The sequence below is a fragment of the Coptis chinensis genome, chromosome 7 (assembly GCF_015680905.1).
Source record: "Coptis chinensis isolate HL-2020 chromosome 7, ASM1568090v1, whole genome shotgun sequence".
Classification (NCBI taxonomy): Eukaryota; Viridiplantae; Streptophyta; class Magnoliopsida; order Ranunculales; family Ranunculaceae; genus Coptis; species Coptis chinensis.
Genome location: NC_141462.1, coordinates 68,014,833 through 68,133,565, shown reverse-complemented (window position 1 = coordinate 68,133,565; position 118,733 = coordinate 68,014,833). Strand labels below are relative to the sequence as shown.

Below are 118,733 nucleotides of genomic sequence, written 5' to 3'. Positions count from 1 at the left end.
CGTTTGGGATTTGAACTTGGAAAAACATAGAGTTCTGTTTTTTGGCCTCTTTACCAGTGTGTCCACACCGTTTGGGACTTATTCCAAACGGTGTGGCCATGTCGTTTTAGGATGCTAAATGTCCAGTGAACTAAAGAACATACATAACATATATTATGAAGATGAACAGGAGTATAAGGTAAGCATCACACATTGCAACACCGAGCAACACTGTCCCAAGTAGTTCTTAGCATCCCTAACTTCATTTGCAAAACCATCGGTCAAATAACCCTATCTTCGAAAAGGTCAAATAAGTCCCCCATATATTCATCACTTTAAAAGGTAAAGACCAAATAGAGTCTTGAGTTTGGACAAGACAGAACTTATTTAAGCTCTACACACCCTAACAGCTTTTTTTTTTCACTAAGTTCCTAACGTTTATTTAGCATCCATACTATATTCATCAAGTTTTGACAGTAGAGATACCTAAATTTTCGAGTGAAGAGAGGGTTTTCTTAACTTTAAGCTCACACCCATCACAGTCCATATGACTGACCATAAGTCCCAAGGTTGCAATAGTTTTTTTTTTTTTTATTTTTTTTTTTTTTTTTTCATGATTGCTTGCGAACTAGAAAGATATTCCAAAGTCCTTGGTTATCCATCCATGTACGACACCCATATGTCACGTTTCCTTTCTTCTAAAGAAACTTTGATCTAGAGAGCCTAGTTTTTGATGTTTTGTACCATCAAAATTCAATGACCTAGTGCAAGACCATATAATAGATTTGGCTTAGGAAACCCACGCAAATATTGGGTGTTCTTTAGTGTATGTATTTAGACTTAAGACCATCTTTTCACTTTACTATTTTACTTTGTTTGTCCCTTTTACTTTTTTCTTCCCTTACTTGTGATAGATAATTGATCTCTTGCAATGAGGACTTGGATTTAAACTATGAGTACACGGGGGACTTGGGCCTCAAGTAGACATTGCTCACACATATGCCCCCATAGTGTAGGAAATTCATAGTTGGGCAATATAAAATTCATAGGAAACCCATTGAAAAAATATTATATAAAATTCATAGCACACACAAATATAAAATTCACCATAAGAAACCCACGCGAAATATTTATATTTGAGTTCATACAATATAAAATTCAAAGCCCATTAGAAACTCATGTAAATAATTTTGTAACCAAGAAAAACTAAATTACATAACAATGACCGGGCATAAAAACAATTGTTTTGGGAGTTGTTAGTTAAGACCATCTTTCACTTTACTTTGTTGGTTTGTCCCGGGCATGTAATGGGTATGCTCTATTAGTACTATTCAATATATGAGTACTATGCTGTTTGAACTCTTCTTTTTGAGTCTAGGATTGTTTGTGGAAATGCATCTTTGTGGTTATTATCTGTTTACATGTTATTATCGTTGTTTTATCCTATGGTTTTTTCAAAGTAAAATGATTTTGGTAAGTAAACTAATCGATGGTGTTAAAAACAATTGTTTTTTGAGAGATCTTTTCTTATATGTCATTATTTGGACAAATATCTTGTCTCATTTAGTGAACTTCGAGTGTTTTCAATCGGATATGAGATATATATGGGTGGAAACTCTGCTTCGGTAGTCAAAGCCTTTCAGGGGAAGTGTTTGCATTGGAGGGTTAGAACAAAATGGATGCTTTCAAGGAGAAAGCATCATGGATCTACATGGAGGGAGACAAACAAATGGATTTTGCGAGACATGGAGCAAAATTGCAAAATGGAGAAAGTAAATGGTGGGACAACAAACCTCCTTTTGTGAGAGATATGGAGAACCACTTTACTACTTACTTCCGCTTCATAAGTTATATGTAAGATGTAATATTGGGACAAATGATACTCATTCTATACAGTTCTTAACACTTCTTATTCTTTTTCCTTGTAACTTTATTCTTTTAATCAATTAGTGCTAAAAAAAAAAAAGTTTGTATTTTTCTTTAGTGTTTCCTTGTCAAATTTGTTATGGTGGATTGGATTAAAATATTGAGTATACTTACCTTAGTGGTTTGATACTTTGCCGATATTTCTACCGAAAAAAAAAAAATGATACTCTGCTATTACCTATACTAGACTTGCATATTGAAGGAACTCCCTGATTTGGTATAATGAAGTTAAGTAAATAGTTGTGTCTGTATATGTCATATTGCAAGCTCAAAGTCACTTTCATCCTTTTGCCTCTAAACTATTTTGCGTAGATTTTATTTTATTCTAAACGGTGTAGTGTAAGGAGTTATTTTGCAGTATGTCTCAACCAATTCCAAAGGATTGGATGAATGAAATTGACAGATTTGGGATTGTATACAAGCAAGGGGTGTCGGATTTTATTCAATTTGCTAGTGACAAGGACCCTACATCGACCACGTGTCCTTGCCCTTGTAATAAGTGCCGAAATAGGAAAAGGTTTCCATTTGATATAGTGAGAAAACATTTGATTTTGCATGGTATAGAATCAACATACCGTGTATGGGTTTTACATGGTGAGAACCCATATAAGGATCGAATGGTAGAACCGAGATCAGAAGAAAACGATGATTTGAAGGACTCGAGAATGGGGAATCTTGTTGGCGTTGCTTATGGCATACATGAAGGGCTAGCGGTGATTTGAATGGAGGCGATGAAAGTGAGGGTGGAGATTTGGAACCACCATATGTTCTTGAACCAGATTTGGGTAAAAGGTATAATGAATATAAACAAAAGCGGAAGAAAAAAATTATACCCTTCATGCGAGGCTCCTATAACAACTCTCTCGGCAGTGGTGGACCTACAAAACTTGAAGAAGCAATATAATTGGTCGAGGAAAGGTGTGACGCGCTCTTGTCCATGTTAAGAAAATGGTTGCGGAAGGAAACACGTTGCCTTTTAAAGTATCCCAGAATGAAGGCAATGTTAAAAGATTTGGGAATGAAAGCCAAGTGTATAGATGCATGCAAAACAACTTTGTATGTTATATTGGAAGATTGGAAGTGACTTAACGGTATGTCCTCAATGTGAAACACCTAGATACAAAGTGAAGGAGGGGAAAACGGGGAAGAAAGAAACAAAAGAGGCGAGAAAAAGTATTGAGACATTTTTCTTTGATTCCAAGACTCAAGAGGTTGTACACAATAGCATGGATAGCGTGAAATGACATGGCACGATAGAGCGACACCTTCTTGGAATTATATCACACACCAATCGATTCACTTGATTGGAAGACATGTAAAGATGATTGGCGGACTTTGCTAAGGAAGGGCGTAATGTTTGGCTTGGGATTGCAACCGATGGATTCAATCCACGTGGAGTTCAATCCACCGGTTCTGATTGTTGGCATGTTTACATAGTTCCTTATAATCTCCCTCCGTCTTTGTGCATGAAATCTGAGTTCCATATGATGTCATTATTAATACCAGGGCCGAAGGCACCGAGTCAAAACATTGATGTATTTCTTCAACCACTAGTTGATGAGTTACAACAGTTATGGAAAGAAGGGGTGGCAGCTTATGACATGTACAAAAGAGAGCACTTTACTTTGAGGGCTATGTTGATGTGGGGGATTCATGATTTACCTGCGTATGGTAACTTATCAGGCTGTGTAACACATGGTTACAAAGCTTGTATTATTTGTGGTGATGAAACTCCGTCTATGCATCCTGGGAATGCAAGGAAGATCGTTTATACAAATTACCGGATGTTTCTTAAATCGATCACCCATTTAAAGGGGCAAGTACTTAGGACTTAAGACAAAGAGTTAAACCCCCTCCACCAAGGTTAAAGGGAGAAGTAATTGAGAAAATGCTAAGTCGTGTCCATTATGTACGGTAAAAGTATTAAAAGGTGCCAAACGGAGTGTAGATGATGTAGATGTGGTTGCTATTGGAGATGATGAAGATTATGAAGTTCTTTGAAGCATGGTATAAGAGGTCTATTCTCTTTGAAATGGAATATTGGCGAAACATAAGATTCGACATGTTATTGATGTGATGCATGATAAGAAGAATGTGGCGAGAACACATAATAAATGCGATTCTTGACAAGAAAAGAAAACAAAGGATGATCTGATAGTGAGAGGATTTGAAGAAAATGGGGATTCATAGTGGTCAGTGGATGCAAATAGACCCAATCACAGGGAGATCTGTTAAACCAATGGCCCCATTTGTCTTGAATAAAGATGAGAAACTTGAGTTTTGCACAATTTTGAAGAACTTGAAGCTTCCTTCAGGTTTTTCGTCGAATTTAAAAAATGTTGTCACTTTGAGTCCTCCTGGTTTGCTTACAATGAACTCATACGACTATCACGTGATTATGTGTTACTTGCTTCTAGTTTTGCTTCAACATGCTTTTCCAAAACATCGTGATTTGCGTAGAGCTATTCACCAGATTAGCTTATTCTTTAATCTCCTATGTTCGAAAGTCTTAATCCGAAAGGAAATCCAAGTTGCCAAATACATGGTAGGCATTGTGTGTGCTGGAAAAGTATTTTCCAACCGCTTTTTTTGATATCAGCATCCACCTTTTGGTGCATTTGGCTGATGAAGGGCTGATTTGTGGACCCGTGTATCCTAGGTGGATGTATCCATTTGAACGGTATGTACAATTTTACCTTTATTTCATATTTAATGGCAATTATCATCGAAACTACTAAGTACAATTTTGGATTTGTTTATTTTAATAGGGCAATGAAGGAGTGTAAAAATATTCCGAGCAATAAATGCTATGTTGAAGGCTCTATTGCGGAGTCCTATATTGTTTCTGAATCTGTTAGGTATGCTATGGAGTACATGCCAAATTCACGGGATGGAAATCACAAAGCTACTCGTGAGGTGTTTCTAGATGAAGATGGAGAGTATTGTGATGAGGGGCCTATACTTGAGGGTAAAACTGTGACCCTAGGCAAGGAACAATGGATACAAATCCGTAGATGGGTTCTTTTTCGACTAGACGTCGAAAAGCTTGATGAACATTATAGGTTTGATTTCTTTTTTTGACACATTTGACTTGAAATTACTAGTCTAGAAAGTCGTAATAAATAGTCATGTCAAACTGCATAAACAAATTGCAGTGAGTATCGTGCCTTGCAAGCAAGTGCACGTGGTAAAAGAAAAGGGATAGCAAAGACAAAAGTGGAGATACAAACTGAGTTCATTGTGTGGTTATATGACAAGGTATTGTTTTCTTCTATTCATGTATTTAGTTTACTAGGATATTACAATTTGTACTTTTAACTTTCTAATTGTCGTTTTTTTTTTCACTTCACAGTTGTTGGCTGAAAAAGACACAAATTGTGACTTATGGCGATTTGTCCAAGGACCATTGTTCAAAGCTAAAATGTATAAAAAGTATTGTGTTAATGGTTTTGTGTTCTCTACTAGGTCGCATGATGAAACAGTTGCTACACAAGACAGTGGTGTTTGCATGAATGCAATCACTACATTTACGTCAAGTAGGAAGGACAAAAATCCCATTGATGCATCGACTAAGTGGTATGGGGTTATCGAACGGATAATAGAAATTTGGACTATACGACCTTCCAGCATGTTGTCTTTTACTGCAATTGGGTGAAGGTGGAGGACAAGACCAATGGTTGTAAACTTTGTCAAGATTCTAATTTGGTGATGGTTAATCTCAATAGGCTAAAGAGTGTTGATCAGTATATTGATGAGCCGGCGATTCTTGCTTCCGAGGCTAGTCAAGTATTTTACTCAAAGGATTTGAGAAATCCTAATTGGTGGGTAGTGGTAAATTCACCTAGGCGATTGACAAGTCGAGTTGATGAACTAGATGCACCAACCGACTTCCAATCTATTCTTGAGGACCAACCTAATTTGCAGCCTTTGATGCAAAGTCTAACCTGATTGTAATAGTTGCATTATCACATTTTTAAGATTCTTAGATATTTTTAAGATTCTTAGTTGCATGCAAACTTCTCATTTTCTACTTTTTCTATTTTGAAGTTTGTTTGTGTAATTAGGTGATAGTTATGTTTTTTTTATTATCAAGAGTGGTCTTTATAAATGTATACTTTTGAACTTTTTCATTTTTTTTTTGTGGTATCCTAGTTTTACCTCTCTGTTCTAACAATTTTTTTGTCATATTAGGCTATTTAATAATGTCATCAGGTCAATCACAACATACTGCTTCCCAGCCTTCGAGTTTAGTCCCACATCCATCTCATAATTTAACTTCCGACTCACATACATATCAGCCTTCGGAAGCTTTACCAACGATTACCAAGTTACCTATAGAGTTCAATGAGGATGGCGTCGCTGTGGGTCCTAACCATGCCAAATGGAATACCCAGGTTGGAGTTTATGTTCGAGCTCGTATTCCAATTCATTACAAAGATTGGAGAAAAATAGATGGAAGCTTCAAGGATAATGTCTGGAACAAATTAATGGTATGGTTTACATGTACTTTAATTTCAATGATAACATCCATTATTCTTGATAATTAGTATGTTTTTCCAATCCTATATCTACATGTTGTCCAGCCCTATGTGTGGAAATTTACTTAATATGAAATGAACAAACATCACTTTGTTAATGTAGGAAGAATTTGAGCTAATGTTCCCCAAGCAACGGCACGCCGAGAAGTTGAAAAGGACTTTTCCCAAAAGTTCAGATCATCAAAGTATGCCTTTCGGAAAGAGATTTTGCGTAAGTGCAGGAGCGTGGAAGAAGCTATTGCAGCATGCCCAGATGGCAAGGATCCAAATCATTGGGCTGCGTTTGTCGAAAATGAGAGTACATTTGAAGTGAGAGCTAGAAAGCATAAAGAATGCTGAGAATGCCAAAAAGAACATATATTGACATACTAATGGGCGGGGCACATATGCCCATAAATTGGATAAAATGGTAGGTGTCTATTCTTGTACTAACGTTTTCTTATCACCTTATGCTAACAACTATTAAGGATTATTTTTGTAGGATAAAGAAGATCCTAGTAGAAAACATGGACGGGTAGATAGTTGGAAAAAGGACATGAAGCGTCATTGATGGAACTATATTAGCGAGCGCTCAAACCCATTATGTAAGTTCTAATAACATTGAAGCTTGAACTTACCTGTGTGTTGGTATTGTATATAGGTTATGTTGCATACTTGCATACCATTCTCATAATTTATGCATGTATTACTCATATAGGAACAAGTGGAGGCTTCTAATAAAGGAAGAAAAGAAACAAGTGTGGGTGGTGAGGGCAGTGTAATGGAAGTAGACTTCGATAATGATGAGTTGTCTGAAGTCTTTGGGCCTGACAAAGAGAGTAGAACACGTGGAATCAGCTCCAACAAGTCTAAGAAGCAATTGCAACGTACAGGTATTGCCAAGGCATTATTGCAGCAAGCAAGCTCTTCATCCAATTCTGAGTTGAAGGGGGAAATGAATGAGATGAAGTCTTCCTTATCTAATGTCATAGGCGTGTTAAAGGTGAGTTTGCAGTTTGCACTTGTGCTTTCTTGCATACAATTTCATTATGTATGACCAATTGTTACTATAAATTGTGTCAGGATGTACTTAAGGCTGTTAAAAACAATGGAACATCAACTACTCAACAACCGTGCGGCCTAACACCAGAAACTGAAGTCGGTTCCAATTCTGTTCGTCACTCGACTCAACAAAACTTGATGAATATGTTTGCAAATTTGAATCCTCCTTCTGGGACGCTTGGTTCTTCACCAAATGTATCCTTATTAGATAGGGATGGTGTAGTGGTTGCTAAGGGGTATGTCATGACAGAGACAGCTGGAGATTGCAATGGCAGAAAAGTTCTCGCAGTGAAAAAAAAGATCTACATAGAGGAAGTCTTGGTTGGTGATGCTCTTGTTTTGATGGGCCCCAAGATGGAGTTAGATTTTTGGATGGTTTTAGTCTTTGGAGGTCCTTTAATTTGGCTCGAGTCAAGGATGCAGTTTTCTTAATAAGTTGTTTGGGATATGCAAACTTTCGAACTTGGGATTTTTAGTATGGTTTGGCTTCTTTATGTTTTGAATGCCGTTTTGTTTTTGTTTAATATGGATGTCATAGTGACTTAACAAACTTATGGTCTTTTTTTGGTATGGATGAGTATTAACTTTAATATGTTCATACTATATCTATTTATTAAATTTGATTGCAGTGTATGTATGCTTGTTTGCTTAGTAGGTTGAAGAAAGCCCTAACCCATTTTTAACTCTGCCTGTGCAAATTAATATAATTGGTTTGCATTGCCGGTCCCAAGCCCGGATAAAGGAGGAGGGAGGATGGTGGAGCCTTGGACTGTTTTTCCATTGAACGTTGGGATTCTCAAACTAAAGGTGTGTACTAGTCTTTGCTTAACATGTTGTAACTTAGTTTAGTTTCTTTTGTCGATCTCTATAGTTGGGTAGTATTATTTCTCATTATCTCTATAGTTTCGCTTTTATGAATTATTGAGTCATATATTGTCGTTTTCTGAATATCATTTTTAGATGACGCCGCATGCAGCTTGAGCTCACTTGGTTCTTGGATAAATGCTTTCGGTTTCCAACCATGTAAGTGTAGCACCTTCATCTTTTTTCGTATATTATTTTTCTTTTTTTCATTTTCACTATTAACTGTTATTATAGAAAAGAATGATATTTGTGTGTGGGAGACTCAATGTTACTTGTGTTTCTATGATGTGCACATAAGCTCTTGTGGAAAAATAATACTTGCAACACCATTACTTGTATAATGTGTCATAAACGTTACCTCTTTCTTATATGCATTGTTGGTTTTAATTAGCTACTTGAGTATAAGCTTTTTTTTTTAGTAATCTATTTATTAGCTATCATTGCTTTCTTGGTTTCAAATATATTGTCATTGTTAGTGAAAGAAATATGCATAAGTTTTGAATATCTGGCTAGTTATCTAGTGGTAGCCCTGGTTGGTACCAATTTTGAATCAATCCTTAGTGGTATGGTCTCATTTGCTTCTAACCTTAAATAAGGTATGTCTTTGTTAGTGTGAGTTGCCCCTAAATATTATGCTAAATGTATGCCCTATGGTGTCAAGGTACTTGGTTTAGAGTGTGGGAAGTAATTACTCATGAGCAATCAAGAATACCCTAGGCAGCTTTTTCGAAATTATTCAAGTGACCCCCTTGTCTCGATTTTCTTCCTTTTATGGGTTTTATATCAAAAAAAGATAGTTTTATTGATTGTGTTTGTGCGATTGAAGGTCTGATCTATTCTAATCAAATCACAATCTATGGTCAGGTATCAATATATTCCCTTTAGTTTCTTCAAATCCGACGTTCTCTTTTCGTTTGCTAGAAGTAGTGAGCTTTTTTTTTTCATCACCTCATTTCAGCGATTAACTCCTCATTTCAGTGATTAACTCCTCATAAACCCTACAATCTCTAAGGTTAGAATCCAAAAGCTTTAATTATGATTTTTTCAGTTTTCTTTGTAGATTATTACTTTTGATTACTCTTCTATCAATTTACAGGTTTGATTCATCAGTCAAGCTTCAGGATATAATTGATTTGACAGGTTCAATTCAATATACATGTTTTCATTTTCGTTGAAATTCGTCCATCTATTTTCCAAATGGATTGTTGTTATTTCAAATCAAATATATTGATTTTTCTTTTCGAATCACAAATTTACTTGGGATTTTTGAACTTGTATTTGTTGATTGGGTTCTTAGCTTATTTGATATGTTGTTTATTGTATGAATATTGTTCATAATGTATTGTGTCGGTTAAATGAATGAGAGTTTGTTGTTTGAGCGAGATCTTCTAGTAATTTAGACATTGAGTGCTTTATAAGTGTGAACGTAACTCATGTAGTGTGCGGTAATGGCTCAGTTGTGACTGCTTTTGTTGTACACGGACAACTTATGGGTGACTTGACCATTTTAGTATGTTACTAGTTTGGTATTCTGGAATGAATTTAGCAAGCAATGGGATTGTATCAATGCGTAGGCTAGAGTGTCGGTCGGGGACTATCACTAGGTTGGCGCAGTCGTGTAATCTGGATTAAACTAGTATTTTGTTCGGGCAAGACAATAAGAAATGAAGTCTAATGTGATTAATAGTTTAACTCTACTTATAAGAAAGTGCCATTCGTTATAGAGAATGTGCATTTTTGAAGACTTGGGATAATCTCAATAATAAAGTCTGTAAAGCTCTTGAGGTTGGTTTTACTCTATCTATCTATTTTACTAGTGTTTCAGTGTGTTCATTTGGAGACTGCAGAATTTATTTTATCCGATGATTGTTTCTTGCTCTGGCATTGCGCATTACTTTTCAGTGACCCAAGTTGAGTTGTTTCGCAGGCTGTAAATCTGAAGAGTTCTGAATTGTTGGATCACCCAAGCTCTGAGGTTAGACACCATTGTATTCTAAATACTTATTTTCCTCTCTGCAACTGCTACTCACAGGTATATGCATTAAAAGCAGATCTGCAATGGTGTGCGTCAAAATGCCCTTGTGGAAATGTTTCAAATATTGACCATGGTATCACGAGAGCCATAAATTAGCTTTAGCTCAAACACGGGTTCCATGCAAGCATCGCGGGGTTGAAAGCCGGTGGTGGTGGTGGTGTGAAGAAGAGCTGCGAAGCTTTGATGGAAGTTGTATGGGGCAAGTTTGCATGTGAACAACGATGTAGCATTCTATGTAGTAGATGCTAACACGTGGGGTTTTGGCGACGCCTGGTCAGAGCATCACTTACAGAAGGGGCAGGGGGTTGGTGGGAGGGCATTTTCATCAAAAAGCTCGTGTTTGTCTAGTGATATGACACAGTTGAGCAAAAGTGAGTATCCCTTGGTACACTACGCACACATGTTTGGGTTAAGTAGCTGCTTTGCTATCTGTTTACGTAGCACTTACACTGGGTTGTCTGGATGTGATGATTATATTCTAGAGTTGTTCCTGCCACCAGGCACGACGGCCTTAAGCAAACATCTGATATTTCTGGACTCCGTCTTGGTGACAATGAAGGCGAGCAACATTACCGGAAGAACCTCCATTGCTATCCGTTCAAGTAAGATATTCCCCTCTACCACCTTCCACCAACCTCCATCTGCTAAGTCTTGGTTCGACAAATCTAGGGAGTTTTATGTTGCAACGGGACAATAATTATTAGTTTTGTTTTTTTTGGTTTGCATGGCGAATTTGGGTCGGTGAGCAATTCGTTGTGTCATTTAATCGATCCTCATTTTCATCTGCAGCTGCCGCTCTTTTCTCTTTCAATAACAATAATAATAATAACACCGACAAAAGAGCGAAAAATGGCTTCCATTTGAACAATTGGTTTCGAATTGAGTAATCCGATCTTCGTGAAAATGCTCTTCTTGATTTATCCAAGGTTCTTTATTTAATTTAATTACTTACTTCTTTTTATTTAATTATATATAATATTAATTGATTTCATCCTTTTGTAGAAGAGATTTTCCAGGATTTGGCTCCCTTTACCTTATATAATATTAAAGTGCATTACCTTAGACCTCGTAGGCATTTTGCGGGGCAGCAAAGACCATTCTTTGAAACTTATCGGGGGTGGGAGTTTCCTCCGATGGGGTCATGTTTATGTCCATGGATGGAAACCGCGTCTCTGTCGAACCAAATCAAATCGCCGGGGGGAATGTTCCCCCAGCAGAAACAAATCGCCTAATGAGAAATCTTGCCGGGTCCTCAAGTTATGGTAGATCTTCTAACAGAAAGAAAACCATTGGGAGAGGATTTCGTAATCTTCCGGATTATTTCAAGCGTATGCGGTGAGAATCCTCGGCTTCTTTTACCAATGTAACTTCGGCGACGAGGGCCATATGACTAATGTTTTTGGGCAGATGCAAGGTCAAGAAATGCTTACATTCACTCTGGGGATGTTGTTACTTTTGACACTATGTACGGACCTAACTAGTATCGGGTTCCATATCGCCATTCATCGGTATGAACCATCATGGGCAGATGGTCTTTGTTTGGTTGTGCTCTAATCTTTGACGAAGTTTGAGTTTTCCTTTTGTGGCTCTTCAAGACTTGGCTTGAAGCAATGTCCGGGTCGTGCTCTGTTTCTCTAACAACAGATCAGGACCGAGGGCTATATAGGCAGCAGATTGCTCAAGTTTTTTCTGGAACTCGCCAATCTTGTATTTGTAAATGGCACATTTTAAGGGAAGGTCAGGAAAGACTTGGTCATGTCTGCCATACCCATCCAACTTTCCAAGGGGAACTTTATAAGTGCATTAACTTGACCGAGACGATTGAGGAGTTTGAATCATCTTGGAGTTCTTTAGTCGACAAATATGATCTTAGGAAAAATGATTGGCTTCAGGCCTTGTATAATGCTCGTAGACACTGGGCCCCTGTATATTTCCGTGATACTTTCTTTGCCGCAATCTCCATGAATCAAGGGTATGAAAGTGTTAGTTCATTTTTTGATGGTTACGCTTAACCAATGCGGACCACGCTGCCCGTGTTCTTTTCGTCGATATGAAAGAGCTTTAGAAAATTGGTTTGAGAAAGAAATTGAAGCCGGATTCTCGAGACAATCTGCACCACACCGATGAAGACTCCTTCCCCAATGGAGAAACAAGCCGCAAACTTGTACACGAGGAAAATATTTGCAAAATTTCAAGATGAATTAGTTGAAACGTTTGTTTATACTGCAAATAAAATTGAGGGGGATGGTGCAATTAGCACTTTTCGGGTAGCAAAGTTTGAGGATGACGACAAGGCATACATTGTCACCTTAAATGTTCGAAATGAGAGCAAGTTGCGGTTTGTCGGATGTTTGAATTTTCGGGCATTCTCTGTAGGCATATATTGACCGAGTTTTCAATCGTAACATTCAAGAAGAAATTATATCTATATGTGGGCTGCTCACATTCCGGTCATCCGGGCAACACAAAGTTTTGGAGTCACTTGTCAAGTCAGTCCGCCTACTAGAGCTGAAATTACGGATGTGGCCAATGGAAGGAGGTAATTGGTGCTTTTCCTTGCTTTCTTTTTTAAGTTATTAACACTCCATTATCATATATTTAAATCATCTTGTGCGTAAAATTTGGAAATTGCGGTGACATTTAAAACATAAGTTACCGACCTAAATCCTTCGCCAACTAGTCTATGAACCGATTGGTTGAAATTCGGTTTCCTTAAGTGTGAGTCGATCGAGATCTTATTCGGTTAGGGGTATGGAATGGTATTAGAATGATCTCTTTCTTTGAAACAACATATTCTAGACTAGTAAATAGTAATGCGTCCGTTATTACCGAACTGAATTCTTCCGCTACGCCATGAGGCATGCTTGTTTGCTTACTAAATCCATGGAAATGTGCTTTTAAAGACCATTTTGATATGCTTAGTAGATTAAACATACAAATGAGATTTTGTTTACGCTCTTTCGATTATTGTGTTTGGTGCAAGTTTAGTCAATATAGCTGGAAAACGATCCGTTCTTGTGGGTGCGTGGTAGTAATAGCCTCTAGCTCGAATTTTAAAGTATCACTCTTTGATGAATATAAGGCCCGATGATTTGCACTTGTAGACTTCTAGAACGGGGTGGTCCTCGCTATTTGATAGCTGCTCTTTCCTTCTATTTGAAGGTCTTTGGTGCTAAAAATTTATTTATGTTGACATCAATGAGATTCAAGCACCTCTAGGTGGAAGAAAACACAGCTTATTCTTATTCTATACAGACAAAAAAAGAAGCCGCAAAAGGCTGCGTGCCAGAAACCATAGCCGGTTGCCACATAATCAGCCACCAAATGGCTTAAATGCAAACCTGGAGGAAGCCCGACTCAAGCAACAATAATTTTGCTCTTCTTGACCAACAAACAAAACCGTTAAGTTTGACATATTATTCAAAGGATATTGTCCAAATTTACGGAATAGTTCTAATAATATTGTGCGATCTTGTCATCGGCCTTGCGGGGTATGTTTTTACATTTGTAGACTTGGTAAATTTTTGTGATCTAGAGTATATATGCTTTCAAGTCCATCAACGGGTTGACCCCTTAACTTGGAAAACTGGGCATCAGGAATGGGATAAAGGTCCTACCGAGACGGATATGTGACCCGCGGACTTGAGCCCGACATTTGTGGAGGTTAATGAAATATCTATGTATATTGCAGTAGGAGAACTCGTAATATCATTGGCCAATGACAGGTTTATGTCTACAATAAACTTGTACTCATGGGATTGGCAAAAAAAATGCTCTATATTATTGAACCGATTTCATGAAGCCGTATGACCGAGGAATCCCAATATGGTAGGGGTATGCTGCAAATAGTTTGATGCATCTTCCTCGAATAAGTTGGTTATCTAGAATCATTAACTCAAGCAATTCTCTACTGACTCGAGGATTCAATACGCCCATCCGGTAGGTAATATCACCTCGAAAGTATACCAGATTTTGCATTACTATCCCAAGAACACCTAATTTAACAAGTCCTTTGTAAACAATTGGGTTCTTAGTCCCATCTCCATTTATCCATGGCAATATTGGCCTAAATGAATGGGAAACAACAGAAGTCATGCATTCAGCCAATTTTGCTATCACGAAAAACCTTCGCTACGCCTTCAACCGCACAAACTCGTGGTCCGACACCTTCACTTCGGAGATCTCTACTTGATTCGAGAGTGGAACGACCTCAGGCAAATTGAGGAGGGTTACTTTATGCACATCATCAAGTCTCATACTAGTTTCAGCAGACGTGTGATACTCTTCTGGCAGGGTAAAGCAATTCCAATCACTTCTTGGAATACCAACATGTGGGGGAGAAGATATGCATCTGTGATCTTTACATAAGCTTGATGCTATTTTATGTGTTTGTGATTGTTTCACGTTGCATTTTATGCTCCCGCTTTCTGCATGTCTCTAAAAATATTTTTACGCCTTTGAATCTCCTCGGACTGCAAGGTTATCTTGAATGATCCTTTCTTGGGAAAACGTGTTGAAGAAGGCAACTTTACTACAGTACCTTTGAGGGATGAGTTTCTCGAAAATGTCCGTCTTTTCATATTTGAAACTTAGTGCAAATACATCAGTGCATTGATATAGGGTAATTAAATGCGACTTGAAGAATCAATTTTATATGTAAATTAGTTTCACTTTGTTCGTCTAGTAATTTGTGACGTGCAGAAATTCAGTGTCCATTCATCTGTCTTTTCATTTATATCTGACAGAACACTTGCGGAAAAGTTGAATATGACTTATGACGAGGCTGAAAGATGGATAGTGAATCTTGTGCGAAATTCAAAGCTTGACGCAAAGATTGATTCCAAGTTGGGAACTGTTGTCATGGAACCCAATCATGTGAATGTGTAAGTGTTCAACTGGTGTTCCTCCTGCTAAGCATTCATTTGCGTCTTTGTCGGCTAGCCCTTTCCAACTCACTCCTTTTTCTTCTCGATCTAACTTGGTACTTAACAGATTATTGAAAACACCAAGGCACTCTCTTTGCGTGCTTACAAATACGCTTAATCTCATTCTAGAATCTGCTCAAGTACAAACGCGCCAGATAAGGTGTCGTGGTTTGCGAAAATTTCTTGAAAGCTCCAAAGAATTGTTGTGAATGATTTTGTTTGTTTTGTTTACTTTGTTTAGCTATTTAACCTTAAAGAATTGTTGCAAATAGTATGATCATACCCGTAGATACACACTAGTAGTGGTCGGTAATCTTGACAAAGATATAGCTTTTTTGGACTCCATGAGCTTCTTTAGTAATAATCAATAGAACTGTTCTCTTACTCTTCCCATGGATTTAATAGAGTCGTAGGGTTGTATATGAGGCGAGAGAACACCTCCTTGCGTCAAATATTTTTTTCGGAAGGCACAAAGCATTAATGTCAAAAGTAGGATCTTTGAAGACTGCTCAAGTGGAACAGTTTATTGGAGTTTGAATTGCTCATATTGTTAGGAGTATGAGACCCTGTTGCCACATTTTTGTGAGTTTGGTTGTTGGACCCAGTGAAAATAAATCTTGAACTTTCCGATCTCTTGGAAGGGACAAAACATCTTGCTACTTAAGAATTATGCTACCATACTATGTTTTCTGAATTCCGTAGTTTGAGTAAAGGAGCTACTACTTAAGAATAGGATATAAGTATATATCTATATATACATATTTGTTTTCTACTGCTCGACTCCTTTTATTTATTTCTATTGGTGTATAGGATGAAAGGGACTTTTCTGATGATACCATCCCAAAGTCATCCCCTGATGCTTACAACTACTGAAGGTGCTAGTTTTGTACAAATGATATGAGAGCTTGAGTTTAAGGACAAGTCCCATTGATTTGGAAAACAGTGTGTATTTCATTCGTGGCAAGTCCTATTTATGAAAGACGTTTTGGTGATGTTATTTTAATAAAAGATTATGTGATTGGATGTACTTGTAAGATTTCTTGTTTATATTATGGACGATTGTAAAATACCCAATAAGTGGGGGCATCTTTATGCAGGTTAAGTAGTCTCCCAAAAAGTGGGGTGGTTTTGGGGGATTTTTTTTTTTTTACATATGAAATAGTTTTGTAACGGTTCTTCACCGTTACTAAGCTTTGCAATAAGTAACACAAAAAAGCGTTACTAATTTTATAAAAGCGTTACTAATGTTAGAAAAGAGTAACACAAAAAAGCGTTACTAACTTTATAAAAGCGTTACTAATGTTAGAAAAGAGTAACATAAAAAAGCGTTACTAACTTTATAAAACCGTTACTAATGTTAGAAAAGAGTTACTAATGTTATAAAACCGTTATTGATGTTAAAAAAGAGTAACACCAAAAAGCGTTACTAATTTTATAAACCCGTTGCTAAAGAGTAATACAATTGAGCAAAGAAAACCGTTAGTAAATATTTTAGTAACGGTTAGAAACCGTTACAATAAATAATTATGTAACGGTTATAAACCGTTATGAATATTAATAACGAATTAGCAACGCCCAAACTGTGACGCATAAAAACCGTTACAAATATTTTTAGTAACGGTTTCTAACTATTAGGGATGTCCTATTTTGGTATAGTGAGAACAAAAAGAAAAGTTAAATTGAAGAATTAATGTACTATTGTTATTTATAAGCGTCAGACAAACTTCAATCGCAAACAGTAACTCAAACCGTAAATTCCTTCGATTGTGTTTACGAGGTTTGTGTTTGTGAATTTGATGAAGGGTGGTAACTGGCTATTGCCGGTTTCTCGGTTTGTTGAGTGTTTTGGTTGGGGGGTGTATGGTTCGAAGTTGCGCCCAACACAATTGGCAGACTCCGGCCCAACTCGGGGTCTGCTCAACACAAATCAGGGTCTATCAGTAACAAGACTAAAAAAAAATGGGTCCTGTTAAATACACGCTCCGGTTTCTAAGAGGGCACTCTCCGACCCAGGAACTGGTTTGGGTTAAGAGAAAATCGCCCAGTCCACAAGAAAATTAGAGGGGCACACTTCATGTAAATGGGTGACTAGTTATATTGGTTTTTTGTGTTGTTATATCGGTCAAGGGTCAACAAAAACCAGCTGGTTCACTAAAAACCCCTTCGCACTTTCCTCTCCCGCGCCCCTCATCATATTCTATTCTCAGAGAAACTAAAAACCCAACTTGTAATCACGCCTTTATAATCTCTCTCTTTTCTTCTTCTCCAATTTCAGGTTCCTCTTCTCCATTAAAACTCTAACAGTATATAATGTATTTTTTTTTGGGTGCACTGAGTACTAATGTGAAACGGCGGGGCAATTGAAATTTTGCAGTGTATCAAATTCAGTGACTGAAGGTTGTAATAATTACGTTGTTTTACTTGGGTTGCGTGGTTGTTGACACATTGAGGTAAATTGTTTCCTTCAACTGTAATGTCGGTGATTTTGTTCAGTTTTAACTAATACCCAATTTAGTTATAGTCATAATTTTTGTAAAGTTTGATTTTCAGTCAAATGTGTGAGGGGAAGTTATAAATGATTGGACAATTTTATATGAGAAGTCTGTCAAACTAAATTAAAAAGTTAGTTTTTCTGAAAAAAACATAATATGAGAAGTCTGTCAATTTGCTCACATTGGAGTGTGTGGAGTTGGATGAGATACATTAATACAGTATAATGCCATACATCTTTGTTTTGTCAAATGCTCACAACATGCAATACTAGTATAATTTAGCGAAAAGAAAAAGAATATTAATGATGTGCAATGGGTGTTCTAATTTTTTTATGATTGAGTTCAAGTTTTTTCAGTGTAATGAGTTTTTTTGTGGGAAAATGACATCTCTTTAGAATACTGACCTAGCATTCATCGCTACTAGCTATGGGGTGTGAGGTTTTGCTGTTTCATATTGTATCTGCGTAATCCTGTTTTTGCATTGTTTTAACTATTTTTGTTGTATTAGTCTATTCTAATTGCTAAGGAGATTTATAGGATGTTGGAATATTAGAAAATTGAAATTCTTGGAAATATAGAAGTGTCATTATCACATTTATAATTGAGTTGATTGATAAGATCGGTTCCGGTTCGATTCTGATTATGGTCCGGTTTTTTTGTTTAAAAGACCATTCGGTTATGTTCTATATATTCCGGTTTTTTAGTACCCATTTTTAAATGGTTCCTAATATTATGAACCGTAACCATGATTTTTTTGCAGTTTCGGTTAAACAGGTGCCCATTGACACCCTTAGTGGTAAGGCTTTAGGGGTGGGGTCCGGATCTTCTCCCTCGAGTGGAAAAACAAACTTTTGACATGTGTCCACTTATATAATACCCCAAATGGATGCAACTATGCAACAATGTTAAATAATAATAATAAAAAAAATCACTACAAAATAGGAAAATAGTAGAAGAAAAAGGAAAAGAAAAAATGCTTTTTTTTAATGTTTAGCATGTACACATAGGCAATACGACTTAATTATCACAACGTATAGGGGTGTTCATGGGTCGGTTCTTATTGGTTTCGATTCTGGGTCTATTTTTAGCGGTTCTTATCGGGTTCGGTTTTTTTCTTATATTTTAAAAACCCATACCCATACCCATTAATTAAGTCAGTTCCGGTTCGGATTTTGGTTCCTTTTCGGGTTATACATTTTATTGCTAAAATTTTTTTTTAGTTATATAACCGATATAAAAGTTGGTTTACGGCGACTATAGCACTTGTCAACGATATTTTTGTCCTCTCATAAGAAATAATGGTCCTAAATTCAATAATAGTATTTGAAAGTTATCTAAAAGCTTTAAATACATTCTCATACATTATACGTATGTATATATTTTAAATCGAACATGTGTATATTATACTATATGTAATGCGTCATATATAGAATAAATATCACATGTACCACAATTGTTAGTTAGCATTGCACGTATTCGTTATCCAATATATATACATATAATATATCAAGCACGTACACATTCATGTATTAGTTAATATAGACAGTGCATTAGTTAATTCATAGTATACGATTATACGTGTAGACGTAGACACGTAAACATTATTATTAATATTTATAATATGTATATTTAATATAATATAAATATTATAAAAAATATATTTAATAACACACATTTACTATTATGCTAAATGTTATATATATTTAGTATAATTTTACACCTAACAAATATAGGCTATATATAATACGGTTTGTCTAGGGTGCCACTCTTATAGTGACACCCTTATCTCACTCTTCTCTTGAGCCGTTGGATCCGACCTCAAGATTTGAAGATCTCAATGAGGGTAAAAATGTATTTTCCTCATCATCTTCTCAAAAAAAGAAAAAAAAAACCGATCTAACAAAAAAAAACCAATCAATCTACTTTATCAGTGCCCAATTCCATCGCCATTAACAACCACCTAAAAAAACAGATCCAGCAAAAAAAAAAGAGGGATCGACTTTATCAGTACCCAATTCCATCGCCATTAACAACCACCTAAAAAAACAGATCTAGCAAAAAAAAAAAAAACAGATCGACTATAGTAATTACATATTTCCATCACCATTAACGACCACCTAAGCTCTCTAAACTTCACTCTCTCTCGAGTTCCAATTAAGGTATGCTTCCATTAACACATTTTATTCTCTACTTTGGCCTGAAATCGTATTTGTATAAATTGGTTAGTTACTTGATGTACATTGTATCAATTGGTTGAAGGAAAAAAGTGCATTGTATCTTGTAGTATTTTAGTCCTTGTAAACTTATAAGTACGATTTCGGACTTGTCTGTTTTGAGGATTTGGAGTAACCATTTTTTTTTCCGTATGAGTATACTAAAGCGGATAGATGATTTTGACAGTATTTGTCCATCAAACCGCAATAGTGAAAATGCCGTGATACGTCGGAGTTTTGAACTCGTCGAGTTTTGAACTCTGTCGAGTTTTGAACTCTTTTCGAGTTCGTGAACTCGTCGTATTCTTCATGCGTGATTCTCGTCCGAGTTTTGAACTCTGTCGAGTTCGTGAACTCTGTCGTATTCTTCATGCGTGATACGTCGAGAGTTTTGAACTTTTGTCGAGTTCGTGAACTCTATCGAGTTTTGAACTCTTTCGAGTTTTGAACTCTGTCGAGTTCGAACTCTTTGAAGTAGCATATTCGGTGAACTCGCCGAGTTCGGTGAACTCTGTCGAGTTCGGTGAACTCGTCGTATTCTGTCGAGTTTTGAACTCTTCGAGAGTTCGTGAACTCGCCGTATTCTTCATGCCGTGATTCTCGCCGAGTTTGGTGAACTCGTCCGAGTTTTGAACTCTTTTAGAGTTCGTGAACTCGTCGTATTCTTCATGCCGTGATTCGCCGAGTTCGTTGAAGTAGCATATTCGGTGAACTCGTCGAAGTTTTGAACTCGTCCGATTCTCGCCGAGTTCGTTGAAGTAGCATATTCAATTCGGTGAACTCTGTCGAGTTTTGAACTTCGTCAGATTCTCGTTTCGAGTTTTGAACTCTTTCGAGTTCGGTGAACTCGTCGTATTCTTCATGCCGTTTTTGAATTCGTCGTCGAGTTTTGAACTCTGAACTGTCAGTTTTGAATTCGGAGTTCGATGAACTCTATCGAGTTTTGAACTCGCCGAGTTGAATTGAACTAGCATATTCGGTGAACTCTCGTCGAGTTTTGAATTTATCGAGTTTTGAACTCTTTCGAGTTTTGAACTCTGTCGAGTTTGGTGACAAACACATATTCGGTGAACTCTTTTTAGAGTTCGGTGAACTCTATCGAGTTCGATTGAAGTAGCATATTCGGTGAACTCTGTCAGAGTTTTCGGTGAAGTAGCATATTCGGTGAACTCTGTCAGAGTTTTGATGTTTAAGTTATTTACACTGTTTATGTACATTGGGATTTTTGATTGTTTAAGTTATTTATATTTTTTATTTTTTTTTGATTTATAGAAATGGAGACGAGACATCAATGTTATGTTTATCCAAGTTCAAAATAAATAAATCATTAAATCAAACAATGAAGTTATGAACTTATTGTCTCTCTGTTGATATCACTAGATTTTTATTTGAGGCCATATCGACCGGAGTAATTGCTTGCTTGATTCAAAATAAATATATAGCTCTGTTTCATGTAACTGGTCTATCTTTCTATCTTTTTTTTTTTTTTTTATATATATATAATGTTATGTTTGATTCAATTCTTTTGAATTCTAGACACCCATTTTGTACTTTCCCTGTTGATATCACCCATTCTGTTGATATCACCCATTCTTAAAATGAAGTTAAGAATGCATGAAAACCAAAATAAAATTTGAACCTAGCTAGTGGTCATCCATCTAACACAAGTTTCACAAGATTTCGAAAGTATAACAAAATTTATATTTTTCGCAAGTATAGCAGATATATATAGATCGTTCCGTAAGATCCACATCAAATGATATCGAAGTTTTGCATTCACCAAACTCGGGAAGGATAAATCAGTTGATAATCGATAAGTGAAGTTAGACAAGCTCTTTGTGACACCATTTAGAATGGTGTAATAGGAAGTAAATACAAGCACAAACTAAGAGAAAACAAAGAACTCGTTTGCCCTATATGGAAATCCACCAAAGGGATAAGAGTTGTGTTACTAGAACTCACCACTCTATGGAATCCACCAAAGAGATAAGAGTTGTTTCACCAAGAAGAACCACTTCTTCTCAATAAAAGTCCTATATCTTCATTCAAATACTGCTCTACTTCCATTACAAGTCTTAGAGAATTTATAGCTAAATACAAACTTCGGATGCGAAGAGACAAGCATTAAAACTATTCCTGATTTTCTTCTAAGTTCAAAGTCAAACTTGAATCTGAACAGGACATTTCTCCATACATAACACACACCACTAGAAAGCTCATGAAGTCTAGTTTCCAACCAAATTTACGGTTCGCAAAACAAAGGTTTCTAGAGAAAGTTATGATCATTTTGTCGTATGTTGTCAAACTGGACTGCCAATCCAAATTAGACTTATTTGGGCTATATCTTGGACTTTCGATTGAATGTTTCGTCATCACTTTGGCTTATCGCGAGGAGTCAATCCTGCTACTTGGGCGTACTTCCTTCTCAGGAACGGTGAATAAAGCTAGGTACTACGAGTACAACAAACCCTTATGTGAACTAATGACCAATTCATTGTCCTGAATCAAGCCAAAGCGTCTGTGCTTTATATACAACCAATATACTTAGATGCTTATTGTGTTTCAGTTAACCGATCGGCACCAATACATAGTAAATCGAACACTTCAACGTCAGATAAACTCTCAAAGGTAACTAATCAGAAGTTACTACTCTTCAAATTCTCATCAGATTACTAGTTTATGGTACCGATCTCAGTCAACTAAATTAAATCTTTAAGTTGTACAAAGTCACAAACCTTATTCCGAAATATTTCTCAAAAAGCTAACCGAATCCAAAGTCTAAATCTTCCAACAAAGATGTGATCAAGAGAAATGTAGAAACGATACCAAATTCAACATAGAGTTCATACAGATCGATCAAAGGTGAAAAGATGACAAGACACCACTTGAGCACTAATTCGACATCACATATATTATTTATTTGGGATATTTTCAGTAATGTAGGGTAGCATTCTAGCAAAGCGCATTGACAGTTATAGGCTGGCATTCATGGCAGAGGAAGGATATCATAGAACATCATCCTTTTCACACACCAAATGTAAACACTCATTCTTTTATGTTAGTACATTATTAGTAAAGAAAATGTTTGTTAATCAAAGTAGATTTAGGTAACTCACACATAGAGAACAAGAGAAATCCAATAGCAGATCCAACTAAGCAAACACCCCAAAAATCTTATCCACACAATACAATCTTGATACATAATATCCCACTATTTAGCAACAAAGTGCAGAAAATTGAGTTTTCCAAAGTCAGAGCTAAATACACTAATTAATAGAAGAGTTATTCGGTTTCCTTTTTCTCTTTTGTGTGTATGTGTATCACTAGATTTTTATTTGAGGCCATATCGACCGAGTAGATCTTGCTTGCTTGATTCAAAATAAATATATAGCTCTGTTTCAGGTAACTGTTCTATCTTTCTATCTTTTTTTTTTTATATATATAATGTTATGTTTGATTCAATTTAGTTTTTGAGTTAGAGACTTAAGATCGAAGTATCGACAGTTGTTCCCCTTTGATTAGGGGGGTGGTCATCGAAGTCGAGCGAGCGAGTATTGGCATGCTCGATTCGCTCGTGAGTTTTCGAAGTCGAAGTTCGAGCCGAGGTCAAACTCAATGTCGAGCTCCACTTTGTGCTCAAACTCGACTCGATTTGAATTATACTTAGCTCGAGCTCGACTCGACTCGACTCGTTTTACAAAACGAGCTCGAGTGAAGCTCGACTGCTCGAGCTCGAGACTCGTAGGTCATGAGCTTGCATCTGGAAACAGTGGCATATATACTCAAAATTGTTGAATAAACCCCATTTTTGTATGATTTAAGTACAAAAATTCCAAAAAACGTAACCAAGGTCTGATTCTAAGTCACAGTTAGAACTGGTGCTTACACCGAAGCAGTTGTCGTTGCCTTAAAGTTACGAACTACAAGTAAAGAGAGAGTCCCCAGGGAACTTGATGAGGATTATATTCGCTTTAGCTGGGTCTTGTAGACATACCAATGCGGGGGATGAAAACAAAAAGGGAAAGAGCTGTCTTACTTTCGGTCGGCGCCAAGCCTTAGTAAAACAGTATGTGATTTGATCTCAACCTCGATCTCTATAGTTACTCATCACACTAAAAAGACCAATCTCTTGTTACTAATATTAAGTAATCCGGGGACCACATCATTTATGCACGCTCTCGGCCAAGAAGGGGTACTACCTCTCACAACATCCCTCGCTGAGGGTAGGTGGTAGTTTGGCTTTAGCTTTACCCCCAACCCGCACCGAACTTATATCTAATTTAGGCAGGGCGGGTAGGTGCAGAAAGTCGTCTTTCGGGGACATGCTTTGTTGAAGACATCTCTATACCCATTCAGGAGTGAAGGGCCTAGTAGGCTCCTCCTTGGAGAGATAAGTCTTGATTGAGATAGGGCGCAGTCCTTGTAGAATTGGTTGGCAGGAGGTCCTCGTAGCTAGGCATGAAGGATCGAATCTCTTCTTGTTGACAGACTTCTTCCCCGCTTCCTCACCCTAGAGAGAGCAAGATCTTCCTAAGGTAGGTTTATAGGAAGCTAGGATAGATTCTAACCTATTAGATGTAGCCATCTGGTTCTTCCTGTAATCCAAGATTGCAGCTATCGAAGAGCGTAAGAAAGGAAAAGAAGTAAGAAAGGGTATGCAAGCAAGGAGAATCTCTCTATCTTCCCTATAGTATGTGTAGTCTGTAGCTTCATTTCCTTACTGCATCTATTCTAGAAGGAGATGCAAGCTATCTTCCTATGGATTTTCGCTTCTTCTTTCCTCTGTTAGTTATTGCCTGTAAGCTCTCTAAGGTGGTTATTCCTTCTTAAATGGATGTTCCTAGTGAGTTGTAGTACTTAGATTAACTTCCTTGAGTTTGCTGTAGTTTCTCTTTTTAAGTTTATAACAGATAAGGAAAGACAAGAATGTATTAGATTGGGCTTTCCCTTTTGGGAAGTAGGATGTAGCCTCACTTCCGTAACTAGCTTGCAGTTCTCTAAGGGGAGTGAAGCGAGGTCCCTCCTCTATCTAGAGGGAGGAGCGTAACGTCTAAGAGTATGATCTACTTTTTCTTTTGATAGCTCGATAGTGAAACCTGAGGCAAGTAGCTAACTGCGAGTGCTTTCAGATTCAAATAGCCCTGGTTTCTCATTCAGTAGTATCTTAAGCGAGTTCCGTTAAGGCGGCGAGGCCAGTTGTCCGTGTTGGAGAGAGCTCGACCGTCGCCATGCTTCTTAGATCGAGTAAACGCCGCCTATTTCTTTGTCGCCCATGTTATCTAGGAATCTGAGATTCCGCTTTAACATTTATCACTTTCGCTTATGAGTCGGGGGTAGACAAATGTTCCATCCATCTGGATTTTTATGCGGCAATGACCAAGTATAGTCCCATTCCGAATTAAGAGGAATGACGATGTTGGCCAGACCCTATTTCTTATCTTGTCTTGGAAGGTCATTTTGCTACGGCAGATGGAAGTTGCCAAGAGTTACGTTCACCATGGCGGAGTGATCCTCTTCCTATTGATCAAAAGCGCCACGCTGGTTTAGAATTCTATTCTAAGGGCACCCCCAGCATCTCAAGTGATTAGGCAGGCTTTCAAAGAAATAACTGAACTCGCCGCAGGCTTTCAAAGTTGGTTTATTGATGCTTGATGACATACCTTGATTGCTAGCAGCAGTATTCCACAAAGCTTTAAAGGCTTTGAAAAAGTCCCACCCCTTAATAAAAGCTTATGGCCTAAGAAATTCTTTTAAGTTTAGATGTTGTAAAATTTCAACTCACACGCGTACAAACTAAAAGAGGTTACCTGACTTGCTAGTTTTCGAATCACATGTCTTATATTGTCTTTTCTTATGCGGCGTCGACTATTTTCATTTTACAAATGTGCTTTTTTTCGATGTTCATTATCTCCATGGCGGCTTTAAAGTTTTACATGAGTCGTTCTCGCAAAGTTTTCCTAGTCGATTTCGCGATGCTTGAATTAGATTGGGTTTTGTTAGTGTGTGGGGGATTTAATAGAGGAGTATAGTTTGCCTAGATACATGCACACCTTAGATATAGATTGGCATGCACACGCCTTATTTCGTTCTTTGTTTTTCACGTTGGTATTGCAACAATTTGAATTAGTTGAATGTCTTATTTTTAACTCCTATTTATTTTGTAGCAATGCCTCGAACAAAGAATCTAAATGTGAAGAATGCAGCAAAAAGTGTTTTCACGGGTGCTAAGAAGTTGTTAGGTGGGGGGAGTAGTAGTTCGGGTCGCGATGAGGAGCCTGAGAAAAAGAGAGGAAGGAGAACAACCACTTCGGCATCAGTTCGTAGAGGGGATCGGAAAGCGGATGATCCCAGTAATGTTGTAAGTGGTGTAGAGTTAGGAAATCAAAAGAGAAGAAAGGGGACAGAGATGAGTGATGTAGATGTAGATGTAGATGAAGATTTAGATTTAGATGTAGATGTAGATGTAGATGTAGATGTAGATGTAGATGACCATGACGTAAATATGGATCATGGGAAGAGTGTAGTTCTAAGTCATGCTGATAGTGAAGAATAGGGTGTTGATGATGCAGAAGAGGAGACTGACGAGGAGGAAGAGGACGCGGAGGAGGAGGAGGATGACGAGGATGACGAGGAAGTCCATGTACCTGTACCTCCAGTGAATATTGTGAGAAAGTCTAACAATGACTTGGAGTTCAAGAGAGGTGTTTATGGAGGTGGCCCTTGTGTGTCACATCTGTTGTATGACTATGCAAATTGCACGGGCTCGCGATGTTTGGGAGGGCAGGTAATATTATCATATAGTGTCTATTAGTATTTAAATTTTGTATTACGAAACTTGTGCATACATTAATACTAAGTTTTTGTTGTTTTAGGCGGAGCGAGGGGTGTTGAAGTGCCATGGGCACCTCAACAAGTTGGTACAATGGGATATCAGAGGAGAGTGTTCAATAGTTTTCGAGTGGTGTGTCCACATCATGGTTATGATAAGAGCACACTGGCTCATTTTTTCTTTCGAGGACTTTCTACTATGAACAAGCGGATGATCTGATCAATGCATCAAGGTAAGTTTACATCATTGGATGGAGAGGAAGCTTACAACTTTCTCGAGAATTTAGGTGAAGACACTCAACAATGGAGTACTAGCAACGAGGGCGTAGCTAGAGTGGGAGGGTTAGAAGAAATTTGGCAACCAAATTCAAGAAGACCCAAATCAAGCAATGCTATCAATTATGGCAAGCCTATCAACAGGACTTAAAAATCTGAACAAGAAGTTTGATCAGTTCTCCATGAATCCTCCAAAACCAAACAATTTCCAAGCTAAACCTCAGCCATCCAAGCCTTGTTATACCATTTGTGAGCTATGTTCCGATGAAGGCCACACCATCAAGAGTGTTCAGATTATCGGATACTAATGCGAGAGGCATGTAGTATCAACTCTTTAGGAAGAAATAACCAGTTCAATCAGGGACAAAATTATTGGAAACCACAAAATACAAATAAGAGGAATTTTCCTCCAGGATTCCAAAATCGATCCAAATCAGTTCGAATAACCGATGATCGGTTCCAAAACCGCCAGCAACCATACAGAGATCAACAGTCATACCAGAACCAGCAATACCAAGCCAACACAAACAGAGAGTTAGTACCAGATCTTATGAGTGGATATATTGCCCCTACGCCCGGCCGAAAGCAAAGCAGTTATCCCACATCTGGAAGAAGCTATCACCACCATTGTCAATGAGCTGAAACAGACAAATCAAAGAACCCAGAAGTTGGAGAATAACTTTAGTGTCATTCAAGGCCATATAGGGCAAATCGCTGCCGCTTTACGGAAAGATCAAAAGGAGCATTACCAAGCCAGCCGGAGCCAAATCCGAAAGGAAGAGGTGTCTTGCAGGTGGATAACCTGGAGATTACTCAGTCGAATGCCCAAGTTAATTCGGCACACCACTCGAGAGGGGGTAAGAAAGTTGATAACAAGATTGTCTATGAACCAGAAAAGATTACGTGGAGCCTAAGGTAACTTATGTCCCCACCATCCCACCCAGAGTTCTAACATTCGGATATATCTAGTGTTGTGCAACCCTCAAGAAGAAAACTGTTGCAAAAGAAGTTGAAGGAACTACTATGGAAGTAAGTAAGAAGAAGCCATCACGAGTGACTCCACCTGTCACTCCACTAATTGTTACCAAGCCAACCGAAGCCGAAAGAAGAGAACCGATTTTGAAGAATCTGCCAGCACCGTTTCCTTCAAAACTAGTGAATACCAGAAAAGATGACCAGTACAAGGAGATTTGCGATGTATTTCAGAATTTACAGATTAATATCCCATTTCTGACCGCCATCAAGCAAGTTCCCTCGTATGCCAAGTTCCTGAAAGATCTAGTAAAGAAGAAGACCAACATTCCGAAAGAAGCTTTTATCGCTCAAAGATGTTCATCGTACTCTGAGAATCTATCGGGTTGGAAACCGAAAAGATCCCGGAAGTCCAACTATTACATGCGAATGGAGATTCTTTGGAGGAACAAGCTTTACTAGATTTGGGTGCCGTGTGAATCTTCTACCATATTTCGATCACGAAGTTGGGCTTGAAGGATCTAAAACCAATCGATGTTACTTTTACGGTTGGCGGATAGATCGATGAAGATACCTAAAGGACTAATTGAAGACGCGTCATAGTCAACATCGAAGATTTCTATTATCCGGTTGATTTCATAGTACTAGACCACGTAACCTACATCCGGTAGGCGGATACCAATCATTCTAGGCAGACCATTCTTGGCCACTGCAAATGCACTCATCAACTGTCGAAACGGTAATATGACGTTATCCTTTGGTAATATGAAAGTTGAGACCAATGTTTTCCATATGTTACAAAGAACCACGGGAAGTATGTCTTTGTGAACAAGGTATGCATGATTGAAGCGTTATAACGGGATTATCGACTCATTCATATCCTGCCGACGAAGTTATTGAAAGCTCCGCGATTTCAGTTGACAGAGGAACTTAGTGTTGAGTCAATCAATGCGATTTTGGATTCATCACCTGTCATGGATGACATCAAGTTCAAAGAAAAACTTGAATCGCCTATGCTTGATGGACCACCTAAAGAGCTTAAGAAGGAGCCACCTAAGCTAGAATTGAAGCCTTTACCTTCTACACTCAAGTATGTTTTCTTGGGAGATTTGGGAACCTACCCAGTAGTCATTGCATTAGATTTGACTGCGGAGCAAGAATCCAAGTTAGTAGCACTTTTAAAGGAACACAAGTCAGCTATAGGTTGGACAATTGATGATATCAAGGGGATCAGCCCTATGATAGTTCAACATAGGATTCATCTGGAAGAGGATTCCAAGACTTCTAAGCAACCACAGAGGAGGCTTAATCCGAAAATGAAGGAAGTAGTTAGAGAAGAGGTCGTCAAACTCCTTGACGCCGGCATTATCTACCCTATTTCTGATAGTCAATGGGTTAGTCCAGTTCAAGTTGTGCCAAAGAAGTCGGAACCACGATGATCGAGAACGAGAACAATGAGTTGATTCCAACCAGGATTCAGACTGGATGGAGAGTTTGCATCGATTACAGGAAGCTGAATAGCGCATCGAGGAAAGACCATTTTCCATTGCCATTTATCGATCAGATGTTAGAAAGATTAGCTGGAAAAGCTTACTACTACTTTCTTGATGGTTACTCAGGATATTTTCAAATCCATATTCACCCTGAGGACCAAGAGAAGACCACATTCACATGTCCATTCGAAACATTCGCCTACCGTCGTATGCCTTTTGGTCTATGCAATGCACCGGCCACTTTTCAGCGATGCATGATGAGTATTTTTGACGACATGGTGGAGAAATACAAGGAAGTTTTTATGGACGATTTTTCAGTTTTTGGATCATCTTTTGAGGATTGCCTACACCATCTCTCCTCAGTCCTTAAACGTTGTTTCGCGATACCAACTTAGTTACGAATCGGGAAAAGTGTCACTTCATGGTAAAGGAAGGGATAGTGCTAGGTCACCAAGTTTCAAAGGAAGGAATTCTAGTAGATCGAAATAAGATTGATATTATAAAGGATCTACCCAAACCAAGAACTGTCAAAGATATCCGTGCCTTCCTAGGTCACGCGATTCTACCGTCGATTTATTAAAGATTTTCAGAATTGCAAGACCCCGTCACATCTGTTAGGGAAAGATATTGTCTTTGATTTTGATACATCATGTGTTGAAGCTTTTATGAAGTTAAAAGGAAGCACTAACTTCAGCACCAATCATTTCGTATGCCCGATTGGAGCCAGCCATTTGAAATCATGTGTGATGCATCCGATTATGCTATAAGAGCCGTTCTAGGACAAAGAGACAAGAAAGTGCCATATACAATCTACTATGCTAGCAAGACTCTAAATGGAGCTCAGATTAATTATTCTACCACTGAGAAGGAACTCTTAGCCGTCGTCTATTCTCTTGACAAATTCGACAATATCGATAGGTTCAAAGGTGATTGTCTATCGACCATCTTCATTTGCGCCATTTACTTTCGCTAAACAGGATGCCAAGCCTAGATTGATCCGATGGATACTACTTTACAAGAATTTGATTTGGAGATACGTGATAAGAAAGGAACAGAGAATGTCGTTCTTTGATCACCTTTCTAGATTGCTAGTAGAGAATACGTAAGACAATTTACAAATCGTGAGACTTTTCCCGATGAACGGTTGTTCAAGATATCGAAATGCCATGGTATAGCCACATTGCAAATTATCTTGTGACCGACAAGGTACCATCACATTGGAGCAAGCAAGAAAAAGATTTATTCTACTTTAAAGGCGGATATTATTTTTGGGATGATCCATACTTATTCAAGAAGTGTTGGATCAAATTATTCAAGATGCATCCGAATTGGAACAGAATCCATTCTATCATTCTGTCATGATCAGCCTTGCGGAGGACACTTTGGCCCGCAACGTACTGCAGACAAGGTATTACAAGCTGGATTCTATTGGCCTACTCTTTTTAAAGATGCAAATATTTATTGCAAAGCATGTCCGAGATGCCAATTTCTGGGTAAAACCTCGAAAAGGTTCGAGTGGCCTCAACAACCGATCCTTATCTCAGAAATCTTTGATGTATGGGGTATAGATTTCATGGGACCATTTCCTCCTTCTTTTGGTTACACCTACATTCTACTTGCTGTGGACTATGTTTCAAAATGGATTGAAGCAGTTCCTACGAAGACCGCCGATCATAAAGTCGTCGTGGACTTTCTGAAGAAGAACATTCTACCAAGATTTGGAACACCGAGAGCCATCATCAGTGATAACGGTTCTCACTTCTGTAACCGTGTATTTGGGAATCTTATGGCAAAGTATGGAGTAATTCACAAGCTAGCTTTACCATATCATCCTCAGACTAATGGTCAAGCAGAAGTTTCGAATAGGGAAATCAAGAGTATTCTGGAGAAGACAAGAATCCATCTAGGAAAGACTGGTCTCTTAGACTCCAAGATGCACTATGGGCATACATCAAAGATTCAAAACACCCATAGGGATGTCGCGCCTATCGCTTGGTATATGGAAAAGCGTGTCATCTACCCGTTGAGTTAGAACATAAAGCCTATTGGGCAGTGAAAAGAGATGAATTTCAACCTAGATCAAGCAGAGAAAGGAGGAAGCTTTCAGATCGCTGAATTAGAGGAATTGAGAAGTGATGCTTATGATAAGTCGATGATTTACAAGGATAAGACTAAAGCATTACATGATAGAAGAATTCTGAAGAGAGAATTTGAACCCGAATGAGAAGGTTCTAGTCTACAACTCTCGCCTAGAAATTTTCCCCGAAAGTCGAGATCTAGATGGGCCGGGACCGTTTATAGTAAGACATGTCACACCTTTTGGAGCTATTGAAGTAGAAGACATAAAGAGAAGGACTCGTTTCAAAGTTAATGCTCATCGACTAAAGCCTTTTCCTCGAGTTACCTACTCGGAGACGTGGAGGCCATTTTTCTCAAGGATCCGGTTTATCGTAATTAATCGTTGAAGCGGAAAATTGGGGTAAGTTACCTACACACCTTAAAGATTACATTCTATGTCTTGTCTGAACCTGTTACTCTGTCTAGTTTAAGTTTTTTGCATGAGGAAGCCGCCGTAAGCTTGACTCCGTGGGATCTCATTAGTATAAGTGCCAGCGATAGCCGCCCCTCAGATTTTCATAACTTTGTCCTTTTATCGAGAGGAGTTTGTCACCGAGTCAAAGTCTCATAACTCTAGTAGACCGAAAGTATAAAATGTCTATAGGAAGTAAGCATGTTGTTGAGAGATCAGTTTTGGAATGGGAATTCTAGTCTTGAAGATCTCGACTTTAAAAGACTCACATTATGTCTTGGGGATCCGACGAAAAAGACCTAAAAATTTGTTTCTTGAACTAATTCGATATTCGCATCAATGGTAATATCCTACCTTTTTCTCATCCATTTCATTTACTTCTTTATACATCGAGGTCAATGCATGCATAAGTAGGGGAGGGTGTACTTGAGAAATGAATTTGAAAATTAGTTTTCAAAAACTAAAATATTTTTGTTTCTATATCAAGAGCATGAGAAAAATGAATTTTAATGATGAGTCGGGATATAGATTCTATAATCGCTTTAGTCTTTGAAGTTTGATAGATAGTTGATATTATTGATTTCATTACCGCTTAGACTATTTATTATGCTCGGACATAGTTCTTATTGATAGAATTTTTTATCAAGGCACCACCATAATACTTGGTCGGCTTTTGTGTACTTTTGCTAGAAGAGAGATTTAAACCCCTAGTAAACCGAAAGTAGAATTTTTAGACTTAGCCCGTGAGACTTGAGCTTTATACTCATTTTTGGAGAGTTCTTATTTAAAAATCCGAAGTCTTAGTGACTCATCATCTTTCAGTTCTTTATGTCGTTGTAATATAGTCTCATTATTCTTTAATTTGGTTAATCACGGTGACATCAACTGGGAGATAGCCATTAGGTCTTGTAGTCTATTCAAAACAGAGTATCATACTGATAAGTCAAGTAGTGAACCCATTCAGCCTTTATCCCACCTAGTAGGACCATCATGTTAAACCCTTTTGAGCCTTACAATAAGCCATTTTCTTTCATAAAACCCTCTACCATTCACCCTTCACCCAACTCCAGACAAGAAGTATAGCCAAAATCTTTATCAGCCATACCCATATGTTTCTGAGAATACGAGGGGCACAAGGAGGAAGAAAGACCAAAAAAGGAAGATTACAAGGAAATACCAGAGAGATACAATGAATCCCATCATTCATTTCAAAGTGAAAGAAGCTAGTGGAAAACAAGCATATCCAAGACTAATCAAGGATATACCACCGAAAAAAAAAAAAAAAAAAAAAAAAAGTTGAAGGAATGGATGGAAAAGCTAAGATAAAGGAAGAATTTTTCTCGCAATACAGAATTTGAAGAAATCTTCCAAAGAAAGAAGCAAAACCCTTAGTGTTTTCGTAAACAACCTTAGAATCCTTTTTTACCTTTCCTTCATAAACCAATACCCAAACCAAGTTACAACCCATGACTTATCATTACAAAAGATGGTACCTAAGTCTAGAATAGGTGAGAGGATGCTAAAGTGAAGGACCCGACACTTCATATGTGATTGACATTCTTTCCATGAGACTAATTTTATTCGAAGCCTCTGTTTTTCAAGGTAGTATGTGGGATGTTCAGATACATTATTCTTTTCCCCACATACATGAGGTAAAATAGTAGACCATCTTTCGAGAGATTCTTTTCTCGGAGTATGACCGGTGAGGATTGAAAGTCGAGATTATCTACCTATGGTAAACTAGGGATTCCGTTTCTTGGATAGGAGAGTATAGGAGATTGACTAAGTACACACATAAGCCTTGATTGAGAATTTTGTCAATTTTACTATCTCCCATCATAATCTATGAGTCTTTGCAGAAATGTAGTTAGCAATGGAGACCGCCTATCTATTGGGGTAAGCACTAAGTGGGTAAGGAATTTTCTCTCTCAAAAAATACTATCATTCTTAAACATGCTATTGATTGATTTTGTGGGTATATCACGAAAACCCTCACGAGACTATAACTCGTCCTTTTTGGGAACTTAAAGGTTTAAAGCCTTGTTGCATATGGTAAATGCAATCGCGATGCCCTCTTGAAAAATGAGTTAGGATTTTATTTTTGTTATTAGGATGTGATTTTGATCACTTATCTATTTTTATCTTATTTGCTAAGAGACTAGCAAAAGGCTAGTTGGGAGTTGTGATAAGTGCTCAAAAAGTGCTATTTAACCCTCGATTATGCCTCTTGTTTAGCCATCTTAGTGGACTAATAGTGTTTATAAGTTGTGTTTTAAGATTCTGGTGAAAAGAGAGTTTTGTAGAATATTAGAGAAAATGGGGGTAAAACGAAGCAATTCGGAGCATTAATGATCACATGGGAGGTCCGTGGACAATCATGGAGAAGGCCAAGGAATTGGAGCTATTAAATATCGACTTGGACCTATTTTAAAGTCTATTTGGAAGCCCAAGGCCAAAGGATTCGCTGTTTGCTTGGACCAAAGCCCGCAAAAGAGGATAGAAGGGATAAAGCGTAAGAGAAAATGTCGGCTTACGCTGCCCGGGACGCATGGATCAAGCATCTAGTCGCATTGATTGCAAGGCCCGGGGACGATAGATCGAGCATCCGGGACGCATTGATTAAGTCCGGGACGATGGATAATGCGCCCGACGCATGAATCATTAATCGTAGCCAATTCCTTCGCTTTTTTGAAGGTAAGTCGAACTCTGAAAAGAAACCTATTTGTATTAGGAAACAAATGACGGTTTGGAATGCTTCTAGAACTCATTGTAACCCTATAAATAGAGGACCTAAGTGCCTCATGTAATTGGCCAATTCACTTATATTCTTGTCTCTTAACTTGAGGCGAGAGAGATTAATAATAAAAGATCGGTTTTAACTAGTGGGTCTTAATAAATTAGTCTTTCTAGTCTTATGTTCTTCAACTCTTCTTCTTCTCGTTCTTCGTGTTCTTCCTTCTATATGGAAGGCTAATCTTCTCCTTCAAGGGAGGAGATGAAAGCCGCCGCTTAAGGTTTAATGATTCTTCCGGTTCATGGTGTTCTTCAATCAGGTTAGTTCTTTATGTTTGTAGTTATTAGTTCCATTGCCCACACGAGGAGATGGAACTATAGAATAGGGTTTATGTTTTGCAATATTAATATCATGCTAGTGTTCTTTACTTTTCTTATAGTAGTGTAATTCTTTTAGAGTTAGGGAAGTATTCTTTGTGTTGCCTTAGAAGCGGGTAGCTCGGGGAGTGGTCCGCCTAGGGAAGTATTCTTTGTGTTTGCCTTAAGTGGTGATTCATTGAATGGCTGCCCTATTAGGAAGTACTCCTTGATATTGCTCTTGGTAATACATTGAATGGCTGCCCGAGCTTACATAAAAGGAAAGAAGATATTAATAGCATAAACATAAGAACAACCTTAAGTAGAGTTAATTGTTAACGATGTTTCATCCAAAAGGGCATCGGCACTCGCTCGATTGCCTAATTGTAGTCTACTTGTAAGAACAACCATGAAGCAGAAGGTCATAGATTAAAAGTATTGGTGGATTCTAATCTCTTGAATTCTCTCTCTCTTATAAATTCTCAATAGTTTAGTTAGTTTAGCTTAGTTTAGCATTAGAATCTACAATCTCTACAACATTAGTTTTAATCCCCTCAAACCCCTTTCCAAATCCACGTTCTTCACATAACATACACTTAAAAGTGGAACGATACCCTACTCATCCTTTACTTAGTGAGGGATAATTAGGTTTTGATACGCTTTTCTTTTGTTCAACGATCATCATCTATCTACATCATCCATACACCATCTAAACACACAAAAAGAGGTTGGTCATCAGTCTTTTTATGCTAGCACAACAGCTGCATTGAAGTATACCCGAGCCACCATTGATAATATGACTTGTACCGATGTAAGCATTTTTGTATGTAAATAGTTTTATTTATTAATTAATATTATTAGTATGTGATTAATGATTAATTTCCTCGATCATATGCTATTTGACAGGTTGAATGGTATCCCTATGTTGAAGTCCGAGCTACACGGCCGGTGGATGAAATAGCATTTTTCGAGGGATTTATATGCTTTCTTGATAATGTCGAAGCAAAGATAATGTTAAGGAGGGTTGTCGTCGTTTGGGTCATATGCAGTTTGTACCCTCGGATCCCCAAAACCAAAGACCTCGACGAACTACTTCGGACGGGTATGATGTGAAATTTAATATCAAGGCTTCTTCCTACTAGAGTAATTGGCGAGAATCACTTGATTCAACTTGAACAACGCGGACCCATTCCGTCTTATCCATGGGAGTGTGTTAGTAGATACATGAGTTGGTACGAAAACAATAGTCATATTCGAATGATAAACCCTGATCATCTTAGTCACTACTCCCTACAGAGTCTTCCATATCATAATCTGGTGAGTTAATATCTTACAACGTTAATTTTTGTTTTGTTTTGTTTTGGTATTTTATAAATGTAAATGTATATACTAATGTAGTTTTGTGTTTTAATTTTGACAGCACCCCGTCGTCGATGAAATTTCTTCGCTTGCTCAATCAAGGCCGCAATTGGGTGGGACTGCGATTCCAGAGGATGCATAGAACGAGTTCATGGAGGCATACAATTTGACCCGGTGCAAGTTCATTGGCGGACGATATCGTGAAGGAGCATAGGATTTAGGTATGTTGAGTTTGGTTAGTTTAGGGTTTAGGGTTTAGTGGTTAGTTTGGTTAGTTTACCTCCTTTTATCTTGTGTTGGGATGAGTGTTGGAAATGGAAATGGTTTGTTTGTGTTAGTTGAGATGATGCGGGGAGTGTTTATTGGCATTTGAGATGATGCTGGTTTTGCTTTACTTTTCAGTTTGTGTTAGTTGAGATGATGCGGGGAGTGTTTATTGGCATTTGAGATAATGCGGGTTTTGCTTTACTTTTCAGTTTGTGTTAGTTGAGATGATGCGGGGAGTGTTTATTGGCATTTGTCTTTCTTTGTTCTTTTGAGAGTTGATCATGACTTAAGTTCAAGAGTTTTCCAGTCAATGAGGTTTCTAGATTTGGTGTTGGATTTGACATATGTAGTACTATTTATACTGATTCATGTGTTTTTATTGGGGGGTAATTAGGCAAATGGTGGTGGCGGAAGATGGTGAACATGAGGAAGCAAGTGGAGAGGTTAGTTTTTCTGTCATACCTTAATAAAGCAGTTTGATTTAACTTTGCTTGACCGACTGTTTATTCAATTTTTTGTTTTGCGGAAGGAGATAAAAGAGAAAAGTTAGATTGGAAATCTCTTTGTAAAAAAAAATGTTATGTTAGGACTCTTTTGTAAGTGCAAGTTGTTGATATGTAGCAACTTAGCTTTATGTTCAGTAATTCAGACAATGTATTTCACATGGCAATGTATAACTTTATGTTCAGTAATTCAGACAATGTAATTCAGACAATGTATTTCACATTGTTGAAATATGAAATGATAGTGATCTTGCTTTGGACTTGTCATTCTTTTCATGTTCACCTAAGATCCTAGGGTTTCATGTATTCCATGTCACATTGCCTTTGGTTATGTTTCTGCTATTAGTAGGCATTGATTTTAATAGGACGTCTGCTGTCAGTGGAGTAAACAGTTATACTACTTACCAGGGCTGCGCGTATGTTCTTTGCTTAGATCTCAGTTTATATCCATTCAATGGCTCTTCTTGTGCTCTCCGACAATTTGCCCATTTTAATTTGTCACATCGAAGTATCTCTATTAATAATCTAATGCAGAACATTGTCCCAATGTTATCTCTAATGTCCCAATGTTATCTCTATTAGTATCTCTAATGTTAACACAAAAATCCCAATGTTATTTACCAAAACACAAAAATCTAATGCAAGACGCAATGTTTTTGCAAAAAACACAAAAGATCTGTTTTTTGCCTCTTGAGCGGTGTGGTCACACCAAACGGTGTGGCCATATCGCGTTGGATTTGAACTTGCAAAAAAAACTTTGTCCCAAACGGCATGGCGTGTCTGTTTGGACTTTGAACTTGCAAAAAATGGCGTGTCTGTTTGGACTTAGGAACGGCATGGCCACACCGTTTGGTACTAAGGCCAAACATGCTATGCCGTTTGGGACTAAGTCCAAACGCCATTTTGCCATGCCGTTTGGGACAAAGTCCAAACAGACGCCATTTTTTGCAAGTTCAAAGTCCAACGGCATGGCCACACCGTTTTGAGCCTTAGTTCAAACGGCATGGCCACACCGTTTGGGCTTTGAACTTCAAAAAAGCAAAGATGGCCACACCGTTTGAGACTTTGTCCCAAACGGTGTGGTTACCGTTTGACTTTGAACTTCCAAAAAATGGCATGGCCAAACCCGTTTGGACTTAGTCCCAAACGGTGTGGCCATGCCGTTTGGGGACAAAGTCCAAACAGACACGCCATTTTTTTTTGCAAGTTCAAAGTCCAAGCGTCATGGCCGCACCGTTTGGCCTTAGTTCCAAACGGTGTGGCCATGCCATTTGAGACTAAGGCCAAAGCCGTTTGGACTTTGAACTTGCAAAAAAAAATGGCGTGTCTGTTTGGACTTTGTCCCAAACGGCATGGCCAGACCGTTTGGACTTAGTCCCAAAAGCGGTATGGCCACACCGTTTGGTACTAAGGCCAAACGGTGTGGTGTGTATGGCGTTTTGGGACTAAGTCCAAACGGTGTGGCCATGCCGTTTGGGACAAAGTCCAAACAGACACGCCATTTTTTTTGCAAGTTCAAAGTCCAAACGGCATGGCCAGACCGTTTGGCCTTAGTTCCAAACGGTGTGGCCATGCCGTTTGAGACTAAGGCCAAACGGTCTGGCCATGCCGTTTGGACTTTGAAGTTGCAAAAAAAATGGCGTGTCTGTTTGGACTTTGTCCCAAACGGCATGGCCACACCGTTTGGACTTAGTACCAAACGGTGTGGCCATGCCGTTTGGAACTAAGGCCAAACGGTGTGGCCATGCCGTTTGGGACAAAGTCCAAACAGACACGCCATTTTTTTTATCCAAATTCAAATCCAAACGATATCGCCGTACTAAGTCCATATCGTTGATGTTGATGTTTTGGCAATTTATCAGTTTGGTTTGTTTGTGTTGATGTTCATTGATGATCATATGAGTTGAGGTAAATTTGTTGTTGACAAACGTTGGCATTATACTGGTGGTATAGTATCTGCATCAATACATCATATCAACTTACGGAACAAAATTGCAAGTGGGCACGCTTGTGTAACAACAGTAACATTTATAATAAGCACATCAAAATGCTTTATGCAATCCCAAATATTATTGTTCTGTATTACAACATTTAAGCACATCAGAATGAATTAGCAACAAGTATAGCCTGCCTGCACCTAGCTTTGGCTTGTTCAAGCCTTTCACTCCAAGTTTCAGCTCTCTTCAACTTCTCCACCTTCTTTCAACACTTATGCTTATTCTCTCGCTCTTTTCACGACAATTTCTCCCGTTGTAGCTAATAACTCAATTTTGACGCACTTTCTTCGAATGGTGCATAGTCAAGGTGGCAGTGATACTGTGGCATCTTGTGGAACTATAGCAGTCAGAAACATAACCGCAGAGAATGATGAAAAGACTGAAGATCGACTGATGCAAAGTCGAGGGGAAACGAAACGGATGAGTAGTAGGCAGTATTTTTACCTAAAAGCAAAGCTTTGCCTCCGATTCTCCATTTCTCCTTGAGCCATACTTCTCTTTTCTACAACATCAATGAGATTAGAACTCAGTCTAATTAAACTCCCCAAATGTAACCTAAACCAGCAATATTGAACTTTGAAAATAAAAAGGGAGAAAGAAGTTATCAAAAAAAGCACCGGTCTATCATTATGATGTTTCCTATCTAGAGCCTAGCTAGCAGACAACATTAGATACTATCCAATGGACATAATGATGCAATGGAACACAACCCTCGATTACAGTTCAACTTAACAACACTTGATAAAACTCTAACAAGGCTGCCATATCTAAACCACTCTTAACAAGTCCGGACATCAATGAAGTCCATGGCCGAGAGATAAAATATCATTAGAACTAGTGAACATTTAGAATCAAAAGTTTTGAATCTATACGAGTCATGTATTATTTTTTTAGTCATGGTTCTGTCCACATCCGTGACACTTTCTTCCTGAATTGTTTTAGGGCTATCTCTTTGGGGATTTCCATCTATCCGCTTTCTTCTTCCCCTCCCTTTTGTTTGAGAAATGTTGGGATTCAAAATCAATAGCTGAAATAAAGACCGAATTAAAATAAATATTTATATCAAATTAAACACCGAATTAAACACTAAATTTATATCAAATTAAACATTCAAATAAAAAACCACGTGATGTATTAACCGAAGGTATCGAAGGCTCGCTCGAATCGAGGCTCTGCAGAACTCATTGGAGGCTCGCAACTTCTCGTCTCCTTTGTAGGAAGTCTCATTAAACTTTGAAATTTCAATAGCCATTTCACCAATCTTTTCAATAAAATATGAATAATCCTCAAAAGTATGCGACGCATTGTAAGCCACTTGAGAAGCAACCTTAATAGAATGAGCCACTCTCAAAGGTTCATTTGAGACATTCCCGACCACAAATCCAGTATCAAACTCCGCTCTATAAGTGTTAGACTTTTGCATCCACTGCGTCAATCTAAAATGGTTTGGAATCTCTTCAATCTCAGTAAGATAAAAACCTTTAAGATATGACCACAAAGCAAACCCATAAACTGAAAGTACTTGCATTCGCAATCTCCCTCTAAGGTTCCTCTATCGAAACTCACTCTCCAAACAGAATTCTTATTGGGTCTCTCCATTTCACCATGTAGCTTCCGGGTTCCATACCGCCAATTTGTTCCCATCAATTTTGTACTCCATCTTTGCCTTTTCTAGTTGCTCTTTAAATTTATTGAATATTGAGATCATTATAGACCCAAGCGGCATGCATAAGGATGAAAGCATCGTTAGGCACAATCCGTGAACTATGCTTTCGGTCGGTAATCGAATCTCTTTCTTTCCTAGCAAGCAAAGCCAAAGACTTCTCATTACCATGTACAAACTGCATAAAGCGTAGTCGCCGAATTGACAAACCTGGTCATAATGAGCATTCATCGATTCACCGACCGATTCGTGTGCATACCATCAAAAAGGTGCCACGAGATAACAAGGAACCCATTTCTCCCGCGTGATTGAATATATCTCGTCAACCAAGGATTTTCAGACAACTCATACTTCTCAATGATTGTACACCATCTTCTCTCAAAATCAACAATCCTATCTAAAAAAAGAAATAGTGTTCTTCAACTCGGTTACCAATGTCTCAAATTTGGTAAATGACATCTTCTCTTGGAATTTCTGAATAATATGCCAAAGACAGTAACGATGACGAGTATTAGGAAACACTTTGGCAATGGCTGCTGTCATCGCTCTATCCTGGTCAGTGATGATTGCAGTTGGCGCACGACCACCCATGGCTGCAAGCCAGGCCTTAAATAGCCATATGAATGTATCTTCTGTCTCATCAAGCAACAATGCGCAACCAAACTGAATTGACTGATAATGATGGTTGACTCCAGTAAAAGGGGCAAAAGGCATGGAATATGCATTGGTACGATATGTGGTATCAAAAGACACAACATCCCCGAAATATTCATACTGGGCATCGAGACCTCCCATGAACCCGAAAAAGTTCACCGCAGTCCCATTTTCATCTAAATCAATAGCGTAATAATAGAACCGGGGATCCTCGACTTTTTCTTACGATAAAATATTACAAAGACGGCGGTTGCATCACCTTCTTTAGGCATCTTTACGGTCAAACCATAATAATGGTTCCAACAATCTTTACGTAAACCCAACTTCCTCTCCATGGAAAACGGATGCCACTTTCCCAACAGATAAACCGTTATCACTAAATATCTCGGTCAAGCACTTCACGCCGGGTATATGTTTGTTAGTTTTCATGCAAATTCTCTTTGATGGGGTCACCGGACGTGACTATGGTCATTATGAGCAACGCCGACCTCATATATCTCTTCATGCATTCTTTTCTTATCTGAATTCTAGCTTGGCAACCACACCGGATAGTTGATGTATTTCTTGATCGGACTTCATCTCTCTTGTTAACCCCTTCCGTGGAGCAAACCAAGTAAACAACCACTAACCAAATCCACCTGATTTTGTTGCTTGGAAGTCGTCCGAACCACGAGTCTCAAATCCCTCTTGTTGACCATACTCTTTGTAATAAGTCTTTGCCTCGTCAACACTTGTAAAAGTCATTCCTATATAAGGAGCAGACTAATGTTTTGCGTGCCTTGAGCGGGGGCTTTAGTAGATGAAGACCCAACCACGTCTTCTTCGATATTGATTGATGTCTTTGTCTCCATTTCTATAAATCGAAAAAAATTAAAAATATAAATAACTTAAGCGGTCAAAAATCCCAATGTACATAAACGATTGTAAATAACTTAAACATCTAAACTCGACAGAGTTAACCAAATATGCTACTTCATCGAACTCGCCGAAGTTCAAAACTCTCGAGAGTCAAAAATATGCTAGTTCACGAATATGCTAGTTCACCGAACTCGACAAAGTTCAAAACTCGACAAAGTTCACCGAATATGTTAGTTCACCGAACTCGACAGAGTTCAAAACTCGATAGAGTTCACGAACTCTAACGAGTTCAAAACTCCTGAAAAAATCACGGCATGAAGAATACGGCAGAGTTCACCGAACTCGAAAAGAGTTCAAAACTCGACAGAGTTCACCGAACTCGACGAATCACGGCATGAAGAATACTGACGAGTTCAAAACTCGACGAGTTCACCGAATATGCTACGCCGGTGAACTCGACGATGAACTATGCGAGTTCACCGAATATGCTAGTTCACCGAACTCCCGAGAGAATCACGGCATGAAGAATACGACGAGTTCACGAACTCGAAAAGAGTTCAAAACTCGACGAGAGTTCACCGAATCAAAACTACTTCAACGAGTTCGAATAATTCAAAACTCGAAGAGTTCAAAACTCGAAAGAGTTCAAAACTCTCGATAGAGTTCAAAACTCGATAGAATCGGCATGAAGAATACGACAGAGTTCACCGAACTCTAAAAGAGTTCAAAACTCTGACAGAGTTCAAAACTCTTCTGAGTTCAAAACTCGACGAGAATCACGGTATGAAGAATACGACAGAGTTCAAAACTCTGACAGAGTTCACCGAACTCGACAGAGTTCAAAACTCGAAAGAGTTCAAAACTCGATAGAGTTCACCGAACTCGCAGTTCAAAACGAATCACGGCATGAAGAATACGACAGAGTTCACCGAACTCTAAAAGAGTTCAAAACTTTGACAGAGTTCACCGAACTCCGATAGAGTTCAAAACTGACGAGAATCGCGGCATGAAGAATATGACGAGTTCACCGAACTCGAAAGAGTTCAAAACTCGGACGAGTTCACCGAACTCGGACATGAAGAATCTGACGACATGAAGAATCTTCGACAGAGTTCACGAATATGCTATTTCGGTGAACTTCAAAACTTCGAGTTCACCGAATATGCTACTTCACGAACTCCGGCGAGTTCAAAACTCGATAAAGTTCACGAACTCCGACAGAGTTCAAAACTCGACGAGAATCACGGCATGAAGAATACGACGAGTTCAGTTCGAACTCGAAGAAAGAGTTCAAAACTCGGCGAGAATCGGCGACGAGTTCAAAACTCTTACAGAGTTCACGAAACTCGGCGAGTTACCGAATATGCTACTTCAACGAACTCGAGAAGTTCAAAACTCGAAAAGAGTTCAAAACTCGACGAGAATACGGCGATAGAGTTCACCGAACTCGGCAGAGTTCAAAACAAAACGTATCGGCATGAAGAATACGACGAGTTCAAAACTTTCGGCAGAGTTCAAAACTCGATAGAGTTCAGTTCGAACTCGAAAGAGTTCAAAACTCGGCGAATCTACGACGAGTTCAAAACATGAAGAATACGACGAGTTCAACGAACTTCGACAAAGTTCAAAACTCGACGAATCACGACATGAAGAATACGATGAGTTTCACAAAGTTCAAAACTCCGACGTATCACGGCATGAAGAATACGAAAGAGTTCACGGAGTTCAAAACTCCGACGGAATCGGCATGAAGAATAACGAACGGTTCATGAAGAATCGGGCATGAGTTCACCGAAATTGTCACCGCCGTCTTTAAACGAGGGTATTAATCATAACTATAATCATAGCAACCTAAATTAAATCAAAATTCAAGTTTTTATGGTATAATGACAATCCAAGTGTCAATTAAAACGTTCCAATAGGCAAGCACCATAACCAAAAGTGCACTATAGTTGAAGTGCCAAATGATACCTGTCAGAGAAGAAGAAACCAAATGAAGAAACCGAATTGCCAAATGATGAGAATAAGAAGCCGAGAGAGCCGTAGAGAGAGAGAGAACCCAATTTCGGTTTTTTTTTTTTGTTAGATCGGTTGGTTTTTTTTGTTAGATCGGTTTTTTTTTTTTCTTTTTTGAGAAGATGATGAGGAAAATATATTTTTACCCTCATTGAGATCTTCAGATCTTGAGGTCGGATCCGACGGCTCAAGAGAAGAGTGAGATAAGGGTGTCACTATAAGAGTGGCACCCTAGACAAACCATATATAATAATAATGTTTGGGTTTGCTTTTATTTAGTGTAATATAATACTAAATTATATATATCAAAATCATACTAATCAGTTCCGGTTTCGATTTGGATAACCATCGGTTTTTTACTATTCGGTTCTAACGGTTTCGGTTTTTTATCAGATCGGTTCTTGAAGACCCACTTTAAATGGGTGTAACATTTTAGAACCCAAAACCACTATAAACGGTTTCGGTTCGGATTCGAATAATTGGGTACCCATGTAACAACTTGGGCCTGTATAGTATTTTCTACATCACCTTAACATGTGTAACACGTCTTATAAAGTGTTTCTCTATGTCAAAATAGCAATTTGGCATATCAAGAACTGTGAGAAAAAAAAAAAAAAAACTTTCAGAAATGAGAATTCATGGTCCTTAATTCATGACATTTAGTTCAGTAGCGTAGATTGTAATAATCCTCTAGCCCTCTAGGATTAGAATATCTTAAAATTGTGGTGCCCCAGTTGTTCTGAACCGTATCAATGTAAATTACCATCCATTACTCCTCTCACGATATATGCCAACACAAGTATAATCCTGGAATACAGATAGTCACTATCAAAAAAAAAAAAAAAAAATGACCATTGACCAAGTTTTATAACTAATTCCCATTCCATCCTTAAGATTTTGACCCACATTCGTGAAGCTAATCAGAACCTTACTACTTTGCATATGCACTTAACATCTGAAAATCTGGAACTGATAAAAATGAAGCCATCTGAACAACATTTGACTAGAGAAGCAGTTTCCATAGACGTAGGTGGGTGGTCTCTCACCTGAAAAATCCAAATGGTGGTCAAACTGAGAAACAGGATTACATTTACTCATGCAAGAATCCCAATGTACTACCAGAAAATGCTAGTCCACGTGCGATTCCAACCTTGAACGCGTGTCCAGAAGGACTTGTCCATTTTCTTCCTCTCTTCCAGTAATGCTCACCTCCTCTCTCACATGAAGGATACTTATTGAATTGGATGAATGTTGTACTTTCCTTTGTTAGTACTGTAATATAAAACTCATGCAAATTTTGGTAAAGGAAGGGAAACTATTACCGGATATTCGAACGTTGGACTTCTTTATCAACCGGGCACGGCAGAAAGTATAATGGAAAAGGAAACAAACTAATTAAAAGAATCTCTTTAGCATAATTTCTATTGATGGCATAAATATTTTCTTTCCAAAGTACACAAGATTTTGGTGCCTATATATGGTATGACAAATTATACCAAATCTATCAGAACAGGAAGATTTCTCAACTTCCTTGTTTTACCAAAAAAAAACACGTTTGTTAACTCCTCTGCTTCGCTTCATCTTGGGTCTGAATTTCAAAACAGCCTCTGGTGTTCCTTTGCAATGGCTAAATTCTTCACCAGTGCATGGATAGTCTTTACGTTGCTCCTAGTCTCAGTTGGTGTCAACCAACTCGCTGTCAATGCCCAAACGGAGAGAAAGGTAAAAAAACATATCCTTCCATACAGAACTTTGGATACAAGAGATGTATCTAATTTAGTTCTTCTGATACTTTGTTTCAATTTGGTGCTTTGGTTGAAAGAGAGTTAGAGATACTGATTTCTCTTACAATTGGTTAGGCTTACATTGTATACATGGGCGCAAAACTCAAGGAAGAGCATTCTGTTGAGCAGGTATACTTTTCTTTCTTCTTCTGTCCTTTAGAAAAATTATTTCAGCTGTTCAGAGTTTTGTTAGTGTGCATGTGCTTGATATAGAAAAAACTTTACCAAAACTTTTCCGAGCATAATAGATGCCAATAGTGTGTTCTGAAGATGTTCTATGTAGTTTTTTACTACCAAATTCACTATAAAGATGAGTACACAAACAATCATATTTTGGTGCTGATCAAACCACATAAATTTGTTTGAGACGTCCTTTTCTGGTTACTGTTGATTTGCGGCTAGGTTACATTGACACGGAGACACGGATAGGAATAATTAATTCATTTTTTAATAATTATAAATTTGTTAATTTAAATTCGAGGTAAATTAAATACAATATGTGTCCGACACAAACACGGACATGTGATACGTATCCGACACAGATTTTTTTCAAAATATGGCCTGTCCATGTAACCTAGATTTGCAGTGATATACAAGCGGGTGAAGCGGTCATGCATCTAGATACAAATCAATAGTACTTAGAGAGGCACACAGGTTTTTCATCTTAAATTTGAAACGAATTTAAAAAAAAAAACTTTATTTGCTTTATACATATACGTTGCATTGCCGTATACATATATATTGCATTACTGTACTGGCCATACTACAATCTTGTAACAAGTGTTCAGTGTACTCACCTGAGTTCTCACTGTAACAGCATGTCAGCTTTTGCTTTCTTGCTTGATAGAGAAAAAACCTTGTATAGAGTTGACCATTAATCTATCAGATGGTCCGTCACAGGTCTTTTTTTCCCCTGATCCAACTATCAACTGTGCTTAAGCATACACTGCTAGTTTCCCCAGGTTAAGCCCAGACCATACAAAGGAAGGCCTATGATATTTATCATGTTACCCTCTTTTTTTTCCGATCACAAGTATTACAAAGTCATTGTCTCCATTCCTTAAGCTCCATGTTAGTTTCGTTAACATGGCTAAGTTTCGCCTCTTTCAACTTTTTTTTATCTCTGAACGTCCGTCATCACAAGGGTTGCAATTCAACTCCCATGGCCCCACTTCATGGTTGTTTCATTCCTTTCTGACTTCAGGCTCGGCACATATAAAGTTTTTAGTCTTTCTGAATCTCTTATTAAACTCGTAGGCCAAATTTAAATGGCCATACTGTAGATAGAAATGATGCGTAACAGACTCGATGACTATACTTCTGTTGTTGAAATGATGACATCTTTTCTATCCAACTTTTTGTCTTCTTCTTGATTTTAATTATCAGGCCTCAATCTAGTGCTAGCTCTAGCTACTTTGACTTGAATTAAAGGTGCTTCCTACGTATTTCTTAGGGAAATACCCTTTTCAACATCCACTGTTTCCACCAGTCTATCTTGCTTATTGAGGGGCATTACTCCCATGAACGCTTTACATTCTGATTCATTCATACCTAGTCCATTGGAGAGATGATATTTTTTAGTAATTAACCTAGAGATATTAGTAAAATTTGTGAATTCTCTTTTACTGAACAAAATTATGTCATTTATTTGCAAGAGCAGATGACTTGGACCCTTGAAATCCTTTCACTCTAATATGTGTTTAGACTTTAGAGAGTTTACATTCCATGAAGTAGTTATTTGCTCCCTGCTTCCTCAGCACCTTGTGTGTCACAGCCCGAATTTCTAAACAATTTAAAAAAATGAATATTTGAAATATAAATATCTCAAACATCACTATATTCAATTGTCTAAAACTTGGGCTATGGCGAGGGTGGATCAACACATGTCAAAACCTAAAACTCACATCATAAAGAATCTTAACAACAAAAATCTCCAAAATTTCTCAACCATCACTTTATTAAAGACTATCTTCCGTTCAAAACATCATATAAAACTCTAAGAATAAAAGGTCCTCAACATCGTATTATTCTCATGTCATATGAACATGAACTAAGCTATTACATACTTCCAAAAACGGACCTAAAATAAACTCGGTTTGCTCGGACAAGAATCCAAATCACACCGCAATTCCAACGCCTTCCACCTATGTTCCCAAAGAACACACCCACGTTAAAAACAAAGCAAACATAGGTCGACAAATTGAATTTCTTTGGTATGAGATAGACTAAAACACATATAAACATTTCAAACTTTTCTTATCCAACTAACACTTTAAATCTATCATAACCTAATCATTTTCAAGCTTGGAAGGCAGTTAGTTAAAGTCATCTCATCCGGCATAGTTTCTTCCCAAGCAAAACTTCCATTTTATTAACTTCCATTGTATTAACTCATTCTAATAACTCCTTTTAATATCTAAACCATTGAATTACACTTACCGATATCCGTGGTTGTATAAGGGTAGGGGCCGGCGTCCACAAGACAAAATGTTATTAAGTCCTACCCTCCCTGCAAAAGAAAGTTAGAACTTCTATATATCATATGTAGATATTATATTAGGTATTCAAAAGAAAATCCAAACACTCACATAATCAAATTAATACCACTAACCCATGGGCGAATATATTAGTTCCTCTCAGGAGGCGGTCCAAACAATCACGGTCATTCATGGCACATTCAATGAATACGGGTCATTCATGGCACATTCAATGAATACCCTATATACGCATTAACGGGCCATTTATGGCACATTCAATAAATGCCACCTAACATATGACATCAGCGGTCGTAAAACTCAATTCAAAACTTGAGTCGTGGAGTTCTAAAAAGAGTCGCGGTAAATTTATTTATGCATTATTGAACTTTATTTTATATATCATTTAAGATAACGAATGAGTATCTTGTTTCTGTATTTTTTATTTTGGCGTTATTAATTTCGGGGATGTCTTAGTGTCATAGCGTTGCATATCATAAAATCAAACAAAATCACATAGTAGTTAATACACATACACACGCATATATATAGAGGTCTTAGCCTAAAGTCAAAATTATGCTAATGCCCTAGACCTATCTTAATAACCCAAATCATAATCCGAAGTTAAAAAGTCAAATTGGGTCAATCGGTCAAAGTCAACCCTAGTCAAAGTCAACTCGGTCAAAGTCAAAGTCAACCATCATGGTCGAAGTCAAAACTGTCGTTTCCATGTTCAACAGGTTCGTGGTCATAGCTATGGTTCATGGCTAAAAGGTCGTCAATGCATGGCTCGTGGGCTCACGACTAAGGTAATGGTTCGGACCTAACCGCCAAACCCAAACCTTAGAAGAGAAAGTCTAAAACCAACTTATTTATTCCACGACCCGATTGGATCTATTTTAAGTCCTATGGACTGGCCCCAAGCAATATTAGAAAGCGGACCCCAAAAAACAACCGAAGTTAGGCTAGAAAATTAAACTGAAACCGGCCCAATCAAAACTAAAGTGGTGGCCCCATCAACTAATAAAATCGCCCATAGAAACAAATCAAATAAGGCCCAACTAAATAACTCAAAACCGGGCCCAAGGAACCAAGCCCCAAGCCGAAATCGAAATTCTTGTTCATCTTCACCAAGCTTCCTCTTCCTCCTCCACCAAATCCGCCACCACAAATACCCGATCGCCACTCTCCCCGATCTGCCGAAATTGCTTTCGGGGAAAAACCCCCACAACATTAACAAAACCGAAACCCCAACTCCTTAAATCCAATCTTTCCCCAAAACTAGATCTACAATTATTCCCACCGCCATTAATGGCCTCTCCAAGCTTTCCTAAGTTTTAATAGCACCTATTAGCAGCACCCATCCCAAATTCTAACATTCAACGATCAATTTCCATATAACCAAAACAACCACCCCATAAATTTGGATCGACCCTTCCTCCACAGTATTTACCATTGGCGCTGTCGCTTCAAACAACCTTCGACGAACCTTTCTCTAGCACCAAATCATCCCGGTACAAAATAACCGTTCAACCTACAACATCAACACTACCACCGTACAGTATCGCAAGGTCGTCCCTGGATCCGATCGTCATTCTCGCGTCCATGAAGTTTCAATCAAAACAAAACAACAATAACCCATACAAGCCGACAAATTTAAAAACAAACCAAACGGTCGGCGCCATTAACGTCATTTAAGCTTCAAACTTCCAAAGCTTTTAACAGTTCAATAAAAATTTCGATATTTAACAAAGTTTATTAAATACGACACGCAGGACGTCGAATAAAACAGGATAATAAACAGTATCAATCAGCAGAACTCTTAGGCAGTATACACAGATACCCGAAAAATATAAATCCGGTGAAATAGCAAAAATAGCTACTCACCTTAACTAACAGCTCGACGAATTTTCCTAGCCCGAATAGTCGTGCTCCACCTCTCCAGCAAACCAGCTTCTTTCTCTGCCTCCATTTTTTATATTTTATTATCTTCCAAAACCCTATTCTCTATAACAATGTGTTTATATACTTGGGTCCGAAACCCAAGCCCAACACCGACTCGGGCCCAAAACCAAGCCCACGTATCCCGAGTCCAATCCGACGAATTTTTAAAATAAACAATTAAATTAATTAATTAAATAGAAAAATACGTATAAAAAAAACATGGGGTGTTATAATATACACACCTTAAAAGGATCTCGCCCCGAGATTCAAGGTAGAGTGTAGATTAACCAAACAACAGTACGTCAAACAATAAAAATGAGACATACGTGTATACGTAAGTATACACACCTTAAAAGGAATACACATATACAATATCATATAGATAGACATACTAATATGCCAAACACATACTTTGAAAGTGTGTCTATATACGTATTGAACCCAAGAAATATGTATATACGCTAGCATACACAACTCAAACGAATAAACGTAATTAATTTCTTCAATTGCTAACACTTATAAACCCATTATTTCACAATTTAGCAAAACCCATATTCTTCAAGTTAAATCATACTAAGAAGGCAATGTAGTTCCTCTCCCACCGAGGCAGTTAGTTCCACTCTTAGTATTTCCCAACTAATCCAAAACGTTTAAAAAAAAATATACATATTATAATTTCCTTTTTAACGATCTTTCCTGTCAAAACTATTTGTTTAAAAACTCATAGGTTTTATCCACCACCTTAGTGTTTACACATATATCAACATTTCTCTCAGTGTCTCACAAACACCACATGTTTGAAAAATAAAAATATAAAATGTATAGACTGATTCATATTATCAATGGCCTACACTATGTCCACCATCACATAGGATCAAACACCTACAATGTGAGGCATGCATACTGGCTCACACACCAACGATATGTAAGTATATCTGTTGGTTCACACACCAACGATGCATACTAACTCTCTACCATCACATAGGATCAAACACCAACGATGTGTGGCATGCACACTGGATCACACACCAACGATGTACATGTATACACTGGATCAAACTCCAACGATGCATACCGAGAGATGTTATGTATATTGGATCACACACCAACGATATACATAACTTGGACAATATTAAATATTTCAAATCCAACCTTTATCAAAAGGGTTTCTTTATTACTTGGATAATTCCAATTTACTCAAATATGAAATTTTAAAATAACCATTTCTTCTTTAGTCAATACTTACAAAAAAAAATAGAAAACTCCGTTAGGAAAACAACACTATAACATGCAAAAAAATTCGATTATAAATTTCATAAGAAATTAACCGTTAAAACAAGCATTTTATTTTCCTAATCATATCCCAACATTCCACTATAAAAGTACACACAAAACAACAAGCCAAACCAAATACCACAAAGAAACACTCCTACTACCCATTCACCACAATCCGAGGATCACCTAGACCTTCACTATCTAGGCTAACCTAAGCTCTGATACCAAAATGTCACAGCCCGAATTTCTAAACAATTAAAAAAAATGAATATTTGAAATATAAATATCTCAAACATCACTATATTCAATTGTCTAAAAACCCAGGCTATGACGGGGTGGATACAACACATGTCAAAACCTAAAACCCACATCATAAAGAATCTTAACAACAAAAATCTCCAAAATTTCTCAACCATCACTTTATTAAAGACTATCTTCCGTTCAAAAACATCATATAAAACTCTAAGAATAAAAGGTCCTCAACATCGTATTCTCATGTCATATGAGCGGGAACTAAGCTATTACATACTTCAAAAAAGAGCGACCTAAAAATAAACTCCCGGTTGCTCCGGACAAGAATCCAAATCACACCGCGCAATTCCGCGCCTTCCACCTATGTTCCAGAAGAACACACACACCCGTTGCCAAACAAAGCAAACATGGGTGACAAATTGAATTCTTGGTATGAGTAGACTAAACACATATAAACATTTCAAACTTTTCTTATCCAACTAACACTTTAAATCTATCATAACCTAATCATTTTCAGCTTGGAAGGCAGTTAGTTCGAGTCATCTCATCGGCATAGTTTCTTCCCAAGCAAAACTTCCATTTTATTAACTTCCATTGTATTAACTCATTCTAATAACTCCTTTTAATATCTAAACCATTGAATTACACTTACCGATATCCGCCGTTGTATAAGGGTAGGACCGCGTCCCTGCACAAAATGTTATTAAGTCCTACCCTCCTGCAAAAGAAAGTTAGAACTTCTATATATCATATGTAGATATTATATTAGGTATTCAAAAGAAAACCCAAACACTCACATAATCAAATTAATACCACTAACCCGCAAGGCGAATACCTTAGTTCCTCTAGGGTAGGTCGAACAATCACGGTCATTCATGGCACATTCAATGAATACCGGGTCATTCATGGCACATTCAATGAATACCCTATATAGCTTAACGGGCCATTTATGGCACATTTAATAAATGCCCACCTAACATATGACATCAGCGTCATAAAACTCAATTCCAAAACTTGAGTCGTGGAGTTAAAAAAGTCGCGGTAAATTTATTTATGCATTATTGAACTTTATTTTATATATCATTTAAGATAGCGAATGAGTATCTTGTTTCTGTATTTTTTATTTCTGGCGTTATTAATTTCGGGGATGTCTTAGTGTCATAGCGTTGCATATCATAAAATCTGACAAAATCACATAGTAGTTAATACACATACACACATATATATATAGAGGTCTTAGCCTAAAGTCAAGTATGCTAATCGCCCTAGACCTATCTTAATAACCCAAATCATAATCCGAAGTTAAAAGGTCAAATTGGGTCAAGCTGGTCAAAGTCAACCCTGGTCAAAGTCAACTCTGGTCAAAGTCAAAGTCAACCATCATGGTCGAAGTCAAACTATCGTTTCCATGTTCAATGGGTTCGTGGTCATAGCCATGGTTCATAGCTAAGGTCAATGTCGCATTTAGGGCTGGGCTCATGATTAAGGTAATGGTTTGACCCTAACCGGCCAAACCCAAACCTTAGAACCGAAAAAGTCTAAAACCAACTTATTTATTCCACGACCCAATTGGATCTATTTTAAGTCCTATGGACTGCCCCAAGCAAATATTAAAGCGGGCCCAAAACACAACCGAAGTTAGCCCGAAAATTAAAGCCAAACCGCCCAATCAAAACTAAAGTGGTGGCCCCATCAACTAATAAAATCGGCCCATAGAAACAAATCAAATAAGGCCCAACTAATCACAACTGAAACCGGCCCAAGGAACCAAGCCCAAGCCCGAAATCGAAATTACTGTTCATCTTCACCAAGCTTCCTCTTCCTCCTCCACCAAATCCGGCCACCACAAATACCGATCGCCACTCCTCCCAATCTACCCGAAATTGCTCAGGGGAAAAACCCCCACAACATTAACAAAACCGAAACCCCCAACTCCTTAAATCCAATCTTTCCCCAAAACTAGATCTACAATTATTCCCACCGCCATTAATGGCCTCTCCAAGCTTTCCTAAGTTTTAATAGCACCTATTAGCAGCACCCATCCCAAATTCTAACATTCAACGATCAATTTCCATATAACCAAAACAACCACCCAATAAATTTGGATCGACCCTTCCTCCCGCAGGCTACCATGGCGCTTGCCGAGCTTCAAGCTTCGAGCCGGGAACCCTTTCTAGCACCAAATCATCCCGATTACAAAATAACCGTTCAACCTACAACATCAACACTACCACGATGACATCGCGAGGTCGTCCACGGATCCGATCGTCATTCACCGGCGTCCATGAAGTTTCAATCAAAACAAAACAACAATAACCCATACAAGCCGACAAATTTAAAACAAACCAAGCGGCGGTCGGCGCCATTAACGTCATCGAGCTTCAAGCTTCCAAAGCTTTAACAGTTCAATAAAAATTTCGATATTTAACAAAGTTTATTAAATCACGACACGCGGGGACGTCGAATAAAAGCGGGATAATAAAAGCGATCAATCAAATCGTGAGAACTCTTAGCAAGATATACACGGATAAGAAAAATATAAATCGGTGAAATAGCAAAATAGCTACTCACCTTAACTAACAAACTTCGACGAATTTTCCTAGCGAATAATAGTCGCGGTTCCACCTCTCCAAAGAAACCAGAACTTTTTCTGCGCTTCCATTTTTATATTTTATTATCTTCCAAAACCCTATTCTCTATAACAATATGTTTATATATTTGGGTCCAAAACCAAGCCTCAACACCGACGACCCCAAAACCAAGCCTTTTTCACGTATCCCGAAAGTAATCAAATTTAATTTTTAAAATAAACAATTAAATTAATTAATTAAATAGAAAAATACGTATAAAAAAACACGGGGTGTTATATTGTGTCCCACACCCTTTTGAACCTTTAAAAACCCACGTACAAGGGCCACCCCTTCTAAAGACAGATATTTTGGCAGTACTGACAATGAATTTGATCCAGGATATCCATTTTTTGATAACGCCAAATGTGTAACATACTTCCCGTAGATGGTACCCATACAAAGTACCATAAATTTTAACTGGTATCAAACCTATTCTTGAGAATGCTTACCTTCTATGAGCCCAATTTGTTCTTATGGTATCAACCTCTCAAATTTTCATCAAACCTATTATCAACCAGCTTTGGTGTTATCTTAACCAAAAAGACCTCCATGCAATTGGGTCTAAACCAGTGTTTAGAAAACCGGACCGGACCGGTGGTTGAACCGGGGTCCGACCGGAACCGGTAAATTTTCGGTTCGGTTCAGTTAAAACTTGAGTTTATAATCGGACCTTCAGTCTAAGCTTAAACCGTGGTTGAACCGGTGAACCGGTTGAACCGGTTCAGTTCTAAACCGGATCATCCTTATATAATTTTTTTTTTTTTTTTTTTTTTTGAAAAATTGATAATGTGGGGAGTTGAACCTAACACCTAAACAAGATAATCCAAACTCCAAACCAACATACTATTATGTTCTTGTATAAGAAATTTATTTTGATACATAATACCAATTAATATTGAATTAAAACATGTATTTATTCATTTTATTATTGTAATTATTAAAAAATTTACTAAATAAACATAAATTGGTCCGACCGAATCGAACCATGGTTAAACCTGGTTGAACCATTTTAACAAAAAATCGGTTCGATTACCGGTTCGGTTTTCAAAACATTGGTCTAAACTAACAAGGTGTTAGTAATATCCACTTGCTTTTCCCTGAACTTGCTCTCATAGTAGTCAACAACGTATGTTTTGATTCTTTCTTGGTCAGTAGCCAGCTCAACATCTTCAGCTTCTATTTCAGAAATCAGTGCTTGTGCTAGGCCTTGTCTTTCTCTCCTCGGTGCATGAAAGTACCGTATACTGAATCTCTTTGGTTTTCCTCCCTCCACTTAATTTACGTATTTTTCTCCATAACGAAGTTCTGATGTTTACTTGATTCAGACCTTGATATCTTTCGTCACTCTTGAAGCAATCGTATCATCCGGATCTCTTTCTTCTGCTAAACTAGTCCTGGAAGTGCATCAGTTCATTTTGTTTTTTGTGTAAGTTGGTGCTACATGACAGATAATCTCAGTTCCATGCCCTGATCTTCTTTTTATGCCTTTAGATCATTTTTTTAATTGCTCTAATAAGGGGTAGCTCCCCCATAGTCTGTTCAGTCTAAAGGAGCAGTTATTGGGTTTAATATTGGCTCCCAACAATAGAGCATGGTCAGCAGATCATTCTGCTTTAGACCTCCATCCTCAAAATATGCTATCCCAGTTGAAGTTCACAAAAGCTTGGTTAGCCATTTAGAAGTTTTTAACATTCTATATCCTTGTCAACGCTTTCCATATAGCGGTGAATAGCCTCTGTTGTTGAAATGCACCTTATACTAAGCATTTTTATCAGATCGATACTAAACTTGTCTAAGTCTGTCGAGCTTGTAAGTAAGCTCCTCTACTATCCTGCACTTGGTTACTTTGTGATCGCATGAGTTGGATTGATTGTGCTTCTGATTCTTATCTGGTTTCCCCCAGTTTACATGCTGTGCCAGCTGCACATACAAATTTTCACTGGTAACATTAGATTATAGAATAACTTAAAGCATTAGTTTCTCATCAATTCCGTCAAGCACAACCGCATAAATCCTTCGATGCACTCTTGAAACTAACATTTTCAACATCTTTTTGAAGCCTCATGGTGAAGCCTTTTAACAAATATTCTACTTACGGTAAATCAATCTACATATAGTCATCTGAAGGATATGCATTCTACCATCACTTACATAAAAGATCACATGCACACTACTCCATTCACCCATGAATATGAATCCACCATAATCGTAGGGACTACTCTGGCAGAAATTCTGCCATAAGAAGTCATTGTTCAACTATAATGAACTGTTCATGGTAATAACTAAGGGCATTGAAAAACATAGCAGGGGTCTTTATGTATATTGGTTAGTCAATTATGTCCAACTCATAGACTTATTCCATGCTTTATTTGCATTTAATTTTAAGATGAAGGAAGAGAACACACTTTAAAAGAAGTGCTGTCCGTAATTTCTAACTTTTTCTCTTTGTTGAATCATCGGAGTAGCGCTCCAGTAGAATCCTTAATTTACACCTACAAAAAGAGTTTCAACGGATTTGCAGCCTGGCTCACAGAACAGGAGAGTAAGAAGCTACTTGGTATGTATTCCTTTTGAAAACAGAGGTTTTGATTGATACTCTCTATAGTGTTTGTTATAGTATGTTACCCTGTATTAAACAACTTGAATTGTAGGTGCGCAAGGTGTAATCTCAGTTTTCCCAAGCAGAACACTTAAAACTCATACTACTAGATCTTGGGATTTTTTGGGTCTGCCGAGTACTGTGAAGAGAATACCTGAGGTCGAGAGCAATGTTATTATCCGTTTAATTGACACTGGAATCTGGCCAGAGTCTGAGAGCTTCAATGATAATGGTATTGGGATTCCTCCAAAGAAATGGAAGGGCATTTGCCAAAATATCACATGCAACAAGTACTTCTTCTATCTACTCATTAATACTTGTTAAATCTTATGATCTATTTAGAACCTTCTAACTCGTATGGCTGTCATTGTAGGTTATATTATATTTAGCTCTTCAAGCAACGAATAGTAAATAGAGTATGAGACAGTTAATTAGTTGTACGTTCTGTTCCTCACTTCCTTGTCCGTATGTAAACTGCAGCAAAATTATAGGGGCAAGGTTTTACAAAGGTGACCAAGATTTCCACTCGGAGGAAGAAAGATCCCCACGTGATTTTGAAGGACATGGCACACACACTGCATCCACGGCAGCTGGACGTGAAGTTAAAAATGTCAGCTACTATGGTTTTGCTGAAGGAACTGCATGAGGAGCTGTTCCATCTGCTAGGATTGCTGTGTACAAAGTGTGCTGGAAAAAAATTTGCCTTGAGCATGACATCCTCGCCGCTTTTGATGACGCAATTGCGGATGGAATTGATATATTATCTGTCTCAATTGGGAGAGAAGATATTGACTTGGCTGATTATTCTGAAAGTGCGATTGCTGTCGGGGCATTTCATGCCATGCAGCATGGAATTTTCACATCAGCTTCTGCTGGAAATAGGGGATTCTTAGCGGTTACCGTACAAAGTGGTGCACCGTGGATACTGACGGTAGCAGCAAGCACCACGGATCGTAAGTTCATAACGAATATAACACTTGGGAACAATAAAACCCTTACGGTAAGAGTTTCTTTAGTTTCCTATCAATGTTGGCACGACTTGCAATAAGTTAGTGAGGATGTTTTTTTACCTATGTCAACTGTCTAACTTTGAATTTTTCGTGTATTGAGTAGGGGCCTGCAATTAATGTTTTTCCTACAAGTGAAAAGTTCTACCCCCTCGTACAAGACGAGTAATTAGCTATAACTTTCTCATTACAAATTTTTGTTTTAATTTCTCGAATGGTTTTGACAATATTCCTTTCATGTATTTGATAGGTATTGTGAACCTGACGAAATGGATCAGAACTTAACAAAAGGGAATATTGTCTTATGCAATCCAATCAATTTGGGGAATGATGGGAGCGGCCCTTTAGTGTATGGTGCCTATGGAACAATAATGATAGCCACTGTTGGAGAATGGGATGTTCCATATCCATATCCTCTACCAGCTTCTGCTGTTACTAATTCTGATGGCGAATATATTGCATCATATATTTCAAGCACCAGGTGAGCCTATAAAAATGCAGCCTAATGCAGTTCTTCAACTTGTAAGTTTCTTTCCCTTGAAGATGGCCCCCATTCCAAATTAACCATCTATCTATTGGCTTAAAACATATAGTTGGGGAATTAGTCTGTGAATCATGTTTCTGATGTTGTTTGAAGAGTTTGTTTCTTCTTTTTTGTAGAAACGCCACTGCCATTATTCATGACAGTGAAGTTGTGTATGATCCTAGTGCTCCGTCTTTGGCGTCTATTACTAATCGAGGACCCTCTATCTTAACGCCTGCAGTTCTCAAGGTATTCTGTGTTGTTGTTTGCTTTTATGGGCTAAAATTATGACTGTTTTTACGCCCTTATTGGTCATTGACATCGTTATCTGCGTATATTATGCAGCCAGATATAAGTGCTCCTGGAGTTGACATTCTAGCGGCATGGTCTCCAAAAGGCCTCGTTTCAAGATCTGGACACGACCAACGCTCAGTAATGTATAATATTGTCTCCGGAACATCCCAGGCTTGTCCTCATGCAGCAGGGGCTGCTGCCTATGTCAAAACATTTCACCCAACATGGTCCCCTGCAGCCATTAAATCTGCTCTCATGACCACTGGTAAGGTTGTTTGCTTCTGTGAATTTCATAAATGGGAAGAATCTATGGAGTAATTATTTTTGACCGAACTACTTAGTGTAGTCCGATGTCACTTTTTCTTATAGAAATTATTTTTTGCTTGGTAAATTCGAAGTTCACATAGATAAATTGTAAAAGCTCATATTTATCTAACGGCACCATATATGTTATACTTCTTCAATTGAAGTAAATGGCGTTATTGAAAACACGACATTTTATTTTTAACCTAAATCACCAATATAATGAGTGCATGCTACTGAATCTTCAATCTGGTTAATTATTTATATCTTTATATATTTTTGCAGCTTCCCCAATGAAAACCATCGATGAAGGAGAAAGCGAATTTGGTTATGGTGTTGGCCAAATTGATCCGGTAAAAGCGGTGAATCCCGGCTTGCTGTATGATGCTTTGGAAGTTGACTACGCAGAAATGTTATGCGACTTGAATTACACGGCAGACAAAATTAGAATCATTACTGGAGAGAATATTACTTGCAGTGCAAGCAAAGGAGGCGAGGCACTTCTGAATTATCCTTCCATGGCTGTTTATTACGAACCAGACAGTTTTAGATTGAGAAAATATGTTGTTATAATTTTAGATTGGAAAAAACAAATGCTGGAACCTAGTTCAATTCTGTACCCATGAGACTTTGTACGATGTGTAATGCTAGTGTATACACCCACATATGTTGGCACTTTTGGGGCTACAAATACATGCACTTTCCAAGATATATATACTTCACACAACTCTAAGTAATCACTATATATGAAATTTGATGTCCTATTATTATTAGTTAAAATATTTTACTTCTAAAATTTGATTTATTTTTGTCTTTCGTCCGGTAGGGAAAAGGTAGTAGTCGATAGAACCAAGTCCAATGTAATATTTCAAGGTCAAGGATATCAGACAACCATCATCGCCTGGAATGACACAGCATTGTCTGCCAAAGGAACAACAAGTAGCCACACAGTCAGAGACGGAGCCAGGAATCTGACATAGGGGGAGCGAGTCAGCGAGTGTATATACACAATCAAAATATAAGACGGCCGGACGGAGCCAAAAATCTGACCTAGGGGGGAGTGCTGATACTATTTCAGAAAATGAAATAGCATGAAGCGTGTTTACCACTTTGACCATGTAATTAACAAGGGATAACAAAATATATTAGTAGATGAAGTAAAACATTCAAATTATGAACATACCCCAAAGATCTCGAAAATGAACAATCAAGGCAGACTAGGAGAAAGCAAAGGCTTGGCCACTTTAAGCTCCCCACAGTCACTTATATAGACTGTTTTAAGAGGTCTATTCCATATATTACGTGCACTCTTAGCTCTTTCATCTCCAAAAAACTAAGCCAAATCGTTGAATTGGCATATCCGATCGGATGGTTTGTAAGTAAGTATAACAACTATGGTCAACACCACATGAAAGCCTGAAAACAAAAATTACCACATCCCCCCAGATGAGCCAATTAGGATGATGGGCCAATTAGGGGATCTCTCCCCTAGATGGGGAAATTAGGGTCTCCCCCCAAAAAAAAAAAAAAATCCTAAGTGGCTCATCTAGGGGGAGAGGGATATGGTAATACTAGTTAACCCAAATTCACCACTTATATTTTTCATTCTTCTACTACAAATTCACTCACGCTACACTGTAGTCCAACATATAAATTATACATTGTACATATAAATTAACCATAAAATGACTTATACACTGTCTATAGTAATTGATAGTAAGTAAACAACACCACAATTGGAATGACAGTTTCTACATACATATATTTGTCATCAAAAAGTATGATTGCAAAATCAAAGAGGATATACAATTAATCATGATCACTTGTATCCACATACCACATTTACAAACAAAAAGAAGCTATTGGTTTGTTAGCCTATATCCTCCTATACAAAAAGATCGAACAAGGAGCTCAAGTAGCCAAGTCAGGCATTTGAAGCCGCTCTCGCCGAGTTTTCTTCAAGACATCAAAAGCATCTATGATAGAATCTTTATCAAATTGTCTAGCAATATCTTTCTCAATAAACACAATCAAATAATTTGCTAGATAATCATCTTTCATCCTATTACGTAGCCTGGTCTTTACAATCCTCATCGCTGAAAATGCACGTTCCGATGTAGCAGTTAAAACAGGTAAAGTCAACACAAGACGAATCAGAATTAGTCTATCTATAAGATGATAAATTGTTGACTTTTTTGTTTCTATCAAAACTTAACACAACTTGAAAATGGGTGACAAATTTTGAAACTCAGAGTGTATGAGAATGTCATTCTCATAGTTTTGCAACTGGTATCTCAAATGAAAATTTTCTTGCTCGATGAAATCCATCGGATAATAATTATTTGCAAGCTCGCAAATATCATTAATTTTGAATGATCTATAATTGTTCCTGGGATCTAACACCGAGCTAAGAACAAACAATCTCATTACATCCTCTTTAAAACTGTGATTTAATTCTTGCAACTGTGAATCAATTGTACCCATGAAAATTTCAACTAAAAAATGATGCCCATTGGTAAGAGAATCTTGAGTAGATTAATGATAAAACATTTGGGTTTGATATGGCGCTCCTACACCTATTATAAGAAGATTATGTTGTGGTTTTACATTTAAAAAACATAGTCAAAAAATTTGAGGGGGCTGAAGTAGTAAAATATTTAAACTTATTTTGAGGGGGGCGAATCTCTACGTATTCAAAAAAAATTCATACTGATAATACATAGAATATAATGGTTCTTCAATAATACTAGATGAGCCAATTAGGATTTACCCCAACTAAATGGGGAAATTAGGGTCTCCCTCCTGAATACACACAAACAAAATTAATTGATTGTACCAACTAATACAAATAAGATAGTATATTCATTGATTACTGCCCGAGTCATGTGGTGCACAACACCAGAATTAAGGAGCCAGTTCAAACTCCTGATAATACACCCTGATTAATTGCACAATATAATGATAGAATAATCTTCATTGTTATGTGTTTCTACTAATATTACTAGCAAACTGACACGTGGCTACGCCACGTGAGCGGGCAGTTTTTTTGGGCAGTGGTAATGCTGTAATTGTTCACAAAAAATGAGGGCAATGTTTCAATTTCGAAAAGAAGAGTCCACGTGTCAGCTTTTTGGACAGTGGCAATATTGTAAATATTTGCAAAACTGAGGATAATGTGCTAAATCAAGGGGAAAACGTCTAAATTTACCGGTCAAATACCGGTCTTACCCTTCCATAACATATCTTATTTACGTATTTACCTTTTAATAATAATTGTAATAACCAAATATGTTCAGGGGTATAAGAGGAAAATATCACTGTTCACGAGACAGTTTTCTTTAAAGTAGTTAGATTTTATTTACTTTTGTTTCTGCAAAGAACACTGCTCCTCCTCCTGGTGGGAGAGACGGTGCCCAAGCAGTTGCAATTAATGTGCAGGGAGATCAAGCTGCCTTTTTGGGTTGCGGATTCTTCAGTTACCAAGACACCCTATTGGCCAACAAAAGGCAGGCACTTTTTCAAAGAATGTTTTATTCAAGGAAGTGTTGACTTCATTTACGGTAATGGTAGATCACTGTTTGAAGTATGTTGATTACAAGCTATCGTTTATGGTTAGTTTGTCATATCTCCATGTTTTCTTTTCATTCTAAAGATATCACAATATCTTCTCTCTTACAAGACTGCTTCATTTATTAATTTAATGCAAATGTAGCAAAATATCAACATTCCAATTGTATTCTCTTTTAAATACAGACTTTTTTTTCTTAGATACTTGTGTGAATATTATATTCTTTTCTTAGACTTCTTTACTTGCCTACATTCAAACTGATTGCTTGTGTGTATATTATATTCTGTCTTCCTGTGCTTTACGTATAGTTGAAATCTCACTCATTAAGATGCCAAAAAATGGATTAACACTTGGCATCCATATAGTATATGCAGCACCACAAGCCATGGCCCTAGCTATGTCTTCTGCTTCAGTAGTGTTTCCTCTGCACCTTCTAGATATTGAGTACCATCATTCAGGACTGGAGTGTACATATGCTAGAACCCCATGTTTCTTTTAACCGTGCAGACGATATCTGGTTTAAAATGACAAAACCAAAGATGTGTTTTCTCTGCTGGCGAGCATAAAGAGTACTTATCTTTCAAGGATATCTGCTACCTTATGCATATCACCACTAGGTAGTCACCTCATGCATCCAGCAATCATTTGCAGGTCCTTGTACAGAAACCACTCCAGTACAAGGCATTAAAGGTATATCCCACTTAGTAAGCAGTGGATTTTCCCTCAATCAAGAATAACTCATTACGAGGCATTTTGTAGGCATTATTAGCAGCTTTATCTGCAGAAACATTCCCTTCCCTTCACATAGCTCAAATCGTCAGCTCCTGTATCAGCTATGTGCTTGCCCTCCACCTCTTTTTCAGGCTCCATGGCAGATTTCCTGTAGTGAAAGCTTGAACTGCCGCTATTTATAGAATCTGATTCTATCCATAATTTAGCTATCCTCTGTTAACTGCTACTTCTGTTCTCTCTAAGATAACGAGGCATTCTGCTAGGAGTTACTACAGAAGTCAAACAACGATGTCAACCATCTCCAAACACTTCTAGCAAAATCAGATTCCCGTAAGAAATGTCGTAGGTCTTCTTCTTGTTTCTTGCAAATGTAACATTTAGAGGCAATTTGAATTCTTTTTCTTTTGACGGAGATATCAGTAGCTGCAGTGTTCTGACATAGTTTCCAAGCAAACACTGCCACTCTAGGATGAATATATGAGATCCGAACTAGGGAATTCCTAGGCACTTTAGTCTTCTTTCCACTTTTAAGTTCAAAAGACGAGGACACAGAAAACTTTCTCAAAGATCTGTGGTCAAAACAATGTAATCTTGTTCATCAGTATCTGGATTGGGAAGTGTAGTTAGTACCAGTAAGGTGTGTTACCTCTTTAACTAGGTCAGGAACTAACCAAGCAATGTTACTGATGATAGAGGATACTTTTGGCCCTACACCGTCTAAGCTGATTACTTGAATTAGTGTAAATGTTAGAGGAAAGAGTATCTAATATCAGTGGTTGAAGATGGAAAGAACTTTATTCTTTGAGCCAAACCATGTACAGTGGCTGCTCAAGTCTTATGAAAGAATTAGACAACAGATTTTAAAGAAAAACCTGTAGAAACCAGTGGACAGCAGTATAGAAACATGTGAAACTTTTTTTTTCCTTAGTTTGTTATATGTTACTTAAATTGGCTTGTATTGCAATGTTATTTATTGTACAATTGAAGAGAATCAGGCTAAACAACTTGCTAGTCTATTATAGATAACTTAACCACGCAAGACTTCAATTCTCCAACAACACAAAGAATACTGATTGATATAATGCAACAACTTGTTTGATGTGAAGTGTTGACTTCAACAGGATTGTATCTTGAACGTTGTCGCACAGAAAAGTCAGTCGGTGAATGCAATAATCACAGCACATGGAAGAACATCATTAAAAGAAAATACGGGGTTCTCTTTTGTCAATTGCAAAATCACAGGAACGGGCAATGCTTGGCTTGGGAGAGCATGGCACCCATTTGCCACAGTTGTTTTCATCAATGCAAATATGTCAGGGTTAGTATCGAAAAAAGGATGGAATGATTTCGGCAACCGAAGTTCTGAAAAGTACGTGATAAATTTTTGATAATACTTTTTCTTTTGCACTTTGCTTCTTTGCATCTCTTGAATATAATTTGAGTGTTGGTTTTGAGTTTCTTGTAGGACTGTCTTCTTCGGTGAGTATGGCTGCTATGGAGAAGGAGCAAGCCATAGCGAAAGGGTAAAGTACAGCAAGCAGCTTACCCTAGATAAAGCAACCCCGTTCATGAATACTTCCTACATCGAAGGCGAAACATGGCTCCCAATTCATACCTGATGATATCTTGACATAAAAAGTTGTACGATAAAACAACAATTGCCATATATAATGCCTTTATAAGTTCAGTTTTTAAGATTTCCACCCCCAATTCTTCGATTATTAGACTTCCACCCCAAGTTTCACAGCATGACCTGATGGTCGGAGCTCATGTCTATTGTAAGTACCCTCTGATCTACACTACAGAGCACGTGTCCACATGGCAGGACGTCTTACTTCAGCTCATCCCACAACATCAGATCGTACCAACGACCCAAAGATCCGTGTCGCCACCGCCGATGAGTTCTGACCATTCATGGAAAGATATCAACTAGTACAATTTTGGAGCTCAATCAACGTCACAATCAAGGAAACATTAACTTTGTAACATCACACTAATGGCGAATCACCAAGATAGCACACAAGGTGGATCTGCAATCCATAACGGTTTAAGCATACATCTATAAATAGAGAGAGATGAACTACGTAAGGCTTGATTCAAGTTTATCCCGAGAAACTTGATACGTAGGTAACTCTTATTCCAAGAAGAGTGCAGCCATTTCCTATCCAACAAATCATCAGGTTATAGTCCTAAAATAACCAACATCTACATTGGCGCCGTCTGCCGGTTCGTTTTCTTAAGAAAAGAACAATCACTCTTTTTTCAAGCCCACGAAGCTGGTCAGAAAAACCACAATGGAGTTCAACCTACAAACATTGGCAAACCAGATGAAGACACTCCAAGAAGCCTTCATCATTTTGCAACAAGAAAACCAGACAATGCGAGAGCAGGCCAACTTCAATGCCAACAATGGCACCACGAGCCGGGGGGAGCAACAACACTGTTGCAGCCCTAACCAACACCACCAATCAGCGTTTAGAAGACTTCGCGCAAAAACTAGAGAAGTCAAGCGAAAGAGCCAGCGCGATCCATATCGCTTAGAAGATGTTAGAGACGTACAAAGCATCACCATTCATCCAAGATATTTGAGACAAACAACCTCCTTCAGAGTTCATCTAACCAAAGTTCCCGTTGTACGACGGTACCTCTTGCCTAGGCGAGCACGTAGCTCACTTCAGCCAAATCCTAGCACTCTACGGCCATCCTAACTACGACTACTTGAAGTACAAACTTTTTCCAGCCAGTTTAAAGGACGGAGCAATAGACTGGTTTTACACACTCCCTCCAGATTCGATCAACAACTTCGACAGCCTTGCTAAGACGTTAAGTAGCGAAGTTTCGATCCCACAATGTAAAGAAGCGTAGCGACTTGGACTCCTTGTTCTAGCTCAAGCAAGCTCATGGCGAAACGATCCGAGCCTTCCTAGGCCATTTTAAGAAGGACCTCCTCTCGCTGGAGTTAGGACTCAGTGACGGTTTTGCAATTTCTGCGTTCACAAACGCCCTCTTGGACGACTCCAAACTAACAGGGTCCCTCATGAGCAACAAGCCAGACACCTCAGCCAACTTGTATCCCAGAGTCGACAAATACATCAAGTACGAAGAGTGGATGGCCAAGCGCAAAGGCAAAGAGGTCCTCGCAGTTAGCAATGAGCCAGATCCCAAGGAAAGCAAGCAATATTCAAACAACAACAACAACAACAACAACAACAACAACAAAAGATCCGACGCCAGCAAACCCTCATACACAAAGAGGGAATTCTCCAACTTTTCCAGGAAGCCAAGTCAAATCTTGAAGAAAATATATACAGCACCATACTTCAAACCAAACATCAACAAGGTGATAGCCATACCAGAGCGTCCATACTGCCATGTCCACAAACTCTACCACTACGACACTAATGATTGTTGGAGCCTCAAACACTACCTCCAAGACCTAGTGGAGGAAGGCAAATTAAAAGAGTTCTTGCCAGAAAGCGATATGAGGCACAAGTTGGATGCCAAACGCCACAGAAGCAGGAGTCGCAGCAATGAACGACCTGCCAACAACATAAACAGAAGCATGAGCAGATCAACTCGACGATCTAAGTCTCCAGGTTGGTCAAGGCACAACATGAGACAACACTCCTCCGACCAAGATGAGGACAAAGTAATCAACATGATTACAGACACCTCAAACAATGAAACCTCAGGTCGGGAGAAGCGCAGAAAGAGTGGGAGCAATCCAAGAAATCTACCACCTCTCACACAAAGCCGAGATGATCTAAGAGGACAACAACAATTTCATTCACAGGAGAGGATCTAGACAAGGTGTGCCTACCTCACAATGATGCCTTGGTAGTGTATGTCAAAATCAACGGTTGGTCAGTCAAAAGAGTCCTCATCGATCCAGGGAGCCCATGCGACATACTGTTCTATCAAACATACAAGGACATGTACCTGCCGGACTCGGTGATGATAGAATACAATGCACCGCTCTATGGGTTCAACGGAGATCGTACAGATGTCATTGGAGACATAATCCTACCAGTCTCCATTGGCGAAAAAGAGGACATGGTCAAAACTTTAACATGCTTCAGTGTGATCGATGTCAGGTCGTCCTACACTGCCATTCTAGGACGCCGTTGGATTCACAAAATCCAAGCAATTCCACCAACCCTACACCAGGTCCTACGATATCCCGGTCCCAGAGGCATCATGGAGCTCAGAAGCAACCAACTAGAAGCTCACCGATGCAATCAGGTCAACACTACGACTTCACCCAAGCCTCAGGTCGTCAAAGCCAAGGACGCCCCAAAAAGGTAGGATCTTCAAACATCCAACCCTCCAGCAACGGCATCAGAAAAGATCACAGGAAAACAAGCTCAAATAGAACCAGGAGAAAAAGTCAATTTGGGCACAACTGATGACCTAAAATTTGTTTATGTGGGGGCTGACTTAAACCCCAAGCTCAAGGAGCAGCTTGTCAAATTTCTATCTCTCAATAAAAATGGTTTTGTTTGGTCGTATATCGATATGTCAGGAATCGACCCTTAGGTCGCTTGCCACAAGTTAAATGTAGATCCAACCATCAAGCCTATCAACCAACGACCTAGGAAGCTAGCACTCAAGTTTCAAAAAGCCATCAACGAAGAGATAGAAAAGCTAAAAAATGTAGGATTCATCAGAGAAGTCGAGTACCCGACCTGGCTTGCCAACATAGTAGCCGTTCCAAAGAAGAATAGTCAGGTACGACTCTGCATAGATTTCACCAACGTCAACAAGCACTGCCCAAAAGACAACTTCCCCCTACCAAGAATCGACATACTGGGAGACCAAACTTGCGGCCATGAGTTTTTGTCATTCATGGACGCATACAGTGGGTACAACCAAATATCACTTGCAGAAGAAGATCAGGAAAAGACATCCTTCATAACCGAGCAAGGTACGTTCTGCTATAACGTCCTACCTTTCGGCTTGAAGAACGCAGGAGCGACCTACCAAAGACTTGTCACCAAAATGTTCAAAGACTTGCTAGGAGACACTATGGAGGTCTACATAGATGACATGGTGGTCAAAAGCGAAAAGATAGGTGATCACATCTCCCACCTACAAGAGGCCTTTGAACGACTTCTCCAAAACAAGATGAAGCTCAACCCAGCCAAATGCGTATTTGGAGTAGCCTTAGGGAAATTCTTAGGTTACCTCATCTCACAAAGACGCATTGAAGCAAACCCAGAACAGATACGAGCTCTCCTTGAAATGCCAGAACCAACGACAAAGCAACAAATCCACAAGTTATCTGGCATGGTTTGAGCCCTCAATAGGTTCATCTCAAGAGCATCTGACAAATGCAGACCATTCCTGCAAATACTCAAAAAGGGAGCAACATTCACTTGGACAAACGAGTGCCATAAAGCCTTCACCGACCTGAAAACTTATTTATCAACTCCACCCGTTCTGTCCAAATCAGAAGAAGGAGAAACACTAGGGCTGTACCTTGCAACTACCGACTTTGCAATCAGCTCAGTTATCTTTCGGGAGCATGATGGAATCGAAAAGTCGGTCTACTTCACCAGCAAAACGTTGGCAGATGCAGAAAAGCACTACTCTCCGATAGAGAAAGCAATGCTTTCTTTACTCTACTCAGCTCGGAAGTTCTGACCTTACTTCCAATCTCACAGCATCAAGGTCATCACTGACGTATCCATTAAACAGGTATTGAGTTTTAACAACAAAACAACCCGCATGGTCAAATGGGCTGAAGAACTCAGAGAACATCACATCGAGTTCGTTTCCAGAACGTCTTGTAAAGGCCAGGTCGTTGCTGATTTCTTGGCAGATTTCCCCATCGAAAACATCAACTGGGAACCCGAGCCAATCACTTCACTCCATCAACAAGCCACCCCAAACACATGGCACCTCCACGTAGATGGCGCATGCAATAACAGTGGTAGTGGATTGGGGGCTGTATTAACTTCACCAGAGGGAGCCCAGCTACAGAAATCAATCAAAATCGATTTCACAACGTCCAACAACGAAGCAGAATACAAAGCATTGATCACAGGCCTCCAAATGGCACATCAACTACAAGTTTCAAAGCTTAAAGTTTACAGCGATTCCCAGCTAATCGTCAAGCAGATCACCAAAGAATATGTCATGAATGGAGCAAACTTGGCAAAGTATGCTCAAGTCGTTTATGACATAATCAGCTCGTTCAAAACATTGTCCTTAGACCATATTCCTCGAGAGGACAACAGACATGCAGACAACTTGGCTTTCCTAGCCTCCAAAACACAAGAGGCATGTCCAACCACAGTCTACATTGACATATTGGAACAACCTGCTTACCAGAAAGAAAATATCAACAGCCTCATAGATTTCTAGCCCTCATCCGAAGAAGAGATCAATCAATCTTGGATGGGCCCATTCCTCAAGTTCATCTTACATGGTGAGATCCCATCAGAAACAAAGCATGCTCGTACAATACAACTCGAGCCCCAAGATACACAGTGATCAAAGGAAGACTGTTTCGCAAATCAGCAGGAGGACCCCTCGTAAGGTGCATAACTCTAAGGGAGGGATAACTCATTTTTGACGAAATCCACAAAGGTGAATGTGGCAACCATGCAGGAGCAAGATCACTGGCACATAAAGCAATCGCCCAAGGGTATTATTGGCCAGGCATGCATATAGAGGCAAAAAGGTATGTTCTTAAATGTCTCCAATGTCAAACTTTTGGCCACAATCACCTAAGTCCAGCAAGGGAATTGATCAACATAGCCAGCCCATGGCCGTTCCACATGTGGGGGCTAGACATCATGGGACCGTTCATCCCGTAAAAGAAATCAGGGCTCAAATACGTCCTAGCAACCAACATCTACATTCACCAAGTGGGTTGAAGCAATCCCACTAGTCCAAGTCAAGGAAGTCAACGTAATCAACTTCATCTGGACTAATATCATCACTAGATTTGGTTTACCCCACACCCTAGTCATGGACAACATAACACAATTTGTTGGCACATAAGTCAAGGATTTTCTACAAAAATGGCGCATCACTCAAACATTTTCTACACCTAGATATGCACAAAACAATGGCCAAGCAGAGGCCACTAACAAGGCCATCAAAGAAAACCTCCAAAAGAAGCTAGAGAGCAAGAAAAACCAATGGCCATAGCAACTCGAAAACATTCTATGGGCATACAAAACAACAGCTAGATCCAGTACAAATGAGTCTCCTTTCACACTTTGCTTCGGAATGGAATCAGTGATACCATCAGAACTCACAATCACAACTACACATTCTGACATTGTTGAATTAGGAGTTAATGACAACATCTTGACAAAAGAAGTTGATATCCTAGAAGAACGTAGAGAAACTGCCGCAATATCCCTAGCTCAGTACCACCAAACAATCCAACGTTTTTACAACAAGAAGGTCGTCCCAAGATCTTTCCAAGCTGGCGACCTAGTCCTCAAAAAGACTTTAGCACCAGCCAAGCTCGACCCAACATGGGAGGGCCCCTACATTGTTGACAAAGTAATTGTAAATGGCGCATACTGGATCAAAACCCAGCTCGGTGATAGGCTTCCCCAACCTTGGAATACATCTCTCCTCAAGCGCTTTTATTAATAAGTTTTTTCTCTAAGTACATAAGTCAATGTGAATGAAATCTCATCAACATTTTGAGTACAGCTATCATTTTTGCATTACATGAGCACCTTGCATTTCACACTACGCAGCCCGACCTAAGACATCACAATGTCAGGTCGGATATCAAAGCCGGAGTTCAGAACGACTCAACAACAGCAGCCACGCAGTGGTTAATTTCAATCAATTCAAATCAAGATTTCCCAAAAGGACTCTAAACCAACTTAATACTAACGCCAGGGTTAGGTATGGTTCAACTGTAATTGCCACTCAAAGGCCAATTATTAGACAAATTCAATCTAGGGGACCCCCAAAAGGACCCCAAGTCAACTTACGACCTCACAAAAGGTTTAAGACAGACTCAAATATAATGGCCACTCAAAGGCTAATTATATCAATCAGAAGTTCCCCCAAAAGGAAAGAATCAGGGTGTACACCTAGGGACAAGACGAAGCTTAGGTGCCAACTACGCAAATGCATCAGGTCATACTCAAACGCTCTACGGCCTGTGACAAAAGACGACCTAGCAAAGGCAAGCAGTCCATCAAGACTAGTACTACACAGCACAGGTTGTCAAACAACAAACCAGTAAAAACAAAAGCAATCACATGCATACTTCAAGCCGACTTTAACAAGTAAGTAATTTAAATATTTCTAATTACAAAGTCGGTTAGATACCGAGGCCCCCAGGTTATCCCGAGAAAACAACCTCAGTATCCCCATAAAAAATAATATTGTATCAGTATCAAGAACAAAGAGCTATTTAAATATTATTCAAAGACTTATCAACCCAAGAACAAACACAAGACATTCAGAATCAATTCACACAAGAAAGATTATCCACATTCAAAAGGTCCAGATCACCACCCTCTACAACACCAGAACCGATAACCTGATCAACAACAACTTTAGAAACATCCAAATCAAAAACAACAGAAGGAACAGCTGGAGCAACCGGTGGCATAACAACTTGGTTAGATAGCAAATCAGATGGTCTACTAGCATCTACACCAGCATCTGCAGCAGACACTGTTGCAGCCCTACTTTCAATAGACATCTTAAGGCGATCATACTTATCCAATGCCTCAATATAATCATCCAGCAGCACGTAAACATTGCCACTCTCCACCATGTCAACCAAGTCGTTATATGCAGTCTCAGCTCGTTCAGACAATGGAGCACAACCCCTTGCACTCATTGACCCATTGCTGAACCTCCAACTTTGCAGAATCTAGAGCGGGTTGTAATAGAGCCACTTTACCACCCAGCTGTTGCACTTGATCCCTCAGCCCTGCAACCTCCGTTCTCTCCACTTGCTGCTCAGCCACTAGTCTGCTACAAGTTTGCTTGCTGACATCCAGCTCCTCCTTGTAACGGCAGAAGATAGACGCCATATCCTTCAACTTCCTATACATTGTCAGAACTTAGCAAACAAGATAACAAATATAGACATTAGAGTGGATCAAAATCAACAAGACTAAAAAAGAGCAAGCTCATAATGAAAGAATACTCACATAGCACAACGACCATTCCATCTCCACCAAGTTCACTTCCAGGCCCTTATTATCCAGCTTGCGCCTATCCCCGGCAAACACAATACTCTTTAACAATGCCCTACCAACCAAATGGGACTTGAAGCTACAATCACCATTCACAACAAACTTCGGCAACAAACTGTAGGGGTCCTCATACGTAATCATTCTATCAAAGACAGCACTGTCACTCTTTTTACTTGGGTCCGTACTTTCTGACCCCTTACCCTACTCAGCAGTAGGCTCAGCCTCACCAACTTTCTTCTTTCCACGGGCCTCAGCCAACCCAGCATCATCAGCCAAATCAATCAGGTTCATCCTCTTCAGAGGAACCCGACCTGAAGACGAACAACTTTCAACAGAACCAGGTCGGTCTTCAGACTCAGTTCAGGCCTTCTTAGTCCCCTCATACTCAACCACTTCGGAATGCCTTTTCAGATTAGGCTTCCGGAACGAAGTGGGAGCATCACCCTCCTTACCAGCACTGCCACCTGCATCACCACCAGCACTTCCAACACCCGCATCTCCAGAGGAGAAGAAGTTGGAGGCAGAACGATCTGCATCACCAGAGAAGAAGCGGTTGGACGCAGAGCGCCCTCCACCCCCCAACTCAGAACGTTAGGGTGCCAAACAATTTGCATCACCCAACTCAGAACGTTGGGATAACAAAGCGATTTGCGTCGCCCAACTTAGGACGTCTGGAAGGCGTCACCCCTCCAGCCGCCCTCACTGCGCCAGAATGGTGTTCAGCGACCCTACCAAACGTCCTAGCTCCACGGTCGATCGGGTCCCGGCACCTCCACTCCTTTTCACTCCCAGGTGCTTTCTTTTGACTCTCCCTTTCCATGGCGATTCGTGCTAGAATCGAAAGTTCAACCACTACTTTCTCCCTAGCCTTTTGCTCCGACCTCTTACGGTTGATTTTCTTCCCTCCAAGCCTCTTAAAGTAATGCGCAACCTCCCCCAACAAAGCCTGCTTATCCTCCAAACTCAAACAAGCAAACCTTTCAATAACACCATTCTTCGTACAAAAACGGATTATAACCTATGCAAAAACAAACTAAATAAATCAGAACGTCCAAATTATAATTTAAAACACACACATTATGACCTACAACCAACAACCTACCACGAGATTGTACAACATGTTTATCAATCTCCAAACCAGGCGGGCAATATCTACCTACAGCCAACAACGGCTTATGCCCCCATTCCTCTTTACTCACCCTCATAATAACAGGAGACTTCCCCTTATAAACATGAAAACTAAAGTTTACAACACCCGACCTCCTCACAACAAAGTGCTCCGTCACATCGTTTAAACAGATGTTGTAGCCCCTTTCATTCAACAAATCCAACACATGGAGAATCCTCCAACTATTCCCCACGAGTTGACATGGGGCTTTCCCTAAAAAGTTCAAAACCTCCATAGTAAGATGGGAAAAGGGCAGCCTCATCCCAGCCTTCAACTGCCCATAACAAACAACTACTCCTCCACCCTAAGGAACGTAGTCGTTAGTATACAAATTCTTCTCCCCAACCATATCGTACACAGACAGATCGGATTTCACCCAACCAAACTCCTTCCTTAAAGCGGCATAACAATCCACCGACTTAGGCTTCCTCTCATTCACCATCTCCAACGAAGAAGACGACGAAGCCTCATCACCACTACGAACCATATCCTCAACTTCTTCGTCACTTACCGTTCTCTCTCTCCATTTACCAACTTCAACCTCACCACTAAAACTATCACTAGTCATAGACATTACACAATCAAAGAAATAAGAAAAGCTCCAATTTCTAAAGTTGAAAACACAAACCTGATGGCAAGGGATGAGAAGTTTTTTATCTTTGCTTTCTTTCCTTTTCTTTTTCTCTGGATTTTTTTTTTTTTTTTCCTTTGGTTGAAAAGTGAACAAACAAAAAGCTTTTACAAGTAAAAAAATCCCTCAACTGCCCAGACACCTCGAGACAATCAAAGCATTTCGTGTTCCTAAAACCTAAATCATTACTCGCCCACAAATCGCCATAACTCCGAGCCCACGAATCCAGTCCAACAGCTCCCGCACATTCCCCGAAACCTAAATTCAAAACAAAATAGTTGTCAGACGCGTGCTTTCAAACTTTACTTTTTAACCGTTCTCCTTCCACGCAATAGCTGTCCAATGAACGAATAAAAAATAAAGGGGGCTGTGTAAGTACCCTCCGTTCTACACTACAGAGCACGTGTTCACATAGCAGGACGTCTTACTTCAACTCGTCCCACAACATCAGATCGTACCAACGACCCAGCATCCAGGTTGTCACCAGCAGCAATTACAGCCATTCATGGAAAGATATCAACTAGCACAATCTTGGAGCTCAATCAACACCACAATTAAGGAAACATTAACTTTGTAACAACACATTAATGGCGAATCACCAAGATAGCACACAAGGTGGATCTGCAATCCATAACGGTTTAAGCACACATCTATAAATAGAGAGAGATGAACTACGTAAGGCTTGATTCAAGTTTACCCCAAGAAATTTGATATGTAGGCAACTCTTATCCCAAGAAGAGTGCAGCCATTTTCTATCCAACAAATCATTAGGTCGTAGTCCCAAAATAACCAACATCTACATCTATAAATAAATATAATGATCTACCCCCACAACAAAATTCTTGATTACTAACGAATTTCAAGCTCAAATCCATCTCTTCACAAGATAATGATCTACCAATCATTTAAATCCCATGAAAAGTTAAAATGATTTCACACCAAATAAACAAGTTACAACCCAAATAAGGAAATCCAATTAGCACGCATACACAACAATAGGAAGTCTGCCCAAATTAATCAGTCAGCATCATCAGCTCAATCCTAGCTATGACTTCCTTACATCATCTGCTCAACAAAAAGAGCTCATGTCTCTTAAATAACTGGGCATAACTAAATTTAAGAGGAAGCAATGATTTGTTCTATACCGCCATACAAAATAATGAATAACATTTTAAAATTTTGTAAGCAATTTTGAAGTGAACTCATTAGACAAACAATTGCATTAAACTTCAGAAAGAACATTGGATATGCTCATTCCAAGGACTTCAAAGTCTTTATTTTGGCGAAATATCAATTTCTTTTTCTTTCAGTAGCATAAACAGGTCCAATGCAACTACTCAATACTAACAAACAAAGGGAAAAACTAATCCAACTGATGCATAACCCATTGTAAAGGTTTTATTTGGTTAACCTTACATATGTAGGCAATCTTCAGAGAGAAAGGTGTTTGTGGGATTGAATTGACCGAGTTCGTTTGGACGAATTGCCTATGTATCAAGTTCTCTCTGCTGGGGGGAGACTTGAATCAGGTCGACGTAGTTCCTCATCCTTTTTATATAGGCAAGGTGCCCGTGCCTTCCGCTCTCCCGCGTCAGGTCAGATCCAGGTCTCGTGAGCCATGATGGCGAGTTAAGGGCATTTAATGTGGTGCGTACTTGAAGCTTTGGTCTTGATGACAATCATAATGTCATACGTTACAAGCCGTTATGGGATGGGGAGAGCGAGTATCGAGGAGATCGCTTCTAGGCAAGATCATCTACTATACTCGAGTCACTTTAAAGGAAGCTCGTAGGTTGGTGGTGCATTGCTCTGGGTGCGAGTTGCATTGGTCGCTTGCCCGAGTCAAGTCACTATGAAGCGAGCTCTGAGGACGAGGATATGAGGTTGGTTGTTAACTCTATTGTGCTGGACACGTGTTTGATATTCATTGGATTGTGAATATTACTCCCTTACACAGCCCATCTCAGTAGGTTATTTTGTACATTATAGCGACCTACTAAGAGAGAACATTAGTACATTTGTAGCATATATGTAATAATAACTGCCTCGTTTTGTGGGAGTTGAAAAGACAAGACATAAGGAGACGTGTCGGTTAGGGTTCAGTGCAATGATGGCCTGCATTGGGAACTGAACAGGCGACGTGTATAAGACGGTTTGGGGAACTGAAGAGTTACTGTTTTGTTTCATTTTCTTCAGATTTTTTAGATCGTTGAGTGCTTAGGTTAGTGCTATCTCCTCCATTTTTCCTTCTCTCATTTTGATTGTTAAACTTTGCCTGTTAGGTTCTTTCATTTTTTTGTTTTCACAACATGTTTGACTCGATGATACACGATCGGAGGAGGTTATAGTAGGGTCGGTACGGTTTGGGAGTGAAGAAGAATATGTAAGATTTGAATATGTAGTTGCTTTGGAGAGTAGTTCTGGTCGCTGTGAGGGTTCTTCTTCTAGTGGGTTGCCCCCTAGAAATGTAGATAAGCATGCTTCAGAAAGTTTTGCAGATTTGAGGGATGTTTATGATATAAATGTAAGCGACCTAGAGATACATGAAATAGGGGATGACGTTGACGCTTTAAGCAACGTGTTCATCCCACGGGGATATGGGGTGGTAGTTTGTGAGGGGCAATTGCAAGCTAGCATGAGGATACCTTTCTCGAAAATTACTTGTAACTTTTTGAACTTTTGTAAGAAAGCGCCTTGCCAGTTCGTTGGCAACACTTGGCATTTGTTGAGAGTATTCGACCTGTTGAATTAGAGCGGGGGGTACCGTGTTGAGGTCGCTGATATTATTGAGCACTTCACTGTGAAGCGATTTCGTGCTAAAAATTTTAGTTTGTAGACGCTAACGAGGAAGTCGAGCGTTCTAGATTGTGTGAGCAACGAGCCTTGGGAGAGAAGGCCGTTGTTGTTAATTGGAAATTACTGTGCTATTGGGTTTGCAGTTCATACTAGGGTTTGCAATTTTGCTGGTATGTTTTTGTGTCCTTTGTTGTATATTGAGCAATATTTGTTTGTTTTGAACTGACCTTGGAACTGGTTGTTTTGCAGAGGTCGCTATTACAACTCGTACTAACTGGGGGAGTGATCGAGAGGTTCGCTAAGCTTAGTCGAGCTAAGAAGCAAGAGAAACTGCCTAGGTAGCGGCTTTCTTTATGGAAATGTGAGGTCGTGGGATAAGGCTAAAGTGGAGGAGTCAAAAGAAAAGGGCTCGTGGTCAGGTCGATAATGCGTCGTCTAGCGAGTTTATCATGGAGAGGGAAGATAGTGGCGTTGTAACTAGGGAGGCTAGGAACAGGAGCTGGAGTGGGCCAGCGAGGCTTGTGGGAGGTGCTGGGACCTCTGGGGGTAATGGTGGGGTGCCCAAGCTTAGTAGTGGGAAGGGTCACCATTCTAGTTCTGATCCTACTCCCCGGGAACAAACTAGGAGGCGTGTGCCCATTCTGGTGGACGTAGATGAACTGAGTGTTCCAGTTCGTGAACATGGAAGCTTGTTGAAGAGAAAAGTTGTTGCTGATGACGATAGGGTGGCCAAGGCAGCTCGTCTGGAGGGCATAATGAGGGGGGAGTCAAGTCATCGTTCTGCAGGGAAAAAGGATGGGCGATCTGAGGGGGGGTTCAAGCTCCCGGGTGCATGAGGTCAATCTGGGCGATGTGGACCTGGACCCACTCTGAGAAGGAGAAGAGTACGACTGCGGTGACTATTGTTCCCCCTGCTAGTAGAGGAAAAGAAATTTTTTCTAGCAAGAGTAGTGCCAAGATCGGTCTTGGTAAGGGGAAGGGTGGCACTCTTGAGACAGGTCACCTATGTTAATCCCGATACTAGTGAAACCCAGTACGTGATGAGGTCTGACTGTAGCTTCTAATCGGCTTTGATTGCGAGTTGCTTACTGGATAACATCGCTCTTGATGGAGATCGGCGGAACATGGATGTTATGGGCGACCTTACCGCAAACGTGAAGGCCATGGACCTTGGATATTGCTTGGTAAGTATTTGTATAACTTGGCTTTTTGCTCTGTATGATTAGGATGATTTATTGATTTGTGGACGTATTACTGCTGCTTCGTAGGTACTATCTGGGTATCAGAAGTTGAAAGAGCTGGCCGTGATCGCTGAGGCTAAAAAGGGCGAGCGAGAGAAGATGAAGGAAGAACTAGAGAACATGTGTACCGTTCTAGTCTCGCTCTAAGCTAGCTTTGACAAACTAAAGAAGCAGCACGATCAGGTCGCTCTGGAGAAAATGGTCTTGGCAAGGGCGTTGGAGAAAGCAAATGACGAGGTGGCATTGTACACGAGATACGTGGGAAAGGCGACGGCTACTGCTAAGACGGCAAAAGATGCTTATAAGGCTCTGTTTGGAGAGGCAACCGAGCTGGCCAAGGACTACTACGAGCTGGAGCATAAATATCTTGCTTTACAGGAGGAACCAGAACGTGGGGCTTGAGGTGCAATAGTGTTAGACACACCTGGAGATGCTAGTACCGTTCTTCCTATATTTGAAGGTCCTACTCTTGTGAATGATGTTGCCTCGGATCCCGCCCTGGATGGAGCCACTTTGAAAGACGCACTGGAGCCCCTAGCCACTGAGAATTTGCCAAATGTTTCTTGAATCTTGTCAGTTATGAGTGAATGTTCCCTTGTTTTTGGATGTCTTTGTGATTAGTTTTTATGATACAATAGAGCTGGTTTTTTGGGCTTGCCTGGGTAGTTCGCCTTATTTATTGTTGTTGCGTGGCATTGGTCAGATACATTAAGAGCTGATTACCTGGGGCGACCTGGGCAGTTCGCCTTTACTATCCACTTTAATTTTGGTATTTAAATGAACTAGTTTCCCAGATTGTTTTGGGCAGTTCGGGATGATGACGTTATAGAACTGGTTTCCTGAGTATGTTCAGGTAGTTCGTATTTTGCTATTATGAAAAGCATATTTGTTTCAAAGTATTAGCTTACTTTCATCTGAATGCTTGTTGCATGTTGTTTTGACATCTTGGTAGAAATTTTTACCTGGAGATGTATGTCCTGTCATCTAGGAAGATTTAGGATGCATTGAAGTATTTGGGCTCGATTGACAAGCATTTTTATTCTAGAGAGCGTTTAGGGCTCGAGTGAGCGTGTTTACTCTTAGAGAGCGTTCTGCACTAAGTTGAATCTAGAAGTGTAAGTATCCAACTAGTGAGAAATGTTAAGGCTAAGTAGCCTGTGAGCTGTGTAGCCCTGAGCTCGAGTGAGCATTTTATTGTGTTGAACGTTTAAGCTCTGAAAAATGTTTAAGTTCAAATAATCGTTTGGCTCTTAGAGAGCGTTCTGTACTGAGTCGGTTCTAGAAGTATAGGTCCGCAACTAGTGAGAAGTGGTGGTGATATGTAGCCCTGAGCTCGAGTGAGCATTTTAGCACGGAGAATGTTTGAGCTCTTGAGAGCATTTTAGTTCAAGTTAACGTTTTGCTCTTAGAGAGTGAGTTGTGCGTTTATTTAATAACATTGAGAGATTGCAATGCATTTATGCAAAACAAAAACTATGTGTATAGTACTAAGAGAAAGAACTCATGGCCATGGAATTTTTTATTGATAAAATTTCTTTAACAAAAAAGTATTCCAAGGACGTGGTAATGCCTGTCCGTCTTGGGTTTTGATCCAATATGCTCAATTGTCAACGACTCGTTCCACTATGTAAGGGCATTCCCATGCTGGTGCCAGTTTCGAGTCATCCTTAGTCTTCTTCAAGACTAGGTTGCCAAGTTGGAAACTTCGAGGGTTAACTCGCTTGTTATATGTCTTCCTCAGAGTTTGGTGGTAGGATGCCACTCGAATGGCTGCTAGGTCGCTGTCGCTTTTCAAGTAAGTCGACCTCTTGAGCAAGAATGAAATCATTTTGAACAGATTCAATGATCTCAGATTGAGTCGTTGTAACTGTTAGCTCAGTAGGAATGACTGCCTCGGTACCGTAATATAGTGAGAATGGTGACTCACCTGTACTAGAACGAGCTATCATTCTATAAGCCCATAGGATGTTTTCTAGCTGCGTTGGCCATTGACTTTTGTTCTTTTCAATCTTCTTCTTTAAGTTCTCTAGGATTGCCTTGTTGCTGGCTTCTGCTTGGCCGTTGCTTTGAGCATACTGGGGGGTGGAGAACGTGTGAACGATCTTCCACTTAGTAAAAAATTCATTTACTATTTTTCCCTTGAACTGGGAGTCATTGTCCATCACCAATGTGTGGGGTAAGCCCAATCTGGTGATGATGTTGGTCCAGATGAAGTTTTTGACATTAGATTCTTTGACATGAGCCAAAGGAATGGCTTCCACCCATTTGGTGAAGTAATCTGTTGCAGCTAGGACAAACCGGAAGCCTGTGCTTTTCTGTGGAATGAATAGGCCCATGATGTCCAAGCCCCACATGTGAAATGTCTAAGGGATGGCAATATTGATTAGTTCGCAAGTTGGTTGGATGATATTGTGGTCAAATGTTTGGCACTTAATGCATTTCAGTACATACTTCTTTGCATCGATTTGCATTCTTGGCCAGAAGTATCCTTGTGAGATAGCTTTGTGAGCCAAAGATCGACCTCCTGCGTGGTTTCCGCATTCCCCCTCGTGGATCTCTGTGAAAATCATCTGACCCTGTTCTGGGCTTATGCACCTTAGATGGGGTCCTCTGGCGGACTTTCTGAAAAGTTTGTCGTTTACTGGGCAGTAACGACCTAACTGATATTGAACCTGTCTGGCATTGATACGATCTGTTGGTACTTTGCCTAGCTGGATATAATCTATGATAGGTTGCATTCATGTTTGACTCATCTGAGTGTCAGAGAGTGGGCATAGGTCGCTAATTTCTAGGGCGTGCTCGTTTTGGTAAGCAGGTCTATCAATGACCTCGATGAGTAGCTTCCTAGGGTCACGGTTCGGTGCTTGGGTCGTGAGGTATGCCAAATTGTCAGCGTGGCGATTCTCTTCCTGTAGGAAATAGTGTATGGTAACTTTCTTGAAAGAAGACAGTAACTGATTTACAACTTGAAGGTATTTAGAGAGGTTACCTTCATTGGTGGTATACTAATTGGCGACCTGGCGAACGACCAGTTGTGGATTGCTAAAGACCTTGAGCTCCTGAACATTAAGTTCTAATGTCATGCAAAGTCCCATGATCAAGGCTTCGTACTCAGCTTCATTGTTGGAGGTCGCGAAATCAATGCGAACTGATTTTTCCACCATAGAGCCATCTGGTGACACTAGGACTACTCCGGCCGGACTCCGCTGCCACCTAGATTGCTAGCTCCATCTACGTAGAGTGGCCATACGGATGGATTATGCTGCTTAGAGGATAGGGTGTTGTCCTCTGGTTCCCAGTTCAGGTTATCAATTGGGAAATCTGCTAAAAAATTCGCAATGACCTGACCCTTCCGAGAGGTTCTTAGGGTGAACTCAATGTGGTGTTCACCGAGTTCTTCTGCCCAAACTGCCATGCGAGTTGTCTTGTTGGCTTTAAGAAGGATCTTCTTTAGTGGCAAGTCGGTGAGCACTTTGATTGGATGTGCTTGGAAGTAGGGCCTGAATTTTCTTGCTGAATAAAGCAGTGCCAGTACTGCATTTTCAATGTGGGAGTAGTTCTTCTCAGCTGGCAACAATGTCTTGCTTGTGAAATAGATTGGTTTCTTTGCGTTCTGCTCCTCTTTGAAGAGAACTGAACTGATAGCGAAGTCAGACACAGCTAAGAATAGCCCCAGCGTTTCACCATCAATTGGTTTGGCCAGCATAAGTGGTGTTGACAAGTAGTCTTTGAGAGTGGAGAATGCTTGATGGCATTGCTTGTTCCATGAGAACTGTTCACCCTTATTGAGAATTTGTAGGAAAGGTCAACATTTGTCTGATGCTCTCGATATGAATTAGTTTAGAGCTACCACCATTCTTGACAGTTTTTGTATCTGCTTCTTTGTTTTTGGGTCGGGCATGTCCAAGAACACTCGAATCTGATCAGGATTTGCTTCTATCCCACGTTGTGAGACCTGATACCCCAGAAATTTCCCAGAGGACGCTCCAAAGAGGCCTTTCTCAGGGTTAAGCTTCATCTGAGTTCGCCGAAGTCTGGAGAACGCTTATGTGAGGTGATCTAAGTGATCTCCAACTTTCTTGCTTTTGACGATCATGTCATCTATGTAGACTTCCATGGTGTCACCTAACATGTCTTGGAACATATCGGTGACGACGAGTCGCTAGCAAGTCGCTCCAGCGTTTTTGAGGCCAAACGGGAGGACGTTGTAACAGTAAATCCCCTGCTCTGTTATGAATGAAGTTTTCTCTTGGTCTTCTTCTGCTAGTGAGATTTGGTTGTAGCCACTGTAGGCATCCATGAATGACAAGAGCTCATGGCCACAAGTCTGGTCCACAAGTCGGTCGATTCTTGGTAAGGGGAAGCTATCCTTAGGAGTTTCCTAATTTAGGTTGGTAAAGTCCACGCAAAGGCGAACTGTGTCATTCTTTTTTAGGATTGCTACTATGTTAGCGACCCATTCAGGGTAATCGACCTTCCTAATGAAGCCAACTTTTTTGAGATTTTTGACCTCTTCATTGATTGCTTTTTGGAACCTAAGGGATAGCTTTCGAGGTCGTTGGCAAACTAGTTTAGCATTTGGGTTAATATTTAACTTATGGCATGCAATATTGGGATCAATTCCAAGCACATCGATGTACGACCAAGCAAAAACATCTTTATTTAATGATAAAAAGCTTACAAATTGTGCCTTGAGAGTAGGATCAAGGTTAGCTTCTACTTAAACGAACTTAAGGTCATCCTCAGTTCCTAGGTTGATCTTTTCCTTCAGCTCGATCTGAGTAGCCGCCTCAGTGGGCTGAACGACTTCTGGGGTCTTGGTCTCTTGCAATGTCTCCTTGAGCTGAAGGGGTGGGGCGACCTATGGGGTCTGGACTTCTGGAGGGACGTTTTTGACTGAGCCCCTAGTGTTTTCCTTTGCGAGTTCGCTTCAAGGGGTCTTGGTCAAGGTCTTGACCTCAGAGATGAAGTCTTCTGCCAGCTTGGTTTTGACGATCTCTCCCTTGTTTTTAAGTAAAGCCCCAGCGGGCTTGTTAACTGAGAGGATCTGATTGCAATTGTGAGCATCGATCTGGTTGCTTCTGAGCTCCATCATGCCTCTGGGGCCAAGGAAACGTAACACCTAATGAAGTGTTGATGGAACTGCTTGCATCTTGTGGATCCAACGACATCCTAAAATAGCAGTATAGGATGAATTAACATCCAGAACGCTGAAGCGCGTGTTGATGCTGACTTTGTCTTCACGTGACCTAACTGAGACAAGTAGGATAATGTCATCAATTGGGTCCTCTCGAGATCCTTGAAGCCATAGAAGGGGGCTATTGAATCAATCATAACCGACTTGGGTAGGTTCATCTCCTTGACAGTCTGGTAGAACAAAATATTGCATGAGCTTACTGGGTCGATCAGAACGTGCTTTACTGTCCAGTTGCTGATTTTGACATGGACAACCAGAGCATCGTTATATGAGAGGCACACTTTGTTGAGGTCGGCCTCAGTGAAAGTGAAATCTCCTGAGCTGCGGCCAGTGGTGTGTGGGGCAGGAGCCGCTCGTGAGGAGAACTGGTAGACTTCTTGTAAAGTGCCTACCCGTCTCCTTTTCTCCCTTGTGGACGTGACCGAGTCGTCCTAGAATGTGATCATGTTGATCGTTTTGTTGTTATCTCTGTCAGATGAGTGTTGGCGACGATCATGACGAGATCGGTCCACGGAGCGTCCTCGAGCGCTGGAGCGATCTCGGTTGTGGTTGCGTGGTGGAGTTTGGCTTTGCTCTCTGTGAGCCATGAGTTTGTGGTGTAGGTCGCCATCGGCTATATCAGTATAGTGCTTAATATGGCCTGCCTCAATGAGGTCTTGGAGGTAGTGCTTGAGCACGCGGCATTCGTTGGTCTCATGACACTTTGCTTTATGGAAAGCACAGTACGGATGACACTTTGCTTTATGGAAAGCACAGTACGGCTTTCCTGGTGTGTCTTCTAGCCGTTTTACCTCAGGTCGGTAATAGGCCGTTGTTTTTATTTTCTCCAGTATGTAGCTCGAAGATCTTGTAAGCACCACGAACTCTCTTTTGATGTAGGTTCGGGTGCTAGTCTGCTGACCCTGTTGCCTGGGTCCCTTCTTAGAAGATGGGGCACTATCTGAGATCGCAGCGACCTCACCTGCTGCCTTCAGTCTTTCTTTTTTGAGGCCTTCTACAAGCTTGATGTACTTCTCTACACGTGTGTACAGTTCGGCCAGTATTTCAGGGTGTTCCTTCATGAGCAACCTGGAAAGATCAATGTTCTTCTTTATCGCATTGGTGAAGGCCACTGTGGCAAACGACTCCTTGAGGCCGCTCTCCATGGACAGTAAGCTCTATCTTGAAACGTTTCAGGAAGGTGCGAATTGGTTCCTCACTTTTTTTAGACAATTGGAAGAGTGAATTGAGGTCGGTTGTCTTACGTATGTTGTGGACGTACTGGCTGGCGAATTGGTTTTCGAAGCTGTCGATTAAGTTCGGTCCCAGCGAGTAGAACCAATCAAGAGCTCCATCTTTTAAGCTTGTTGGAAACAAGTGGCACTGCAGGTGGTCGAACTCCTACGCACTGTAGAGTGCATGGCTCTAAATGTAGCAAGCTACGTGCTACCATCATACATTGCGAACCGAGGCTGAATGAAATCTTAGGGGGGGTTTATTGAGTACCTCAGTTGTGAAGGGGGACGCTCGATACGTCTTCAGCATCTTCTGAACGACCTGAGTGGTGTCTTTTTTGACAGTGCTTTGTTCAATCCGCTGGGAGAGGCTGCTAATTTGTTGGTTGACCTCGTTAATTCCATCCTCAGTGGTGATTCCATTCGGGTTCTGGGACTCGACCTGGGTTTTTAGTGCTACGTTCTCCTGCCGGAGCAGGGTGATGCTACTGTTCATGGCTTCCATCTTTGTGGCCATAATCTTTACTTGATCCTAGAGGCTTTCCATGCTTCGTGGGCTTGAGATTTGTTTGAAGGTTTTTTGTTTGAATGGTTGTGAACTCAAGAAATCGAGCCACAGACGACGCCAATGTAAAAATTTTATTTGGTTAACCTTACAGATGTAGGCAATCTTCGGAGAGAAATTAAAGGTGTTTGTAGGATTGAATTGACCGAGTTTGTTTGGATGAACTGCCTACGTATCAAGTTCTCTCTATTGGGGGAGACTTGAATCAGGTCAGACGTAGTTCCTCATCCTCTTTATATAGGCAAGGTGCCCACGCCTTCCACTCTCCTACGTCAGGTCAGATCCAGGTTTTGCGAGCCATGATGGCGAGTTAAGGGCATTTACTGTGGTGCGTACCTGAAGCTTCGGTTTTGATGACAATCATAAAGTCATACGTTACAAGCCGTTGTGGGATGGGGAGAGCGAGTATCAAGGAGATCGCTTCTGGGCGAAATTGTCTACTGTACTCGAGTCACTTTGAAGCGAGCTCGCAGGACGAATACATGAGATCGGTTGGTGGTGCATTGCTCTGAGCGCGAGTTGTATTGGTCACTTGCCCAAGTCGAGTCACTATGAAGCGAGCTCTGAGGATGAGGATATGAGGTTGGTTGTTAACTCTACTGTACTGGACAGGTGTTTGATATTCATTGGATTGCGAATATTACTCCCTCACACCCATTTGGTCAGTTGGTGAGCAACAAAGTTTTGACATCTTTTAATCCAAATAAACTTACAACCATTCAAACTAGATACACCTTCTACTATACAATCCCTAAAGGTTGACAAATTCCAGCTATAGCTTGATTATGGTTCTCCTAATGCCTTCATTACAGCTTTGTTGTCTCCACAAAACTCCACCTGTTCCACCTCTTGAAGCGGTCCAGTTTATTATAAGAGTGATATCTGAAAACACAACTTTGGTTTAAGATGTGAAAGAGAAGAAAATTTCTATAAACAATATGCATCAAAGGTGAATGAATATGGAACTAGTTACTTAGCGTGGTCAAACAACTTAAAACTACACATGAAACATGCAACAGTAGGTTATATGAAGTTCAAAGTACAAACTAAAGATTTACTTAAACATAGAAAACAGTCATGACATAGCACACCACTATAGTGCTCAGTAGTACCAAATCCATCGTAGTCCTAAGTGCACTCCAAAAGCCAATAGTAGGAGAAAATGAAGCAAATTAGCACAAGTAGTCATGTACAAAGTATTCCTTCTCCATCCTCCAACCAACACTCTTCTTCTTTATTAAAAGTCGAATCTATTGTTCATTCAAATATTATTGTATCTTTGAAGAACCAAAATTGTTGTGCAAAATCATTGAGTACGTTGGGCACGGTCGGTCGGATAATGTATCATATTCATTGTTGTTGACAGTCTATTGACGTAATGGATTACTCCTTACTGGTTGGGGTGGACAAGGAGAAGCACGAACTAGTTCTTGGGATTATCGATTTCGTGAGATAGTACACATGGGACAAGCACCTTTAGACATGGGTGAAGGCTTCAGGCATCTTAGGTGGACCAAAAAACTCATCCCCTACTATAGTCTCGCCTAAGCAGTACAAAAAGCAGTTTAGGAAGGCCATGCATGTCGGAATATTTTTATCACCAATTTGTTGATTTGTTCTGAAATTGTTAGATTGGAAAATTATGAATGAATTTTGATCACCTATTGGTTTGATTTGTTTTGAATTTTGGCTAGAACTTGGGGCTTTCAATTCATCAAAGTTTTGTTCGTGCCCTTTGTTTGATGGAAGAAGATGGTGATGTCATCATCACTTACTAAGACGTGTGTTGCATGAGGTGTTCTCGACTGTTGAGCTCATAAGTTAGGATGATGACACGTGGCAGAAGGGGGTAAACATGAGTGAGGGTAGTTCGGTAATTTTTGGTGAGCAGGGGTAGTGGGTGTCATTTAAGAATTTTTTTGGTGTACGTTGGATTAAATGGATAGGATGATGACACGTGGCAATTGGAATGATTTTGGTCTTAGAAGAGTCAATGGGTATTTTGGACATTTTACATGGTGAGGGGTAGATTTGACATTGCACATGCACCAAACGGATGGAATTGAGTTAATGAGAGCTAACTTGGTCATGCTGTGAAATTGGGGGTGGAAGTCTAATAATTGAATAACTGGGGTGGAAATCTAATTGGCAAACTTGGTGGGGGTGGAAATCTAAAAAACTGTTATAAGTTTTCATTTAAATTATACATTTAGAATTGGCAAGTGCCGGTGAATTCTGTTTTCAAACACAAAGACCTGATGATACACGAACCTAGATAATCTAACAACTCACCCAGATTACAAAACCATGAGAAATAAGGATGACTGACTTCAATGCAGAATCAAATCAAGTTTTTATTTGATGAACCATATTAACTGTGTAGGTACAGAATAAAGTCGATGTCTATCCCTCCTTGTAAGTACTCATTTTCACCAAGATTAAATGTTCTGGTCTTGAGAAGGTCTGTGATTCTACTATAACAGCTAAATTATGGTAAACTCTTACTAAAATCCAGTTTCATATTTACGTTACCAGTGAGAACATAAACAACTTGCATTCATGAAAAGAAATGAGCAAAAGAATCATTATGCATCACTGTAGCTTTTAGCTAGTCAACGAAAAAGTCGTGACTAATGATTTTGGCCATTGGGCTAATCCCATTTCATGATGAATATATGTATATATTTTTTGTTTTCTTATTATAAGAAAAAACCTACCATCTGAGTACCTGTTATAGGCCAACTCCTTGAGGGCAGATTTTTATATTTTATTTTTTTCTGGGTTATGTTTTTCGAAGTTTATTGGTATGCCTATGTTTATATATAAGAAACTCAAGCAATTAAAAATGTGGTTACCATCATCGGTTTCTTAAAACTGTGACAGTAATATGTATTATACTTCATTCTCTTCTACATTTCTGGTGTCTTGCTTTTAATCTCTACGGAACAACGCCTAAATTATATATTTTTTTCACTGCTGCAGTCGAATATGATTCCTCTCATAGCCAAGTTTCGCCTTTTTGAATATTTACTTTAGTGCCTTCAAAGACTGCAAGACATTCAATAAAGTAACTAGTTGCCAATCTTATACATGCCTTTGTTGTAAACTTTGTTGAAATTGTAATTATATTATCTGAATATCACCCCTGTATTTTCTGGTCCAGGATTACTTTTAGCTAGATTCTGCATTTGTGTTAGAGCTTTCCAATGCCATCTTGAAGAGAAAATTGGAAGCTAGCTTTCTTTGATGCTTGCGTGCTTGGTGCTCTGCCAAATTTCCCCTATAATGTTTAGTTGTTTAATATTAATGTATAAGTCAGGAGCATCGGAATAGAAGACTGAAAACAGTTACAACAAAATCCAGCTCAGCATTCCTGTAACAGAATGAAAACAGAATTATTTAGATGAGTGAATGTAATAGGAACACTATATAAAGTGTATTCATTGTAATGAAAAATTAACGAATGAAAATAAGGTCATTACTCATTTCATCATGGTATCAGAGCCATGTGCCATACGGCCATGAAAACTTCATGAAGAAAGCTTGCTCATAGTTGAGATCGAGTCTCAAACATCAATCTCACTCATCAACTCATTCACAGTTTCAAGTTCATCAGAAAGATAAGTCTTTCGGTTCATCAGTGATAAGTTTTTTTTTTTTAATTTGGTTTTTCATCAGTGATAATTTGATGATTAGTGAATCTTGATTTGTTCATCAGTGATTAGTGAATCTTGATTTGTTCATCAGTGAATCTTGATTTGTTCATTAGTGAATTTGTTCATTAGTGAATCTTGATTTGTTCATCAGTGAATCTAGCTTGATTTGTTCATCAATATGACTTCATCAGTTGAACAAGTTTTAACTCCATCTTCAACACCATCATCAACTCCATCTTCAAATCTATTTCAAATCCAAAATATTACAAATTTCGTTCATGTCAAACTCAGCAAAGATAATTACATGGTTTGGAAACAGTTATTCTTACCAGTTCTTTATAGTCACAATCTAATGAGATTTGTTGATGGAAGTAATCATTGTCCATTTAAATATCTGGGAAACTCCTTCAGTATCAATTCGGCATATATTGAGTGGATGAAAACTGATCAAATGCTACTAATTTGGATCAATGCTACAATCTCTAAAGCTGTGTTACCGTATATTGTTGGTCTTTCGACTGCAAAGGATTTATGGTGTACTCTAGAACAAAGGTTTTCTGCTATCACTATTGTGCATGTTCATCAGTTGAAAGATAAGTTACAAGCACTAAAAAAAGGAAATAAGTCTACGTCTGAATATTTGCAAGAAGCCAAACAAATTTTCGATGGTTTAGCTATTGGTGGAACTCTAGTATCTGACAGTGATATGGTGTATTACATATTGAGAGGTCTTTCAAGTGAATATAAGGCCTTCACTACATCTATCAGAGTGAGCAGGTCTAATCATATCACAGCTGATGAGTTACATAGTTTACTTTTGACTGAAGAAATAACAGTGGAAGAAATGGATAAAGCCATGGCAGCTGAACCTACTACTCATGCATTCTCATCAGTCAAATCACAAAGCTCAAACTGGAAGAATCCAAATGTTAATCCTGGATAGAGTAGTGGAACTACACATTCAAATGGAAATACTCAATTTAATGGTTACAACAGAGGCAGAGGTAGAGCATCATTCAGGGAAGGTTTTAATCAACAGCAAGGATTCAATTTGAATCAACAGGATTTTAATTCTTCCACAAGACCTGTGTGTCAAATCTGTGGGAAGTTTGGTCATATTGCCATCGATTGCTATAATAGGATGAATTACACCTACATTGGCAAGATTCCACCTCCTAAACTTTCTGCAATGGTTGCTGGTACCTCCAATGATTCAAATTATGCTGCATTTTCTTCTACAAGGGATTATAATGCTAAAGATACTCACTGGATAGCTGACTCAGGAGCTACGAATCACATCACTGCAGAGACTACAAACATGACAAACTATTCTCCATATCATGGTGCTGATAGAGTGCAAGTTGGCAATGGGGAAGGTTTGCCTATTCTAAACACTGGTTCTTCTTCATTTAATACACATGATTCAAACTTTACTCTTAAAGATATTCTTCGTGTCCTAGATATTTCAACCAACTTATTATCAGTTAATAAGTTTGTTATTGATAATAACTGCTCCATTGAATTTACTCCATGTAAATTTCTTGTGAAGGATCTCAATTCTGGGAGGATCCTTTTCCAAGGTCCAACTAAAGGTGGTCTTTACCCTATAAGTCTTACATCATGTTCAAAGACCAATATTCAACCTACTGCTTTTTTAAGTGCTAAAGCGGATGCTTTACTTTGGCATGAGAGACTTGGTCATCCTGCTCAACAGACTCTCTCTAAAGTACTTTCTATCAACAAGCTAACCTTGCAAGGTTCTGCCAATCTCCACAGCTTTTGTCAAGCATGTCAGCTGGGAAAAAGTCACAAGCTACCTTTTATTTCGTCTTCATCTAGATCAAATGTACCTTTACAGTTACTTCATTTAGACCTATGGGGTCTAGCTCCTTTTGCATCTGTCACTGGTTGTAAATACTATGTCAGTATTATGGATGATTGGTCTAGGTACTGTTGGATTTATCCCTTGGTTAATAAATCAGATTTTGCAAAAGTGTTTGTTGATTTTAAATTGTTTGTTGAGAAGCAATTGTCTCAATTTATTAGAGTTGTTAGAACAGATGGTGGTAGGAAGTTTACTAGCAATATTTTTGAAAATTTTCTAAAACAAAATGGTATTGGCCATTATTTTTCATGTGCATATACTCCTGAACAAAACGGAGTTGTAGAAAGGAAACACAGACACATTGTTAAAGTAGGTAGAACTCTACTTGCCCATTCTCAAGTCCCTTTTCAATTCTGGGTTGAAGCCTTTAACACAGCAGTCTATGTAATAAATAGACTCCCTTCCATAAAGCTACAAAACAAATCACCTTTTCAACTTCTTTTTCACAGAATTCCACATTATTCCTTCCTTAAAGTTTTTGGTTGCACCTGTTACCCTTGGCTCAAGCCATATACCAGTAATAAGCTTCAATCAAAAACCACTCCATGTGTCTTTCTGGGATATAGTCTTTAGTACAAAGGATATAGGTGTATGGATATTGTTACAAACAAGTTGTATATATCCAGACATGTGGTGTTTAATGAAAGAGAATTTCTGTTCATAAAACAAAATGTCAGACCTCCATCTGTCAGAACTAATAGTCCTTCAAACTCCAGCTACACTCCTATACAATTAAATCCTCCTTTCTTCTTAAATCACTCTTCTTATCCCTCTGCATCATCTCAACCACTCAGTCAATCTCATTTTAATCCAATTCAGTCTACTCACATGTCAGAACCCTAACCTCAAACATTTGAACCATTCGCAGTTAGTACAGACCCATCATCTCAAACTCAAAACTAGAACCTATTCGTGTCTCAAGATCATCCCAAGCTCAGGTTCAAACCTCACAACCAACTTCAGTTTCAATGCCAACAACAGTTCATGGTTCAGATTCAGTACCAATTCATCATTCAACACCATCAAACCAAGTTCAGCATTCATCAGTTCACACAAGATCAAAGAGTGGTATTATTAAGCATAATCCAAGATATGCACATAATACCATTGTAACTAAGCATCCCTTACCTCAGGCATTGTTGTTAAAGGTTCAAGATCTCCCTGTAACACCAACATGCTATTCCAAAGCAATGAAAGATGCAAGGTGGCGAGCAACAATGGCATTAGAAATTAATGCCTTACATCATACTGGTACCTGGGAGTTAGTTCCTTATGATTCATCAATGAATCTAGTTGGAAATAAGTCGGTATTCAAGATTAAGTACAAGCCAACTGGATTGATAGATAAGCTCAAGGCTAGGTTAGTGGCAAAAGGATACCACCAACAGAAGGGCATTGACTACACAGAACTTTTAGTCCAGTTGCCAAGCCACAGACGATCAGAGTTATTTTATGTCTTGCCTTACAGTATGATTGGAAAATTACTCAGCTGGATGTAAACAATGCTTTTCTGCATGGAGATCTCAAAGAAGCTGTACATATGTTGCAACCCCCGGGATTTGAAGATCCTACTAAGCTTCATCATGTTTGTAAACTAAAGAAGTCACTCTATGGTCTGAAGCAATCACCCAGATCTTGGTATGAGAAACTGTATCAAGCTCTACTTGCTCTTGGCTTCACAACTACCCATGCCGACTTTTCTCTGTTTGTCAGACATTATAACAATACTATTACTATAGTACTTGTTTATGTGGATGACATCTTAGTCACTTGGAAATTCAGCAAAAGGTGTGTGCTTCAATCATCAAGCAACTCAGTCAGACATTTTCTATGAAAGATTTAGGTAAGTTGAGCTACTTTTTGGGCCTTGAGATTCATAGAAGTAAAGATGCTATATTCATGTGTCAGACAAAGTATATTTATGTTCTTATAAAGAAAGCCAAGATGGAGAATGTCAAGCCTTGTTCTACACCTATCTCTACAACAAAAGTTGATTCCTCTACATCCGACTTATTGTCTGATTCAACTGAGTTCAGGTCAATTATGGGAGCTTTACAGTATTTAGTATGGACTAGGCCTGACATTGCATTTTCTGTCAGTCAAGTCTGTCAACACATGCATCAAACAAAAGTAGTTCATTTCATAGCCATTAAAAGAATATTAAGGTATTTAAAAGGTACTATTACTGAAGGTATCAAGTTCTCAAAAGGACCAACTCTGGTTACAGCTTATAGTGACTCTGACTGGGCTGGGTGTCCAATTGATAGGAGATCAACAGGAGGTTTTGCGGTATTTCTAGGATCAAATCCCATCTCATGGTCCTCCAAGAAGCAAATCACAGTGGCTAGATCCAGTACAGAGGCTGAATATAGATCACTGGCTCACACTTCGGCAGAATTATATTGGCTATGCATCCTCTTAAGAGACTTAAGGTTTACACTCTCTAAACCTCCTTTCATATGGTGTGACAACATTAGTGCCATTGCCCTTTCTTCCAATCCTGTATTCCATGCTCGAACCAAACATGTCGAGGTGGATTACCACTACGTACATTAGAGAACTTGTCACTAGTAAGACTATTGATATAAACTATCGTACCGCGAGAAGATCAAATCGCAGATATCTTCACAAAAGCTTTGGCAGCAGCAAGATTTCAAATGTTAAAGACCAAGCTTTCAGTTCAGCAGCCTCCCTTCAGCTTGCGGGGGTGTATTAATGTATAAGTCTGGAGCATTATAATAGAAGACTGAAAACAGTTACAATGAGATCCATTTCGGCATTCCGTAATGAGAATGAAAACATAATTAGTTAGATGAGTGAATGTAATAGGAACACTAAATAAAGTGTATTCATTGTAATGAGAAATTAACGAATGAAAATAAGGTCATTACTCATTTCATCATTTAATACCAAATTGATCATGTTGGCTATTTTCAGTGTCCTTAATACTAGTGACCAGCATCACCTAACTTTTAAAAGTAATGCTTGCTGTGTTTCTCTGAGTTCTCAACTCCGTCCAACCACACTTTATTCCTATGTTTCCACAAGGCCAACATGCCTCCCCACTCTCGCAACATTCCAATTTCCACAAGGTGTGATACTTATCCTTTTCATAGTCTTCATGGCTTGCTGTAACCTTTGAAACTGGCTTGGTCGCATAAAACTGTAAGTACAATAAGCACAATCCAATTATCTTCTAACATCCACATTGGTCTCCACTACCCAACGGATTTTCTTTAGCCAACACAACTGCACACTAGCTAAACAATATAATCAACTCTTTACTTGGAAGCTAACTATGCAGGCCTACATATAACTAAGATTAGTTGTATCAATTCTTAGATTATTTGTCCACATACAGACCCCTAATAAATCTATAGCTAGCTCAGAGAAATCCAAATGGAAGGATTATATATATAACTATACCAGTCCCATCCCTGGTTTGATGACCTTGTTCAAATTTATTGACTTTTTCTCCGACTCCCTTCTTGTAGGAATTGAATAGCTAACAAAACCCCAAAGCGCCATACCTAGTTCGACAAAGCTTGCATTCCTTATAGCACACAATTTTTATATATACTCAAGTGACAAGTCGATCTGTTAATATCACCACCTGAAGTGAAATCTAAGAATATATACCTCTCTTGCTAACTCGTTCCGTCGATTGGTCATCAGTTTGTAACATTCTAAATCCTTGAGTAGGCCTTCAAATTCCAGTGTATGGCTTCTCGAACTTCCCCTTATACCAAGCCTTTGTGTTTGATTTGTATCTGCAAAAGGTTCCTGTATCTAAGTCTGTTGAGCTTGTAAGTAAGCACTCATATCCTTCACAAGGTTGCTTTTCGATCACATGAGCTTTTATGGTGATGGTGTTTGCCAAATTGATCCGGTAGAAGGGCTGAATCGGCTTGTTTTATGATGCTTTGGAAGCCGACTAGGCAGAAATGTTATGCAACTTAAATTGCACGTTGAGACAAAATTAGAATCATTCGGAGATAATATTACTTGCGGTGCAAGCAAAGGAGACGAGGCACTTCTGAATTTTCTTTCCATGGCTGCATAATACTCCGTCACCAACTCATTGCTGGATTCGCGAAGTCCACGTAGAAGGCAACAATCAGCAATCAACATGATCCTATCATTCAAGTCATTGAATGAGAAGCAGATGAGTTCATTTCAAATATTATTGGAGGAGTACGTTTCGCATGGTGCACATAGTGTATAACACCCCGTGTTTTTATTCTTTTATTTTCCTAATAATAATAATAATAGATAATAGATAAAATAAAATAGGATAAGTGTTAGTGGAAATAGGAGACGTGGGTTTATGGGATAAACCTTCTTCCCTATTTCGGGGGTTTTGTTTTTTAACAGAAAGGAAACAAAATAGGGTTGGTCAAAAACACAGCGAGAGTTTTATAGAGAGGAGAGAAAAAAAAAAAGGGGGGTTTTACTGACAGTAGAAAAGGAAGATTTTTCTAGTAGCTGGTTGATAGTCGGAGCACGCTAAAGGTGAGTAGATTAGTTTTTCTATTCACGTCTAACTTTACTGTTCAAAGTTTCCACTCATGGTTTCTGCTCTTTCTGTCATTATTATTTGTCCTGTCGTTGTTAAAACTTGTTAAACTGTCGTTATTAAAACTGGTTAAACTCTGTTGAAACTCGGAAAGTGGAATTTAACTGTCGAAGCTTATTGGGCCCGATAATGGCGGCGCGAGCCCAAGAATCGTCCTGTGTTTGTTTGGTTGAACTATTCTATTGTAGTTGAACTTTGATTGTTGTGGTGTGATTGAATAATGTTTGGTTGTGATTGTAAAAGTGTGGGTATGTGAATTGATGTTTTTGGGTTCTGTCAAAGCTTGGAGGGGTCGTCAATGGAGGCGCCAGCCTCTTAGAAATCGTCCATGTATACTGCTTAAGTTTTATTACATTTAATGTTTTGATTGTTGGTTGGTTATGGGTTATTGAGGATTGTTTGAGTGTTGTAGAGTGAGGGGGCGGCTGTTGGGAGCTTGAAGACGCATCAATGGCGTCCAGTCGAGTTTTTCCTAGTATAATAAAATCACGAATTGTTGGTATAGGTGTTTAGGGGTTTTCTCAAGGAACCCATTTGGCCGGGTTCAATATGGGTGGCGAAAGTGATGGGATTGGTGGTGGAGGGATTTGTGAGGGGAAGAAGATGACCAGCGATTTTCCTTGTCTGTTGGGCTTGGGCCGAACCATTTCTATTGTGGTTTGGGTAGAACCAACTCATCTTAAGTGATGGCCGGTGGTGGCTGGAGGTGGAGGAGAGGTGCCGGAGGAAGAAGAAGGTGAACAGTGAAATTTCGATTTGGGCTTGGGCCAAATCGTGGGTGGGCTTATGGGTTTTATTTTAGATTTTCAAATTTGGATTTTTGTTTTAGACTTTGGGCTTTTGGGTTAGAAGAGTTTGGGACTGGTTGACTGTTGTTGACCTTTGGCAGGTCGACTTTGACTTTGACTTTGACAAAAGTTGACTTTTGACCAGGATTGACTTTGACTAGTTGACCCAATTTGACATTTTAACTCGGATTATGATTCGGTCTATTAGGATAAGTCTAGGACTATTAGCATGCTTGACTTTAGGTTAAGACCTTTTAAATATACTTATGTACGTGTATTAACTACTGTGTGATATTTCAGTTTTTATGTTATACAACGTTATGACCCTTATATATCCATGAAATTAATAACGCGTAAACCAAAAATACATGAATCAAGGTACTCCTTAGTTCTCTGAAAAAATATATGTAATAAAGTTCAAAAAATGCGTAAACAAATTTACCGCACTCTTTTAAAACTCTCCACGCCTCAAGTTTTGGAATTGAGTTTTATGACTGTTGATGTCATATGTTAGGTGGGCATTTATTGAATGTGCCATAAATGGCCCGTTAGCGTTATCTATAGGTATTCATTGAATGTGCCATGAATGACCTGGGTATTCATTGAATGTGCCATGAATGACCAGATTCTTTGGCCTGCCCTAGAGAGGAACTAAGGTATTCACCTTGCGGATTAGTTGTATTATTTGATTATGTGGGTGTTTGGGTTTACTTTTGAATACCTAATATAATATCTATATATGTTATATATAAGTTCTAACTTTCTTTTACAGGAGGGTAGGACTTAATAACATTTTGTGCATGGACGCGGTCCTACCCTTATACAGCAGTGGATATCGGTAAGTTTTAATTCAATGATTTAGATATTAAAATGAGTTATTAGAATGAGTTAATATAATGAAAGTTTTGCTTGGGAAGAAACTATGCCGGTTGAAATGACGGAACTACCTGTTTTCCAAGCTGAGAATGATTAAGTTATGGGAAAATATAACGTAATTGTTTGGATAATTAAAGTATGATAATGGTTTTATGTGGTTAGTCTAGTCATACTAGCAAATTTCATTTTGCTGACCCATGTTTACTTTGTTTTGACAACGTGGGTGTGTTCTTGGGAACATAGGTGGAAGACAGTGGAATCGCGGCGTTTGATTTGGATTTGTTTCTGGAGCAGTCCGGGAGTTTATTTTTAATAGGCCTGATCTTTTTGGAAGTATGTAATAACGTAGTTTTATATCCATCATGACATGAGAATACGATGTTGAAGACCTATTATTTTTAGAGTTTTATATTGATGATTTTTGAACGGAAGATAGTCTTTTAATAAAGTGATGGTTGAGAAAGTTTAGAAATAATTTGTTGTTAAGTTGATTCTCTCTGCATGTGGGTTTTAGGTTTTGACATGTGTTGTATCCACCCCGTCATAGCCTGGGTTTTTAGACAATTGAACCGAGTATTGTTTGAGATATTTATATATCAAATATTCACTTTGCAATTGTTTAGAAATATAGATGAAACTCCAATTGCTGGCCTAGAAACTATATTTGAATTTGTTGGCATATATATTGTTGTCTGATTTACATAACTGTTTGTCCATTTTGTTATTTTCGGAGACTGCATTACATTTGTTCTTGTATTGTCACTGGATCACTATTATTTGCAGTAGTGGTTTATTGTTCTTCTGCATTACAACTGGGTGTCAACGTACGTGCAGCCCCCAGACGAATACTTTTATTTCTAAGCATATTGGATGACCGCAAGAAAAAAAATAAAATAAAATAATACTCCATATCCGATGAAACTTTGCTGTTGTACAATCTTCGTGGTGCCTGAATAAAAAGGAATGGCTGGCAAATAGTATACGATTATATTGGTTGGTTTAAATTGAATTTTGTTGCCGATTATGGCAAGAAGGAGTAGCTGGCCGGCCTGGTGTTGCAGAAGAAGCAGATCGAGTCTCTTCCTTTGAATTGGAACTGGCTATAAAATGCTGCTTGAATCAAGGAGAATATGTAGGAATGTTGAGAAATTAATAGTTAATACTAATTTAGCAATATAAATTCATGCAAATATATGGCCCATCAGACCATGAATAACAATAGCAATAGCAAAATTTGGAGATACAGGTATTGACATTTTCCTGCTGGTAAAGATTTCTTTTGTGGAACCCAGTATGGCGATATACAACTCAGTACACCCAAAAAAAGCTAAGACACAAGATTTTTTAGATAACAATGCAACTACCAAAAAAAAATGCCAAATAGCGGTTGGTCATTAGAATATAGTAGTTTTAACCAACTAAATCTCTCCTAAGATTTAGCAAATGCTGTTAACAGAATTTTGAAGTGTTCTAAATTGAGTATAGGAGATAACTATAAAATAGGTTTCAGTTTATCATCATCATTAAACCACGTAGCCTTTTTACTCTGAAGTTCAAGGTTGGAATAAATGATGGCCTTGAACAAGAACTCTGTCTATGTATGTTTTACATGCTTACTTATTTTCTCTTTTAACTTTACTTCGAGGGGTGCAACTGAAGATCCATCTACAGCCCAAAAAGATGATTCATCAACGGCGGCTCGTGGAGCGGTGGCTAATGGGAAGGCCGAGAGTAAATCGGTGAGTTTTGTTATAATCCAAATGAAAATCATTACTTTTTTCAAGTGACACAATCTACTTGCATTGGTATATATAATAGGTGACGCATGCTCTAACGTACAAGCCAATCAATTCTTAAACTTTGGTGTTAAATGTTGCACATAGGGATTCAGAGGTCAGAGGTGCAATGTTTTTCTCGGGTGATCCATTAAAATGTTTCATGTGCACTAATAATATATCCCTGTCTCAACGTGGAAGACCTCTACTCTCCCTTTCATGGTAATGGATACAAGTGCCAAGTAAACAAACTACAAAACTCACCCCTTATAAACAGTACTGATATTCGGAAGGGGGAAAGAACAATTTACCGCTATTCTTGTACGTGTTAGTAATTCCCTTGGTTCTTTTTAGCGTTTAAAGCCAAGTACATTCCATGCTGAAGTTGGTCTAGTACTCAAAGTTAGCTTGAATGGACACGATGCTAAGTTTACAAGCATTCAAAAAGCTGTTGATGCGGTTCCACCAAATTGCCGTTCGAAGACGTTGATCACCATTGGCGCAGGGACGTACAGGTTAGAGTCTCATTACATTATCCTTTGATAGCTGCTAGTAAATTTACAGTTTTAGATTGAGAAAATATGTTGTTATAATTTTAGATTGGAAAAAACAAATGCTAGAATAACCGAGTTCTGTACCCATGAGACTTTGTACGATGTGTAATGCTAGTGCATACACCCACATATGTTGGCACTTTTGGGGCTACAAATACATGCACTTTCCAAGATATATATACTTCACACAACTCTAAGTAATCACTATATATGAAATTTGATGTCCTATTATTATTAGTTAAAATATTTTACTTCTAAAATTTGATTTATTTTTGTCTTTCCTCATTCACTGCCGGTAGGGAAAAGGTAATAGTCGATAGAACCAAGTCCAATGTAATATTTCAAGGTCAAGGATATCAGACAACCATCATCGCCTGGAATGATACAGCATTGTCTGCCAAAGGAACAACAGGTAGCCACACAGTAGGGATCTTTGCATCAAACTTTACTGCTTACGATATCAGTTTCAAGGTATATAAAATTAATTGATTGTACCAACTAATACAAATAAGATAGTATCTTCATTGATGAAATTTTTGTTTGTCGACCAAACTTACATTGGTTTTTATGCACTTTTCTCATTTGAGAAGAATACTGCTCCTCCTCCTGATGGTGTTAGAAAGGGAGCACAAGCAGTGGCTGTCAATATTGAAGCAGATCAGGCAGCCTTTTATAGATGTGGGTTTTATGGTATACAAGATACTCTCTTGGACAACAGAGGGAAGCACTATTACAAAAATTGTTTCATTGAAGGAGCGACTGACTTTATATTTGGTGATGCTAGATCGCTTTTTGAGGTACGCAATAGAGTTTTACTTCTGACCTTAGGGTTATATATGTAGACCCCTAAGCTAACACATTCCTCAACCCAGTTAATTAAATCTTGATATCCTGCACTAGGCACTTACCCCTCATTTAGCTTGACGGCTTCCCTGGTTGATTTTAAGTGCCAGAAGTGAGTACGTTCAAATCATACCTGAATTGTATTATATCTCAGTCGGCTTTGCAATCTCTCGAAGACTTAAGACAACCATTAATAAATCCAAGTATATTTCCCATATATAAGGTTCCATTCTCATCTCTGACTAAGTGCACCTCCATATGCTAATATTTTTGTTTGAACAGGGTTGCACTCTAAACCTCATCTCTAGTGATCACCGCGGAATGATCACAGCCCAAGCAAGAGAGTCGTTGGACAGTAATACAGGTTTTTCCTTTGTGAACTGTAAGATTATTGGAAAGGGCAATGCATGGCTTGGCAGAGCATATCGTGCTTATGCCACTGTTGTGTTCATCAATACGAACATGGCTAACATAATCGCCATGGATGGATGGAATGATATGGGTAAACCAACTTACCACCGGTATGTAAATTCACTACTTAAAGTGTCTTACAATTTCTAAGTCCATTGCTTATGTTCGTAATGGTATTAAATTACTAATGCTCCAAATATTATGTTTTATTTGATTTTATGATAGGACCGTCTTCTTTGGTGAATATGGTTGCTCTGGACCTGGAGCCAACCGCAGTAAAAGGGTCTCATACAGTAAACAACTTAGCCTAGCTGAAGCACGTCCATTTATGAGCATATCGTTCATAGAAGGAGACAAATGGCTGCCTGTTCATACATGAATTTTTTATACGAAATAGTGTGTATACAAGATATCATACATGTCTATGAATTTTGTATCGTTCACGGGCCAAATGGCTTCCTATTCATACATGATACCCTTTTTTATGCGTAATTGTTTGTATACACTGATGCAGTGATGCGTTAACCTATGCCTTTGTCATGTTCAACAACATGATTGTTTCGATCTTCAAAATTTGGACACCCACAAATAGTAAATGTCCAAATTTTGTTGACGTATTGAACAGTAGTAATTGTAATTGTTTCCTCCTAGTTTCTTCTTCAGCTAAATATTTAAAGATTCCCAATTCACTTACATTTTGGTTAATTAAGTAGCACAACATGAACATACTAATGGATGCGAATAAAGAAAACAATAAAGAGACAAGGACAGAATTAATAGGTAATAACTAAGGCACGGATTAGGCTGTCCTTAAAGAAAGATTTCACCCCTTCCAATGGTGCAGAAAGGCAAGGATGGCGTCTTCCTCACAGGATTCAATGGTTAACAGAAGCCTGACTTTGCACTAGAACAGACTACCCTCTAGAACAGCAATATAACTCTCTATAGCAGCTGACATGAAGAAGAGAAGAAGAATAGGACGAGGTCGAGTTTTGGTTCTCTGATTTGGTGTGGGGTGAAGGTCTGTCTTTGGTATTCACGAGTTTTGATGAAGTGTTCTCTGCGTCTGGATTGGATACTCTCTATGGACACACAGACCTCAATATATAGAGGAAGGTAGTCGGTTTTCAAGATGGGAGAAGGACTCATCCTCAAACTCAAAGTCAGTTTTACAAACAGATAAGTAGAAACCAACTAGAGATAGGACACCGAAACTTGCTGCAAAAGCAAGACAAGTTTAGGCTTTTAGTTAGCCACTACCCACTAGACAGCAAACCCGAGCCCGAGCCCGACACGATGTGGTGTGGGCGGGCGCGCGTGTGTGGCTTTGGGTGAGTCCTCCCTCCTAACACAAAAGCATTTGTACCCTAAGGGCACGCCCTTATGGTAGAGGAATTCCTCATATACCTCACTTGCTAGTGGTGGTTAACAAATGTGGGACTATCACTACACCAAATTGGCTAAAAAACAACAGCTGCCTCTGAGCAAAAACGACGGTTAATGACCCTTATTGTATTGCGAGTGTTGATAGCCGTCATTTATGGACTCATAAGCCGTTGTTTTGTGTTTAGTGTGAATGGGCTTTATATGGGCTCATTCCCACCCTCATACCCAGCGAAAAATATTGCAATCCTGCTTGTTTGTAGACAAAATATATCAAAAAGCTGAATAGTTTTCAACGCCGGCGACATCTCTCTCCACCTCAACTCCACACGAAAATCTTTTCTCAGGTACTCCCTCTATTTCTTCAACACAACTTATTTCTCTATTCATGGAATTCTATGGTATTGATCAATTTCGGTAGTTGTGTTAAGTTGATTAGTCATGTTGTTGTGTAAATTCTTCCTTTTGCTTTATTTGTTAATTCACTTTGAGTTTACAAAATTCAAGTCTGTTTAAAATTTTGTTAAATTCAATTTAACAATTTTTTTCCTCAAACAATAGAGATATGATATGAGAAATTCGTTAACAAATAGAGATTTTCATTAGACAATCTCGTTTCTTCTTCGGTTTTCGGATTGAAGCCGAGGATTCAAAGGCCGAATACCCCCTTCTTCTTCTTCTTCAAGGTTTGATTTTTCTGAATTTTCTTTGTTAAATTTAGCTTAAAAAGTTATATTTTGAAATTTCAAGTTGCGTATTTGGTTCATTGATGGAAAAATCACAACCTTTTGTATTCTTTCAACGGTAGCCAAGATTTCATTTATCCGGTATTACTTATCAGGTATTGCAAATTCAAGCTCAAAGTTATATAGTTTAAATCTGAAAGTTTTGCTTGCTGTTCATATGTATGTAGTATATAGAAGGTAACACCTGATGCCTTTATATCGCGAGAACTTATTTGGAAATATGTACTTATGTAATCGGTAATTATATCTTGTAAATATACACATTCTCCTATTATTTTTTTATTTTTTATCTATACTTCATTATTTTTTTTTCACTTGATATAATGTGTATTTGTTTCACTTTGTTAACTATGTTTTTCTCCTTTTATTTTCACTTTTTTTCAAAAACTAGATCATAAGCAGGTCTTATATGAGGAGAGATTTTTTTTTAAGAGAGGGACTCGCTTTTGCAGAGTCGTAGAGGTGACTCACTGTAGCAAAGTGAATGGAAAGATGCTATTGGGAGTGATGACTATAAGGACTTCCACTCAGTTTTTTCTTTTGTTATGATAATGTAAAGTTCTTTTCATATGTTAAATAATAATCCTTTTCTTGGTTTCAGTTGATGCACGTTGTAAGTTGTAACCTGCATGAAAGCTTTTGGTTTTTACTCGAAACATTTTTAAAAAAGGATGTGAAGATGACTACTGGGTTTGATCCACATTGATGGGAATGTTAAGCATAATTTTTGTTGAGATAAGCTTTTAGTTAATGGAGTTGTGGTCACCTCAGATGAAGCAACAATGCCCTGGTAGATTACATGCTATATTCTTCAGGTGTGGACTGCCAAACCTTTTATGAATTGACACAAAATGTATCATGAATGTTATTTTCGATACTACTCCTCCCGGATGAATTTTCCCCTTTATTGAAATTTTTTACGACTTAGTAATATTTAGATAAAAATAGTTAACGGAGAATTGCCTTTACATTCCACGACTCACCTAAGAATATGAAAATTTTGTTTAGGACTCTAGACATTGCTTCTGTCTCTTTGAAGCTTTTAAACTCTAGATTTTGGTAACCATTCAAAGTTTTGTTGGTTAAAGTTGATATGTTAGATGCCGGGAGATTCGAACTGGAAACAAGTCAGGCAGAGTGCCAAAGGCATCAATTTCGCATGACGAACTGGTAAATATTGATAGGGTTTGGGAATCTAGAGTCTGGACATTGGTTATTGTTGTTATGAAGTCGATCTATTGTGCTATAAATAGGTCATGTTTCTGCATGGAAAGAGAATGGATTGACTGTGTTTGCTAGAGGGTTTGATAAGCAGGTCAAAATTTGGCCATTGATGTCATGTTGCTGATCTACGTTGCACATTTAAAAAAAAAAAATTGTGTTAGCTTCATCTATTTTCTAGATCAATGAAGTCGTTTACTTTTAATTTCTTCTTGTTATGTGTTTTATAGGTATCCTTACAAAATCTTCACAATTTGTTTATTATGATTTTCATTGTCTTTTACGGGGCATCTATGTTTCTTCTCATCTAAGTTTAGAAAATATCTTCTTGTAGATAAGTTTGCTTTGAAGAAAAAGGCAGTTTGAGTGCACAACTTGTTGATGAAACAATCAACAAGTTAGCTACTAGTTGATTATCCAAGTGGCTATAACCTTACTAAGATTTTCTCTCGTGTGTGTGAATTAGTGACCACTAACAGGTATGTGGGGTGTTGGTTGATTATTTATGTTTGCATAAAATTGTACGTATTTATATCTGTATGAATGTAAGCTAACCTGGAATATTGATATGATTTTGTGCTCTATATATATTTTTATAGGGTTGTTATAACCTTGTTATTCCCCCTTTCCAGATAGACGAGGAAGAATGGATCGTAGCTTTTATATATTCATTTTTTAGTTCTACAAATATTCACAATGGGGAAGAAAATCAGTTTGTAGGTCTTTGAGTTGATAGAAGGGGTCCTGTAGAAGGCTTACGCAGTGGTGTCTCCAAGACCACTCTTATGGTTGTAGCTCATTATAAGACAAAAGACAGAGAACAACATAGGTCAAGAATATAACTTCAACAACAAATGGCTAATTTGAAACATGTGGTGATTTAAGGGAAGAAGGCACACATGGACATGCGGATAAGTAAATGCATTGCTCACTCCACAAACACAAATCTCTACGAACTTTACAGCTGATCAGGTATGCATTGAGAGTTCTTATGGTCGTTTAATGCTTAATGGATTTTTCCTAGGGAAATGACGTACTACAGTATGCATGTTATAGGTTACTGAAATTATGGAAATTCCTTGTTGCATATCTAATTAGATTACTCATTTAGTTTACATGACTTGTTAGTTTAGTTTTCTCGATGATCTTTACTTTGTTTTACAAGAATTGCTGATTTAGCCTTCTCTTTTCTCTGTTTTTGTAATTGGATCATTGGTTTGGAAAATTGATTCTTACTATTGCTTTGCGTGCACCCGAGCTTTTACGGAGTTGAGTTTTCTTTACTAGAGTATTTGTCTGTGTTTGGGATTGGGATATATATATATATATTCCATTTCTCTGTACTTAGGGCCGGGCCGTATCGACTTGGTGATAGTTGTTATAATTGACACATAACACTGATTTTTCATATTGATAGTTGGTATTAATTGGATTCATTCTCATTGTTTGGTTTTGACATGATTTCGTTAATGGGCATGATCTTTTGCAAATTTCCTTATTTCTTCATCTTTTGTTTGTCGTAGGCAAGTGTGCATTTATTTACTTGTCAACCAACGCTTGCTCGATCGTGTCCATCTGTACAAATCTGTGATTTGGACGTAAAGCCTTGGCGGTAGAGTTGTTGCCATTGGAAGATTGATTGGTGATCGTAAGCGAGTACCAGCAAATGCATATTGCGTTATAGTGGAAAAGATTCACTTTCATGTTGGCTTTGGTGTTGAGAGGAAAAAGTCTTGGTGATGTTGGAGTTTGTTGTACAGTTTTTTGTCCCTTATATAGGTTACATTACTTATTTACTATATCTTAAAGATTTGTTTGTTGAGGGATCTGAGTTTTGATGAAGTTTAAATTATAAAATGAAAAGATTTTGTTTCTTTTCACTTACTGTGTTCTAATTTTATTTTATGTTAACACTATGTTAGTGTGATAATTATTATCAGGTACAAGATATAGGGTATTGGCACAATAAATAACAACCAGAAATATTGGATTTGCAATCCACTATGCAAAAACGACGGCCTTAGTAGTCGTTTATTTGTAAAAAGAATAGGTGGGATGAACTGAAATTTACATGAGCTAGAAGCCGTTGTTTTATATACAAGTGTTAAAAGCCGTCGTATTTTTAAGAAGTAAACAAGTGCCCCGGTCCGTCGTTTCTCAAATACCACAGCAGTTTTTATGACGGCCCTAACAACGGATTTAATATGTCGTTAATGTCATAAAATGACAGATTATGACCGTCGTTTTTCGACTGTTTTTTTGTAGTGTATCCACAATGCACTAAAGTGGAGAGAACACACTTAGTTCATCTCCTCCACTTTGCACACACACACTAGTATTTCGAAATACTCATAGAGATTCCAACAATCCCCCACTATTTCAAAATACTAATAGTCCCCCACTATTTTGGAATATGATATTACAAAAGAAATGGGTTAACGAAATGCCAGAGAGAATCGAAAAAACAATGCATAAGATACTAGTGCTTTACGGGCTTGAACCAGTCATAGGGTAACATGTCTTATAATATGTGAAAGTGGTGGATTAAAAAATCTTTGAACCAATATTCCCTTATAGTAAAATAGATCACATGCACCCACATTGCTCTTTCATTATATGCATGTTCTACGGTGTTGCGCTTTTTGGCCCTTGCGCTGTCTGTGTTCTATGAATGCTCTAGAGTACTTGCTTGAATACTCATAAGAACCGACCCAGTTCTACATTCACATAGGTGGATATCCATCAAGTGTACATTGCAGTTAAAATACACTATCTCATAATTAACAAAAATAATGGACTATGGATTCCAATAAGAGTAAAATAACTCATCCTTTCTCATTGCAATTCAAGTTATACAAAGTATACAAAAAATGCTATCTAGTCATAGGGTGGGACGTCTCAAAGAAAGACAATAGCATACCAGAGCGACGAGGTGACTTGTTTTTCCCTTTGAACTTACTTCATGGGATCTCCAATCACATAGGTGGGGTTGTCGTTAGTGTCGCCCTCTATCTAAGGCAAAAGTCCCATCCCCCTCGACATTTCAACCACTTGTCTCCTGTTAAGCGGTTTTGTCAGAGGATCGGCCAAATTTAACTCTGACCTCATATAATCTAGAGCCACAACTCCATTCCAAAGAACTTTATAGGATGAAGTCTCGCAGACGGATATGCCTGCTTTTCCCATTATACAATTTGCTTTTTGCTTGCTATTGCAGCCTGACAGTCACAATGCATAGGTACAGCTGGAGGCAGTTTTGTACCAATAGAAAGATTTGCCAAGAGGTTTCTAAGCCACTCAGCCTCAGCACTTGCTTTATCTAAAGCAATAAGCTTGGACTCCATAGTTGAACGAGTTATCAAGGTCTGCTTAGAAGATTTCCAAGCGACTGCACCTCCACCAAGGGTGAAAATATAACCACTAGTGGACTTGATATCATGAGAATCAGATATCCAGTTTGCATCACAATAACCCTCTATCACAGGTGGAGTTTGTCTAAAACGTATGCCGTAATTTATTGTTCCTCTCAAGTACTTGGCTAGTCTCTCTAACGCACTCCAATGTTCCTTGCTAGGACAATGAGTGTATCTACTCAACCTGCTAACTGCATAAGCAATGTCAGGTCTAGTGCAATTCATCAAGTACATGAGACTACCAATAATTTGGGCATATCTAGACTGAAGGACACTATGTTGATCATTTTTCTAAAGTTCACTAGTTGCCTCATAAGGTGTCGACACAGGCTTACTATCATAAAAGTTAAACTTCTTCAAAAACTTCTCAACATAATGCTCTTGTGAAAGCATATAGCCATCACTATTTTTGCTTATTTTGATTCCAAGAATCACATCAGCTTCTCCCAAATCCTTCATTTCAAATTGGGAGGATAAGAACATCTTGGTGTTTCTCACAATATCAAGGCTAGGACTCATGATTAACATGTCATCCATATATAGACAAATAATCACATATGTATTCACATCAAAAGATTTAAAGTAAATACATTTATCAGCATCATTTATTTGATATCTATTAGACATCATGACATTGTCAAACTTTTCATGCCATTGTTTTGGCGCTTGTTTCAATCCATATAAAGAATTAACCAATTTGCATACTTTTTGCTCATTCCCTGGTACTATAGTACCCTCAGGCTGCATCATATATATTTCTTCATCAAGATCACCATTCAAAAATGCAGTTTTTACATCCATTTGATGAATAAATAAATTATGAATAGCAGCGAGAGCCATTAGAACTCTTATAGAAGAAATCCTAGTTACATGAGCATAAGTATCAAAATAGTCAATGCCTTTTTTCTGGGAGAATCCCTTGACTACTAGTCTAGCCTTGTATTTCTCAATGGAACCATCTAGCTTTAGTTTCTTTTTGAAGATCCACTTGTAACGTATAGGTTTCCCCCCAGGAGGAAGATCAACTATCTCCCATGTGTGATTAGCTATAATCGAATCTAGTTCTGAGTTTATAACATCCTTCCAGAAAGGTGCATCTCGAGAACTGATTGCCTCATTATACGTCACAGGATCATCATCAAGAAGAAACGTGTAAAAGTCATCACCAAAATTGGTGGATTTTCTGTCTCTTTTACTCTTCCGAATTTCTTGTTCAGAAATTTCAGGATATGTTGATTGTTGTTCACTAGGAGCAACCAACCTCTCAATGTCAATTTTCAAAGGAAACAAATTCTCAAAGAAAGCAGCATTTTTACTCTCTATAATAGTGTTAGCATCGACAAGGTTATTATCAGATTTTACTACTAAAAATCTATATGCAACACTATTATGACCATAACTAATGAACATACAATCAGCAGTTCTAGGTCCCGATTTTCTCTTTTTAGGTTCGTTCACAAGAACCTTTGCAAAACACCCCCACATTTTGAAGTATTTCAGGTTAGGTACATGACCTTTCCATAATTCATATGGTGTCTTATTCCCTGTTTTCTTGGTGGGTATCATATTCTGTATATGGCAAGCAGAAAAGATTGCTTCCCCCCACAAGTTCAGGGAAGCTCCAGAACTTACAAGCATAGCATTCATCATCTTTTTTAATGTTCTGTTTTTCCGTTCGGCTACTCCATTTGACTCAGGAGAGTATGGTGGAGCAGTCTCATGAATAATGTCATTCTTGTCACAAAAGTCCTGGAAGGGGTTAGACTCATATTCTCCACCCCTATCAGACTGAAGTCTTTTAATCTTATAGTTAAGCTAGTTTTCAACTTCAGCTTTGTACTTGAGAAACATCTCACCTGCCTCATGCTTGTTTCTAAGTAAATATACCATGGTGTACCTAGAGAAGTCATCTATTAATGTAATATAATAAAACTTCCCCCCTCTAGACATGGTACTTCTAAATTCACCCAAATCCACATGGTACTTCCCCCCTCTAGTTAGCAATCCAGTTTTATCTCTAGAAACAATTCTGCAAGGTTTCTTTGTGGTTTTAGTCTCAGCACATATCTCACATTTATCATTAGAAAAATTAGAAATATCAGACAATAAACCACATGCTTTCATTCTTTTTATATACTGAACATTCATATGTCATAGTCTACCATGCCATATATTAAAAGAGTCAAGCAAGTAAGTAAAAGCAGATTCATTCTTATTAATAATAATGTTGTCAAGTACATTCAACATGAAAAGACCACTGTTATTACAATAACCTTTCCAAACAAAACTTTCATTCTTCATCAAAACGAACTTGTCACTCTCAAAAGTCACCTTGGCCTTGACTTTTTCCCGATGGGACCACGTAAATCAAATTATGACGAATCTCAGGAACATGCAGTATATTACTAAGTGAAAGGGTTTTCCCTGAAGTTAACTTCAGAAAAATCTTGCATGTTCCCTTAACAGGAACAGACCTTGAGTCACCCATATAGACCTTTTCATCTTTCACTAGTATGTAGTATGAGAATGCTTCAACATCACCACAGACGTGGCAGGTGGCACCAGAATCTAGTACCCAGTTCTTCTTCCCAGTGGCCATGAACACTTGTGACACCACAACAACAATAATATAATCTCCCTCAACTATATTAGCATTGGGAGGATCATCAGTGTCTTTCTTGTGCCTGCACTGAAAAGCCCTATGTCCAAGTTTACCACAAACATAACAATTTTTATTGTCAGTACCACTCCTTTTAAAAGAAGTGCCTTTGACCTTGAAATTCTTATTTTTGTTGTACTTCTGCTTTTTCGAGGTTTTGTTAGATTTGCTGGGATTACCTTCAATGATATTGGCTTTAGAATGGAATTCCTTAGACAACACATCATCCCGAGTCTTGTTATTTTCCTCTATATGAATGTGAATGATCACATCCTCAAGAGTCATCTGTTTGCGCTTATGCTTCATACTATTTTTATAGTGTTTCCAAGACTCGGGGAGTTTCTCAATCAAACATCCAGCAACAAAGGTTTCGGGTAAATTAATACCCTCAGTTTTCAAATCATTAATCAGCACATGAAAATCATGGATTTGAGACGTAACATATTTATCCTCTCTCATCTGGAACTTTAGAAAAGTCCCAATAATATATTTCTGAGTACCAGCATCCTCTATTATGTATTTTTTGTTCAAACTCTCCCATATATCATGTGCATTCTTATTTGAAAAATAAATATCAAAAATTTCATTGGACAAGGTACTCAAAATAGCATGACGACATACCTTATTCCCATTGAGCCAAGCTGCTTGATTTCTTTCGAAATCATTAGAACCCTCCACGGGTGCTGTATCAGTGAGATACTTTGCATAGTTGAGTGCATCTAGAGCTATGAACACCTTTTCTCTCCATCGCTTGAAGTGTGAACCGTTGAAGGATTCAATCTTTGACACATTGGGAAAGTTGCGAGCATTCAATAGAGGTGCAACATCTCTCATAGTCGAAGTAACTTCCATGACTCCAGAATTGGTTTCTTTGATCGGCGTGGTGTCAGCAGGTGTAGACAGCTTGATCTTTCCTTAAGATTGATGGATGCGAATAAAGAAAACAATAAAAAGACAAGGGCAGAACTAACAGGTAATAACCAAGGCGCGGATTAGGCTGTCCTTAAGGAAAGATTTCTCCCCTTCCAATGGTGCAGAAAGGCAGCAGTGACGTCTTCCTCACAGGATTCAATGGTTAACAGCAGCCTGACTTTGCACTAGAACAGACTACCATCTAGAACAACAATTTAACTCTCTCTGGCGGCTGATAGGAAGAAGAGAAGAAGAATAGGACGAGGTCGAGTTCTGGTTCTCTGATTTGGTGTGGTGAAGGTCTGTCTTTGGTATTCACGAGTTCTGATGAAGTGTTCTCTACGTTTGGATTGGATACTCTCTATGGACGCACAGACCTCAATATATAAAGGAAGGTAGCTAGTCGGTTTTCCAAATGGGAGAAGGACTCATCCTCAAACTCAAAGTCAGTTTTACAAACAGATAAGTAGAAACCAACTAGAGATAGGACACCGAAACTTGCTGGAAAAGCAAAACAAGTTTAGGCTTTTAGTTAGCCACTATCCACTAGATAGTAAGCCCAGGCCCGAACTCGGCTCGGTCCGGTGTGGGCGGGCGGCGTGTGGCTTTGGGTGAGTCCTCCCTCCTAATACAAAAACATTTGTATCCTAAGGGCACGCCTTTATGGTAGAGAAATTCCTCATATATCTCACTTGCTAGTGGTTGTTAACCAATGTGGAACTATCCACAATGCACTAAAGTGGAGAGAACACACTTAGTTCATCTCCTCCACTTTACATACACACACTAGTATTTCGAAATACTCATAGAGATTCCAACACATACTGATACAGCTACACAAGTACAGAGACAATACTGTCACTTAGCTTTGATAATAATAATAAAAAATAAACTTTACTTTTTTTTTTCTGATAAAAAATAGTTATCCATGCAACTGTAGAAAAGCACGTAATTAATATGTGCAAGAGTGATTAATATGTGCACGTACATTAGTACCCCAAATCCATCTCTTTGACCACTAGTTTGCTGAGTGCCTCAATTACCCCATTAAAGAGAAAAGACGATATTGGATTGCCTTGGCCCAGTTGGAGAACCATCCACCAAGATTTAGAATGACGGTGAGCTAATACATATCTGTATCCACTTTTCTATACTTATCTTAAAAACCCGTTCTTCGCAACATATTATCTAAAACACCGCAGTTGACCTGAACACACACTTTTGAGATGTCCACCTTACAAAGAATACCACTCGCAATCACTGGCCCGTCATGGATCTGTCTCCCTACAAATGCACTCTGTTGGCTTGATATGACATCAGATAATACATCACGCATTCTCGTCGGAGAGCATTTTCGGAATTGGTCATCCAAGAATCTTCTTCTTTCAATAATGCGGCTATGACTTCCACAACCAGACCATGTAAAGAGAGCCCATTAAGTGGGTAAGGCCATTCCTCAAACATCCAACTGCACAGAATTTGTGATTCGACTATCTCCATTTCGTTCATAACGAAACCGCACAACACGTACAGCATGGCAAAAGAGACCAGGCTCACAAAATGGCTTCCTAAAAAAATCAACTAGTAATTCTGTGAAATTTTGAGGACACTAAAAATAGAAAGTTTCAGTATAAACATATGATTTCAAAAGACAAAATGATACTAGCGATAAATTGAATTGAGAATTCAAAATGGTATGAGAAAATAATTGTGAACTAACGAGCAAATTTTATTTTTTTTTTATTTTTTTTTTTTTTTTGGGCTAGATACTAATGAGCCAAGTTAAATATTAAACATTTAAGCCTACTACTTTTTTTTTGGGCAAACTTGAATACCCTGATTATACACTAGGTCTCCCCTGCTTAGATTATCATATCATTTGGTCCATACAGATTAGTAAGAGCATCTTTAATCGTGAGACCAAATGAATATCAAACACCAAATTCTTGAAAATTTGGTAAAAACCATCTCCAGTGGTAAGACCAAATAAAAAAAACACCAAACTAAATACCGAATCGGCTTTAATTTGATGTTTGTTTTGGTGTTGTATCAAATGTACGTTGCTATTTATCCAAAACCGCGCGATTTTTTGAACACCGTGTGGGCTTTTGCTGAATAATTGGCTCTTATGGCGCGATTTTCTAAAAGCAGCATGGATTGTATGTTCAGGCCCACGCAGTTTTGAAAGCCGTATTTTTATTGTTAAGGAGAGGAGTTTAATTCTAGAGAAGAATGTGAGAAATGAGGAAAGCTGCGCTGTTTTGGTAGATGTAAAGTCCTGAATTATTATTACATAAAACTAGGTTCAAAACCCTGATTCGGGTCTTTATTAGCCTAAAACCCGTTGACTTTTTGAATTATGTCTAAAGCCCACCCGGTGCGTAAAAGTCTTGAAATAAAGGTTTAGTTTTGGTGAGTTTGTGAGAAAAACCAACCGTACCTTTATTGTTTTTCAAAATACCTTACATACCCTTTTATATGAAAGTTGTTACTTAATTTCTTTCTTCCTCAATTGGCAATGGTGATTTCTCATATCGTGATTTTGGACTGAAATTGAGACCATCTTTTCTCTTTTCTTCTTTGTTCTCCTTTTGCTGGACTTTCTAGAACTGTCACCACTAAGGTACATTTATTTACATCTATACTTCTATTATTATGTTATCTAGGGCAAGCAAAAGATGGAAATTGACTACTGATAATTTAACTTATCGTCATCTCTGTATTTGATCATTTTTTTCATTGAATAATATAACCTGCACTCTTTTGAGATAATGGAATTGTTGTCATTTTTAGTTTCATTTCAATTTTGTGTTGTATGATGGATTTTACTGTTCTTGGAGTTATATCCTACAAAAATTTGACTCTCGTGAGTCGTATTGGTCCGTCTTCTTCAATTATCGATGTCAAAAATGAGATTTCGACGAATTTCCCTTGCATACATACTATTGCCTGTATTGGTAGTAAGGGTGATTCCTTTTATGGCTACATTGATGAAGGATATACGGTGATCGCGTTCAGGCAATGCTACTCACATTCTATCAAGCCGGTTCCGAATGGTTTTATGCCAAGACGCATGCCTGATTCTCTTGCGGTTTATCCGTGTAGTCCGAAGATTGGTCCTGGTAGACCCAAGAAGAAAAGAATTGAAAGCAACCGTTTGATTTGGTTATTCTTTGATCAGTTTTGATATTCTCGGCAAACCATATGTTTTAGTTGTCTTAATTGAGATTTTTAAGTTTGGTCTTTTGACATTTATTAATGAGAAATTGATATTCATTGTATACTTTTATGGAATGTTGATACTCATTTGAGATTATTAAGCTAGTCGGTTTGTTTTATTTTTCATTTGTTATAATGAAATTTATAGTCTGTAAAATTATTCATGTTGCGCGTAATTGATCTGCAATATTCATGTTGCGATGCATTTGCGATCGTAATTGAGAGTGCAACATTCATGTTGCAGTCGTAATTGAGAGTGCAACATTCTTGTTGCAGTTGTAATTGATAGTGCACCATTCATGTTGCAGTTTGTTGCAGTCGTAATTGAGAGTGAAACATTCATGTTGCAGTTGTAATTGAGAGTGCAACATTCATGTTGCAGTCTGTTGTAGTCGTAATTGAGAGTGCAACATTTATGTTGCAATTGTAATTGAGAGTGAAACATTCATATTGCATGCAATCGTAATGCGTGCGACTTATTGAACCCATCTCTTTTAAAGGAGACTTCTTCATTTTACAGGTGCCATGCTATGTACTGCAACTACATAGTTTGATGCTTCCTTTTAAACTTGGTGTTTTTGTCTTTGGAATCATGTACTCATAATTATGTAGACAAAGCTAACCCCATTTATTAGAAACTTGGAATTTATGAAGCAACTGGCTGATGAGGCATTCAACGTCTACTGATACAAATTGCAGGGATTGTAGGTCATCCTATATAGGGTCTGAACTTTACTACACATTCACTATGATGCCCACCAACACAACAAAACATTGCAACCCCTATTGGACAAGGATACCATTCATAACAACAATCACAATTCACAAGAATGAACCTAAGCACAAAATGGGATTTATGAAGTACCAAATTCTCAAGAAATGACGAAACAGAAGCCTCAGTACCACAACCTTTCATCAATTTAGGCATAAAAAGTAACCAAACTTTACAATTATGCTAACATTTTCTTAAGCGCCATCATTCCAATTCAAGATCCATAACCATCATCAATTATAAGCTGGTTTCTGAAATTTACGCCAATAACACCAGTTGGCATTGTAATCAAACCATCTCGGATCTGAACTAGGTAAAATGAATGAAGAAATCAACCAAAATAGAGAACACGAAACCCTAATTTCATTCACAAAAGATCTAACTCGATTCATAGGTTCCAAAACAACTATATATTACATCGACACCACTAACATTGAAACATTCTAATACTAAATACTAAAGGCGAAACATTGAAACATTGAAACAAACCCTAAACAAACATCTTCAAGAACTAGTAAATTTGGTAACCGCCTTGGTGCCTTCCGTAAAAGCGGCATGCTTAGCCAATTCAATAAGAAGAACAAGGCGAACAATAGTCTGAATCTCCGAAGAAGTGATGGTGGGCTTCTTGTTGTACCTTGCAAGACTTGAAGATTTCGAGCCGACTTCTCAAAGATATCATTAATGAAACGATGAGGTATCAAACCGATAGCACTAATAAGGAATTTTATATGCCTTCAAACTGACCAAACATCAATATTTGCTTTTATTGTGGTCTTAACATTCACCCTATTTTCAATAAAGACACTAAAAGATTTGCAAAGCGGTGTATCCATCATTTTTTCCTTATGCACTTCCGTTATATCAGCTCTAATCAAATCCATAATATCAATCATTGACTTTAAAATTTGGACCTATAATTCAACAACTTCGCTTTTCACCAAATTTTCTTTACCTTTCTCCTCTATCTTTTCTTTGCCTTTCGTTTTGGGTTTTGCTCGTTGAGGTAGTTGCATCTTTAGTTTGTTTCGAAGGCTCGGTTTAGATTTAGCGGCCTTCCCTTTGCGTGTAACTGAAGAAAACTAATGAATTAGTAGCTTGTTGCAACCAATTCACGATTGCAACATGAATATTTTAGTGTGTTTTTTACTACAACATAGATGTTTGATTGGAAAACATGCCTCAAAACTTAAACAAACATCACCAATTTAAACCTCAAACAACACTCATGTTGCATTCGACCCAAAATACTCATGTTAAAGTGGGATTTGACACTGCAACATCCATGTTGCATTGGGATTTGATAGTGCAACATTCATATTGTAGTGGTAAGTGACATTGCAAATGAAAATCTAAGTATATTCGATGCAACACTCATGTTGTAGTGAATACATTCAACACACTTTAACCAATTTTTCATAAAATGAAAATCCTAATATATCAAAATTGTGAAACTATCAATGAAATTTGGTATCTAACATTTTTGCCATCTTGTTCTCTTTTTTTTGTAGTAGATCTTGTGTTTGCTTGCACATTATCGTTTGAATCTTTTCTTTTTTCTTCATTAGGGTTCTTCATTTCGAAATTTGGGTTTAATTTGAGGAAACTATGGTTTAATTTGGGGAACTTGGGTTTCAAAATTTGGGTTTAATTTGGGGAAGTAGGATTTGGGTTTCAAAATTTAGGTTTAATTTGGGGAATTAGGGTTTTGAAATTTGCATATGTTGTTGACTGCAACATGAATGTTGCATATTTGTCTAGTTTGATTTCTGTTTAAGGGACAATTGTGTAATATTGCCAACAAATGGACCGGATGGGCTTTTGATATAATTAGAAAAAACTGTGTCTTTTTTCCGTAATTAAATTGAAACACTGGGCTTCAAGCCCATTCTCTGTTATTATTAAGGGTAAATTAGTAAAGGACACTTGAACCTTAGGGGCGATTACGTACTTGGCCAGTCGGATAGACGGTTAGCCTGACGTAACGTAAATTAATTTGACACCGACCGAGAAAATCCAATTAGATCCGGAAAACCACTTGAAAAGTTCTTAGATTTCATATAATTGGTTACTTAGAATATACTAAAAATTGAAAAGAAGATAAATAAGAAGTGATAAAATAATTCGATACGTACTAAACTCGTGGGCACCTAACTAAATAAAGTAATAGTCAATAAGAGTTCCGTCGAAACGCAAAACCCTAAAACTGGAAAAATTAAAGTCGACTGACGAGTTCTAATTACGGTATCGCTGCGCAAAACTTAAGGCGTAACGCAGGTGGGGATTCAAAACCTGGTTGGATGCTAAATTAGAAGGTAAAGGGCGGGGGATGGTCTTTTGGCAAAAATTAGACCAAAATCGCACCAAACAAAATCCCCAAATCAAATCGCACCTAATTTTTTCCAATTTCGCTACCTTTTAAAAATCTAAGAGAGAGAAACCCAAATTCTTCCCAGTTCCATCGATTCAACCCTCAATTCTTCACACTCAAACCTAGAAACACTAAACTGAAGTGGGAGAATTCGAAATCTCCTTGAAATTCGAGTACCACTGCCGAAATCGAAGTGAAAGGTGAGTTATTTTCGCCTCAATTAAATAGTTTAAACTCGATGTCGATAACTTGTGATGTATTGATGAAAATATTGAACGGGATGTGTGGTATTTCGGCAGTAGCAGTTGGAGAAGCTAGAATGGAGTGAAACTGATAGAGAAGAAAGCTAGAGGAGCAATTTTGTTTGCTGACTTAGTAAGAATTTTGGTTATTCACTCCAATTTCGAGCAATTCATGTCGATTTATAACTGTTTAAGACTTGAATGAGTAATGAGTGAGGGATAAGGAACACCCCCGATATTATTGTTAGATTTAATATGAATCGAAGGGCGTGGGATTGGTTGTAGTTGAAATTTGGACTTGAAATTGGAATGTGATAGGATTGGCGTCGATATGAGGGCCTGCCATGGCCCAAAATAGCCGTAGAGACCGTCAGAGTAACAGTGCCAGAAATGGCCTGTAGCTCTGTTAACGGTAGTTAGATGAAAATTTATCCGAAACAAAATCTTAACGTCGAGATTTCTTCTCGGCTTACACTAGTTAAGAATTCCTCGTTGTTCGATCAATTCTAACAACCAACGTATAT

At 38.6% G+C, this 118,733-nt stretch overlaps 1 protein-coding gene, 2 long non-coding RNA genes and 2 pseudogenes across 13 annotated transcripts; all 5 read left to right on the top strand.

Moving 5' to 3' along the window:
• Positions 1-11,536: 11,536 nt before the first annotated feature.
• Positions 11,537-12,889, top strand: LOC147488523 (protein FAR1-RELATED SEQUENCE 3 pseudogene; annotated as a pseudogene).
• A 43,845-nt stretch (positions 12,890-56,734) lies between these two features.
• LOC147488522 (cucumisin-like) lies at positions 56,735-60,315 on the top strand (annotated as a pseudogene). The gene is made up of 10 exons (XR_015202826.1): positions 56,735-56,820; positions 56,938-56,975; positions 57,265-57,435; positions 57,530-57,767; positions 57,958-58,477; positions 58,591-58,649; positions 58,735-58,965; positions 59,145-59,256; positions 59,353-59,566; positions 59,890-60,315. The product of XR_015202826.1 is annotated as a cucumisin-like (transcript).
• A 2,646-nt stretch (positions 60,316-62,961) lies between these two features.
• On the top strand, positions 62,962-89,337 carry LOC147488521 (uncharacterized). 4 transcript variants are annotated; one of them, XR_015201751.1, is made up of 3 exons: positions 62,962-63,164; positions 65,026-65,273; positions 89,071-89,337. It is a non-coding gene; the product is annotated as an uncharacterized LOC147488521 (long non-coding RNA). The 4 variants fall into 4 exon arrangements; XR_015201749.1 differs by lacking the exon at positions 89,071-89,337 and adding an exon at positions 65,370-65,599; XR_015201750.1 differs by lacking the exon at positions 89,071-89,337 and adding an exon at positions 65,360-65,599.
• A 9,852-nt stretch (positions 89,338-99,189) lies between these two features.
• On the top strand, positions 99,190-101,763 carry LOC147488520 (putative pectinesterase 14). The gene is made up of 6 exons (XM_086571782.1): positions 99,190-99,427; positions 99,818-99,978; positions 100,317-100,488; positions 100,608-100,814; positions 101,143-101,381; positions 101,497-101,763. The coding sequence occupies exons 1-6, from the start codon at positions 99,257-99,259 to the stop codon at positions 101,648-101,650; spliced, it is 1,104 nt and encodes a 367-aa protein (XP_086427908.1). The 5' UTR covers positions 99,190-99,256; the 3' UTR covers positions 101,651-101,763.
• A 1,100-nt stretch (positions 101,764-102,863) lies between these two features.
• Positions 102,864-106,510, top strand: LOC147488519 (uncharacterized). Of its 7 annotated transcripts, none has more exons than XR_015201699.1 (5): positions 102,917-103,001; positions 103,853-103,953; positions 104,956-105,100; positions 105,254-105,593; positions 106,145-106,510. It is a non-coding gene; the product is annotated as an uncharacterized LOC147488519 (long non-coding RNA). The 7 variants fall into 7 exon arrangements; XR_015201696.1 differs by having other exon boundaries at positions 103,853-104,215; XR_015201695.1 differs by having other exon boundaries at positions 102,864-103,001; positions 103,792-105,100.
• Positions 106,511-118,733: the final 12,223 nt, after the last annotated feature.

Bases quoted from the DNA above. Each gene is read 5' to 3' on its own strand.
- LOC147488520 (XM_086571782.1), top strand. From the start codon at position 99,257: ATGATGGCCTTGAACAAGAACTCTGTCTATGTATGTTTTACATGCTTA. The intron at 99,979-100,316 runs GTTAGAGTCTCA...CACTGCCGGTAG, and splicing joins ATTGGCGCAGGGACGTACAG to GGAAAAGGTAATAGTCGATA. The intron at 100,489-100,607 runs GTATATAAAATT...TCATTTGAGAAG, and splicing joins CTTACGATATCAGTTTCAAG to AATACTGCTCCTCCTCCTGA.